At 36.7% G+C, this 144179-nt stretch overlaps 1 long non-coding RNA gene across 1 annotated transcript; it reads right to left on the reverse strand.

The window, feature by feature from the left end:
- Positions 1–28104: 28104 nt before the first annotated feature.
- Positions 28105–112212, reverse strand: LOC114231770 (uncharacterized). Its single transcript, XR_003617760.2, has 4 exons — positions 112010–112212; positions 47443–47485; positions 44957–45008; positions 28105–28224 (listed from the first exon to the last, which is right to left on the reverse strand). It is a non-coding gene; the product is annotated as an uncharacterized LOC114231770 (long non-coding RNA).
- Between the last annotated feature and the right edge of the window lie 31967 nt (positions 112213–144179).

Here is a 144179-nt window from a genome sequence, read left to right on the forward strand (position 1 = left end):
AGAGCTTCCAAAATGACCAGTGGGTGGGGCCACAGGGCCGGGAGCAATGAGGCAGCCAGGGCTGTGAGGGCCAAGCCCCTTGCATGAATTTTGTGCATCAGGCCTCTAGTTTAATTATAAACAATGATAATTGCTAAATAAAGAAAGTAGAAATTAAAATTTTATATATAAAGTTGTTTTGTTGTTCTGTGTTTTCTTGTGTGCTTAACATTTCATTTTGTTTATTGTTTCTTAGTGCCACTTTCTTTGTCATTGTTATGATGTGCTATATAATTTATCTTCCTGCATGATTTGACTGTAATCCTGTCATTATCAGGTAATACAATAAAAGGAATCTTTCAATGTTGCCAATAGAGGTATTCTTGAAATAAAAGAATGACATAAATCCTAATATATGCAAAGCAGTGCTGGTTGTCACTGTTTCACTCTGAACCCTAAAGAAATGAAGAATTTTAGCAATGCATAGAATAAAAAAAAAAAAAAAGAAAAAGAAAAATAAACACAAATGCGAAAGCTCAGTGACATAATTTTTAAGTGTTTTAAGAATGAGTTAGTATTCTGCCAGATGAAGTAAGGAATTTTATCAATAGTATCATAAGTTAATATTTGAATCAATATCAAATCTATGTTTTAATATATGATTAACTTCACTATTTTTTTATTAAAAAACTCCAGATTGTATGGTTTTTGTAAAAATATTTAATGAAACGTCTTCAACATTAAAAATTAGTATTTAATTATTGTCACAGATTTTAATATTTGGCCCATCATCACTTTAATACTTTTAAACCTACTACTTACTTTAATATTAGTTAATAATAAAAGAAAATTGGTTTATTAAAATATTTTTCTTTTGAAATCAATATAATAGTCTTCACAGGCTCATTGCCTTAGTAATTTTTATATAATATTTTCTCTAACTATGATTTTTATTATAGAAATAAAGCATATTTATAATACTGGAACTACTACAGATTTAATATAAAACTAAACTATTACAACTTTTATGTGCATTAGTCATAGGATAATTATTATTTTTTAAGAGCTGTACATCTTACAATAAGGCAAAAATAAGGTATTATTTTTATATAGAGGGATGCCTGGTGTGTTTATAGAAAAAAATCCCCCTTCTTTAATATATCTTTATTGATTTCAGAGAGGAAGGAGAGACAGAGAGGGAGATAGAAATATCAATGATGAGAATGAATCATTGATCAGCTGTCTCCTGCACTCCCCCAACTGGGGATCAAGTCAGCAACCTGGGCATGTGCCCTTGACCAGAATCAAACCTGGGACCCTTTAGTACTCAGGCCTACACTCTATCCACTGAGCCAAACCAGCTAGGGCTAGAAAAAAAATCCCTTAAAAAAAAATAAAGTTATGCATTTAGATATATAAATATATACACATTTAAAAATACATAATTTTAATCTACATAAATTCTTCCTCCAAATTTCTAAAGAGTATTTTTGGATCCATAAAATAATTATAAAATAATATTAAATATTTTTATTACATGATGTGATTGATCTGCCATACCCCTAGTGGCTTTTTACCTCCAAACTAATTGCCAAATAATCCTATCTAATAAAAGAGTAATATGCAAATTAACATCACTCCACTACACCCACAAGCCATGCCCACCATCCAATCAGGAGCAAGTATGCAAATTAACCCAACCAAAATGGCTGCAGCAACGGAGCAAGCAGGAGGCTTGGGTTTCACTGACAATGGAAGAAGCCAAGCTTTCCACACACCCTGGCCAGCCAAGTCCTCCACTCAAGGCTACAAAGTTTCAATTATAGAAGATAAATAAATCCCAACAAAAATGGCTGTGGCCACAAAGCAAGCAGGAGGCTTGACTCCGCTCAAGGCTACAAAGTTTCAATTATAGAAGATAAATAAATCCCAGATACCAGGGCCTCCTCTTGGGTCGCCAGGAGGCATGGCTGGCCTGCAAACTACCACAGGCCTCTCGCCCAGGCTACCCCATGCCCCAAAAGAACCCCCACCCTGATCCAGGACACTCTTCAGGGAAAACCAGCTGGCCCCAACCCATGCATCAGGCCTCTATCCTATCTAATAAAAGAGTAATATTCACACTGACCATCACTACAACATGTGGGCACAAGATGGCCACCACAAGATGGCGAGCAGGGGAGAGCAGTTGGGAGGGATCAGGCCAGCAGGAGAGGGCAGTTGTGGGTGATCAGGCCAGCAAGGGAGGGCAGTTGAGAGGGACCAGACCTGCAAGGGAGGGCAGTTGGGGGCAATCAGGCCAGCAGGGGAGGGCAGTTAGGGGTGACCAGGCTGGCAGAGGAGGGAAGTTAGGGGCAACCGGGCCTGCAGGGAAGGGCAGTTGGGCAGGACCCAGGCCTGCAGGGGAGAGCAGTTAGGGGTGACCAGGCCTGCAGGGAAGGGCAGTTAAGGGTGACCAGACTGGCAGGGGAGCAGTTATGTATCAATCAGGCTGGCAGGGGAGTGGTTAGGGAGTGATCAGGCTGGCAGGCAGAAGCAGTTAGGGGCAATAAGGAAGGCAGGCAGGCTAGCAGTTGGGAGCCAGCAGTCCTGAATTGTGAGAGGGATGTCCGACTGCCTGTTTAGGCCTGATCCTGGTAGGATCGGGCCTAAACAAGCAGTCAGACATCCCTTGAGGGGTCCCAGATTGGAGAGGGTGCAGGCTGGGCTGAGGGACACCCCCCCATGCACAAATTTCATGCACTGGGCCTCTAGTCCTATATAATAAAAGGCCAGTGACCATAACGGCATAACAACCAGAATGACCAATGACCAGTTGCTATGAGGTGCATAAAAATATGATTCCTACTTATTTACTTTTACTAATGTAAATGTTAGTGAAATTGTACCTTTAGATACAATTTTATTATAATATTATCCCCATAACACTTTGCCTTAATAATCCCAAGTATATGGGCATTTTAATAAGTTTTGTTAAAAGTCTCTATTAAATTGTTTAGTTCTGTTCAAATTAAGCCACTTGTTAATTCGGCTAGATTGTTTTTAAATGCATAATTTATTTGGTGATTATGTTAGCCTACTAAGGCTGTTATAACAAAGTATCATAGTCTGGAAGCTTAAACAATAGACATTTATCTCTCACAGAGCTGGGGCTAGGAACTCCAAGATCAAGATGCCAGAAGAGTTGGTTCCTGATGAGAGTCCCCCTCCTGGCTTGCCAATGGCCACCTTCTTATTGTGTCTTCACATGGAAGAGAGAGAGCTCTGTCCTTCCTCTTTTCATAAGAGCACACATCCCATTATAGTTTCCGCATCCTCATGATCTCATCCAAATCTAATTACCTTGCAAAGCCCCATTCAAATCATTCCCATAGGAATTAGGACTTCAATATATGAATTGTTGGATACACAAACATTCCATCCATAGCAGTAGGCATCTACTAAAACTTAGAATTTCTTTTTTATACAATGATAAATTCTTTCAGTTAGATAGAACTAATATGAAAATACCTATTAAAATTCTAGTGTTGTTTTCTTAAACACTCATAGCAAGGGGAGATTTTTCCATCCCAAGGTAGTCCTTTTGACGTTGTGAACAACACAACACACACACACACACACACACACACACACACACACACACACACGAAACACAAACAAACAAACAAAACCAGTGCATCAAAGCACTCAGTCTACCATATACTAACTTTAATCTCTATGAAGTTTAGTAAGTTCTGTGAGCTTCAGTTTCTGCATCCCTAAAATAAGTATTGGTCTTTTAAAAGAAATCCTCTTTTTCCTCCAACTGTTTACATAAACAAAAATAAATAAATGAAATACGTTAAGTCATTTTAGAAGCAAAATATCATAAAACTTAAGTTTCAGTTATTATTTGCTTGGAACTAATGGATGCGAAGATCAAGATTTCTCTGAGTGTGTGTATTTAACCATCTCTTTATTATTTATTTACATAATATACTTTATTATTTATTATTAAAAACAGTATTCACTGTGTATACCTATATTAAAGTTAAGTATTATTTTAATCTGCAATAAAATGTAATTTAAGCTCAATGTACATTTAAAAATATATATGTTATTGATTTCAGAGAGGAAGAAAGAGGGAGAAAGATAGAAACATCAATGATGAAAGATAATTATTGATTGGCTGCCTCCTGCACGCCTCCTACTGGGGATCAAGCCAGCAACCTGGGCAGGATCCCTTGACCAGAATTGAACCCTGGACCCTTCAGTCTGTGGGCTCTATCCACTGAACCAAACCAGCTAGGGCTCCATGTATATCTTTAAAGTTGTAGGTAAGAGTCTGTGTTTCTCTAAATCAAGGAGTTCTATCTAACACAAATTCTAAAAGAAAATCAGTTGTGAATTTTAAGGTTCTATAGAAGCTTGATACTACAGCTGTTTTTGAAAGTGACTCCCATATGTTTGTCTTTTTATAATCCACATGAGAAATGCTATTATATACAAGAAACATTTCCACTGAAAAGACCTAAAGAGAAGATGGCTGGGCCCTGTGGCATACACACTGCTCTGTAAATTTTACCACAGAAACTTCTGAATGTGATAGATTTTCTTTCAAAATACCACCCCTCAATATAAGTCTTTAAAAAAAAAAAAATTTCCATTTAGTCCTCTCAGGGAAAGCATCATAGTTCAAATCATTCCTCTATTTTAAGGATTGTTTTATCTAATAAGATGGATATATATGGAGCTTTGTTTTACTTCTTTTCAATCATTAAGCTGTTGGGGTTGGTGACAGGAAAGTGAGGCGGGGAACTGACAGGTAGCTTTGTGTCTAGAGCAATTTTTAGGAAGGAAGAAAGGTCACATCACATTTTTTTTTGCATTTGTGTCTAAAAAGGAATGCTGGCTGTCTTGGCATCTGCACCCCAGCATTCAATTGAAAATGAGGCAATTATTTTTTGCAAAAAAAAAAAAAAGTCTCAATAGAAGTATTCAGTTTTTCAATGCCAAAAGGAGATCTTGCACTGTACCCTCAAGGCTTTGACTTCAGCTGTGTCAGCTGAATGGATTCTGATTCTGAATATAAAAATCTTATTCGTAATGATTTTGACACATGCTGCTTGAAAGAAGTGAAGGAGCCTCCAAGTCTCATTCAGAACTGCAGCCTGGCAGCGATTTCATTTTTGTCTTCTAGGTTGTTTTTCTTTCACCCTTTTGCTGAACAGAAACTCAGAAAATGACTCTGAAAGGAACTGCACGGTGCAACAGATGTATTACACATAAATGCATGGAAACATACAGAGAGCTCTGGAGACTATAAGCTGGTGTTATCCACAAAATCTGTCAATTACAAAAAATTCAATGCACAAAAGAAAAATAAATATTACACTGATCTTGCCAATCGTTATATGAACAAAACAGCTTTACCTCTGAAGTAATGACTACAAAAATCTGATGCAGAGAGTAAATAAAATCCAAGAGTGGACTCTTTCTGTAGCTAGCAAAAGAATCAACAGAGAATTTTTATTTAACTTTACCTTTCCCACAGCCCTGTAGAGGCATCTGATTTCTTCTTTCTACTGAATTTATGAATTGTTTAAATAGCTCAGTGCAACAAGTACTGATAGTTTAAAATTTCCATGGCTGTTGGTACAGTTCATTTCCCATAGCTTCACTTCAATTTCCTACACTTCAATATCCTCTAATCTCCAAAATAGATATGTCGAATTATTCATATTTTACTGTGTGCTATAAAGTGAATGTGTGTGTTACCCTCCCCCTCCACCCCATTTACATGTTGAAAGCCTAAACCCAGCGTGATGGTACTTTAAGGTGGGGCCTTTGGAAGGTGATTAGGTCATTAGACCAGAGCCCCTTGAATGGAATTAGTGTTCTTATAAAAGAGACCTCAGAGATGGCCCTCGTCCATAACGCCAAGGGAGGTGAGGAGATAGTCATCAGTGAGGAAGTAGGTCCTCATGGGACACTGATCTTGGACTTCCCAGTCTTTAGAATGGGTGGGAAAACTTTTTTCTGCCAAGGGTCATTTGCATATTTATAACATCATTCGAGAGCCTTAAAAATTAGCCTGCTATATTTGGTCAGACATTTAATTAACTCACCCCTAATGCCTTGGCAGGGCCAGACCAAATGATTTTGTGGGTTTATATATCCTGGATCTTGAGCCTGGAAAAAAAAGCTTAATGTATCATAGTAATTAACCAGTAAGTTAAATAGATAAAACTAAAGTGTAATTGATATTTATCAGAATTAATGCTATATCTACGTAACAGAAACTTCAGTTATCTCTTTTTCTCTTAGCAGCTATATTATCTATCGTTTTCCATATTTCTCTTGACCAAGAGGGTGCCAGACCTTTTGTAGCCTGGATGTTTCAGCTGCATTGTGATGAAGGGTACAATATATATATATATATATATATATATATATATATAAAAGGCTAAGTGACCATCACATCCGAAACAATCAAACTGATGACCGAACAGGCTATGTGGGGTGACCAGGCCAGCAGGGGGGCTGTGAGGGACAATCAAATGACTGAGCAGCTGGCTGCGTGGGGTGACCAGGCCAGCAGGGGTTAGTGAGGGGCGACCAAATGACAGAGCAGCAGGCTGTGCGGGGCGACCAGGCCCACAGGGGGGGGCAGTTGGAGGTGACCAGACAGGCAGGGGGGACAGTGAGAGGCAACCAAGCCAGCAGGGGGGGCAATTAGGGGCAACCAGGCTGGCGGGGGGGGGCAGTTGGGGGTAAACAGACCAGCGGGGGGGGGGCCAGTTAGGGGCCACTAGGCCGGCAGGGGGGACAGTTGGGGGTGATCAGGCCAGCAGGGGGGAGGCAGTTAGGGGCGATCAGGCAGGCAGGCAGGTGAGCAGTTAGGAGCCAGTGGTCCCAGATTGTAAGAAGGATGTCTGACTGCCCAAGATCGGCCCTAAACCGGCAGTTGGACATCTCCCAAGGGGTCCCAGATTGGAGAAGGTGCAGGCTGGACTGAGGGGACCCCCCCACCCCATGCATGAATTTTGTGCACTGGGCCTCTAGTAGTAAATATAACTGGTTTGGGACAAGACATTTTCTTAAGTAAAATGTCCACTAGCCTCTGAGCTGCCAGAGCTCCTCCCATCATTCCATATATAAAAAGACCAGAGGTTTTCGCTGAGAGCATTTAATTTATTGAGGGAAATAAATATTAGAATAGAATCTATGTTTCTATTTTTATATCTGGAAGTTAAAAAACCCTTTACTAATATTTAGTATCCAGGTTGACCCTGTGGCTATCCCGTGGTCCTGGCCTCAGGTATCACATGTACGGTGGGCTGTGTGGAGTACCAAGAAGGGAAGGGGCAAGTCGTAGGGGAGGGAGTGCTTGGCAGCAGCCCCTCCCTGTTTCAGGCCCTTCACTTGTAATGTATTGAGGGCTAACTAACTATGCCAGGTTACATGGATTCGGAAAATATATTGTTAAGTTTTAACTGAACTTGTTTTCACAAGATAGGCAAAGGATAAGAAAGATTCCTTTAGCCCTGCCATCATAGCTCAGTGGTTGAGCATCACCCTATGAATCAGGAGGTCATGGTTTGATTCCCAGTCAGGGCACATGCCCAGGTTTGGAGGCTCGATCCCCAGTGTGAGGCACGCAGGAGGCAGCTGATCCATGATTGTCTTGCATCATTGATGTTTCTATCTCTCACTCCTTCTCCCTTCCTATCTGAAATCAATAAAAATATATTTAAGAAAAAAAGAAAAGAAAAGATTCCTTTAAAGAAACCACAGACTTAATACATGTCTGAAAACATGATCATAAGTGAATAACAGCAAAAAGATAATCTGACAGTAAGTACAACTCCAGAATAATATTTCTAAAATGCAAAATTTATGATGCACTTTAATCTGATGTTAGTCATAAAATTAGAAATTCCTATAGAAACTGGTTTAAATATGGATTACAACCTGTTGTTAGCAATGAACAATAAACTTTATATTGTGCCTTGAAACACCAGTAAGTGATATTTAAGTTTTTTATATCTATGTAATTTTTAAAAAATGATTAATTTTACTTAATCTTTCTAAAATTTTATTTTTGTGGTATAATTAAGCATGTAGGTTAAAATGAATAAGTAAATAAATCTATGCATAATTTGAATGTATGATAATTTTTTAAGTGAAGGAACCTACAGAATTAAAAAGAGCAGTGTCTTAGAAGTGGGTATATATGACTTTTCATAGATTACTACTATTTATTTAAGGCTTAGCTCAAATGTCAAAGCATATAACCTTGATCCCTTTATGGTAAGAAATATCCCAATGAACTAAATCTCTTGTATTACTGTTTTCCCTTCATGGGTATCAATGATTTTCTGAAATTATATAATTTATTTATTTGCAAGAATGTATGGTTCATGCTGGCTTTTTGTTGTTGTTAACCAATGATTTTTTCCCACTTCAGGAAAAATAAAGCTACCTTTTGAATATTAAAATGCAATATATTTTTAAAAGCCATGAGTTTTTGTGCTGTCTCTGCCAGTTTTATGAACTGAGGATATCCTAAGAAGTGTCTACACATTTCTGTGCTTTGGTTTACTCATCAGATTTAAAAAAAAAAAAAAAAGTTATCCCAGAATATGTCTAAGATAACCCTGGTTTAGAATTTAAAGTAATAAAATATGATTGCTATTTTCAATCATAGAGTTCCTTTATTCATTTCCTATGCACTACTTGCACAGATTCCAGAACCTTAGCAGGACAATTTCAAGAGAATAGATCACATTTCTTTATAATATAGAAATGTACATCCTTTACATCTGACATCTTCAACATACTTATTTTCATTTATCTCCCTTTAAACTGAGAACTTGTTAGGTCCTTCATATAAGAAAAGTGGTACTAAATTACAACTTTGTGAAACAAAATGTCAGATAAGCTGCTTGTTTGCATCACTGCAGAATAAATAATCATGTCTGGTTTTCAATCTTCATTGTTTTCTGAGAGATTGCTGTCATCCAAAATGATTGAACCAGTTTAACAACTCCCTGACTTTCCACAAATGCTGTTCAATCCAATAAGCAGGAATTGAGAAAGAAACCCTAATGATTTTATTAGGCTCAGCAAAGTCTATTTTGATATTTTAAATTAAACTTTATGCTGCAAACAGAAGGGTCAATTAAGATCTACCAATTTCAATAATATACTATAAAGGCTATAATGAGGTTACTGGTATCATACACATATTATTGCACATCAAAACGATAAAAAGCTCAAGTGACTTTACTGTTTGAATCTTATGACAACAGGCTTGAATGAAAATTAGGATATAAGGCATATGAATCAGTGTCACTAGAATATATTTTGAAAACTGCTTTGTATCGCTTCATCTCAGATAAAGTTTTACCTTTCCTTAAACCTTACTTTTAAAACAGCAATGATGAGCTGTTTGATTCACTACTTTTATTTATATTCACATAACATGTTTTAGAGGCACACATTTTATTTGGGCATATATTCCTATGTTTGCCTATTAATTGAAAGGATAAGGTTGAACTAATAATCATAGTTCTGCCTTTTGTTTTTAAAAACAAAGAATTGAGAAATTCCATCAGCTTCCCGAAGTGTGAGAAAATGTATCTTTTAAAAGGTACTGCCCCAAAATTTATATTGAATTTATAGAAATATAGATTTCATTTATAATTTTAAAAAATTTTAATTGAAATATGTATGAAAGGCTTCTTTCTAAAATAACTAGAGTGAAAGTTTACTTTTTAAAAATATATATATTTTATTGATTTTTTTACAGAGAGAAAGAGAGAGGGATAGAGAGTTAGAAATATCGATGAGAGAGAAACATCGATCAGCTGCCTCTTGCACACCCCCTACTGGGGATGTGCCCGCAACCAAGGTACATGCCCTTGACCAGAATCGAACCTGGGACCCTTGAGTCCGCAGGCCGACACTCTATCCACTGAGCCAAACTGGTTTCGGCGAAAGTTTACTTTTTATGTCCATAATGGAATAAACTTGGATTAGTAGAGCACTGATAATAACTATTGAGAAAATGATTTCCAAAGAATTAGAGGTCAAAATATCTAGGGTCTAATTTCAAATGGGTTCTAGATTATATAAATTTATGGCCTCATAGTCCTATACTCAAATCACATGGCTAAATATGTAGATTTATTATGCCATATTCTAGTATTATATTAATTGATACAAGTATAATTCTGTTAAATATTTTAAAATATATCATATTTTATTACTATATCAAAAGGTCATCACACTAACCAAATATAATTGACTATTTCCAAGTACAGACATATCACATCTAAAAAGAAAAGTGTTGGAATCCTATATAATAAAGAGGTAATATGCAAATTGACCATCACTCCAACACAAAAGATGGCCGACCCATGTGGTCAAAGAAGGACGCCCCCATGTGGACATAAGATGGCCACCAAAAGATGGCCAGTAGGGGAGAACAGTTATGGGCAATCAGGCCAGCAGGGGAGGGCATTTAGGGGCAACCAGGCCTTCAGGGGAGGGCAGTTATGGGTGACCAAGCTGGAAGAGGAGGGCAGGTGGGGGCAACCAGGCCTGCAGGGGAGGGCAGTTAGGGGTGACCAGGCCTGCAGAGGAGGGTAGTTGGGGGGGAGACCAGGCCTGCAGGGGAGGGCAGTTGGGGGGGACCAGGCCTGCAGGGAAGGAGAGGGGAGACCAGGCCAGCAGGGGAGGGCAGTTAGGGGTGACTATCCTGGCAGGGGAGGGCAGTTAGGGGCAATCGGTCTGGCAGGGGAGCAGCTAGGCAATGATCAGGCTAGCAGGGGAGTGGATAGGGGTGATCAGGCTGGCAGGCAGAAGCAGTTAGGGGCAATCAGGCAGGCAGGCAGGTGAGCGGTTGGGAGCCAGCAGTTCTGGATTGTGAGAATGATGTCTGACTGCCCCTTTAAGCCCAATCCCACCAGGATCAGGCCTAAATGGGCAGTTGGCCATCCCTCGAGGGGTCCCAGATTAGAGAGGGTGCAGGCTGGGCTGAGGGACACCTCCCCCCCCCCTGTGCACGAATTTCATGCACCGGGCTTCTAGTGTATTTATAACAATGCATTTCAATGTATCAACTAAAAATTTTGATACTTCAGTTTTGCATGCTGAAACATGTCTTATAAAATGAAATATATATATATACACACACACACACACACACACACACACACACACACACACACACACACTAGAGGCCCAGTGCACGAAATCCATGCATGGGAGTGGTGTGTCCCTCAGCCCAGTCTGCACCCTCTCCAATCTGGGACCCCTCGAGGGATGTTCGACTGCCCTCTCACAATCCAGGACTGCTGGCTCCCAGCTGCTCGCCTGCCTGCCTGATTGCCCCTAACCGTTTCTACCTGTCAGCCTGATCACCCCCTAACTACTCCCCTGCCAGCCTGATCGATGCCTAACTGCTCCCCTGCTGACCCAATTGCCCCTAACTGCCCTCCCCTGCTGGCCTTGTTGCCCCCAACTGCTGTCCCCTGCAGGCCTAGTGCCTCCCAACTGCCCTCCCCTGCAAGGCTGGTCACCCCTAACTTCCCTTCCCTGATGGCCATCTTGTTGCAGACATTTTGTGTCCACATGGGGGCAGCCATCTTTGACCACATGGGGGCAGACATATTGTGTGTTGGAGTGATGGTCAATTTACATATTGCCTCTTTATTATATAGGATATATATATATCCTATATAATAAAAAGCAATATGCAAATTGTGTCCCCTGGACCTGGAGTTCAACCGGGAGTTCAACCAGGGGACAGAGTTAGCCAGCCAATAACTCTTAGCCCCTCTCCCTGGCAAGCCCCACCTCTAATCACCACCCCACCATGATTAGGGATGGAGCTGGCCTGCCAACCCAGCCACCTGTGTCCCCTCCCCCAAGATGGCCAGGTCTGATCAGCCCCGAACAGGGCAGGCCAGCCAGATCCCACCCATGGATAAATATGTGCACCGGACCTCTAGCATATATATAATCAATTAACATGCACATACACAAGCTGTATACACTCAAAGTACAATTTGGTGATTATCTAGGGTCCACATGTTATAAGTATTATATAAAATTAAAAATAAATAAATAATAAATTTGAAAATTCATAAATAATTAGGGTAACTAAAGCCTTAATGTGGATTTTTTTTCTTCATATTTTTAAATTACTTTATTGGCATCAGTTCTTTTCATTAAAATGTGCAAATTTAAGTTTGTAATGTCTGAGTTTCATTTGGTCATGGTGCCTGTCCTAACAAGTGAAGTGGGTTACTGTATGTCTATCTTTTTAGAATCTGAGCCTCACAGAAGTTTGGTATAATGCATGAATTTTAGCTACTCTACACACATTGAATGCTTATTATTGAATAAAGTCATTGAAGGTGAAATATTCAAATTCTAAGACTATCATTGTATAACCAATTTTTACCTTTTTTATTGTTCTCAGTTTTAAAAAACAGATTATGGGGGTGGGGGTGATGTGGAGAGGATCAATGTGGGGAAATAGTGACATCCGTAATAGTTTCAACAATAAAGATTAATTTTTAAAAAGTAACAAAAATAAAATAGATTACATGTTCTATTTAGAAGGGTGACATAACCTGAATAAGTTCATGTCTAATTAGTGACCTTTCTTGTATGTAGTCATAATTACAAAGACTGAAATGCCTAGATTTCTCTGAGTGTATCATCAAGTTGATACACAATGAACAAGATTTGACCAATACACTTATGGGTTATAAGTATTCCAAAATATATCTTTGTCACTGACAGGACCCTAAGGAATTGTGAGTATTGTTTTCCTAGTTTTTATTCTAATATAGTGTTCATTTCAGAAATCTATCATTAGCTCATTTTAAAAGTATAGAAAATATTAATTTTTAGGCATATATTCCAGGAACTATGATTACAATGATTACATCATTTGATCATCAAAACATCATCTATTACTAAGCCCATTAATGAGTTATGGTTAATACTTAACCAACCAATATTTTGAGAGCTATTTTCTAACACAAGTCTTTTAAAATCTCTTTAATAGTTTTATATATTTACTAGAGGCCCAGTGCATGAATTTGTCATGGCCAGGGGGGAGGGGACACAAGAGGTTGGCCAGCTGTCCCTGCCCTCAATCGGGGGCGGGGGGGGCAATTGGGGGTGGGCCAGCAGGGAGGGGAGGGGCTGTAGGAGGTGGGCCAGCCTGGGGGGCCCACAGAGGTTGGCTGGACCCACCCCCGATTGGGGTTGGGGGGCAATTGGGGACAGGGCCGGATGAAGGGAGGGGCCGTGGGAGTTTGACTGACTGGCCCCAACCCCATCAGGCCAGTTGGCTGGCTGTAGTGCACATCATCTTGACCAGTCGTTCTGGTTGTTCCAGTCGCTTGGCATATAGATATATAGATAGATAGATAGATAGATAGATAGATAGATATATAGATTGGCTCTATGAAACATGAGTTCTCCTCTTCCTATGAGTTTTATTACGTTTGTTGCTTTTATAGGAAGTTGCAATATATATTTTATATTATAACTATAGTTACTCCAGATTTTAAAAATTTAGCTCTGTATTTATATTCATTGTATACTCACTATTGAACTTTTAACTATATTTCATTCTATTTGAAAGTTACAAGAATATGGATTAGAGACTCTGAGAAAAAGATGTTAGAGAGATTTATTGTGAGGAAAATGTATATTGAGAGATTTATTGGGAGGAAAATCAAGGAGGAGAAAACTGGAAAAGAAGGGGTGATAATGACTGAATTCTGTGAAAGGGGGAATAAGGAGGATTTTCAGACAATAGAGCAGTTTGAAGAAAGGGGAGTTCTAAAGCCTATGTCATCTTTTAGAGGAATTCCACAGTCTCACAGGAATGGACCTGCCTTCTATTCCTGCCACACCCAGTTATTTCTAGAAGCAACTGTGGTAAACAGCACTTCGGAGCTACTGTGGTGATGGATTCTGGGTGCAGCACCTGAGGCTCTCAATTATGGTCCCTCCAGTATAAGATCTGAGACATGCATTTCTATGATCACCACAACACACATTCCTTATCTATCCTGTGTAGAGGAGTGGCCCTAGAGTGGGCTTCTCTTCCTGAGAGGAACCTAAGAAAAGCAAAATTAGTGGCAAGAACTATAATCCCTACGTATGCAGTTGCTCTCTGGGCTACAATGGCAGTGGTCATCTCCCTCTTATTAAATTAATTGAACAAGGAGGCTATTAGAATGATGTGGTTTTAATGCCTTAGGGGCCTACATAAGTGCACTGACACCTAAGCCTGAAATGCCTTAAGTGTAAGAAATTGAAACCTAAGGACAGCCAATCACCAACAGCCAACTAGGCTTTCCCAAATGAAGCAACCACTTAAGCTATAGTCAATGTAATAATTTCTCTGATTTGCTTCTACCTCTTCTTTATAAAAACCTTTTTCTGGCTCCTTCCTTTTAGCAAGAAACAAAGACTTACATTTGATTTTTTTTTCAGTGATCCCCTCTTTGGGATGTGTCCACACCTTTTAAAAAAAAATCTCATTCTTTACCTTTTTTTTTAAATACCTCTTGGTAAACTTTTGGGTCTATCTATCTATCTATCTATCTATCATCTATTTATCAATATATATTATATATATGTTTATATCTTATATAATAAAAGCTTAATATGCTTAGTGTCTGGTTGTCCAGTGACTGGTCCACTGTTCAACCAATCAAAGCATAATATGTTAATGATATGCTAAGGCCACACAACCACTCTCTATGACATGCACTGATCACCAGGGGGCAGACATTCGACTGGTCGACCAGTCACTATGATGTGCACTGACCACCAGGGGGCAGATGCTCCGACCGTTAGGTTAACTTGTTGCTGGGGTCCAGCTGATTGGGACTATTGAGATAAACTGGACACACCCTGGAGCTCTCCCGCGGTCCATCCCCAGCCCCAATTGTGCACTGGTGGGGTCCCTCGGCCTGGCCTGCACCCTCTTGCAATCTGGGACACCTTGGGGGATGTCAGAGAGTTAGTTTTGGCCTGATCCTGCAGGCCACTCTCCTCGGGAGGGTGCCAGATGCAGGGCTCATGGCTGGTGAGCCCTGCTGTGGCAGTGTGAGCCTCTCCCAATTAGGACTGATTGGGCAAGAGCCCACAGAAGGCACGGGGGGCCGGGATGAGCTGGAGCAGCAGGTAGGATTTGCAGGTGGCATTGGACTGCGCCTTTCTGTCCGATCCCCACAGGCCACCCCAAGGGACCCCACCCATGCATGAATTCATGTACCGGGCCTCTAGTATATACATATATATATATATATATATATATAATTACACATCTGTATATAGTATATAAAGCCAGTGACTAGAATGCTGTAACAACCGGAATGATGGGTTGCTATGATGCCCACTGCGACCAGCTAACCAGCCTGATCAGGGGGTGGGGCCAGCCAGCCAACCTCCCACAGACCCTCCCCTGGCCACTGACCCCAGATCAGCCCCCCGACCCTACTCGGGGGTAGTGCCAGCTGGCCCACTGCCTGTGGCCCCTCCCGCAGCCGGCCTGGCCTTGATTGGGCCCTGATTGGGGCAATTCAGCTGGCCAACCTCCCACCATCTCCTCCTTCTGACAGGCCCGGCCCCTATTCACCCCGACTGGGGACCAGGCCGGCCGGACCCCACCCATGCACGAATTGGTGCACTGGGCCTCTAGTATAGTATATATAATTACATACATATATATTTATATGTATTTATCATAATCATTCTTCAATGCCATCATAATTTTACTGTCAAAATTATAAAACAAACTAGAGGCCTGGTACATGAATTCATGCATGGGTGGGGTCGCTCAGCCTGGTCAGCTATCGAGGCCTATCCAGGGAGCCAGCCAGCAGTGGGGAGGGACTGTGGGAGGTTGGCCAGCGGGGGGAGAGTCCGCAGGAGGTTGGCTGTGGGAGTGCACTGACCACCAGGGGGAAGCTCCTGCATTGAGCATCTGCCCCCTGGTGGTCAGTGTGTTTCATAGTGACTGGTCAACCAGTTGTTCTGGTCGTTCAGTCATTTGATCGTAATGGTGGCTTAGGCTTTTATATATATAGATTACATAACAAATAAAATGTCCTCCAGTATGCATATTGTTTTGAGCTGCAATGAAGGTTAAAGATGATTTAGAAACTCCTAGTGTAAAGCCTTTACTGTGGGACCACTGAACAACCTTTAGGGGCATGGGAGGCAGAGAATAATCTTGGTCTATTGGTTTGATTTAGAGAGCTCTGTAAATAGACAACTCCATTCACTTTCACCTTCACAATTTGACAACTGGAGACTGGTTTGCAAATATATAAATTTATGTATATATAATTTTTTTTCAGAGTTCTACTTAGTGATAGCAAAATGCCAAATCCTGGTAGATTTCCCCTTCTCTGGTGATTATCCTCAGGAATAACCTGTGCTTTTTCTTAGAAGTTCAGGTATTACATATAGTACATCTAAAAATGGGTGTCTTTTAATGAGGTTTGAATGGTTTCTGGTTTGTTTTCTGTAAGAGCTACACATGATTCCTATAATCTTTTATTGCCTTTTCCTCTTGCCACTGTTTTTCAAACACTATGGTTATGATTTGAAGGGTTTCTTTACTTTGAGGTGGGTTCTGCTGCTATTTTCTTTCCTTATTTTAATGATTTTCTTCATTTACTTAGGCTTGGGGTTAGATGAGTAAGTTATGTTATAGTTTAATGTTTCATTATAAACTAAAACTCATTATAGAGTCATAAATGTCATAAAATAAAAGGACTTTAATTTTATATTAAAGATTTCACTTGCTGTGTTAAGTAGTTTTCTTTAATTAGTTTCAGTTAACAAGGCAATTATTTCAGGGAAATCACTAGAATTGTAATACTTTTGATTTGGGAGGACTCGAATAACTAGATTATGGAAAAAATACCAGATTTATTTACTCATTTTATGATTTTTAAAACTAAAATGATTTGTAGAATTTTTTTTCTTAAATTTTACTATTAGGAATATGTGTAAAGAATAGGAATATAATGCCATCTACTTGTTACTTTGGAAAATGACCTGGTGAAAATTTTCCTTGAAAGTAATAATATATGAATATGTGATCAATTAGCATAGCTATTCTGTGATACAGTAGGATAATACATTAAGTAAAAAAATAGTAATTTATATTATTTAGTATTTCTCTCTCCCTGAAATTTTTATGAATCTAGTATTTCCAGGGCTGACAAATTTTTGGAAACTATAATGTATTTCTCATCATCTGAGAATGCAAATGCATTGCAGTTTGTGAAATTGTGTTTAATAACATTTAAAAGTTTTGCTTAAGAATAGTCTTAGACTTAAATCTTCAAATTCAGTACTATGAACAAATGTTTTTTGGTAAGATAATGGCTTTTTTTCTTTATTGAAAAAATATAACTCTTTAAAATAAAACATTACTGGACAACTTATAGTTAAAACTTATAGTTTAAGATAAATACAAGTGGATTTGACTTAACGTACACAATTTATTTTTATTCTGTCTTTCTGTCATAGAATTTGTAGCAAAAAAATGCCCTTTAAAATTAGAATTGTAATACTTTTGTAACACTATATATTGCCTGGCCAGAATGGTTCAGTGGTTTAATGTTGACAGCCAGGCTGGATCCCTAGTGTGGGGCATGCAGGAGGATTCTCTCTAATCATTGATGTTTCCATCTCTCTCTCTCTCTATCTCTGAATTCAATGAAAATACATTTTTTAAATCACTATATATTTTGTTATTTTCCTTATTCTTTTTAAGTAAACATGATTTTTTTCTAGCATGAGGAAAAACTGTTGAGGACTTTAATAATGTAATTTTTACTACCTGTTTTGCATTTTATAGTTTTAAAGATTAGCCTTATTTTCTTTGCTACACATTATCGTTGCTTCAAATGCAAACGTTGGCTTTTCTTTATATAATTTCTAAGGCTCTTATTTTCTATATACTCTGTAGCCTCTCAAAAAATGAACATAGAGAAAGGAAGGTAAATGGAGTACAAAGAAAATAAGAATGAGAAATAAAGAGTGTATGTCCTAAATTTTATGTGCAACATGTTCCCTAAAACCTAAAAATAGAACAGGATACAGCAGCATTTTAGATAGTCATATGACTAAAATTTGTTACTATGTAAAATAGGACTACCATTCGATTCTATAAACAGTTATTACTAAGTAGTATTTTACATATTTTCTTGTGTGCTCTCCCATTTAAGTCTCACAACCCACTTTTTAAGTAGGGAGTATTGTTCTCATGATACGTACTAAAAAACTAAGCCTCAGAGAGATTTAAGGCTCATTTAACCAGTAAGTTACTACTCTAAAATTCTAATTAGATAATTTTACATGTAGTGTTATGCAGCAGCAGAAAAAAGAAAAAAAAAAAAGGTCATTTAGATTCATACTTACCTAAAGAATCTAGAATCTAAAGAATCTGGAAGTCAAGAATAAATTATTAAAGATCTAATTATTTTATATCAAGGCTTAGGTCTAATGACATTATACAAAGACATATTGATCTAACAATTAAAGAATAAGAAAACAGCTCAAATTGTTGTTGAGACTGACTCACCTAACAATGAATATAAAGACAAATGGACATTGGTCACAGAGCCCATTGCGCATGCCTGTTGATTCAAGACTCCCCTGAAAAATCTAAAATGCAAAGATCTTCAACATGATCTTGGTATAATTTCTAGAATTTTCCAAGGATGAAATACTTATTTAATATCTGAAACAAAGAACACAAAACTAAATGTGTTTTTATTATAATTAGGGAGATCTTTGTGGTCAAACATAGTCTCTTGGAGGAGAGCAGCCTGCTGATTTTCTATTGAACTTTGAAAGCCTGCAATCCAAGGACTGGTGGAATTTTAAAGACAAGTGGGTTGACATAATTTATTTAGAGTGAGATGGCTGTTGAGTGGTTGACATTCACAAGAGAGTCCAATTTTAATTGCTTGACTTTTAGAAGCAAGGAGCCCTCATTGATTGGTAAGCATGCAAAAGCGTGTTTGCTGAGGTGAGGTATTGTTATTTATTGATTAACCTGCTTTAAAAATGTTTCCAGAGTCTATGTGTTATTGCAAATATAGAACTTTAATTTATTAATAGGGCATGTTCAAACTGATTATGGTGGCTACCATTACCATGGCTACATAATAATCCATGTTTTCCTAGTGATGTGGAAATATTCTTTATCACATATAAGTATTTACTGTTATTATTATTATTATTAATAATAATCTAGTTGCTCCATGAAATATGTTATACTCATATGTTTTGAAAAAATGAAATGTATATTTTTCTGGCAAGGATGCCAGCTGGTTTGACAAATTTCATTTAAATTAAGATTTGTATTTATCTACTAGAGTTGGCTTCTGAAAGGGACAGTTGATTCTTTAACTCATGTCATGAGTCCTTATAACATAGCTTTACTACTGTTAAGTATATTATATAAACCTAATTAAGTTAATAAAGTATTCTAAGGTGCTGCAGATATGAATTCACATTATGGCATGTATTGCAGGTGGGGTAAAGTCTTCCTGGATTAATATATTTGTTCAGGTTCCTATAGGAAATTTTAGGTTTTCCAAAATTTCCAAAAAAAAAATAAAGTATCTTTTGTGTAATACTCATTAATTTCAAAATATTAATAAAATGTGAAAAGCTTTTAAAATGTATGTACTTTGTGAATAAGGATGTTTCTCAATTTAAATTTAATGCCTCATAACAATGTAATCAATGTTATGAAGGTATGATTTATTTTAGTTTATATTGAAGAACTTTAAAAATAGATTTTTATGTAAGCCATTAATTTAACACTAATAATTCTTATTTTTGGCATTTAACTCTACTTGGAAGACTTCATCAGCCTAGTTAGAGTTACTCTTTATGGTAATAACCAGGTTAACAACATAGTGCAGCCTTTAAAAATGGAAATTTATCTTACCTGAGTAATCTAAGTTCAGGCTATTCACAATAGGAGAAGGATTTATAATTTTTGCTAAAAAAATATCCTCTTCATTTTACTTTGAGAGAATGAAAAAATTAATTGCAAAGGTCCTGGATCAAAAGGCAGGAGAGATCTGATGTTTGAGGACTTTATTTAATATATGGAACATGCTTATAGCAAAGCAGATTTCATAGGTGCTCAATTAGTGATGACTTCAGTCTTCAGAACAACACCCACATTCTTCAGACAGTTATCCTGTAATCTGACTCAAACCTATATTTCCTGTATCATCACTCACTCCCCTTTCTCTCTCATACTAAGATTAAAATAAACAAATAATTGTTTATTTGTAACTATTTCCCTCCATGAATTAGTCACACAGTCTTTCTTCAGTAAAACATTTATTTTCTATTGTACATGTCAAGGTTAAACCATAGTTTTATGGGGCTTTCTTTTTTCTCCAAGTCAAAATTATACCACTTATCTCCTCCTTTATCATATTGTAGTATTTATAGGTATCTCATATAATTTTGATAAACTTAATGATAATTAAATAGCATCATTTGCATAAGACTTATTTCTTTTATATATCTAAACTTCTTGATTATATATAAATAGTTACAATTATAAAATTAGAATATTAAAAGCAGAAGTATTTTCAAAAAATAATCAAATTTGGGGGAATTTAGTTTAGGACATATATTAATTATCCACTTCTATTCTCTATAAGAGTTCATCTTAATATAAGGAATAGCTTAGGAGAATCAATTGGGAGTAAGTGGTTATAAACATAATTACATGTAAGATTTGCTAATAGCAGAGGCAAATAATAAGTGATGCTGAAGAGGAAGTTATGAGGGTCTAATTATTAATCAGAAAGTTACTTTATTGAGAAAAGTCAAAAGATAGTCATTAATTTAAATTTTAGATAACAGATTTATTGATCAAGTACAGGGGCAAGTTTCTACAGCTGAGATAATGAAAAAAGTTTAATTTAATGATTTCTTATGAGAATATATCATTTTTGCTAAAGGTGCATTTTTATTTCTCAGATAAAAATTACCTTTAATCATTCTACACTGGGCTTGCAGAAGTTCTAAAAGATGATTAAATAATAATGATACAATACATCTCAAAGTATTGTAACACTGAAAAGAGTTGGAGTAAAGGCTGAAATTATATGCTGTGGCCTCCTTCAAGATTTTCTGGTGATTTTTTGTTTTGACCTTAAATTGTAATTTTTTGATAGTGTATCCTGTGCTAATAGAATATTATTGTAGCCATTATTAAAAACAAAAAGACAAATAGGATCTTCTTTCTGGAAAACGTAAAGCTTGGTAAAGTTGAATTCCTCTTATGCATGCTGTGTTTCAGAAATGTTTTATTATAAAGACAAACAAACACAATGTTAAAAACTTAAGTACATATGAAGAAGTACCTAAAACATCATAATTGAGCAAGATTCATGTTTCTGTGTTTAACTTTTATATCTCTAAAACAAGTTAAGAGTCCTTACCTTTCAGAATAAAGCACAGATCATAATATGATCCTACAAAAGAGAAAGAACCCAATAAATGTTAATTGTCCATCTCTTTTGCTCCTAACATAGTAATATGTTTTGGACTGCTGTCAGTTACAATCATCCATAATATCTATAAGGATTGAGGACCAGGTCTTGCTTGGGAGGAGACTGTGCTTTCTCAAAGATGTAGAGACCCAGCACCAGGAAGTCCAGAGCTCAGGAAGAAGAAATCATATTGCGAGGGCATATTGTTAGCTCAAAATGATTACCATATTTTCCGGCGTATAAGACGACTTTTTAACCCAGGAAAATCTTCTCAAATGTCGGGGGTCGTCTTATACACCGGGTGTCATCTTATAGGGCAGGTATATCCCAAACTCTCTATATATTTTTTTAAATATATTTTATTGATTTGTTTTACAGAGAGGAAAGGAGGATAGAGAGTTAGAAACATTGATGAGAGAGAAACATCAATCAGCTGCCTCCTGCACACCTCCTACTGGGGATGTGCCTGCAACCAAGGTACATGCCCTTGACTGGAATAGAACCTGGGACCTTTCAGTCTGCAGGCCGACGGTCTATCCACTGAGCCAAACCAGTTAGGGCCCAAACTCTATATTTTAACTGGAAAAGTTGGGCATCGTCTTATACGTCCAGTCATCTTATACGCCAGAAAATATAGTAACTAAACAGCTTTGGACATTCAATGATCAGGTGGAGTGTGTTGCCCTGAAGAGATGGCCAATCCCATGAACTGAGTAATGAGAATGAGTATGGTGGAAACATTGTTTGTTGATTACTGTGATATAAATAAACAAAGGAAGAATTTCTAGCCACAGACCAAGGTTTATAGCTACCCAATTCATTTAAATTTTCTATAACTAAATCTAAATTATCTCTTGAGTTTGATGAAGACACACAGTGGAACAAGTTTAGACAAATCTCCAAGAAAAGTATTTTATTCTGACCTATATATGCTGATTATTTCAGGATCTTGTCTTAGAAATGCTCAAAAAACCTTTTCTGTAATACTTTTTGTCTTAAAATTTCAAAGTTTGTTTGGAAACTGATCAGTTGTAGGTGAAAAAAGAAGAAACTTAAAATAAGGAACTCTTACCCTTTGCAACAACATGGATGGACCTGGAGATTATTATGAAAAGCAAAATAAGCTCTTAGAGAAAGACAAATACCACATGATCTCACTTATATGTGAAAATTATTGAGCAAAATAAATAAAATAACCAGAAACATGGAAACAGACTGATGGATGTCAGAAGGCAGGGAGTGGGAGGGACTTGATAAAAGAAGGTGAAAGAGTTAGCCAAAGAAGATATATGCATAGCCCATTGACACAGACCATAGTGTGCTGAAGGCCAGGGGAGGGGGTGGGGGTCGGGTGCTGGGTGGAGGTGGGCAAAGAGTGGAAATATGGGGGACATCTGTACTAGTGTCAACAATAAAAACTTTAAAAAAAGGAATCTCAAAAATGATGGAAATTTCCATCAAGAAAAATGTGCAAATATACCTACTTTCCCAAAGAGATCAGGTTGATGACATTCACAACTCCTGTAAGCCTTTCTATAACCCTCTGTTTAATAAATCTATCCTCCTAGAAGTTTGTTTCAAAATAATTTCAGAGGCCCAAAGGTCACAGCATTTGTGGCAGTCACAAAGCTTTTGTTTTGCATTTCTCTTATTTTTGTTTTTAGTCATGTATAAAGAAACAAATGTCCTTCAATTTATTCTTGAAACCCTGATGGTTAGCAAAATGTTTCAAATGATTGCAACTTCAAAAATACGACATTTTTTGCTGATTTACCTCTAAAACTTTGGCTGGAATCCAAAGCTAAAAGACCAAGGAGTCCATCCTGATGCAGATGGTTTTCTGATAGAGTCTCCAAAACTGCTTCTGCATGAGGCCAAGACAGCCAAATACTAAAGGCTGATACATGGGCACTTGCTGTAAATTTTTTTGTATTGGGGTCATAGTTCAACTCTTTTCTCCCAGTTTGGACCCCTATGTCTAAAATCTTAGATAACTGAAGATGTGGGCCATCCCATCACTTACTATCTCTCTAATTTTGTGTATAAGTAGAAAGCCGGCTTGAGAAGTAAACTGTTTAAAATTGCCCCACTAACGAAAAAGTCGCATCATGGACTCAGAAATATTGAGAAATGTTCCTTTCAGACTATTATTTTTTCTATCATCTGATTTTTTTCATTTTGATTAAACTTTTATTAAGAATGTCTAAATGTACTCTTAAAAATGTATTTAAAAGAAAAACCCTACTTGAAGATTAACTCTGACTAACATAAATAGAATTCTGAAGGTAAGTCTCTTCTGACAAATAAAATTCTAGAATAAGATTTAGATGGTACAGTAATGGTTTTGAATTTTTGAGAATTTCTTCAAAGAGAGGCTTTCTACAATATTCAGTGTTGGCACACCACCAAGAATAAAGATTTGTCTTTCCTATAGCTATTGTCTGGAAGGTAGAGAGGGCATAAGTAACATTTTAAGGATTCACTGAAGCACAACTTCAAAAAACATAACTAGGTGGGACCTGCTGGGAACAAGGACTCAGACAAATCAGCTTGGCAGGTGGCACTGAGGAGCAAATAGTTGTTACCTTCAGAAAGAATACAAGGGGAAGAGGTGGAGTCTCAAGCCACAACAAACTGTGGCAACAAACCAAGAAACACTCTTTATAAACAGATGAGAGTACAGAATTGTTGCTTCTACATTGAGAATTCTTATAATAATGTTTTTTTTTTCCAAGACACACTGACAATTACATATAAGTATCACATACATTTCACCATAATAGGAAAAGAATGGTGGGGGAGAGGGAAGGCATTCCCTCAGGAATTAGCCAAGAAAACATCACAGAGATAATTGAGAATTTTACTCCTTAGGAAAGTTTCTATTTTTAGTTCATTTAAAGAACATGTATGTAAAGAGGACATTTTTCCCAAAAAAGTCTGTTGTGGAGAGAGAAATTTGTTTCTGCAGAAGTCTGTTGTTAGGTAACTGGACTCTCACTTACCATTAAGATCTTGCAGAGCCCAACCTCTAGTCTCCATCAGCTCTTCATAACAGAGTATCATCTAACTGTGACCTGAGTGTGACAGAAGTAAATTAAAACATCTGACCAGTGTGTTACATATTCCCAAAGCATCGTCCTCCCTTCTCTTTAACTTCCTTTCCCATGCCCTCTGACTTTGTTCATGTTTGAGCTTTTTCTCAGATCCAAGGAATCATTAATGTCTTAAGTTCACCCAGGGGGAAAGGGGAAAACACACACACACACATATTTTCAATGACTCGTTCAACTTGTTTTCTCTTCCACTTCTCACATTATTCTTCATTTGCTAAAAAAAAAAAGTATTAAATAACTTCTATGTCACCTATTTCTATGTTTGATTATGTCTCTGGGCGAGACAAACTCTCCACTGTCCCTTAACAATTTACTACATTTTTTTCTCCACAATTTTGTGTGTGTCTTAATCTAATAGAAATCTACTTCATAGTTCCACTTATCATACTCTTCTTATGTTGCAAGAATCACCTCAAAGGCCTTCTCCAGGAGTGAAATGACCGTGATTCCCTAAACCATATATGATCTTCCCCTTAGTTACTTAAATAACAAGCCTCATATTGGTGGCAACCTGGTGGATCATCTATTCCATATCCCACTTGGTGGCATAAACATAAAATGGGCAAAAACACATTTCACTGACAACTCAACTGCTTTTTGGAATGAATCACGGAGTGTTATTATGATACCGTTGTAAGTTGTAATTACCTAGTTTTTAATAACAGGAAAGGAACAAAGGGAAGGCCAAATATTATAGGCATGTCATGTTTTTTTTTATGCAGCTTTGCCAGGAAGCTGCAGTTTTACACTTCCCACCCATCACTGGCGGAAGGCACTGAACAGGGTGGAGAATAGAGGAATGCCCAATGAAATCTTGGTGAAACAGGGAAGGCACTTGTCTGTTAGTCACACCTGGGAACAGGTCATTGGCCACTGAAATTAGGAAAGATTTGAGATACTTTAGTCCCTAAACCAGTGGTTCTCAACCTTTCTAATGCCACGACCCTTTAATACAGTTCCTCATGTTGTGGTGACACCCAACCATAAAATTATTTTATTTTTTTTTTTTTAATATATTTTTATTGACAGAGAGGAAGGAAGAGGGATAGATAGCTAGAAACATCGATGAGAGAGAAATATCAATCAGCTGCCTCCTGCACACCCCCTGCTGGGGATGTGCCCGCAACCAAGGTACATGTCCTTGACCGGAATTGAACCTGGGACCCTTCAGTCCGCAGGCCGACGCTCTATCCACTGAGCCAAACCGGTTTCGGCTATAAAATTATTTTCGTTGCTACTTCATAACTGTAATTTTGCTACTGTTATGAATCATAATGTAAACATCTGTGTTTTCCGATGGTCTGAGGCGACCCTGCTAGCAGTTCTCAACCTGTGGGTTGCGAACCACAGATTGAGAACCGCTGCTGTAGAGCCTAAGACCATCGGAAAACACAGATATTTCCATTACGATTCATTAACAGTAGCAAAATTACAGTTATGGAGCAGCAACGAAAATAATTTTATGGTTGGGGTTCACCACAACATGAGGAACTGTATTAAAGGGTCGTGGCATTAGAAAGGTCGAGAACCACTGTGGGCCTAAACAAAGAAGCTTGCTCTTTTGGTTTGAGCCCTCTTGGTTCCTCTTGGTTGACGTTTGGCCTTTGGGACTTTCATGGTCCTGCATTTGCCCACATGGCCCACTGCCATGTGGACCCCACACACATTGGACTAATAGACTGCAACTAGCCTACTGCTAAACTAGACCCAATTCCAACATGGAATGGAAACTCTGGACACTGGCTTTGCTGTTAGCTCTACTGAATCCCCAGCTGCACTTCTTCCAGAACTGGATTAAGTTAAATGGGACTTTAGAAACCCAAGAATGTAATTCCACACAAATAAAAATCACTTATCCTCCTGTGCGAGTCTCTGAAAATTATTTCTTCAAGATAGCATAAGGACCTAACCCCTAGCACTCAGTGAGGAAAGGGATATCCTACTTCCACCAGTAACAATTAGTAGTCATTTAACTTTTAGCAATCACGGAAGCCACGTAGCTTGCAATAGGAAACATTTCCAATTGTGGCCAGCTATGGTTGTTAAAAAGTGATTTATTAAAATGTTTTAAATATTCAAATAAAACTGTACCAAGTCTGTTAATATGAACAATTTCCAGTTAGTTACTAGTATATCTAGTCCTTCTCAATGCAAATTGCTTTATCCACAATGTCTATCTGGGGTGACCCCATAAGTCATCATCCAAAGTAGAATACTTTTGAGAATTATAAGGGACACTATTAATAATTATTCCATTAAATGTATTTAAAGCAGGACTGTCCCAGGCTAATGGATATCTCTATTGCTCTCAAAGAGATATACCTAGAACTCAACATGATATTCCATTGTGATCTGAATATTACAGAGTGTAATGTGAGCATCATCTTTATTGTAATATCACATAATAAATATCAACTTAGAATTTTGGCCATTATAGTATAACAGCCACTTCATTTATAATGATTCAGTGACTTTTCCATTAACTAAAATTGCTATATAATTTGTTATGCATTACTGCTTGCCTCATCTTCTGTTTGCAGGTTTGGTTTCTTAGATCCAAGTGACCTTCCAGGACATATTTTGCTAAAAGATTTAAACAGAAGAAGATCAAAGAAACTACCTTGAATCATGTCATTATAAAATTTATTTTCAGGGGCCAATAATTAAACCAAAAGTTTAATTATGTTAGCAGCTATACAAATCGTGCAGATTTACATCAACATGATTGAGATAACATCAGATTCTCATCATAGTTTTCATCTCTCTTTTGTCTTAGTCATTATGATTCAAGGCTCTGAAGTATAACTCTCTTAGCAACAATGTGAGCTAACACAAATGACTGGATTGCCAAATCAGACACAAATCAGAGGTCTTATTTAGTATTAAGCTTTTTAATAATTTCAAATGCATGCATAGCTGAGCAACATAGGAGGATGAGGGAGACCCTGAGACCATTAACCTGCAGCTTTCTAGGTTCTTTCTTGCCACATAAGGACAGATTCTGGTCAAAATTAACAAAAGAAATTATCTAAGAGAATGTATGCAAACATCACTTGCAAATAAAGGAGCTATGTGGTCACAAAACATATTTTTTATACTCCATTAGTTACAGGATATGTGATATTTCTTATGGAATCATGTCCCATAAATTGATGAATTCCTGATTTCTTCACCACAAGCAATTTTCAATAGATTAGGTTCCTTCTGCTAACGCATTCTGTATATAAAGATAACTACCATCAAAACATACCTTCTGTGTCTTTGCAGGAGATCTCTCATTAGCATGTTTGCAAAGATATTTTATTGGCTCATTTATCTGTCTTTGCCAAGGCATCTCCCAATAAAGGCAGGGGAATGGGTAACCAATTGGCTACTAAACCTTTTCTATTCCATAGAGGATGAGATCATACAAACATTATCTTTGTTTCAGTTTTTTTATTTGGTCATCTCCTCAAGAGCAGCTGTGAGCTTCTGGGTTGGATTTCTGTTGAGTACACAACAGTGCAGTTCAGCCAGAGAAGCCTTGGATGAGTGACTCCTTCATCTGCATTCAGAACCTGGGATATCAGTAAAAACAATCATTAGTTCTTTATGTTTCTTCATTAGGTAGACACACTGAAAATCAGTAAAACCAATTAGCACACTAAGTTGATTCATACTTTTAACTGTTTTTAATTGCCTCTAACTTCATCAATGGATGATAAATTCTTACATTGTTTTCTCAACAGAATTAAAATCTGAAGGGAAGTCATACCTTCTCCCCAAATGTGTATTTACCTTACCTTGCTATCTTGAATAAAACAATCAATTAATTAGTCATGTAATTCAGAAGTGTGATTTAATGGTTGAGCAGATCTGTGATTCAAATGACTGTAAACTCCAAAGCATTTTAAAAATATTGAAAAAATAACAAGTTAATTTTTTAAAAAAATTAATAGAAATTAGTTTTGTAGCTGGCTGGACTCATATATTTACAATGAATAAAATGGCAACCAAAGTTTATACTTTTATATTTGATATTTCTAGCCCTTTGAAGATGAGAACCTACAAACAGTCTACCAATCATATCATTCAGATTACTCTAAACAGTATTCTATTTTGTAATATAGTCTTTTGTGAAACCAAAGAATCTGGTCTTTAAGAATATTGTGGTTTTTTTCCCCCCCCATATTATCTTGTAACAAATTATCATGGAAGATTTTACTTTTTCATTGCAACCACTGATTAGAATGTAAAGACTAAACATTGATTGAAATATCGATATATAGTTTGGCCTCCATGCAGTTAGAATTACTATGAAAATCACTCCCATTTTAAGTATGTATTTTGGAATTCGAAGGACCATTTCTGTAATTATACAGAGATAATTAAAAAAGAAAGCTGAAAGCTCAAGCTTATTATGCCAATTATCTATCCTCTTTTCCTTCTTCTTCCTACTCTCCTTTAAGAAATTACAAATTCTTTATAACAATTCATACACATGGAATCCCCCCTGAGATTTTAACTACTGATACAGTGAAAGAAGCTTAGCTAACTTTGGGTAGACTCAAAGCTGTAATCCAAAGAAAGAAATACATCCCAGGATTTTTAAAATTCATAAGGGATATTCTCATTAGAACACGAGTAACATAATATGAAGTATTTAATAATTTAGACTACTTGTTTTCAAATAATTTATTTTATTTCATTTGCATGTAACACCTTCATATTAAAAACCTCTATAAGTAAATAGATGAAATTACATGAATCCACATGAATCAACGTAATGTTATGATGCTTATAAAATATGATATAATTATAACTTTTATCATGACACATTAGACAAAAAAAGATAAGATTGAGAATGTAATTTTTCAAAAGACTCTGAGCAACAACAAAACTGGACCATAAATCAATGCATAAAAAATTATATATTTGGGACAAGAACATATCAGGTTATTTACATCTTTTTCATATGGTTGAAATTATAAGTTTAATTTTCTAGATGAGAAAATGTCTTGCAAAAGAAAAGGAGTTTTATTAAGACACAACATAAAGTGACAGCTAATAGCCTGATTTAATAAAAATAAAGAAAGGAAAAGAAGAAAATACTTTCTCGCACAAAACTCAAAGTAACAAAAATAGCATGATTAAAAGAGGGGAAAATAAACACTGCATTCATTTATAACCTATAGTGCAATAATTGAATCAATAACACTGATTTATCAAGAAATGGCTCATGTATTTTCTGTATAATGTGTTCAAAAGGAGATATTTTGAATATATGTATTAAACCCTGATTGGTGACTTATAAACTTACTTGATAAAAATATTGCTTTACAATTAACATAGTCATTGAGTGCATGGGGAGAAAATGCACACACACAAACATATATAGATAATAATTTATTAACATATATGTCTGATATAAAGTATGGATCAAGTAATATTTTTTTAAATATGGACATCCAGTTTGTTCAGCACTAGTGATTCTAAGTAACTTTTTTCATTGAAATTCCTTTCCAACTTTGACAAAAATAAATTGGCCATATATGTGTGGATAAATTTCTGGACTCCTTTATTCTGTTTCATTTACATATATATCTTAGCCAATTATGTATGTAATTTAGTCAATACCACACTACATTAATATTAAGTGCTGAAATAAGGTAGTAAATTTCATAAACATTTTTTTTCACAAAGTAATTTTGGCCATACTCATGTTGTAATTATTCTCATGTAAATTTTAGATTCAGCATATCGATTTCTATAAAAATCCAGCTGGGTAGGATTTTGATTGAGATAATATTAAATTCATATATAAATTTGGAGAAAACTGAGTAAGAGATAAATACAATTTATTACTTACATTAAAGACAGCAGTCAGAGCAAAATTTCAAGTATGTTTCATGAGACCCAAAACCCCAAAAGATGGTTCCATGAAGGCACATGCAGTGTGCTGCATTATAGGAGAGAAACTCTGAAATTAGGAAACTCTCCTATCCTCCACTCTGGAGAGAGGGAAACCATTTTTTTTTTTTTTCCTGAAACTTAAGCATATTTAGTCCAAGGAACTGAAGCAGAAAGCTTTAAGTTTACAGCACTGAAATCTTGCCAGAGACAGAGATATTCTTAAGCATGACTATGGAATATCCTATATAATAAAATCTAATATGTTAAGTGTCCGGTTGTCTGTTTGTCCATTCAACCAATCAAAGTGTAATATGCTAATGATATGCTAAGGCTGCTCAACCACTAAATATGACATGCACTGACCACCAGGGGGCAGACGATCCGACTGGTAGGTTAGCTTGCTGCTGGGGTCTAGCCAATTGGGACTGAGTGAGATGGGCTGGACACGCCCTGGAGCCCTCCCTCAGTTTCTCCCTGGTTGGCCAACCTCCTGCATCTGTCCCCAACCCCGATCCTGCACCAGTGGGGTCCCTCAGCCTGGCCTGTTCCCTCTTACAATCCAGGACCCCTTAGGGAGTGTCAGAGAGCTGGTTTCAGTTCCTCAGCCTGGCCTGTTCTCTCTCACAATCCAGGACCCCTTAGGGGGTGAAAGGTTAGTTTGACCCAACTAGGTAGAGGAAACTGTGGCAATATTGAGTGTGAAAGTTTTTTAGGAACAATGTTCTAATAAATCATATTAGAAATAAGAAATTTATTTATTTGAAGTAATGTACATGCACATATCCACATTTGTGTATGCACATATATACTGTGTGCTATTGTTAAACATTGTACTGCAAATGTTATATTATCAATGAATAAATAAACAACTATAATAAAGATACAGCATTTTATCTATGAGTAGAAATGAAAGTTGGTGAAATGAAAGTTGGATAAAAATAATTCTACAATATTTATTGAAAGCCTTTGAATCTTTAAAATCATAGCCTATAAATTCCATTTCAGTAACCTGGATAGATAAAGTAAATTAAAATCATAAGTCAATGCATTGAAAGATGATCACTTTAGCATTATAATACTACTAAATGATATTCAATTTTCAATTTCAATCAGGACATAAACATTAAATTCCTATGAAATTCTAAATATAGATTAGTAATGTCACATTTTATAGAGAACATTTCCAGAAATTGGTTCCAGGTCTTTTGGACTCTTTATCCAAGTCACAAATTTATAAAGACATCAGAGTAGAGACAAGGAGAAGAGGATGCATGTAGACTTTTCTTCAAAGAGACTTGGAGGGCTCTAAGAAGGCCATGCCCCTATCTTCTCTTCCCCTCAGAGTCCCAAGGATGAAAAAGATGAACAAATTCTATCTCCTTCCTCAAGCATAGTAAGATTTTTCTTATGGGGTCTCTCAGAGAGATGGGAATGTCCCTGAATTGAAAGAATAGATAGGTGATTGCCTGCCTTTCCCCCAAATTTACATACATGGCAGAAGTGGTTGTGCCATGAGAGGATGGTACTTTCTTTTTTTTTTTTTTAAATATATATATTTATATTTATTTCAGAGAGGAAGGGAGAGAGAGAGATAGAAACATCAATGGTGAGAGAGGATCATTGATTGGCTGCCTTCTGCACGCCCCCTACGGGGATGGAGCTGGCAACCCAGACATGTGCCCTGACCCGGAATCGAACTGTGACCTCCTGGTTCATAGGTTAATGCTTAACCACTGAGCCATGCTAGCCGGGCAAAATGATGGTGCTTTCAAGGGTAATTGGGACAAGGGTTATTCATGAATTATCTCTGAACTGGAAGTGAGCTAAGGAACAAAGAAGGTGTCTTGAAGATGTTAAGCATACTGCCCAAGAAAGTGACTGCCAGAAGACAAGAAAATTCCTACAATCGAAGCTTAGATGAAGTAGAAAAAGACAGGAGCCAAGGCAGGATTCTGAAAAACTTCTTGAGCTGAAGCAAAAGTAAATTAGCCATTTATATGAATCATAACTAAAGGCTGACAGCTGGCAACTCATAAGCACTTCTAAAACTTCATGGTTTTTCACTCTCTTGAGACTCAGTAAGCCTGAAGCTACAAAATCAGACCAGAAGAGTTTCATTTCAGTACCTCTACCTACCAAACAACCCTCCACTTTCATCTGGCATACTTAAAGCTAGCCAGTAGGGACATAATTGGTAAAAAGAGGAGAAGACAATCAGCATGAGGGAAAGGCAGAATAAATTTTACATTTGAACATCAACTAACTTTGGACTTGACCCTTTTAATTATAAAACTGAGGCAGAGATTGTAACATTAAGAAATCAGAAGAGTGCTATTACCTGAGAGATCTAGATAAATCATAAGACCCTTCTTAAATTTCTAACAATAGACCTAGGAATATGTACTTTTACCAAAAAGTTAACATTTATCATTTAAAACATATACTCATATATGAATTATTTAAATGATCCTATACTATGACATTTATCACACTACTGTCACAATTATGACTCATCCTTTTAAATTTACACTTTAGTTTTACATGTGTGTGTGTGAATATGTGTGTGTGTAACATTTGTCTTGGAATTGGGAAACCATGACAGTAAGTCATGACTGTCATTTAGGCATAATTTTATTATTTCCAAAGTAGATTAAACTATATAACTTTTCTAACCAAAATGTTATATAATTTCTACTTATGAATAAACTTTTCAAATATAACAGCAATTTATTGTATTCCTTGTCTTATGACTTTAAACCAGATAATTTCTCTTTAATCCATTCAATGTTCTTAAAACTTTAAAGTCCCATTATTTCATCTCATGTCAAAAACTGGTTATTATTTTTATTCAATTCTTTAGAATTCTATCATCCCATAAGAAGAAAGAAGGTAGGGGGCTAAAATTAATGTGTATAAACTACTTGTCAGTTGTCATTTTAAAATATAAATGCACACTAAAGAGATAAAAATTTTAATAGAAAGCGTCACTTAAAGTGTATGTTATCAAAAAATTTTGAAGGAGCAAAGTACCCTGAAAGATTAGATTATTTCAACTCAGGCTAAGACCCATGGCAGATGAAAATGCTCCTTAATTCACTCCTTACAACTTTATCTAATAAATAGAAAAATAATTCAAGGGGATTATTTGTTTTCTGTGAATAATGCAAAATGACATTCAAGGCATGGGGAGGCAGAAATGAGAGAGTTTTGCATAATTTTTTCTATATATAATCTAATTAGAACTACAGTAATTACAACCCAATCCCAGAAATGATGTGCTCAAACCAATTTTTACAGGTAAGATTTAATATAGTGCCAAAAATAAAGTTATTTTACTTCTAGATCTATCTATCAAAATGTGTTGATATATTAATATAACAAAAACATTAAATTTTTTTAATCATTAGATTTCAATAGGAAAACTGGGCTAATAAAAATGTTTATGTTTAGACTTTTTCCTCTCATATTAAGGACATTTATCAAATGATGGGTGTGCATTTTTCCCCTGGAAAAAAATAACAGTTTTGTTTTACTATTTTAAATTAAAGGGCTTCTGTGACTGTGAAGTCACTGGGCTTGATGGGTCATAATGAAGTAGGTCAAAATGATTTCTGGCCCTAACCGGTTTGGCTCAGTGGATAGAGTGTCAGCCTGCGGACTGAAAGGTCCCAGGTTTGATTCTGGTCAAGGGCATGTACCTTGGTTGTGGGCACATCCCCAGTAGGGAGTGTGCAAGAGGCATCTGATCGATGTTTCTAACTCTCTATCCCTCTCCCTTCCTCTCTGTTAAAAAATCAATAAAATATATTTTAAAAATGATTTCTGTAGCCCTAGCTGGTTTGGTTCAGTGGATAGAGAGGTGGCCTGGAGACTGAAGGGTCTCAGGTTTGATTCAGGTAAAGGGCACAGGCTCGATCCCCAGTAGGGGGCAAGCAGGAAGCAACTGATCAATGATTCTCTCTCATCATTGATGTTTCTATCTCTCCCTCTCCATTCCTCTTTGAAATCAATAAAAAAAATACATATTTTAAAAAAATGATTTCTGTAACAATGGACTACTGACAATTTTTTAAAAAAAATTTAAACCCTTCACATATGCCATTTAAACATTTTGTGGCCTCCATTGTCTCCAGGGATACATTTCTTTCAACTGTTTCTTTGTCATTTTTAAAAAATATGTTTTTATTGATTTTTAAAGAGAGAGGAAGGGAGAGAGATAGATAGAACATCAATGAGAGAGAAACATCTTTGATCAGCTGCCTCCTGCATGTCCCTCCCCCCCACCCCACTCTAGAAATTGAGCCTACCACCCAGGCATGTTCCCTGACCCGGAATCGAACCATGACCTCTTGGTTCCTTGGTTGCCGCTCAACCATTGCGCAACACTAGCCACTGGCTGGGCTTTTTTGGTTCATTTTTAAACTGTCCATCTAGTGAATATTCATTTCACTTACTGTACTTTTCATCCTTATAACTTCCCATTATTTTTTTGTTTCCATTTTTCTTTTCCCTCATTGAGACCATACGTTTCTTTAATTATTTTCACATATTTATAATACGTGAATATAATTTTTAAATATTATTTTATAATTGCTGATTTGAAGTCTCAATTAAATTCACAATAGCAACATCTCAGAATCTGTTTCTAGAAACTGCTTCTTCCACCCAATATGGATCATATTTTCTTTGCTTCTTTGATAATGCTTGGCTAAAGGCTGGACATTGTTGACAATACTTTGTGCCAACTTTGAATTCTCTTGTATTTTTGTAAAAAAATGTTGGGAGTTTGTTCTAGTAGACAATTAACTTGCCTGCACTCCCAAATGAAAACACTATTTCACCTGTAACGTGATATCTATTCTCAGTTCTTTCAGAGTCTAGCTGCTGCTTGTTTTAGCCTGCCTCCCAAAGGTCTTCTCTCTGTCTACACAGATAATTTGGGCAAAGTTATATTCAAAATTTGGGCCTCGCCCATCTGTGATTGTCTTACTGCTGGGGTTTCTCATCTAAACTTGCAGCTTCTCTGCCATCTGTGTGCTCTGTCCTCTGAGAACTCAGGGCAATTATGCTTCAGCTTTCTGTTGCTGAAGCTGCTCGTAGGTTCACAAACAAAAGAGCAAACTTGTGAAGCTTATACGGCGCAGTGATTTCTCTTATGGGTACGATTGCTCTTGCTCTCTGGCTTCTGTCTGTCTTGTCTGTTTGTTTTTTGTGCGTAAGTATAATCCTGGGGTCTCTCTGGGGCATTTATGTGTTAGATATCAGTGAAGCATTTCAGAGGTGTATATACAAATTTTTAGTCTCCTCCTTTCAGTTGTTCTATTGTATTCTTGCATCTAGGGCTTTTTGTCTCAATTCCATGCTATTATTTTAAATTAAATTTATTGGGTTGACAACAGTTAATAAGATTATATAGGAGTCATGTGTACATTTTTGTGATACGTGATCTATATATTGTGTTGTGTTTCCATTGAACAATGTCAAACCATCTTCCTTCACCATATATTTGGTCCCATTTACCCAGCTATTCTTAACATTTCTGCACTCTCTTCTCTGCCACAGTGAGCATGTAAGGCTGTGGGTAATGCTGGTGTAACTGTGGTATTGGGATTTACAACTGGTGTGTCAGGCAAGACACTACCAGCTGTAAGTTCTGCCCTTCCTTTTCCAATTTTTCAGAGGTTAACTATCTCTAAGAGTCTATCTGCTCTTGTATCTTTCCAGTGAGTTAAAATAGTTCTACTTTCTTATATTTAGTCCAAAGTCATATTTTTATTTCCGATGGAGTGTTCTCATCCTATTTCTTCATATACCTTTTAAACAACTAGAATGGTTAAAGTTTAAGTGCCTGGATATACCATTATTTTCAAGGAGGAAGAACAATGGGAATTCTCATAAAATGGTAGTAGAAGTGTAAAGTGGTACAACCATTTTGAAAAACTGTTTGATTCTTTCTTATAAAGTTAAATTAATATCTACCTTAAAACCCAGAAATTCATTGACTAAATACTTGCTAAATAGAAATAAAAACATATCTTTATCCACACAAAAATAAACTTGTACATGAAGGTTTATTATGGCATCAAACTAGAAGAGTCAAAATATTTATTAGCATAATAATGTATAAGCAATTAACGCTATATCCATATATTAGAATACTACTAACAACAAAAAAATAAACTACTAATATAAACAACTACATTCATGGATTTCAAAGCACTATATTAAGAGAAAAAATACAGTCTAATGGTAACTGAGGTTCATTTGGGGGATAATAAATGACCTAAATTTGCACTATTTGAACAACCTTGTGAATAGGCTAAAAATATCTAATTGTTCATTTAAAGTGCATGATCTGCGCTAATTTTATCCCAATAAAGCGATCTATATAATAAAAATTCAGTGGTCATAACATAACCAGGAGGTGCATTGATGGGTCCCATGGCGCCAGCAGGACTTGATGCTGCGTCCTGCGGCATGCCGGGTCTGGGTCTTACATGATTTTGCTCGCTGGGCCCCTAGTCATAAATAATATGGCCCACATTATTCTATTAGTATGTTCTATCTATTGAGCATACTTATATTTATATGTAATATTCTATACCTTGGTTTTATCTTACTGTATTTTAAGATCTGAATATTTCACTGAACATAAAATACCCCTCAATTATAAAATCAGTCTTGTTGACTAATGTTCACTGGCTTCAGGTTGGATGAGTTGGCCATGTTGCACTTATTTATCTCATCCTCAAACACGTTTCCCTCAGTTAGTTCTCATAGTAAATTTGAGAGAGTTACCATACAAACTGCTATGTTCAGAACTAACATACAGTAAATATATGATAATTATCTATGCTCTTTTTATTGCTTTTTAAAATGTATTTTTAATGATTTCAGAGAGGAAGGGAGAGAGAGAGATGGAAACATTAATGATGAGAGAGAATCATCGATCGGCTGCCTCCTGCAAACCCTTCACTGGGGATCAAGCCTGCAATCTGGGCATGTGTCCTTGGCCGGAATCAAACCCTGGACCCTTCAGTGTGCAGGCTCTATCCACTGAACCAAACTGGCTAGGGCTTTATTGTTGATGTTAAAGCAAAGCATGTAGCCACTCCACAATCTAAGAATGGGGAAATAGAACCTATTTCTTGATGCCAATATATAAAGGCTCACCTCACATTGCAAGATTGTGGACACAGAGAGGAAAGAATCAGAGACTTTTTTGTTATAAATCCTTTGCACTTGTGTGGCTTATAAATATATAATCACTTGTAGAAATTACTTAATGATAATTCCTCTTGTCCCTCTTCCCAAAACCTTGGAAAGAATAGTTTCAAATTTCTGAAATTTGAAATATAAAATTGACATAGAGGAGATGAGCACATGCCCATTAACTGTCTCCTTAAGGAAATAAAATGACTTGTAGATGAGAAGAAAGCTTGATATGCACTAACTGTATAGTATACACATAATTAAATTTTAAAAAGTGTCTTCAATGTGAGGGGGAAAAAAAGGTGTAAATGAATGAGTCTGAATTAATAGTTCATTCTGCAAAGTGGTAACCCTGGCCCATTCATTTGAATTTGTCTATTGCTTCTAAGAGGCATATACATTAGCTTTTTAATGCCATAGTTTATACTTTTTGGCAAATGTTTGTCTTGCTCTGGCATTAGAACTCAGAAGTTACTGCCAGATGGCCAAGAAAACATGGTACAGCATTGCACACAGCATGGGTCCAGGTGATTTTCCAGCCAATCTCTGCTTTCCCAGTTGCTGCAGTGTTATTCTGTTCAGGTGTTCGAGTTTACTCTCTGGGAACTCATCGATTTCCCTAGCGGTTTTTAAACAACCATGGTGTAATAATGGCTGAAAATCAACAATTAACATGCTATTTCTCACCTCAGTACATTTTCACATGCTGTTTCCTTTGCTTGAGATACCTTACTTTCTCCTTTTATATCTGAGTAATTCTTATTTGTACTTTGAAAATTGGCTTAAGCATCATTCCCATTGGGAGAAAGTTCTAGAAAAAATATATTAACGTAATTCCAGTTACATCTGATACTCTCAATTCTGTATGCCCTTACCTCCCTAAGTTTACTTGAATTAGAGTGACTGTAATTGTTGGTTTAACTTATGTCTTCTGTACTATAATGTAAACTTCTTGAGGGAAAAAAAAGACAATTGTGACAACGACGGTTCCTGGAATATATTTATTTAACAGAAACATGGGTCCCTAAAGTGTGTCATTAATGACCACAGAATTATGACATCTTCTGGAGGGGCCAGAAAAGGAGCTTGGAAATCAGAGCAAACACTACTCCTCATTAAGCCTTGAGATCTCCATCAACAATATTAATCTCTAAATTATCTGCTACTGAAAAAGGCCTGATATTCAGTGGAGTTTGTTTAGAATAATGTTACTACTCTGTCATTTGTTAAGGTTATAAAATAAATAAGTAAATTTTGACTAAATAAAAACTGAAAGTTTTGACTCAGCTATGTGGGTAAAGACAATTCACCATTTAATATAAAATTTCCACTCAACTAAATGCACTATATCATGCCACTAACATGGATTTTCTAAATAAGCAGGTAGTGTGATAAAGTTATAAAGCACCCAAGAATATTTTAGACTTTGCTTTGAATGTTGTGGCACTTTATAGGCTCAATATTTAGGTTGAAACTGGTTTATTTTAGGTTACTTTTCCAGTTTACCCAAGCAGTCGTTTTATCTATACATATAAAGAGGTTATATGATAATTGTCCATTACAGTGTCCCAGTAACGACCAATTTGCATATTGACAGACTAGCAGGCTGTGTGCACAGCAGGGGGCGGGCGGCCAGAGCCAAGTTCCTGGGGATCTGAGGAGAATGCCTGACTGGAGCCCGGACTGCAAAGAAGGAAGAGGAAGTGGCCACGGGGAGCTCTTCCAATCCCCCTGCACAGACACCCTACCCCAGCCCCCGCACCCCCAGGGGGGACAGGGAGGCTGACCAGATGGGGAGAAGACCTAGCCTCGGGGGTAGCTGCAGTCCTCACCTCTGACTCCCGATCTCTTCCCCTGCCACAACTGCCACCCCCGCCAGGGGCACCCACAACAATAGCATGCAGGTGACCACCCGTCAGCGCCCCTGAGGCACCCAGGACCTGCGGCCCTCCGCTGCCGAGCCCCCTCCACTGGGGCTGGCCATGCCTCTCCTCCCTACAACTCCAGACCAGGGTAGAGGCAGGCCTGAGCGGCCCCCCCAGGGTCAGACCCTCCCCCCCCTCCACAACAGCAGCACTGTCTCCGCAGCAGAAGTGCACTGAACCTCACTGGGGGTGCGGCTAAACCTGCCCTCCTAGCCCGCCTGGCTCAGCTCTGGCCCGGTCCCCACCCCACTCCAGGAGATTGGAGCCCCACCTTAAGCAGATACAGCTGCGAAACAGCCCCATACAATTTTAAGAATGGCGCCAAGCGGGAAGGTTTGACAGTTACTCCCCCTTCGCCCTCACCACATCCCTAGTGCCCCCCTAATGCCCTGCCCCCCACCAGAGCCTCCAGGGATGACCACCACTACAGGGCTGCTGGCCAGAGCCCGCCCCTCCGAGGCCTGCAGAACCCTCTGCAAAGCTTCCATAGCTACAGTCCCAGGAAACAATCATGCCCTCCTCCCCCAATCAGCACCTGCTACCTTGGAAGGTACCTGTGAGCTTAAAAATAACAATCCCTTCCTGTTTAGACATCACTTACTTGATGAAACATTTCTAGGTTTATTAGCTCAGAACTCCTCATGACAACCCAGTGAGGTAGGTGGAGAAGAGATTACAATTCCCATGGTATATGCGCATGTATTCAGAAATGAAGCTCAGAGAGGAAAAGTGTCAAGCCCAGTGGTTCCCAAGGTGCAGCACACGCCCCACAGGGGGGACAATTTGATTTTAAGTGGGGGCAATTCAAGAATGAGTTAACAGTGAATTTTTTGCATTTCTTATGGTTCTAGGGGGCCTCATCTATAGCGTATCCTACATAATAAAAGGCTAATATGCAAATGACCGAATGATGGAATGACCAGTCACTATGATGCGCGCTGACCATCAGGAGGAAGACACTCAACACAGGAGCTGCCCCCTGGTGGTCAGTGTGCTCCCACAGGGGGAGCGATGCTCAGCCAGAAGCTGGGCTCACAGCTGGCAAGCACAGCGGCAGTGGTGGGAGCCTCTCCCACCTCCGTGGCAAGGCGAAGGATGACCGACTGACAGCTTAGGCCCACTAAGCCATCAGTCAGACATCCCTCCAGGGCTCCCGGACTGCCAGAGGGCTCAGGCCAGGCTGAGGGACACTCACTGCCAAGTGCACAAATTTCGTGCACCGGGACTCTCGTTTTTACATAAAATACTTTATATTAAAAACTATATGTGGTTATATACTTAGTTCTGTATACAATTATACAGTTTTCTTTTGTGTAAACAAATGTATATGTACGTTGTATTTGTGTGTAAGCAAATAAAGACAAAGGTGGTAAAAAAGTGTACATGATTACATTTTTAAATGTTCTAATGCATTTAGATTGGTATGGAAATATGAATTAACTTCGTAAAAAAAGTTAGCTATCTAAAGCCATGTTTGGTTTTAGATGATAGTGTTGAACTTTTAGCCTTTCTATTCTGTGCACACATAATTTCTGTTTATAAAAATGCCAATATACCTGTGGAAGATCTAATGCTAAATCTCTAAATGCTTTCTTCCTTAAAATGTATTATAGTTATTGTTAATATGAAAAATTAATATCCTTTATTCTCCCTGTTTCTCTCTAATGCTCTGTCTCTGTTTCTCTCAATTTCCAAAACAGAAGCTTATGTGAGTCACTGTTACTCCTGTCCAATGGGGGATCATGAATTAAAATAGAAGAAAGCATACCTGCCAAAGTGAAAATTTTATTTTAATAGCTTTCCTGAGGTATAGCTGACATTAAATAAAATCTATTCACTTAAAGTGTACAGTTAGATAAGTTTTGACATATATACCCATGAAACCGTAACAAATACTAAGGTAGTGAACTCTTTCAACACTTCTAAATATCTCATATCTCCTTGTGCCTAGTTGAATTTTCTATTTATATAAACGGAATTGTATAGCAGGCACTCTATATTCTGGGGATTATTTCACTCAGCATACTACTTTTGAGATCCAACTATATTGTGGTATGCATTCATAGATCATTACCTTTTTATTGCACTGAATGTTACAAGTTCTTCATTTATCTTTTGCTAGACTTTTGTATTTTTTTGAGTAGGTGCTGTTACAAATAATGTCGCTAATAACTTTTTTTGGCAAATAGATTTCTCTTTTACTGAGTAAATAACTAGGAAAGGAAACACCAGATCATGTGTTAATGTATATTCAACTATTTAAGGAACCATTATGTTAATTGCAGAAATATATGAGTGTTCCAGTTTCTCTACATCATCATAAACAGTAAACTTAGGTTTTTTATTTTTAATTTTTACTTTTTAATTTTTTTTTCAATTACAGTTTACATTTAATATTATATTAGTTTCAGGTGTACAGTGTAGTGGCTAGACATTTATATAACTTACAAAGTTATCACCCCATTAAGTCTAGTACCCATCTGATACCATACATAGTTATTAAAATATTATTGACTATATTACCTATTCTGTACTTTATATCCCCTGATTATTTTGTAACTGCCAATTTATATTTATTAATCTCCTCACCTTTCTTACTTAGCCCTCCCAGCCCCCTCTCATCTGGCAACCATCAGTTGTTCTCTGTGTCTATGAGTTTGTTTCTATTTTGTTTGTTTATTTTGCTTTTTAAATTTCACATATAGGTGAAATCATATGGTATTTCCCTTTCCCTGTTTGATTTATTTCACTTAGCATACTACCCTCTAGGTCAGTGGTTCTCAACTTTTCTAATGCTGTGACCCTTTAATACAGTTCCTCATGTTGTGGTGACCCCCAACCATAAAATTATTTTTGTTGCTACTTCATAACTGTAATTTTGCTACTGTTATGAATCATAATGTAAATATCTGTGTTTTCTGATGGTCTTAGGCGACCCTGCTAGCAGTTCTCAACCTGTGGGTCGTTGAGAACCGCTGCTGTAGAGACTAAGACCATTGGAAAACACAGATATTTACATTACGATTCATAACAGTAGCAAAATTACAGTTATGAAGTAGCAACGAAAATAATTTTATGGTTGGGGGTCACCACAACATGAGGAACTGTATTAAAGGGTCACGGCATTAGAAAGGTTGAGAACCACTGCTCTAGGTCCATTATATTATCACAAATGGTAAGATTTCATTCCTTTTTATGGCTGGGTAATATTCCATTGTGTATATGTTCCACGGCTTTTTTTAATCCATCCATCTATTAATGAACACTTATGTTTCTTTATATCTTGGCTACTGTAAATAATGCTTCAATAAAAGGTATATATACCTTTTGTAATTAGTGTTTTGGGCCTTTTTGTATAAATGTCCATAAGTGGGCTTGCTGGGTCATATGGCAGTTCTATTTTTAAATTTTTGATGAACCTCCATATTTCCATAGTGGCTGCACCAATTTGTTTATTTCAGTTCTTTAAAATGTATGTATTTTTTTCTGATTACAAATACGGTATTGTCCTTATATTTGTTCTTTTCTCCTCTGACTAATGAATTTACAATTTTGTCTTTACCCATGATTTTTAACAATTTAATTATCATGTGCCTTGGTATAGTTTTCAAATTTTTTCTTATGTTTGGGTTTGTTGAACATGTTGATTCTGTGGGTATATATTCTTCATCAGTTTGGAAATTTTGAAGTCATACTTTTTAATTTTTTTGTTACCCCTTCTCTCTCCTATACATGAGCAACTTAAATTACACATACATTCATCCACTTAAAGTTCTCTCCCAGACCAATGTTGCATTTTCATTTGTTTTATTTTTCTTTGTGTTTTTATTTTAGATATATTATGTGGCTATATCTTCAAATTCTCTATTCTTCTCATCTGCAATTACAAGCAGATTAGATAATCTGTCTCTAATCACATTCAGTGCATTGTTTTCATACCAGATAATATTTATTTTATCTTTACAGGTTTTATTTGAATCTTCCTTATGTCTGAGATATCACTATTTCAATTTTTGAACATATGAACTTCAAATAATTATTATTATTTTGATACAATTATGTCTGTTATTCCTAATATCTGTGTAGTTCTGAGTCAATTTTGATTGATTGTTTTTCTTTCCATAATAGTTCTTCTTTTTCTGCTTCTTTATATGCCAGGTAAATTTTTATTGAATCACAAGCATTGTGGTTTTAACTTCTTGAGCTTTGTGCTATGATGCAGTTAAGTTACCTAGAAACAGTTTTCATCCTTTTGGGTCTTACCTTAAGGTTTGTTGTATAGAAACCAGAGCAACCTTTAGGGATAATTATTTTCTACTAGAGGCCTGGTGCACGAAATCGTGCACCAGTGGGGCCTTGGCCTGGCCTGAGGGATCGGGCTGAAACCTACTCTCCAACATCCCCTGAGGGGTTCTAGATTGCAAGAGAGTGCAGGTCAAGACCAGGGACCCCACAGGTGCACAATCAGGGCCAGGGAGGGATGTGGGAGGTTGGCTAGAGGGACACGGGAGGTTAGCAGGAGGTTGGCCAGCCAGGAGGTTGACCATGGAGGGCTCCAGGGCATGTCTAGCCCTTCTCACTCAGTCCCGATTGGCTGGATCCCAGCAGCAAACTAACCTACCAGTCAGAGTGTCTGTCCCCTGGTGGTCAGTGCATGTCATAGCCACAGGTTGATCGGTTAGCTATCTGCCCCCTGGTGGTCAGTGCACATCATAATGAGGGATTGAGCGACCTTAGCATATCATTAGCATATTATGCTTTCATTGGTTGAATGGACAACTGGACACTTAGCATATTAGGCTTTTATTATATAGGATTATTTAATAAAAACTCTTCATACTCTATCCAATGCCCTGTGAATTATGAAGTTTCCAATCTGGTCAATAGCAACAATACAATTTCTAGTAAAATGTTGGACAATGTACCCCTAAATACTTTCAAATGATTCTTTTCCAACCCTGGGTAGTATTCTTGCACTTATCTCCCAACTACTACTCTTTTAAACACTTAAGAGGATACTCTGTAGACCTCTGGAGTTCTCTCTCTGCACAGTACTCTGTCCTTCAAATTCTAGCTATCCTGATCTCCCCAGACTCTCATACCCATTTCCTTAACTTTTTCCCTGTGCCAGAACCCACAACTACTCTACAGTTAGTAATCTGGGGAAACCATAGGTCTCATCACATTTGTTCCCTATCTGTCAGAGATTACTGTCCTTTTCTAAACAGATTTACAGTGTTTTGCAAACTATATAATTTACCTGTTTTTTGTTTAGCAGATAGTTGTTTCAGATAACAAGATAAATCCATTTTCTTCCAGGGAGGTAGGATATGGCGGATTGAAAAAAGAAGAATAATGTTTAGAAAAATTTAAATACAAAGATTGTTTTTCATCATTAAGAATCACCTTGAGGCTTATAAGCATGATTTGAAGTAAAAGTCCCTCATTGTGCTTGGATATTTTTCTCCAGCCAAATTAAATTGCACAAATACCCTTATAAAATAGGCAAGGAACATTCTATAAAGTTGTCATTTTGCTGAGAATAAGGAAAAGCAAGAAACATGTCCAATGGTCAAGGACATGTCAAAGGAATGATTATTATCTATAAAATTTAACATGGCTAATAAGAAAGGTTTAAAAATCAGATATTTGAGACATAGTAAAAATGTGATAGTATAAAATTATTAGATATATTGATGTGGCCAAAGCATCAATGTTGAGGCATTAAGGTGAGTGAATGGGAGAGATTGGAGGCATAGTGGGATGAAATTGGTGTTTAATGTAGAGTGGAGGACAAAATCAGTGAAGAATTAAGACAGAAATGTGTTTGGCAAGAATGACTGTGACCCAGAATGTAATACTGCAAAGGGGAATGTTCTAGGGGTTAGGAGATAACTACAACAATAAAGTTTGATGGCCTTCTGATATACAGAAATCAATACAGAAATTTCTAAAACTGGCAAGAGAAGCAAAAATGATATTTACCCACCTCTGTTTTTCATTCCCATACTTCCACCCCAGCATGGGAGAAAAACACTTTACCACTTTACAAGTGCATAGATATGTACAAGTGGGTGGGAGACCATTTATTTATTTATTTATTGATTTATTTATTTATTTATTTAATTGATTTCAGAGAGAAAGGGAGAGGAAGAGAGATAGAAACCTCAATGATGAGAGAGAATCATTGATCAGCTGTCCCCCGAGCCCTCTACTGGGGATCTAGCCTGCAACCCCAGCATGTGCCCTTAGCCAGAATTGAGCCCATGACCCTTCAGTCCTCAGGCTGATGCTCTATCCACTGAGTCAAACCAGCCAAGGCATGGAGAAGACCATTTTAGAACACTGCAGGGTAAGCAATGTCCTCAGGAGAGCCAGGCTTGCACTGGAGGAGGACAGTAAGTGCGTGTTTGAAGAATCGATTGAGAATCTAAGAGTTTTTACTGTTTATGAACAGTCAATCCCAGAAGGCACAACAAACAGGTTTCAGGAGTCAGGAAGGGCTGCCAGAAAGAGGCAGGATAGGAAATGTGCCGAATGTCTGTGAAAGACGGAGACACTCTATTGATCTGTGGCAAGCCCCAGCAGGAGAATGACAGTCACAGCAGAGGGTCTGTGGTTTTGGAGCAGGGCCATCCTCTCTTCAGCAAGTGAATCTACTCCTTTTAAGAAATAGCTCCTGACTTGCCGCTGGTGGAGGCTAAGTATGTGACCACAACACACCAAGGGGCTGTGTTTATTGAGAAACTTAATACAAAATGCATGTTAAAGGACTCACCTAAGCATAAATGTGGGAACATCTGAAAGAAGGTGGTCCTAACTCCACTAGTGAGCATCCCCTCAAAGCTCTTACTGAGAGGAGGCATTGAAATTAACATCGCCTGCTCTGTGGACATCAGTTAGCATTCCCCAGCCATCCTAAGGGGGACTGAATGGAGGTCATAGGGGCATATGAACACAGGTCCTGGAGGCTATGCAAGGTTTCTCCCTCAACAATGCTACTGACTTTCCCAAGTCTCTAAAATTCCATCAGCAATGATAAATCATGTGCCCTCAGTTTGGTTCTATACCCAGGACATCAAATTGATTGGAACATCATTTCCATTATGGAGGATGGAGTGCAATTTCCTTAACAAAATAGTTGTGAATGTAAGGTTTGTTTGTTTGTTCTCCTGCTTTCCATATTTTGTTTGTCCTACCATTTTTTTAAACATTTGATTGTTTTATGCATTGTCATGGTTTAGTTATTCGAATAGACCAGATTATTTTTCCATGATAAGTTAACCTCAAAATCTCTTTTTGGCTTATCACATTCAAGTTAATTTCTTGCTTATGACTTAGTTCAGTTCAGGTTGTTTGACACTCCTACTGGCTCTTATTGAAGCAATATCTCTGGGATCCATCATTCTTCAATCCTGCCTGGCTGGTGTTGCTCAGTGATTGAGCGTCTATTCTTGAACCAGGAGGTCACGATTCGATTACCGGTCAGGGCACATGCCCAGGTTGTCGGCTCAATCCACAGTTGAGGGGGTGAAGGAGGCAGCTGATCAATGATTCTTTCCCATCATTGATGTTTCTATCTCTCTCTCCTCTCCCTTCCTCTCTGAAATCAATAAAAATATTTTAAAGAAATTGTTAAATAAACTGAAAAACAGCAACTCTTTGAAATTCATCAGGGAATTGAAGTCACTGGGCAAATTGCTATGCAAGAAATTATAGAGGCAGATAAAGAGAATCACAGCTTACCAGAGCAGAATCCCAGGAGCAGGAACTTCTGTGGGAACCAGTACTGTGGGTAGCAAAACTGAAGCTGTAATTGTATTGCTGGAGGCTAATACAGACAGATTTGAGACTTAAAAATTCCAGGGCTACCCAGTCCTAGAAAGCACACCCCCCACACACACACATACACACATTTGTGAATTTTACCTATAGGAATTTTCATATTGAAGTTCAGAGAAAAAAAACGTTTTACACTACTGGCAGGAAGAGGTAGAAAGTAGTCATTTTTAAATATGCCGGAGGATTTATTTTTTTCTCCTCTTAACAAGACCTGCCTTCAAGTGAAATTGTTTTATAAAGCTTAACAATTTTTGAAGTTCATAATTCAGAAGCATAGGTTTACTAACATATAAAACCTGATCACAGGATAATAGAACTCTTTCCCTCCCCGACTTCCTCTCTCCACACACCTCACCAGCACATTCCTAAAGGCCTGTTTATAACAGTTATTTTATTTTTACCCAGCACGTCATGTGTAGCTCTCAAGAAAGAAACCACAAGGCACACCACAAGGAAAAAACAAACAAACACAAATTGAAGATGGCAGGGATTTTGGAATTATAAAAGCAGGAATTTAAAACAATGGGTAATATGCTACGGGTTTTAATAGATAAAGTAGATAAAATGCAAGAACAGGTGGGCAATGTAAAAAGAGAGATAGAAATCCTAAAGAAGGTGTAGGGGGGTGGAGAGAAAGAAAAACTACACATGAAAAAGTCTAACAGATGTATAAATGCCTTTGATAGGCTTGTGAGTAGCCATAATGTAAACTTTGTACTTGAGTGATTATTATGTGTCAACATAGGCCATTGGTTTCATCAAATGTACCATTCTTATAGCGGATATTGACCATGAGGGAGACTGTACATGTGTAGGGGCTAATATTATATGGGGAATCTCTGGCCCACCCCTCAATTGTGCTGTGGACCTAAAACTGCTTTAAAAAGTAAAGACTTAACAAAAACAAATTTAAAAAATACCAGAGGAAAAAAAGAAGAAAAGGATGGAGGAAGAGAGGAAGGGAAAGCAAGAAAGAATATTCTCTGGAGCTGGGGCAGGGGGGTGGGAAGAAAACCCTTGAAGGAGAAAATTCTAAACTCTAATAAGAAATATTAAAGAAAACCTAAATAATAACGATATGTGTGGTGTTTATAGAAAAAAATCTCTATATTATAAAGGTCCTAAGTGTCCCTACATTTATTTCTAGATTTAAAGTATTCACACTTAAATTCTAAATCCACATTTTGTGGAAATTTGTAGAGCTGATCCTAAGAAATATATGGGAATAAAAAATATAAAAGCTTCTTATACCGCTAAATAAGTTTTAAGAAATGTGAGATATGAATGAATGAATGAGACTAAATAGAGAATCCATATAAAGGATTGTTTGCTCCTGTTTTGGGGCTGGGTGACTCAAAGACTAGAATTGTCAATCTAAATGTCTACATTTGGCTCTCCAGGTCGCTTCCTCATGGCCTGACAATCTTAAGGTGGTAAGATTTTCACATGGCAGCCTGGATCTCAAGACTCCAACCCAAGTGCTTCAAAGTACAAGGTAGAAGCTGCATCTTTTTGATATTCCAGCCTCTGAGGACAAAAAGCATCATGTCTGCCAAATCTGTATTGGTCTAACAGCCACAAGTTCACCCTGATTCAAGGTGAGGAAATATTGAGCACATATTTTGTTGAAAGCCTGGCAAAGTCACACTATAGAAGATCATATGGGATGGGGGATGATGAGATCAACTTTCATAAGTATAATTTGCCAAAATGCAAATGCTAATAAAGTATACTACAGATATGTGCATAGTTAAAAATAAATGAATTAATAAGTAAACAAATCCCAGACAAATTAAATATGTAAAAAGAAAAACTATAAACCTTTTATAATATAATAAAGAAGAATTTCAAATTTTGAGAGAGAAAATTATTTTAAGAAAAAAAAAGGATCAGTAATCATGAATAAACATAGATTGACATATTTTACTCACCTAAAATTAAGGAAATCTATTCTTCAAAAGATAACATTAAAAGAGTGAAAAGGCATTTCAACAAACTGGAAAAATATATTTGAAATACATATACTAAAAAAGTATTAGTGTTTAGATATTTAAATAAGCCCTAAAAATAAATAAGTTAAATATAAACAACCAATACAAAGTGAACAAAACTCATTAGCAGGCATTTTGTTATAAAAAACAAAACAAAACAACAACAAAAAAACAACAAAAAGATACTTAGTCATTATTTACCCAGAAATGAAAGTCAAAACTTCAATGATACCACCTATTATATCACAACTCTAAGTTGGCAAGAACTAAAGTCCATTAGTCACAAACTTTGGCAGAGATGTGGAGTAATATATTTTCTCACACTCTGATGCTTGAAGGGTAAAATATTACAATCATTTTGGAAAATAGCTTGGCATTATATAATGCCTTTAATGTTACATATTCCTACAACTCAATTCTCTTTGTGTGTGTGTGTGTGTATGTGTGTATGTGTGTATAATTATAGTTGTTCTTGGACAAATGACCTATGAGTCATATGTAAAATTATTCAAAGTAGTTTTGCTAATAATAGCCAAGAACTGGAAAGAAATCAAATGTTCAACAATGGTACAATGGTAAAGTAAATTTTGGTATTTTCATATGTTATCAAAAGCAGAATACAGCTAAATTCTTTACCATAGATGAATGTCATAGACATAATATTGAGTGAAAAAACTGAAAAGGTCAACAACTATGAGATTGAATTTAGGTGACTCATCAATTTGGACATTAAACTTGCACAGGAGACAAACAAGGAAACTTATACATCAAAGACTCAAAGAATGTAGCATAGAGGTCAGAAAATGAAAACTAAGGAGTCAATCTATATAGTGGTATAGCAAAAATAAAGCAGGGATAAAATTAAAGACAGACTCTGGTTCATGCTGTATAAATAATCTAGAAATAGTGATGTTGATTCAGGAGAAACAACGAAAACCTACCTGGCCTCAGGGTAGAAGCAAATTTAAACTTTCAAATTAACTTGTCAAGAAATTCACATTACTCTGATTTGCTATTTGTTTTAGAAATATAAATGGTTTCTACTTTTATATTCTTAACATATACTTTTTCTTCTTTAAATTTCTTTTTTTTTTTTTTTTTAGGAAGACATAAACAGATGGAAGAACATACTGTGTTCATGGATTGGTAAAATCAGCATCATTAAAATGTCCATACTACCCAAAGCAATCTACAGATTCAATGCAATCCCCATTAAAATACCAATGGCATATTTCACAGACCTAGAACAAACTCTCCAAAAATTCATCTGGAATAAAAAAAGACCTCGAATAGCTTCAGCAATCCTGAGAAAGAAGAATAAAGTAGGTGGGATCTCAATACCAGATTTCAAGCTGTATTACAAAGCCACTGTTCTCAAAACTGCCTGGTACTGGCATAAGAACAGACATATAGACCAATGGAAGAGAACAGAGAACCCAGAAATAGACCCAAACCACTATGCTCAATTAATATTTGACAAAGGAGGCAAGAGCATACAATGGAGTCAAGACAGTCTCTTCAATAAATGGTGTTGGGAAAATTGAAGAGATACATGCAAAAAAATGAAACTAGACCATCAACTTATACCATACACAAAAATAAACTCAAAATGGATAAAGGACTTAAACATAAGATGGGAAACCATAAAAATATTAGAGGAATCCACAGGCAGCAAAATCTCAGACATATGTCGAAGCAGTATCTTCACTGATACAGCTCCTAGAGCAATGGAAACTAAAGAGAAAATAAATAAATGGGACTACATCAAAAATAAAAAGCTTCTAAACAGCAAAAGAAACCATCAACAAAACAACAAGAAAGTCCACTGCATGGGAGAACATATTTGCCAAAGTTATCTCTGATAAGGGTTTAATCTCCAAAATTTACAGGGAACTCATACAACTTAACAAAAGGAAGATAAACAACCCAGTCAAAAAATGAACAACGGACCTACATAAATACTTTTTGAAAGAGGACATAAGGAAGGCCAAGAGATATATGAAAACATGCTCAAAGTCACTAATTATCAAAGAGATTCAAATCAAAACGACAATGCGGTACCATCTCACACCTGTCAGAATGGCTGTCATCAACAAATCAACAAATGACAAGTGCTGGCAAAGTTGTGGAGAAAAAGGTACCCCCTAGCACTGCTGCTGGGAAGGCAGACTGGTGCAGCCACTGTGGAGAACAGTATGGAGTTTCCTCAAAAAACTAAAAATGGAACTCCCATTTGACCCAGTGATCCCACTTCTAGGAATATATCCCAAGTAGCTAGAAACACCAATCAGAAAGGATATATGAACCCCTATGTTCATAGCAGCACAATTCACCATAGCTAAGATTTGGAAACAGCCTAAGTGCCCATCAGCAGATGAGTGGATTAAAAAACTGTGGTACATCTACAAAATGGAATACTACGCTGCTGTAAAAAGGAAGGAACTCCTACCATTTGCAACAGCGTGGATGGTCCTGGAGAGCATTATGCTAAGCAAAATAAGTCAGTCAGAGAAAGATAAATATCACATTACCTCATTCATTTGTGGAATATAATGAACAACATAAACTGATGAACACAAACAGATACAGAGACAGAGAAGCATTGATCAGATGCTCAAAACTCAGAGGGAAGGGGAGGGGAGGGGAAGAGACCAACCAAAGGACTTGTATGCATGCATATAAGCACAACCAATGGACACAGACACCAGGGGGTGAGGGCATGAGTCAGGGGGTGGGGGGACAATGAGGGGATAAGGATACATATGTAATACCTTAATCAATAAAGAAAGAAAAAAAAAAAAGCCATAGTCATGAATGTGAAAGACTTCAAAATAAATAAATAAATAAATAAATTTCTATTCAATGTTGTTATATTGGAATTATTTTTTTCTGAAGAATGGGATAATGTGGTAAGGTTCTAGTTATTATGGCCAGATACTAATAAAATAGTGGTTGTAATCCCATAATAAGCAACATGAGATTCAATATAAACTGAAAACTATTATTATTTCTTTATAAAGAAGTTTTCCAAAATATACACAGTGCTTAATATTCAACCCAATTAAAAAGTGAGCCTAATATTTTTAAAATATATTTTATTGATTTCAGAGAGGAATGAAGAGGGAGAGAAAGATGGAAATATCAATGATGAGAGAGAGCCATTGATCAGCTGCCTCCTGCAAGCCCCACACTGGGGATCAAGATCACAACCCAGGCATGAGTCCTGATCAGGAAATAAACCTTGACTCTCAACCATTTAGCCATGCCAGCTGGGTAAACCTAATATTTTAATAGATTCCTCACCAAAAAATATACAGTTGGAAAATAAGGGGACATTTTATGAAAGCTGGCAGAAGTAACTTTTTAAAATTTTTCTTTCTTTTTCCCCCCTTTATTTTATTTTATTTTATTTATATTATTTTATTTTCCATCACCACATATGTTCATTGCAGCATTATTTACAATTACAACAGCCAAGATCTGGAAGTAGAACAAGAGTTCATCAGGTGAGTAGATAAAAGAGTTATGGTACATTTACACAATGAAATACTACTTGGCAATAAAAAGGAAGAAAATTTTACCCTTTGTGAAAGCATGGCTGGGCCTGGAGAACATTATTCTAAGTGAAAAAAGCCAGACCAAGACATGTACCATATAATTTCACTTATTGGTGGAATTTAATGAACAAAATGAACTCACAAGCAGCATACAGAGGTAATTTTATTTTTTCAATATATTTTTAGTAATTTTTAGAGAAAGAGGAAAAGAAAAGTAGAAATATGGATGAGAGAGAAACATCATTGATTGGTTGCCTCCTGCATGCTCCCTACTGGGGATGTAGCCTGCAACCAGGCATGTGCCTTGACTGGGAATAAAATCAGTGACCTCTCAGTGCATGGGTCCACGCTCAACTGTTGAGCCACACCAGCCAGGCCAGAGATGATTTTATTAAAAATTACTTCAGGAAATTTATGATATTAATATAATTACTGATGTGGAAGAGCTTTTAATTTTAAAAGAAAAGGATTAGTGGTACAGGGCAGGGAGTATTTTACTAATGAGTATATAAGTGAAACTTTAAACCTATCTTTAGCTGCAATTAAAACTAACTTAGGGGTTAATTTGACAAAGATATGAGTATGATTTAGTATTCAAAAGTTGTACAAAGCATGGGATAAATATATGCTTGTTTCTGTTAATTTAATTAAACCCACTTAATGAAAAGTATCAGGTATGCTACAAAGGGGTGTCTTACCTCTATTTGGAGATAATAGCAGGTTGTCTGAACTGGAAAATTATGTGAGTTAAGTGATAAGCACCTTTTCAATTATTCATTAATATCTTTCATTGAGCTGATAACTCATATAATATATTGTGATATTATAATAATCATTTGTTTCTAGGTTTAAATCAACTAAAAGTTATTTATTACAAATTCAGATTGAGGCTTGTTACATTAGTTTCATGTAAACACACTGAAGGTCATTTTCTAAGTACTAGATATGCTTTCTTCTGAATACTTTATAACTATGAAAAATTAAAATGGCAGGACTATCTCAATCAGTAAATATAAGGCTCTTTTTCATATGTTATTTTGTATCCAAAATTATGATTCTACACCAAATGCAATAGTCATCCACATTAAAATTTGGATTCATTTTTTATAAGACCACCCAATAAAGTAGGAGTGATTTATTATGCTTTAGTTTGAAGATTCACACCAAACATTTTATTATTTCTTTTCACATTTGATTTATTTCACTTTATTTTAAATTTTGTGAAATAAGTAAAAGATGAGTATAGTAAAAAAAAGAAAGTAAGCAGACAGCACAAAAGAATATATTATAAAAAAGATATTCTTCATCGCAGCTCTATTTCCCAGGCTCATGATCCCTAGTTACCAGTTTCTATTTTATTTGTTTGATTATTATTGTACATCGTGAAATTTTTTCCATATCTGTACTTGCAGATCTGTTTTCAAAGGATAAATAGTATTGCATTATATGGATGTACCATAAGTTATGTACCCATTTTCCTAGAAAAAAAATTTTTTATAAATTTAAAGTGGTATTGTATTTCAACATTTTCAGTGTAAATTCCAGGGAATACTCATAATCTTATTGAGAATATGGTCAGGTGCTTTTGTAAACACACTTTTCAAACTACTTTTATTTTTTGTCAACTAAATCATCTAATTCTTTAAAAACAAACAAACAAAATCCCACATCCACTTATTAGCTCACAGTTCTTTAGAAGTCTGGGCACAGCACAGCTGGGTTCTCTGTTCAGAGTATCACAAGGCTGAATTCAATGTGGCAGCTAAGCTGAGTTTTGTGGGAAATGTCCTTCCAAGCTTATTCTTATTGTGGGAATAATTTAGTTTCTTGAGGTTACAGAGCCACTGTAGAACTGTCTGCTTCCTGTCTGCCAGAGGCCACTCTTCATCTAATTCTTGTCTTGACAATTACACATTCTCCCTCAGGTACCTGAGTAGTTCAATTAAAATCACAGAGCATCCCGGTTGGTGTGCCTCAGTGGTTGAGTGTCAACCTATGAACCAGGAGGTCACGGTTAGGTTCTGGGTCAGGGCACACGCCCAGGTTGTGGACTTGATCCACAGTATTGGGCATGTGGGAGGCAGCCAATAGATGATTCTCTCTCATCATTGATGTTTCTCCTCTCTTTCCCTCTCCCTTCCTCATGGAAATAAATTAAAATATAGTAAGACAAAAAAAATCACAGAGCGGTAGCAGGATCCAAAGAGATTATCTCTAGTCTGGTGACTCCCCACAATGCATTTTGTGATATTTAGAGAAATCTGAATTAAGTAAAATAACACATATTCCAAAGCTTTGCTAGCTGATGTTTCTTCTCTAAAGCAAAAACAGAAATAGATTATGTGATTATATTTTTTCCTTCCTCTTAAGACTGTTATACAACCAGTACCATTCTAGGTGCACAGACAAGAGGCTAACATGATGCTTTGCATAAAGGTTTAATTCTTACCCAGAACTTAATAGAAAAATAGCACTATTTATAAGTGACTTGCATGCACATTATAAATATCGTAGGTGAGATAATAAATGTTGAGCTTTCTTTTTCTAGGGTTAGCTTCTAATATAATCAATTGTGATAAAAACGATATCAAAAAGGAACCTGAGAAGAAGAGAGAAAGCAAATCACACAAATTTCTATTCTCCCAATGCCACTGGATTGTATGTTTAATCTACGCTTTAATAATGAAAAACAATAAGATGCAGAGGAATGATTTTCTCCAAGGCCACACTTAGTGCCAAAACAAAGATTGAAATTCAGATCTGTCTCTGATATTCAGAAAGACCTTTCAGGTCTCCTATAAAGATCAAAGATAAGTCGCAGTGTGGCATAGCTAAACTAAGACTAGCAAAGATTTTCATAGCCAAGCTTCACATTTTCATTTTCTTCTATAAGCTTAAAAGTTTGAATTTTATTTTATCACAAAGGAATAATAAACTATGAAGTGCCTCTCTTTGTTAGAAAGCAACTATTGCCAAATTCAAGAGATCATAATGTGTTGTAATTAAACATAAAATAGCATAATTTTATAGAATTAGTCCAAAACTAACTACTTCTCTCTGATGGAAATCCTATTGCTTATCCACATTCATTAGTGTGTGCATTCTCTGGACTGCAGTGTTCTTATGTGTTACCTTTTCTCTTTCTGTTTGTTTTTTCTCTTTTTTTTTTTTTAAGTTTCTTGTTATTTTATTTAAAATCTATACTTTTAAATTCATTAACATGTTTCCCTTTACATTTATGAAGAGTCTGAAAAATTGTTCTCCCCATAATTCCAATTTGAGACTACAGATGAAAGCTAGGAATATAATGTGTGTCCATGTTCTCAATATCAGAATTTTTAATTTTCCCAATACGTTTGTGTCTTCTACTCTGCCTTATCTAGACCTTTGAAATTTTAGTTCCTATAAGACCCTTTCCTCAACTAGAGAGTTTGGGTCAAGTTAACACACAATTTATATTCCCTTTTCTCTATTGCAATTGTGAAAAGAATCAGGTCAACCTCACCAGCTGGACTTTGAGTGAACAAATCTGCTTTACCTCTTTATTATTAAACATTATAATATGTTTTGCATAGATACAATTTTTTGCATGGCATTTCAATTTTGCTTCATTAAAATATCTATATAAGAAATTGACACTTTAGAGATTTGCAATATATGCCTACATGGAATTATACAAAGGAATGTGCATTTATGAATTGTCTATAAATATTGAAAATAGGCATATTTTGTCCTTCACTACCCAAGGTAACTCAGGGTTTCAAGCTACTCAGTAAAAGTTTTAAAACTGAATACAAATAATTCTCTTTTAAAATTAAATCTCCAATGAAAGTGAGCAGATGGGTATTTGCATATAATTTTAATAAAAATGGATTGCAAATTCCTATGATAATATATTCATATAAAAATACAAAAGATAAGGAGAAAGGTGCACAATTTATCTAAACCAATTGTGTATATGCTATTTAAAAATTTACTATTAAGTGTTGAATGTTCCAATATCTTCTATCTGGCAGTAGTCTAATAATATTGTTTAAAAATCACCATGACAGCCCTAACTGGTTTGGCTCAGTGGATAGAGCGTCGGCCTGTAGACTGAAAAGTCCCAGGTTCGATTCTGGTCAAGGGCATGTACCTTGGTTGTGGGCACATCCCCAGTAGGAGGTGTGCAGGAGGCAACTGATTGATGTTTCTCTCTCATCGATGTTCCTAACTCTCTATCCTTATCCCTTCCTCTCTGTAAAAAATCAATAAAATACATTTTTTTTTTAAAAAATCACCATGACATTGAATAAGCTAATGTTACTATTGCAATTCACACTTTTTTTTTAAGTTAACGGAATAACATTTAAATTGGCAACAAGTTTATAGTCACTGTTTAAATTTGTAAACTGTCTAAATAGATAAATATATAGAAAACCCAGATAAATTTTGCTTATAATTTAAACTTTAAGTGATTAAGCAATTACAGGAAAACCAAAGACATTTGTAATTAAATTAGAAAGTCAGATTAAACACAAAATCTTTTAGCTATAAAGTATTAAAAATTACAAGTAAGCCAAACAAGAAAGCAAATAGTGAATCCCTTAACTCTCATTATTATTATTTTTTTAATCCTCACCCAAGGATATTTTTCCATGAACCTTTTTTTAGAGATAGTGGGAGATAGAAGGCCTGGCCTGGGAGGAGCCTGCAACCAAGGCATATGCCTTTGACCCGATCAAACCTGGGACCTTCCATTGGCAGATGCTCTATCCAATGAGAAGAACTGGTGAGGGCCCCCTTACCTCTCATTTAAAGAGAATCTCAAATTCTTAAAAATGACTGGTAAGAGGTTACTTGCTAGAAACTAAAAAATACAACCAAGAAACTGAGAAAGAAATTACCAGAATTCCTTGCTAATATTGACAAGAGAACCAAGAATACTTAAAGGGAAAAGAATAGTCTCTTCAATAAATGGTGATGGGAAAACTGGATAATCATATGCAGAAAAATTAAAACGGAACTCTATCTTACACCATGCACAAGCATGGTCAACGGAGGGAAAAAGTGGGACATCTGTAATACTTTGAACAATAAAGATAAATTAAGGGGAGAAAAAAAGAAAAAGAAAAAGAAATGTTAAGTGTGGAGCCTGCTGAGGAAGGTGTTAGCTAACATTTGAGTGGTAATCATATTGCCACATATAAGTTTGTCGAATCAATATAGTGTACACTTAAACATACACAGTGTTGCATGCTGATGATATCTCAATAAAGCTTGGTATGAAAAAAGAGAAGAAATATTAATATAAAGCAATTAAGCATCCAAAATTAAGAATATAGAAAGAAACAATACAATAAAACTTCAGTTCCCTTAATAAAGATAAAAACAAAAATCAATGCTAGGTTAACTTCATAGAAATAACTTCTAATTCTCCTTTCTCCCAAGAACAATTAAAATGCCATTAGAATTATCTATTTATTAAAGGCATTGCATTATCATTATCTGAGACTGCTTATTCAAGTCCTGAGTTTCTCAAGAGAGGAGTGTATTTTTTATAACTTTATCTATTCCTTCTATGGTAATGCTCTGCTTAGATTTCTACCAAGATAAGATCAGTTCCTGTCATGTCTATAGATCCTAGAAAAATCACACATGACATCCAGGTTCTCAAAATTATGTGCAAAGTACTCACAACTCTTTGAAATAACTCTGACAGTTAATTTCTCCATTATCATTTTGTTGTTTATCAGTTTATTCTATCTGCACTTTTTTTCTTTCTAATTTAGTAGGTTGATTTTTTTTTTTTTTTTTTTGCAGTTCTCATGAAGATCTGGTTCTTGTATTTAACAGACCTACACTTTTTTTTATTTCCAAATACATTGATTTAAACAAGTTATTAAATAACAACAAAAATAATAGTGGAAATTCACTGGTTACTTATGATCAGTTGAGTTGTCCTGTTACTCTGCTAGGTAGATATCTTTATTATTCTAGTTTCATGGTAGGTATATGTAAGCTTAGGAAATTTAAGGAAAAATATGCTATGCCACATGGTTAGAATATAACACAGGTAGGATTTGAACACCTTTAACTTCTAGAAGTTGATATTTTTCTTAGATTCAAAGCCCATCTAGTGTACTCCATTTTAATATCCAAGCTCTTCAAGACACTTTTTTCTGACTACTGAGAAATCACTCTACAGTGAACTAAATACAATCATTGAGACAGATGAAAAAAACCAGCAGGCAATTTGTTGTTTGATTTCAGATAGCTTCACTAATAGACCTGATTAGCTATGTACTAATTTATTCAATAATTCAGCCACATCTCTGCCAAAGACAACCAGCAAAAAAATGTAGAGTGGATTTATCATAGCCTTATTCTCTAAAAGATTATTCCGTTAATTTATTGTCTTAGAAATCCTTCATCCATACTTGCCTAGAAGAAAAGTTACTATCCTCATTACATAGATGTGAGCTTTGAAAATCTAAAGGCTATAACTTTCTTAAAACTGAACTTAAGACTGCCAACTCAGACCAGAGCTTATTCCACTTGTGTATTTCCCCAGGGCTGGTCAGAAAATGAAAAAGATAAAGGTTAGCAATATAGCAGCTGTCAATATTTTCTTACCTTTTCAACTTAAGCCTTTTATAGAAAGAGAGTAAAGAAACTTATATGAAAAGAAAAAGATTCCTTTGTTAAAAATGAGTAAATTTTTTTCTTAGACTTAAAACTTCTCCTTTATTATTTATTTATTTATTTATTTATTATTTATTTATTTATTTCATACAATATTAGCTTATAGCTATAAGTCAAAACTGCTTTTTGATAAAAAGTGTACTTGGTGAAGTGCCATCCCCAATTCTTTTTATCTTGATTTCATCCCTCCATACTTTGTGCCACAGAGCCACCCACCCTCTATACAGAACCATTCTCATTTGTTTCTGCTTTAAATTTGCTTCATTTTTCACAATGAGGTCCATATATTTTTGTTTCTCCTTTCTGCATACAAGGTGTGTACAATAAATAATCATTTGCACTTTGCTATTATCAGCTAGTATACTTTATCACCTCTACTTCAGTTGATGTCTTTCTCATTCTCATTGGAGTCTATTGGGTAGAATAATAAGCTATAGCTTATTCACCAATTCCCTTTTGTATGGACATATAGGTTGCTTCCAACTTTTACAATCTATATATATAAAAGCCAAGTGACCAGAACGACCAGAATGACTGAAACAACCAGTCGCTATGATGAGCACTGTGGTAGCCAACTGGCTCAATTGGGCCACAATCGGCTCCCCCAAACCTCCTGTGGCCCCTCCCCTCAGCCAGCCCAGCCCCCAATCAGACCCACCACCTTGATTGGGGGCAGGGCCAGCTGGCCAACTGCTCATGGCCCCTCCCCACAGAAGGCCCTACCCCCAATAGGCCCCCCAACCTTGATTGGGGATGGGGCCTGCCAGCCAACCTCCCAGCCCCCCACCAGCCCTGGCCCTGATTGGTCCCCCTCATGAGGGGCAGGGCTGGCTGGCCAACCTCTCGCGTCCCCTCCGCCCCCACCAGCTGGGCCCAATGGTCCCCATAGGGTCAGGCCGGCCAGACCCCACCTGTGCACGAATTTCTGCACCTGGCCTCTAGTTACAAATAATACATTTATCTATATGTTTTGTTGAGAAGGTTTACCCTCAGGATAAATTCCTAAAAGTGAGATTGTTAATTGTGAGTTTTGTTAAATATTTCAAATTTCCTTCCAAGTGAATTCTACCAGTGTGCATTTCCACCACTAGTACATAAGAGCATCTCTTTTCCTACAGATACACTAAAATAATGTATTCCTATATCCTTAATTACCAGGTATCTGACATTTTACTTATTTGATAGATGAGAAATGGCATCTCAGTAGTTTTAGAGTTTTGTGATTCCATCTCTTTGCTGAAATTCCCCTCTATTAATGCATGTGTACATGTTTTCCTTTAGAGACTTAAAACATAATAACCACTTATTGTACATTCACTGTCTGATAGTTTCATTATCTGCATGAACTGAGTCTGGTTGTGTTTATGTCTTTTTCTTTATTATGTGTGTGGTTTATTTTTGCTTCTTTTTTGGTTAAAAGCTAGGCATTTGGTAAGGGTTAAATTAATCTATTCAAGAGGTGAGTGGGTTCTGAGATTTTGTCTTCTATGGTTTTCTAGTGTACAACTGACTCCAAGTTCTCCTACCATTATTTTGGGCTTAACTAACAGTTAGGGTGCCAGATTTGGTGTTTTGTTTTTTTAATTTGTTAGTTTTTAATATTTTTGCTCTATAATCAAATTTAGAATTTTTGGATTTGTCAAAACCTTATAGAGAGCCTCTTTCCAAATGTTTGACCATCCCCAGTAGTATTTTGGTACTCTATTCTTTCTGATATGATGTGGGGAGAGTGGTGAGGTGGAGGCACATTTCTTTTGCTTTTGCTTAAGCCTTATAGATAGGTACTATATCTCTCAGTCTCAGGGCTGAGCACTTCATTGTGATCCTTCCTTCCCGAAGGAATCATAGGAAATTTCCAATGATCTGGGTTCTGAATATGTTCCTGTCCTTTCTTCATGGGTCAAAAGCTTTTGCTTGTTTTATAATTTTTGTTGTTGTTTGTTTTCTGTTTCCTTTACCTCGCTGCTTAAGAGAAATAATCAATCTTGATGCTTTATGACTTTCCCACATTAGCAGCTCCACACCCCCCTTTGGCCAGCATAGGGCGGAGGGGGGGGGAACCATTTCCACTCTCTTGCCTGTCCCATATATTTGTTGGTGGACATTTCATTTAAGGAAAGTGCAAGAGCTAAAAGTGACTGCAAACCACCCTGTGTCTGTGGTTCCCCAGGCTCTAGTCAACCCCAGAGTCTATACCCAGCCTATAGCAATTAATTGAAAATTTTAGCTGAGAACTTCTTACTCTTTTATGGTAGCTAAATCTTCATCCTGAGCTCTGACCCATATAAGTACTTTGTATCCCACTGTCCTTTGAGGTCCCTTTCTTTAGACTATAGGTCAGTTGGTTATCCTGCAATCTCAACTCTCACGTGGGTTTAAGGAAAGTTATGATTTAGTAGATTATAGACTTTTCCTACTGTTAGGTTTGGATTGATTCATCTTAAGGAGTTGGAAGTTCTGAGTGATGAAACTGAACATCTCTTTCTATGTGTAGGGGTGATATATGTATATATGCATACATATGTATATATGGTCCATTTTAGTATTGCACTTTAGTCCTTAATTTTCTTAATTTTACTTTAATAGGTGAATTAAATCTGTATATTGATATAACATGTGTTTGGTCTCAATTCTGTTAAATATTTTATAATTATTACATTTCTTATATAAAATATATTATTTGTTTTACTTTTTTACATTTTCTTTTTCGAGTTATGTTGTTTATAGTATCCCCCCCAGTGATTTTCTTTGGATTTTGAACTTTTAAAATGTAGTAAGCTGATTTTCTTATTTAAATTCTACTTTTCAGCTTATCTATCTTTAACTGAATCCTTTAACTTATAATTTATTTTTTCAAATTCACAGCAGCTATTGTTGGAATTTGAGAAAAAAATCAGAATACTCAGGAATTTCCAAATAATTAAGTATTCTTTATTTTATAGCATTTTATGTATATTTCTAATCTATAATAATAAAAGCATAATATGCTAATTAGACCAGACAGCCAAATGACCTGACTTTCTGACCATCATTCCAGACATCTTTCTGGACGACCTTCCTGAAGAAGCTGCGGTGATGGGGGCGAGGCAGAGACAGCCACCACGGTGGGCGGGGGCCAAGGCAGAGGCAGTTAGGGGCGATCAGGCAGGCAGGCAGAGGCTGTTAGGGGCAGTCAGGCAGGGAGGCAGAGGGAATAGGAGCGATCAAGCAGGCAGGTGAGTGGTTAGGGGCAATGAGGCAGGCAGGTAGAGTGGTTAGGGGCAATCAGGCAAGCAGGCAGGCAAGTGGTTAGGAACCAGCAGTCCCAGATTGTGAGAGGGGAGTCCAATTGCCGGTTTACAGGGATTGGGTGTAAACTGGCAATCAAATATCCCCTGAGGGATCCTGGATTGCGAGAGGGTGCAGGCTGGGCTGAGGGCTCCGCCCCCATGCATGAACTTCATGCACTGGGCCTCTAGTAATTAAATACTAAATTTAGTATCATTTGCACAGAACTAAATACTAACAAATTATCAGACAGTGACAAATCCCAGAAAATGTTATTGATCAGTACTAAAATAACATCACATTGGATATCCTAGCAAGATTAACAGGGCTCTACAGAATAACATTTCATAATTGCCTCAAGGATGATTTTGCACCCGAAGCTGTTATTATTAAAATAACATTAATAGGATTTGCATAAAACAAATCTTATTTGCACATTTATTAATATTCATCTCATTTGCAAGAATGCCTCACCATTAGCAGTAGATAGGGTCACTTAAAAAATTGCAAATATTACAACTTCTTGGTTGTAACTGATTACTATTATTAACATGTTTTTTTTATATGTAAAAAGTAAGTTTTTAATTTCCACCTTCTAAATTTATGTATTATTTCTGAATCACCATTAACTTAATTATGTAGTACATTTTGGACACATGTTTGGAGAAAAAAACAACAGCAGCTTAATGATAGAAATAAATGAAATGGTCATGACAAAACACATCCTATTTACAAGTGCTTTTCAAGACTTCCAATATTTAACATCTTCCACAGTTAAAGAGTTAAAATCAAGTAATGTAAAATCCTTTTTTGAACAGTGTTGCATATCTTATATAATAAAAACCTAATATGCAAATCAACCAAACAGTGGAATGGCTGGAGGAACAACCGGTCGCTATGATGCGCACTGACCACCAGGGGGCAAATGTTCAATGCAGGAGCTGCCCCCAGTCTGCAGGCCCCTACCAGCAATGGCGAGGGGTGGGGCCAGCAAGTGGGTGGCATCAGGCCAGCCAAGGTGGGTGCCAGCAGGGGGCCCCCGATTGCCCCGCTGGTCACCCCACAGAGGGAGATGACCAGCGGCAGTGGTGGGGTCAGGGCCGGCAAGTGGGCGGCACAAGGCCAGCAATGGGGGTGCGAGTGGGGGCCCCCCAGATCGCCCCTGCTGGTCATCCCACAGATGGAGGCAGTCACCCTGTAGATCAGCTCTGATAGCTGGCCAGGCCTAGGGACCCTACCTGTGCATGAATTTCATGCACCAGGCCTCTAGTATCCTATGTAATAAAGAGGTAATATGCAAATTAACCCTCACACCTTCAAGATGGCTGCCTACGACCAGTCTGGCAGGAGGGTTAGTGAGGGATGACCAAACGACTGAATATCAGGCTGCATGGGGTGACCAGGCTGGCGGGGGCGGGGGGGGAGTTAGGAGCAACCAGGACAGAAGAGGGGGGCAGTTGGGGGTGACCAGGCTGGCAGGGGGGGCAGTAAGAGGCAACCAGGCTGGTGGGGCAGGACAGTTAGGGGCAACCAGGCTGGCAGGGGGGTGCAATTGGGAGAAACCAGGCTGGTGGAGGTGGGGGGCAGTTGGGGGCAATTAGGCTGGCAAGGGGGGGGGGCAGTGAGAGGCAACTAGGCTGGCGGGGGGCAGTTGGGGGTGACCAGGCCACCAGGGGGGTCAGTTAGGGGCAACCAGGCAGGCAAGGCAGGTGAGAGATTAGGAGCTAGCAGTTCAGGATTGACAGAGGGATTTCTGATTTCCGGTTTAGGCCCGATCCTTGGGATTGGGACTACACCGGCATTTGGACATCCCCCAAGGGGTCCCAGATTGGAGAGGGTGCAGGCTGGGCTGAGGGGATCACTCGCCGTGCTCAAATTTTGTGCATCTGGCCTCTAGTTATTATATAACTATTTTGATGGAATTTTGTATCACAATTGATCCATAATGAGCCTCAGTCTACATCTTACACTTTATACAAAAGGTTAACTCAATATGGAATGTTTGAATGTAAAATGCAAACCTGTAAAACTGTTAGAAGTAAAAATAGGAAAAAAAAATTTGAGACCTAGGGTTTGGTAAAGAATTCTTAGACATAACACCAAGAGCAATATCCCTATTTAAAAAATTGATAAATTGGGCTTTATTAAAATAAAATAAAAATCTTTGCTCTGCTGTTAAGAAAATGGAAAGATGAGCTATAGACTAGAAGAAAATACTCACAAGCCATATTACTGACAAATTTATACCCAGAAAATATCACCAAGAATTTATATATGGCAAATATGCATAGAAAAAGATGCTCAACACTGCTAGCCAGAGAGAAACATTTAATAAGATCACAATTAGATATCACTCCACACCTATTAGAATGGGCTAAAATAAATATTTAATGACAGCACAAAATGCAGGCAGGAATACAGAGAAACTGGATTGCTTATACATTATTGGTGGGAATATAAAATAGAATAAAGATTCTGCCAAATAGTTTTATATTTTTTTATTTCTTTTAATTAAACCATCACCTGAGGATATGCTTTATTGATTTGAGAGAGAGAGAGAGAAAGAGAGAGAGAGAGAGAAAAAGAGAGACATTGATTGGTTTCCTCCTATATCAGGAATTGAAACCACAACCTAGGTATGTGCCCTGACCAGGAATCTAAACCACAACTTTTTTGGTATGTGTACTGGATTACACTACAACCAACTGAGCCACCAGGCTGGGCCACAGCTTCTTATAAAACTAAGTATGTACCATCATATAATCTATTCACCACACTCGTGGGCATTTGTACCACAGAAATTAAAATATGTATATTTTGGTTATTTGTTACTATGTTTATAGAATAATCTATCTTTTTCTATAAGGGAAAACATTTTTTTTTCAAACTAATATCTTTTGCAAAGCTTAGTAACCAGGTCATAGATATTTTTATTTGGTTGTTCACATCTTATTTGTGAATGTGTTCTGCTTTTCAAAAGGGTTGACTAAACCCAAGCCAAAGGAAGAAGTAACTAGTAGAAAAAGAGTTTGTAAAAAAGCATTGTATAAATATTGTATATATGGTAAAAGGGGAATATACTAACCTAAACAGTAATACACTTAGTTGTGGTGGAAAATTTACTGAACATATATGCAGATTAGAGAGGTTAAAATGTCTGTCTAAGGCAACTTTATGTATTGAATACTGACTAATTCATGACAAGAATTATAGGGATAAAAAATTAAGAAACAAAAAAATCAAATTATCTAGTCAGATATTAGTATGTCTACAAAACTCTGCTGGGCATCATAGGTAGCAGCTACAAGGAGAGACACAAGAGGCAGAAACCCTGTTGCTATCATTTAGGAGCTTTCTGGTTATTTGTGCAAACAGAAGTAGCACAACTACAACAACAAAAGAGGAAACAAGTTGATGGGGAATATAATTAAATATAATCTTTTTTAATTTAAATCCTTTATTGTTTAAAGTATTACATAAGTCTCCTTTTTCACCCATTAACCTCTCTCCAGCTGCCCCCACACCCCAGCACATGCCCTCACCTCCCCCACCCCCTATCTATGTCCATTGATTATGCTCATATGCATGCATATAAGTCCTTTGGTTGTTCTCTTACCCCCTCTCCCTCCACCATCCTTCATAGGTTGGATAGTCTGTTCCATGCTTCTATGACTCTGGTTTTATTTCGGTTCCTCAGTTTATGTTGTTCATTATACTCCACAAAGGAGTGAGGTCATGTGATATTTGTCTTTCTCTGACTGGCTTATTTCACTTAGCATAATGCTCTCCAGTTCCATTCATGCTGTTGCAAATAGTAAGAATTCCTTCTGTTTTACAGCAACATATTATTCCATTGTGTAGATATACCACAGTTTTTTAATCTACTCATCTGCTGATGGGCACTTAGGCTGTTTACAAATCTTAGCTATTGTAGATTGTGCTGCTATGAACATAGGGGTGCATATATCCTTTCTGAATGGTGTTTCTTGGGATATATTCCTAGAAGCGGGATTATTGGGTCAAATGGAAGTTCATTCTTAACTTTTTGAGGAAACTCCATACTGTTTTCCACAGTGACTGCACCAGTCTGCATTCTCACCTGCAGGGCAGGAGGGTTCCTTTTTCTCCACATCCTCTCCAGCACTTGTCCTTTGTTGATTTGTTGATGATAGCCATCCTGACAGGTGTGAGATGGTACCTCATTGTTGTTTTGATTTGCATCTCTTGGATGATTAGTGACTTTGAGCATGTTTTCATATATCTCTTGGCCTTCTGGATGTCCTCTTTCAAAAAGTGTCTATTTAGGTCCTTTGACCATTTTTTGATTGGGTTGTTTATCTTCCTTTTGTTAAGTTGTATGAGTTCCCTATATATTTTGGACATTAAACCCTTATCGGAGATAAAATTGTAAAATACATTCTCCCATGCAGTGGACTTTCTTGCTGTTTTGTTGATGGCTTCTTTTGCTGTGCAGAAGCTTTTTATTTTGATGTAGTACCATTTGTTTATTTTCTTCTTAGTTTCCATTGCCCTAGGAGCTGTAATGGTAAAGATATTGCTATGACAAATGTCTGCAATATCCATACTATCCAAAGCAATCTATAGATTCAATGCAATCCCCATTAAATTATCAACGGCATACTTCTCAGACCTAGAACAAACTCTCCAAAAATTCATCTGGAATAAAGAAAGACCCCAAATAGCTGTAACAATCTTGTAAAAGAAGAACAAAGTTGGAGGGATCACAATACCAGATATCAAGCTATACTACAAAGCCACTGTTCTCAAAACTGCCTGGTACTGGCACAAGAACAGATATGTAGACCAATGGAACAGAACAGAAAACCCAGAGATTGACCCAAACCATTATGTTCAATTAATATTTGACAAAGGAGGCAAGAGCATAGAATGGAATCAAGACAGTCTATTCAATAAATGGTGTTGGGAAAATTGGACAGATACATGCAAAAAAAATGAAACTAGACCACCAACTTACACCATACACAAAAATAAACTCAAAATGGATAATGGACTTAAACATAAGACAGGAAACCATAAAAAGCCTAGAAGAAACCATAGGCAGCAAAAGTAGGTAAATTTAATCTTTAAGCACCATTCTGTAAATTGCATTACTCACCCTGACTGCTTGTCAAGAATTGGTGTAATAATAGAATTATGAAGTGGGTTCACTCTTTGCAATATCACAAATCCATAGGGCTCATTACAGCGATAAAAGAATCCCTTGTACCTTGTGATGATGGTGCAGAAAGAGAGAGAAATCAGGAAAGAAGGATGTGATTGGAGAACATCACCATCATTCATGCTGGAAAAGGATTTCCCCTTAGGCAAGAAATATGCAGATTAAAACGTGATAAATACTTAGATATATTATTATTTCCATTGTACAATGTAAAGTTTAAATAACATGTGATCTCCAAAAGAATGAAATTAATTTCTACTGTAGAAAAGGCTTCACATCGAAATAACTGTTGAAGAATGACAAAAGAATAGATGAGAGAATATTTTTTCAAGATAGATGATAAATCACAAGAAAAGACATCTGGGTAGATCATGCCGTGGCCTGTTTGGAGACTAGTAAATGACCTAGTGCAGTGTGGGACACTGCCATGAGAAATGAGGCTGGAAACGTAGGTAGGGTAAGCTACAGAGTGGATATCCAGTGACAGAGGGCCATGTATAGTACAGATTTTGAAACAAGAATGATATGGTTATAACACTATTTTAGAAAAAAAATGGTGTTAGGATAAAAGATAGATTAGAAAGATACTGAAATCTAGGAGACAAGTTAAGAGGTGTGCCAGATTGTAGGAAGTTAAGAGCAATTAGGAGAGTAAGAGAAATATATGGGAACGATGTGGAACCTTATGTAACAATTTTATATATGGGATGGAGTGCAACAGAGAGGCCTAGACTAAATATCTGGCTACACCCTTTAGTGGTAACAGCTGTAGCTATAAGCCAGATGAACTCTGAAAGAATATGGTAATCATGTGGAAGGTATAAGCTCAGAGTGTTAAATAATGGGAGGAGAGACACAGGAAGGGGATGGGAAAAGATGTACTAGGAGGGAAGATGAGTAAGGGCATTTCTGAAAGCACATTTCTATGCAATCAAACAAAAATGAGTAAGTTCATTTCAAAACATAATAAGAAAAGTCAGCAAATACTGGTTAAGCTTCCTTGCTTTATTCGTCGTACTTTTTCACTGAGATCACCAGTGAATGCTTTATTTCTTCCCCCAAGGAGCCAATGCTTTCATTGTGAAAATTACATTAAAATTATAATAAGCAAAACTATGTTAAAATAGAAAAGTCAATAAAATTTCCATGAATCAAATAAGCTGTTTATACCTGGGCTGAGAGGTAGAAGTTAAACAATTTTAGAAAGGAGTTGATATTGAAACACATCTGCATGAAAAGTGTCAAGTTTTATTACACTTAGACTTTGAAATCATTAAACCATCATTTACATAAATTCTAAGTATACAGATTTCTAGAGCCCCACATAATGCAGTGACAATACAGACATTTGTATCTGAAAAATAATAGTTTGGCTTATATTCTATATTAATTGAAAATAATTAGAAGAAAGAAAATTATATACATTATAGAAGCAATTATATCTTGGGAATTTATAGGCCAAATTCTGCTTCAGCTTATTTATACACACTCATTAAAGCATTAGTGTATTAACTGTGGCATATAGATGAACTTGAATGAAAACTAATGAACCAAACAAGAACCACAGGCTCAAATGAGATAAAATATTCCTTGCTTCTGTCTTGCTGACAAGCAAAAGCAAATCGCTTAATGCCCTGGAAATCCCTCTCCATCCAAAAATCAATTTGCCATAGCTTCTGAAAGCACATTTCTATGCAATCAAACTAAAATGATTAAGTTCATTTCAAAAAATAATTTCTTGACTCTCATATGCAGCGTAATATTCAACTTCAAATGCATGGAAAATAAGTATCTGAGATACCTGAATTCTAAAAGCCACTTTTATGAATTCCATTGAGCAAAGAAAATCATTTTTCTTCTCATTAAAACTTCTCATTCTAATTTTAATTTCTTTGACCTGTCACAAAAAATATATGTGTCTGAAAAGTAGCCTTAAACAAAATGTGCAGTTGTGCTATATCCAGTTCTCAGGTAGCAGGCTTTGATCTTCCTTTGGTTATCAGAAATGCCTAAAAATGATGTCAGATCATCTAGCAAGTTTTAGTAAATATAAAGTGATGTGGAATAAGGAAAGAATGAACTAACTCACTTCCAAGCCTTGATTTATTTCTCCCCAGGTAGGTTTACAGTTGTGAGGACTTAAAACATAGAATTTATTCCTGTATTGTGATTTACTAATTCTTTTATTATTTTCCATAGGAACAACTGTAAACCTACCTTTGCCCCACCCTGTATACATTCTTTAATAGGAAAGGTGGGGGCGTGGATAGTTTCAGCTGTGACATACGGTGTCTGTTCAAACCCATGATTTTGCTGTGTTCTATACGTGTTCCTGAAGTAGTAACATGAGAGAACAACAAAGGGAGGCCTAAGGAAGCAATGCCTCCAGTCCCCTCACCTTTACCTTCAGCCATGCCAGCCTTAGAGTAGAGTTTAAGAGGTTCACAATCATAAGTACTGTCAACATGAGAAACATTCAAACCTGTGAAGAATTTTTGTGAGTTTATTTGAGCCAAGCTGTTGACAAATGCTGAGAAGCAGAATGTCAGTTTTGCACCTTGTTTTATACATCACAATCAAAAGAGGAGAAGTAACTGGGTTACATGAACACCATTGGTGATAGGGAGGTGGTAGAAAGCAGAGGGGCAACCACTGGAATTGGATAAAAAGTGAAATGATAGACATATACTTCTTTTTCTTAGGTGGATGCAGGATAGTTAACAGTCAACAATTAACTCAACATCAATGAGGGGATTTGTGGTTTCCTCAGAGCAGGGTCTGTGCTTTGAGAGGTCCAGAAAAAGGAAAATTACTTTGATATTCCAACAAAATGTTATCGTAGATGCAAAAAGACAATAGACAGGCTCAGTTAAGGTAAAGATGGTTAAGGTAAAGGTTGACCTTTGTCAGGGAAGATACCGGCCTAGGGCATGACTACCCACCATAAAGTGCTTTTAGTTAAAAAACTTTAATTTCAGACCATGCTTTGTGGTTACTTTAAGTCTGTGAATTTACAAGGTCACCATGCAGGCCTTCCCTGAGCTAGTCAGGGTAGCATGTGCCCCCTTTTGTGTCCACAGGACTTATATTTGGGAACATATCCAGAATATGAAGACCTACCCCTTCCTCCTAAGCCTCAAAAAAAAATGTTATAGCATTTTTGAATGCCTGTAACATTTGGAATCTGATATTTAGCCCACTATGACCCAAAACACTTGTTCACATATTTACCACTATTCTGGCCCCAGAAAACATTTCTCCACATCTGGTTGTCTCTGTTCTCAAAAAAGCCAGTGCCTGCACCCAGATGCTGTGGGAGTCTGTGGTTTCTGAATCTGCTGCTGTCAAAGACTGGCTCAGATCATCTGAACTCAGTGGTGGGCTTGAGCAGTTCAGTAATGAAAAGGCAAGGTAACTTCACAAATCCTTTCTCTCAAGGTGAATACAGTAGAGTCCTGCAAAAAAATTGTATCATTTTCCAGTGACTTTATGTCATTTTTTTTCCTTTTCTGTATAATTTAATTTGTGGCTTAGCTTTAATAATTTACAAAAATTAGTCACATATTTTTATTTGATTATTATAAAGGCATTTTTGTCCAGATGGAAGTGCAGAGGTTTTATTGAAGAATTTATGTCCTCAATTTGTAATTTGCAATAGGCATAGGGTGTGGGACTCTATTGTCACAGTGATGGATGCTTTTTTAAAAAAATTCTTTATTGTTTAAAGTATTACATATAGTATTACATATGTCTCTTTTTCCCCATTGATCTCTCCCCAGCCACTCCCCCCCCGCCCCCCGCCAGCACATGACCTCACCCCCCTAGTGTCTGTGTCCATTGGTTATGCTTATATGCATTCATACAAGTCTTTGGTTGATCTCTTATCCCCAGTTTCCACCCTCCCCTGCCTTCCCTCTGAAGTTTGACGGCCTATTCAATGCTTCTCTATCTCTGGATCTATTTTTGTTCATCAGTGTATGTTGTTCATTATATTCTACAAATGAGTGAGATCATGTGATATTTATCTTTCTCCAACTGGCTTATTTCGCTTAGCATAATGCTCTCCATGTCCATCCATGCTGTTGCGAATGGTAAGAGTTCTTTTTTACAGCAGTGTAGTATTCCACTGTGTAGAAGTACCATCTTTTTTTAATCCACTCATCTGCTGATGGGCTGTTTCCAAACCTTAGCTATTGTAAATTGTGCTGCTATGAACATAGGGGTGCATATTCCCTTTCTGAATGGTGTTTCTGATTTCTTGGGATATATTCCTCTATCACTTCCCTATGCACATCCCTCCAGCATCTTTTATTACTTTCAGAATTAGCTGTGTGATTCTCATAGGAAGTCCAGGTGACCCCTGTTAGTTGGTTCTTCATCCATAACAACTATCTGTTCCCTTCCAGTCTTTGCTCTGGAGAGAGCAGCGACCACCTCCATCTCTTTAACTTTTTTATATATTTTCAAATTCTTTTTCTTTCTTTATTGATTAAGGTATTACATATGTGTTCTTATCCCCCCATTTCCCCCACACACACTCATGCCCTCACCTCCCTGGTGTCTGTGTCCATTGGTTATGCTTATATGCATGCATACAAGTCTTTGGTTGATCTCTTATCCCCAGTTTCCACCCTCCCCTGCCTTCCCTCTGAAGTTTGACGGCCTATTCAATGCTTCTCTATCTCTGGATCTATTTTTGTTCATCAGTGTATGTTGTTCATTATATTCTACAAATGAGTGAGATCATGTGATATTTATCTTTCTCCAACTGGCTTATTTCGCTTAGCATAATGCTCTCCATGTCCATCCATGCTGTTGCGAATGGTAAGAGTTCTTTTTTACAGCAGTGTAGTATTCCACTGTGTAGAAGTACCATCTTTTTTTAATCCACTCATCTGCTGATGGGCTGTTTCCAAACCTTAGCTATTGTAAATTGTGCTGCTATGAACATAGGGGTGCATATTCCCTTTCTGATTGGTGTTTCTGATTTCTTGGGATATATTCCTCGATCACTTCCCTATGCACATCCCTCCAGCATCTTTTATTACTTTCAGAATTAGCTGTGTGATTCCCTAGGAAGTCCAGGTGGCCCCTGTTAGTTGTTTCTTCATCCATAACAACTATCTGTTCCCTTCCAGTCTTTGCTCTGGAGAGAGCAGCGACCACCTCCATCTCTTTAATTTTTTTATATATTTTCAAATTATTTTTCTTTCTTTATTGATTAAGGTATTACATATGTGTTCTTATCCCCCCATTGCCCCCACACACACTCATGCCCTCACCCCCCTGGTGTCTGTGTCCATTGGTTAGGCTTATATGCATGCATACAAGTCCTTTGGTTGATCAATCCCCCTTGCCGCCACCCTCCCCTACCTTCCCTCTGTGGTTTGACTGTCTGCTTTTTATAGTTCCAGATCCAGTGTCATTTCTCCACTTTGTCTTACGCAATTAGTCAGCCATGTAGGATACAACTGGTCATTCATTCTTCCTTTCTTCAAACACTGTTCTTAGTGGACATCAGGGCTGCCTTCTCTCAATGTTCTAACTCTCTGATCTCAGTCTCCTCAGATTCTCATGAGCTCAGTCTCCTTTGGTTGTCAAGTCTCAGTCCCTAAGCCACTGCATTAGGATTTTTTCCAACATGAGAAAGAAGTTTCACAAAAGCTGTGAGGAAAATTAAACGTTGAGTTGTCTTAGAAACAAGAAACACCAAAGAAAAAAACTTTAAAAATATAATAACATTTTATAATAAAGTACTTTTAACTGAAAGTACAAATGGACTTAGCCTTTTGAAAAGTGTTTTGTTAGTAATGTTCATAGTAAACATTATTTTATAAAATTTGAATGTGATATAAGTAAAAACATTTTCAAAATTAGTTCAAAATAGTGCAGAGATATTTTGTTGTCAAATACAGAGTGAAAGCTTATTTGGAGAAAATAGACTTCCAATAATTGAGAATCATTTACAGTAGAAAAGTCATTTACATTGAAATTAAGGGACAAGGATAAGATGCAAGGAAATCAAGTTGTTATATTTTATTATGCCTTTGTTTTTATCTTTATTGATATTAAATATCACTTGAAGTAAACTAGAAATGATTCTGACAGATCTTGCATTTGTTGTCTTTGTTGACTTCTGAATTTTCCTGATACATGCTTCTTAGAATATGAAGTGAAACACTATTCATTTGAACACTCTGCATTTCTTTGTTGACACAATAATATTTTATGAAACAGAACTATTATCTTCTGCTGCCCTTTCCCTGACACTCAAGTATATCTTAATTTGTTTTCAGTTTTGAAATGAAAATAATGCAAATAAAGAGATGTTGAAATACAGGGTTGAATATGGTGCATTCCTGCTTTCAATCCCTCCTTTACCAGCCCAGGCTGGAGATTTGTCAGTTCCCTGAACTCTGAAAGCATCGGTAGTCTCTTTGTGTTATTCGCTTGGTAACATTTTATTTGCCTTATGATGTTCTAATAATAAAATTATATTAGTTGACACAACTGTTTCACATTAACTCACCTGGGTCTTCACAATAGCCCAAAGCATTTAGAGAAGGTAGGTATTGTAATCCACCTAGTGAGGATAAGAAACCAGAAGTTCACATACTTGCTCAAGGCCAATTGGCTATTTAAATGAATGAGGTAGGCCTAAAATCCAGAATTATTTTCTGTTGTTTTACAAAACATTGTAATCTTATTTAATTCTGAAATTCATGTTGAACTTTGGAGTCCCCAATTGAAATCTTTAAGCCCTACCACCTTTTAACTTTTTAACTACTTATTAAATTTTCTCTTTTGGATTAATTAACATAAAAGAACTTAAGTTAGACTTTAGAACAACCTTTTCTATTTTATAGATGCAGAAACTGGTGCTTAGAGAAATTACACAACTAGCCCCAAGGTTATAGTGCCAAGGTTACAAAGTCACAACTAAAATATTTCATGTTGTTTTCCAATACTCTATATTGCCTTTGGTTAGGGAATGAATACTTTACAGAATATGCACATATAGTAAATATCCTATAAGCTGTGAGTAAATTTTACTTTAGTGTGAAAATGCTTTTTACTTTATGTAACTTATAAGTACATAGACTATATAAATCTATAGATATATAAGTGGAAAGAAAAACCCTTGCTATTTCACAAAGATTTCATTTCTGTAAAAATAAATAAATAAATAGTAACACTTAAAACATGAATCAATTGTAAGAGAGAAAGAACACCCAAGAAAAGAGCATGTGGCACACATAAAGAGAAGTTTAATGAAATCGATTAAGTTGAATTGAACTGAATTGCTGAATTTAAAGTGCATGTTACCAAAGTGTAAAATGCTGAAACAGTAAGACTTTTTCAGTCACAAAATGAAGAGGTAAATTTCATTCATGTTAGATGTCAAAATATAGAAAAGAAAATAATAACGGGTCAATTGATAAAAATTCATTTTGACAGAAAATTGAGAGCAGCTATTAAGGTGCTAGTCTCAGTAGATATTTATGTAAGCCTTACTATACATACTGATAAATTAAGCCTGGATAATTTTACAAATATTTGTGGAGTGTCTACTATATGCTGAGTATTTTATTTGCTATTTTCACACAGCTCTGCAAGATAGATATTAACGATATCTCTGATTATTGTTAATATTCTGGGCTGTTCACTAAATTCTAATTCACTAAATGAGAGACAATTAAAATTTCAGTTATTGTTTCACTAGCCATATTTCAAGTATACCACAACCACATATGGCTAGTGGCTGCCATTTGGACAGCACAGATATAGCTCATTCCATTTATTACAGTTGTTTTTACTGTATAGCACTGATCTAGTTCTCATAGTTTAAAACTAGGACCCAAGAATGCACATTTCTGCTAATTTACTGGTCTGCATACTGACATGAAATGACCCTAATTAAACATTTCTTTAGCGAAGTGTTTCTTCAGAACCTTCTGGTGGCAGAGCTATGAGCATTCACATTTTTGACAAATATAATCCTATAATAGGTATGAATGCCTCAGGCTATCATAGCAGGAAACCCCAGTAATTGATATATAATCTAATAACTCCCCTTGCTCTAATGGCATAATCATTAAGCAACTAGCTTTCCAACAGAGAGAGATTTTTGCTCAGTCATCAGGATCATTCTGGTCTGCATAACAGTTACATAAAGTGTAATATTATAATATAGGTTATTAAAAAATTCTTGCAAGGCTGAGAAGTCTGGTACACACAGACATAAAACAACTGCACATAGAAAACCTATGGCATCTGCTAATTCTAATACACACATTCTGAAAGCCAGCTCCATGCCTGCTTTCTTTCTGCTCACTGTAACATGAAGCCTGTAGATGGATGGCTTCATGTACCTATAATTACTCTCAGATTTATTATTCAAACAAAAGGGTAGAGATGAATAGTCTTTACACAATAATGTTTTTAAGAATTTACACAATTATTAAAAAAAACACACAACTAATTACCTAGACTTTTTTCTAAAAATAATAGATAACCACAAATTTAAATACACGAGGAATGCCGCTCACTTGAAAAAAAAAAAAAAAAAGATAAACTAAAAGAAAGCATGACAGCAGAGATACTGAAAATAAAATAAAATATAACTTTAAAAATCTTTAATGTGCCGAAACCGGTTTGGCTCAGTGGATAGAGCATCGACCTGCGGACTGAAGGGTCCCAGGTTCGATTACGGTCAGGGGCATGTACTTGGTTGCGGGCACATCCCCAGTATGTGCAGGAGGCAGCTGATTGATGTTTCTCTCTCATCGATGTTTCTAACTCTCTGTCCCTCTCCCTTCCTCTCTGTAAAAAATCAATAAAATATATTTTTAAAATAAATAAATAAATAAATAAAAATCTTTAATGTAATCAGATATAATCCAGAAAATATATCTACAAAACAAGGAAAGAAGTTAAAAAAAAATGGAACAGAACAAATGAAGAGTTTTAAAAGGTTAGATATTTTTGTATATTTATTGCATTTTATATGTGTATTGTATCTCTTTTATAAATAACAACAATAAAAAATTTATAAAATAAAGCAGAAATTATTCAGAACATAGTGCAATAATATGGAAATTATAGAATAAAATACAAGAAATAGAGAATACTTGATGTTTCATTATGTCACCAGTAAGATGCTCAGAGATTAGCAGAAAAATATGGGATAAAATAAATTTCTGTCAAGGTAAGAAATGTTTAAAACTATAAAGAATGCTTATAAGGATTTATTTGAGCCAATACTGATGACAATTGCAGGATCTCAAATGCTTAAGAGAATGATAGTTGTACAGTTTCTTATAGCATTTGAAAGTAAGGAGGAAACAAGGAAAATTACCTGGAAGTGAAAGGAAGCAAGATGGGGATTGAATTACAGGATAATTAACAAGATAATGTGCTTCTTGAGGGTGTTTATAATTATTTCAAAGGAGTGTTAACCCAGATGCACAAAAACATTGGACAGGGCTTGCTTAAGGCAAAGATAAACCTTTTACTAAAAAAGTGATATGCCTGGGTGTGACTGTCTACCTGACTTTCCCAGTTAGAAATGTATGATCAAACACCCTGTGAGGTTACTTACCCTAGAACCCCTTTTATGTACACACTAGAGGCCCGATGCATGAAATTCATGCAAAAGTTGTCCTTCTTTCCCCAGTTGCCGGCACTGGCTTCCCTCTTGCACCTGGGACCCTGGCTTCCCTCATAGCCCTGGCTTCATCTGTCCAGAAAGACTTCAGGTCTAATTAGCATATTACATTTTTATTATTATAGACTAGAGGCCCGGTACATGAATTCATGCACAGATGGGGTCCTTCAGCCTGGCCGGCGATCAAAGCATATAGGGAGGATGGCCAGCTGGGGTGAGGGACCCTGGAAAGTTGGCCCACCGGCCCCTCAATCAGGGCCTCTGCATCGGGGAGCTGGCCAGCAGGGGGGGAGGGATTGCGGGAGTTTAGCCAGCCGGTCGGGAGGGCCGGCTGGCCAGGGGGAGGGACTGCGAGAGGTTGGCTGGCCATGGGAGGTTGGCTGTGGGAGTGCACTGACCACCAGGGGGAAGCTCCTGCATTGAGCGTCTGTCCCCTGGTGGTCAGTGCGCTTCATAGTGACTGGTCGACCAGTAGGTCCGTTAGTTCACGTTGTTAAGTCGTAATGGTCACTTAGGCTTTTATATATATGTAGATTACTAAAGGAACACTTAACAAATTTCCAGATGTTAGCATGGAGAGAGGTGTTCAGTTTGAAAGATCCTTCCAAGTGATGATAATAGTGGGGAAAATATCATAATTAGTCATGTTCCTTTGAAATTTCACAATTTTAAGGATAATAAAATGGATTTTATCAAAAGAAACAAAATAAAACAAACAAATCTAACCCAAACACCATTAAAAAAAAATCAATCAGTAAGCTGAAGATGGTGAAGTATTTTAAATGCACAGATATTGCCAAAAAATTTACACATAGAAAATTTTAAAAATCTAAATATTCATAATAAAATAATCCAATAAATGGGCAAATTACTTGAAAAAATAATAAGTTCTCAAGAGAAAAATACATAGTTGAAAAATGAGGACAGAAAATGGTGGAACTCTTTTGAAATTCTACCTTATTAACATACAATGCCCACCCTTCAGTCCCCCTTCCACTTCCCTCTTATCTTTATTTTCACAGAGGGTGGAGTATCTGGTTAACATAATACTCTGACAACTTTCCTGGTGAGATTCACTTCAGTTCACTTCAGATTGTGTTGGTACTTCTGGTGTGTGTATAGGGGTGGTTGGCGGGGGGCCAGGTAAGTTGTATGTTTGTTTTGTCTCTTCTACATATCACCCTTAATCATCTGTGATCTTGAACCTATCTTTATATCCTATCCTTTGTATCATTATTTATATCAGTGGTTCCCAAGCACACCCCACAGGGGGGAAATTTGATATTTAAAGGGAGCAATTCGAGAAGGAGTTATTAACAGTGAATTTTTTGCATTTCTTATGGTTCTAGGGGCCTCATATACAGTGTATAAATATATATTGTGACATATTTATGCATTTCAGTTCTCTATCATATGTTTTGAAACTTTATTTGCTATTTTTTCATATCACTTCATATTATCATTATTATTTTTAACAATTTCTTAATGATTTCTTCCTCAGTACTTCAACTATCCTTTTGTTCTTTTATTTTTCTCTTTCATGGATGTCATGTTCTTTGGAAGCTTGTTTAGACCAAGTTAATGGCCTTTTAGGCTTCCTCCACGTGAATAGTTCACTTTTTGAATAATAAGATTTACTGTATATGTCAATGGGCAGGGGGGTTGGCATCAGGATTTTAGAGATGCTTAGGTGGCGCATGGACCAAAGAAAGGTTAGGAACCACTGATCTATATAAATACAAACCCAATACAAATCAAACAAATGGTAGAGTTAAACTAAAACGTTTTTGCACAGCAAAAGAAACCATCAACAAGATGAAAAGACAACCTAATGAATGGGAGGACATATTCACCAATGATACATCTGATAAGGGGTTAATATCTAAAATTTATAAAGAACTTGTAAAACTCACCACCAAAAAACAAAAATCCAATTTAAAAATGGGCAAAAGACCTGAGACATATCTAAAGAGGACATACAGATGGCCAAAAGAAGTTCAATATCACTAATCATCACAGAAATGCAAACTAAAACACGATGAGATATTGCCTGATATCTTTCAAAATGTCTATCATCAATAAATCACAAACAACAAATGCTGGAGAGGATGCAGAGAAAACGGAATCCTCATGCACTGTTAGTGGGAATGCAGATTGCCGCAACCACTACAGAAAACAATATGGAGTTACTTTGAAATGTTCATAAGGGAACAATCACCCAGGAGTTTCACTTCTGAAAATATATATTAAGAAACCCAAAATACTGATTCAAAAGAATATATGCACCACTACATTCGTTGCAATGTTATTTACAATAGCCAAGATTTGGAAGCAGCCCACGTGTCCAGATAAGTGGATAAAACAGCTATGATATATTTACACAATGGAATACTACTCAGTCTTAAAAAATAAGGAAATCTTACCTTTGGGACAGCATGGATGGACATGCAGGGTATTATGCTAATTGAAATAAGCCAGTCCAAGAGACAAGTACCATGTGATTTCACTTATATGTGAAATCTAATGAACAAAATAAACTAGCAAAGAAAATAGAAACAGACTCATGGTTACAGAGAATGGACTGATAGCTGTCAGAAAGGAGGAGGTTGGGGGGCTAAGTGAAAAAGGTGAAAGGCTTAAGCAAAGGAAAAAATCCTCATGACAGACAATAGTATGGTGATTACCAAAGGGAAAGGAGGTTGGTGGGAAGTACAATAGGATAAAGGGGGATAAATGGTGGTGGAAGGAGACTTGATTTAGGGTGGTGAACACACAATAGAATATACTCATGATGTATTATAGAACTGTGCACCTGGAAATTATGTAATTTTATTAACCAACTAGAAGCTCAGTGCATGATTGAAATCGTGCAGGGAGGCGCCCCGCCTCCTGCCATGCAAGGACCTGCCATGCAAGGGACCCGCTCCTGACTCACAGCGTCCCCCCAGCCCCCCTGCCTGTGTCTGCTCCAGGGCTGCCCAAGCTGCCACACCAGCTCAGGCAGGCCGCCCTGTCTCTGTCTCCGTCTCTGCTCCAGGCCTCACCTGCATGCACAACCTCCTCCTGTCCGATTGTGACCCGTTATGGTGTCCAGGCCTAATTTTCATATTACCTCTTTGTATATATAGATGTCACCACAATGACTTCAATAAAAATAAAAATAATAAAATAACAGAACTCCCATGGTGAGTGAGGAAATTAAACAATATAAAGACAAAAAACACACACACTCTTAACAGATATATGAAGGGATAATGAGGAAATACTGTGTGCTGACAATTTCTGCCCAGTCATGTGAATTAAATAAGAACATTTATTTTTTCCAAATGATGTGATTCACATCAGCAAAGTTTACTTGCTCCAGGAGCAATCATTGAACCAGAAGAGGGTTACATTCATTCATATAGGTTACCCAAGAGAATAATAGCTGGGGAGAGATAGTAATAGGAATTTTGGGTATTTTGCAAGGGAGTGAATTTTAATGTAGACAATTAATATCAGAAAACATTAAGACTAAAAGTAAATAAGTCAAAAATGCAAGTCAAGAAGCTAGGAACATATAAAATATAGAAAAGGAGAAAAAAGTAAATAAAGATAAAGTTAATAATTCAATTATGAACCAACTATAATAGATCACATAAATTTAGAGCAATATTATTTTGAAAATGTAAATGAAATTTGGCATACATCTAAAAATCTTGACCAATAGATAAAAAGAAAAAACACACAAAACAACACTAGATATAAAAAAAATCTACAAAGAAATGAGAAGACATTAAATTGTTACAAGATCATTTCATATACAACTTTATTACACTAAATTGTAAAATTTTATCACAAGAAAAAATTTGGCTCAAGAACTAACTACTTGAGGAGGCCAAAAAACATAAAAGAAATTGAAGAGTCACTTTATTACTTACTTAACCATTATGTAATAACATTACCGCAAATTCTATTAAAAATTTTAATAATGTCAATATTATTTAAATGTCTCTATTATATTAAAACTAGAGGTCTGGTTCATGAAAATTCATGCACTGGAGTGGGGGATCCATCAGCACAGCCTGCCTCCTCTCATAGTCCAGGAGCCCTCAGGGACTGGAGGCAACCCAGCGATCAGGGGAAGGTGACACCCCATCACACCTCTGCCACTACCACTGCCAACAGTGTAAGCCTTGGCCAGCCCTGGTTACCTGAGCCTCAGGTGGCCCTGGGCAGCTAGGAAGCCGCCATCCAAGGCTTGCCTGTGCCTTGGGCCAGCCCTGGGCCGCTGGGAGACTGAGGGGACTGGGGGAGGCAGGGCTGAGGGGACTTGGTGCCACCATCTTGTGGCTGTGGGCACTGCCATCTTTGAGAGCTTGGCAGTCATTTAGCATATTCCCTCCTTATTGGCTGTGGGCGCCGCCATCTTTGAGGGCGTGGCAGTTAATTAGCATATTCCCTCCTTATTGGCTGTGGGTGCCACCATCTTTGCGACAGTGTGAGGGTCAATTAGCATATTCCCTATTTATTAGATAGAACTAGAGACCTGGTGCACGGATTCATGCACATTGAAAGGAAATTAAATAGAAGATGACCAATGAGGCAGGAATGGATGAGATGGGCCAGACCTGGAGCCAACCTCTTGCTGTTCCTCCTTGGCAGGCCACACCTGGGGTGGCACTGGGCCTCGAATGGCATCTACAGAGTGAGCAGGGTCTCTCCGGCAGGTGAGGTCTCTTGGCCTGGCCTGTGGGATGGGACTGAAACCAGTAGTGTGACATCCCCCGAGGGGTCCCGGAGTGCGAGGGGTCACTCTGCAAAGTTGATGTCGCTCATCATCTCCTGTGTTGAGTGTCTTCCCCCCAGTGGTCACTGTGTATCATAGCTATCAGCAGGTCGGCCAGTCGCTTAGGCTTTTATATTTAGAGATTGGAATACTTGCAAATTTTTATTATTTTCTAAATCGTCACCCAAGGATATATATATATTTAATATTTTTTATTGATTTCAGAGAGAAAGGGAGAGGGAGAGAGAGATAGAAACATCAATGATGAGAGAGAATCATCCATTGGCTGCCTCCTGCACACTATACACTGTGGATCTAGCCCACAACCTTGGCATGTGCCCTGACCAGGAATTGAAACTGTGACCTTCTGGATGCTCAACAATGGAGCCATGCCAGCTGGGCATTTATTGATATTGTTTAGAGTGAGGTTTTGGGGAGAGAGAGAAACATTGATGTGAGGAAGAAACATTATCAATTGCCTCCCATATGCACCCTGACCCAGGATTGAAGTGACAACTTAGGTAAATGCCCTTACCTGGAATGGAACCCACAACCTTTCAGTGTATGGGCCAATGCTCCAACCAACTGAGCCACACTGGCCAGGGCACTTCCAAATTATTTTATGAAGCTAGCATAATCTCATTATCATTATTATGCAGAAAGTAAGCCCAAATAAAAACATTATCGATGGTTAAATGTAATTTATGAATGTGCATGCAAAGACTCTAAACATTGCACAAACAGCAATATATCAAAGCATTAATACATTTTGAGTAAATAGAGTTTAACCCAGCAATGCAAAATTGAGTCAATATTTGAATATATAATAATGCTATGATGTATTATCTTAAAAGTCTAAAAGATAAAAAAGAAAATTATCAGCCTCATAGATTATGCAAAATGTACAGTGCAATCACCACGAATTCCCAATTTAATAAAAGAAGTTTTAGCAATCTAAGAATAGAATGGCACTTTCCTAATTTGATCAAAACCATCTATCAAAAACTAACATTATACATCATCCTTAACAGGGGACTCTCGACAGTTCTATTAAAGAATCCTAATTACTGGCATCACTAGTGGTTTATTAAAGAACATTCTTTTCAATATGCAGCACTAAAGACTCATGCTTTGAATTAGATATTAGCAGTTTCTTTCCATTCACAATTAAATCATTTTTGCCACTGATGACTAAGTGTATGATATTACACTAAACTTTACACATATCTGTGCAATCTACATAGATAAATAATAAGAGCAGAGGAAAAGGTCTTGATTTGATAATCAGAGTAAAAGCATTTCTACAATCCCTATCTCAACTGTGAATACTTTTTGTCCTCTGAGACTTGTCATACATTATGGTGAATATGGATTCCATACAAATAAACTCCTTCTAATGCTTGCTATCATGCCTCAGCAATGAACTTCCTTACCAGTCTCTGAACACACCAGGCTTGTTATATATAGTTTAAGAACTGAATCACATAACTAAATCATTATAATGCATTTTCTTATATGTGGAATTATTTTACATTTTCATTTTCCACCTCAAACTAGAATCATTCATTCATAAGCATTTATAAAACTTCTGTTGTAGGTCAGGCTTTGGCCTGGTGGTTATTGATACAAAGATTGCCAAGCCTCAAAAGAGTACATTTTAATGGTTGAAGAATTCCAGTAAATAGATAAAATGTAATAGAGTGAAAAATGATATGTAAGGTATGAATATAATGCTGTGGAAGTATATTGGAAATTTAAAATACATCCTTTCTGTGTTTTACAAAACTTGGCACAGTAGTGAGCATAGTTATTTTAGCTCTGCAGTTACCACCTACTTTTGTACACCTACTTCACATCAGACATTTAATCTTCTACTGGATATTTAATAAATTCCTTGAGATTAACCTGGAAATGTCAGAAAGCCTGATCTTTACCCACAGTTTTCCCTATCTCATTAAATGCCACCAGACCTGAGGAATCTTCATTGATTCCATTTGTTCAGCAGAAACAATCATGTTAGTATTATTTCTTATTGATTCTACCTCTAAAGTATATATTTAAATATCTTTTCATCCTCTCTACCTGCCACTTAATTCAAGACACCGTCAGATACAGCCTTAACCTTCCGATAGCCAGCAATCCTATCTCCCTGTTTCATCTTTTAATCCCCAGCCATCACACAACCATACACTCAAAGCAGCCAAAGCTCTGTTCAAAACTCCCCTGCTTAAGTATCCAATGACTACCCATCACACTTAGATAATTCTAGAGTTTTACCTTGACTTACAATGAAATTGTCTGACTAAACCTGCATCTCTGTGGGTATCATGTTTTGCAGTGCCTTCTTTCAATTTCTCTTGTTTACTTCCAGTGCCTGGGGCTCGAAGAAGCCACCCATGTAGAGCACTTCAAGATGAGATAGTCCCACATGGAGTCTGGTGGCTAAGAATTGTCTATCAACGTGTTCTAAATCACTCCTTTTGTTCAGGACTAGTTGTGGTGTGTTGTCATTTGGGCAGGTCACAAAGCACAAGCAGTGAAATTGGCCTGCCCTGCCCCAATTACTTTCCTTTGGGTCACTTTTTAAACATGCATTTGGTTGATCACATACTTAGAGGATATCCAGTAATCATGACTATTGGGTTGTTGTAGGACAGTGGTTCTCAACCTTTCTAATGCCGCGACCCTTTAATACAATTCCTCAAGTTGTGGTGACCCCCAACCATAAAATTATTTTCGTTGCTACTTCATAACTGTAATTTTGCTACTGTTAATGAATCGTAATGTAAATATCTGTGTTTTCCAATGGTCTTAGGCGACCTGTCATGACCCACAGGTTGAGAACTGCTGTTGTAGAGCCTAAGACCATCGGAAAACACAGGTATTTACATTACGATTCATTATCAGTAGCAAAATTACAGTTATGAAGTAGCAACAAAAATAATTTTATGGTTGGGAGTCACCACAACATGAGGAACTGTGGGATGGGGCCAAAACCGGCAGTGTATTAAAGGGTCGCGGCATTAGAAAGGTTGAGAACCACTGTGTAGGGCCTCATGAACTGGCTCAAGTTTCAGAAGAGTGGTCAGATAAGTAGACCACTCCCACCAAGTAGCTCGATATTACTTTCACAGGACTGCATCAGAATGGCCAACAGAATGGTTCAGACAATCTGATTTGAGGTATCTCTCACTCACATCATTAAGGTCTGAGCTACCAATGATTCAACACCATCTCTTGCTCTTGAGCTGTTTGCCTGGACTCATGCATTAACACCTGCCTATCTATGTAGAGACAATGGTACAACTTCCAATCTATAACACCCAAAGATGGTTAGGGTGGTAGCAAGCATCTTTAATCCTGTGTCCTTGCAGTTGTGCTCAGAGCAGTCACTCCACTACTTCTGTTGCCTCCACATGATGTGTTAAACCATCCTTCTGGAGTGGCCATGACTACTTCCTCTGAGGATGTTTAAGACAGTTACTCTGAAAACCCACAGGTCCTCTGATTGATATCCCCTCTGTCTCCAATAGACTAGTGCCATCAGCTTTCCTGAGTTTGTGTAAAGCCATGCTGGAAAACAGACAGACATTCTGTGCCCAATTAGACCTACTATTCACATCCTGTCTTGTAACACATCTCATTATCTTCTCACTGAGATTACTGTGTGGAACTGAGGGTGTGGTGAGTTCTGAAAGAGAATACATTCTAGGAATGCAGTGTGTAGGTCGAAAGAGTTCAAAAGAAGATGGGTTAATGCTATAAAGTCCCGTATGGTACATTTAAAATAAAATCTATTATTGTCCACATGTTCATGCATACACTGGGTAAGTTTACAAGTGTTATCATCACTAAGTATAGCTATCTGTCAGGAGAGTAATTGGAGGCTAGTAGTCACTTTAAATAAATGGTATTAGGAAACTTCAGAGGCAAGGAATTCCGCTATATTGTTTCTATACAAACAGGGTCCAAAGAGCCATGGCATTATGAAAATAACAGCATTGTTAACCTGTTTCTTGTAGTGGAAAATATTAAGTTAGTTAGAAATGACATATTTGATGATACATGAACAAAGAAACAGTTTATGGATCTGAAGAGGAAGAGATTGTGTCTGATTGAATGATAAACAGGTATGCAAGTAATTCTCTACACTTTATTCTATTTTTATTAAAAATATTACTTTATCCCCACATGTGACCATAAATTTTAAACAACTTTTTAAAATCACATTGTTCATATAGATGGGAAAAATTTATTTACCTGAGATCTCACACACCCTGAGAAAGCCTAGTACTAATACTTCTAATGTTTTCTTAGTTATTTAGATTCACAGCTAGCATTCTTCCATTGAGAACACATAAACCAATAGCATTCTTTGTCAATTTGAAGAAAATTATAGACAATCTTATGAGTCCAAGGTTAAGTTAAATGCTATACTTAAGGGAATCTGACTCAATACTATTATATCTGATTGACTACATCCCAAATAACTGCATGCTGTGTGAATAAAAAAGTTCTTTTCATTATTTTTCATAGTAGTACGAAGCCATCTAAATGTCTAAATAGCCAAGTGAAAAAAGTCATTTTACAACAAATTTTGGATAATTATTTGCCAGGTAATTATTAAGTCAGGCTAGCAACATAAAATGTTTATGGTATAACTTTTAAAGATAATTTTACTCTAAATATCTCAAACATATTTTTAATATATATCTTATTGATTTTTTACAGAGAAGAAGGGAGAGGGATAGAGAGCTAGAAACATCGATGAGAGAGAATCATCGACCAGCTGCCTCCTGCACACCCCCTACCAGGGATGTGCCCACAGCCAATGTACATGCCCTTGACCGGAATCGAACCTGGGACCTTTCAGTCCGCAGACCGACGCTCTATCCATTGAGCCAAACCGGTTTCGGCTCAAACATATTAAAGAGTGTATAAAATTTTAATTTATTACTAAAATTGTCATAGAATTGAGTGTTTATTACTCAATTTATATGGAGGGACACTACAAATACATTATTAGCTATCAGGTATCAGAAATTATGGCACATGCACAAATTCTTCCAAGAGGTCTATGAATGTTTTATCTTTGTTTTGATTTCTGAAGTATTAATTTATTAAGTGTACTTCAGTGGTGTAATGGATGCAATCTGCAATGTTAATTATAGAGAGAAGTCTTCAAAGCAATTACTCTGTAATTTTCACCCTAGTGAAATAAAAATAAGCATATTTTTTCTTAAGTTAATGTTGAATTCCAAGCATCTATAGAGTTAACTTATTAATACTTGTACTTTAATGTTTAACTTTTTGGAAAATAAGTTAAAGTATAAACTGTTATTGCTCAAAGGAGTAATGAAACTATTTTTTAAATTAACCTCCTGCATAAGTTATATTTAAAAGATGCTTTCAGCATGGGCAGCATGGCTCAGTAGTTGAGCATCAACCTATGAACCAGGAGGTCACAGTTCGATTCCCTGGTCAGGGCACATGCCTGGGTTGCGGACTCCATCCCCAGTGTGGCGCATGCAGGAGGAAGCCAATCAATGATTCTCTTTCATCATTGATGTTTGTATATCTCTCTCCTTTTTCCTTCTTCTCTGAAATCAATAAAAATATATTTAAGAAATAAAATAAAATATGCTTTCACTGACCTTTATGACTTTTTCCAAATTAAATTATAAATTTTAGGCACATGGCCTTTGCAGTCAGACTTCCCGTTTTCACAGAAAACTTTATAAACAGTACTTATGAATTTATAATTTCTGAGTTTGCCCAAATGGTACATATTAAATTTTTATGTAATTTTATTTTCAAGTATTTCTAATTATTTGAGGGCAATGAAAAATATGCCTTTAGACAGCAACAATAAACTGCTCCTTATTTTGAAAATCCATTGAGAACTGTGTTTTGGAGTGAGCAGAAGAAGGAAAACTGAAAGAAGAAAAGAGCACCAATTAAGAGACAAATCTGTAACATAGCTTTGTTTTTGATGATTGCTAAAGAGACCATGAACATGAGATCACACTAGTTCTCTCTGCAGAGGAATATCAATGGATCAGAAATGGCAAGTGTGACTTGGTAGTAAAATAAGGAGATTTCCCAGGTAATGACTTCTAGACGTTTTATTATTTTGTGTTTATTACGAAGTAAAAATACTCTTTCTGTAATTTTTGTTAGAATAATTGTTTAACATTTTAATCATCCAACCAGATTTTGTGTGTGTTTTTTTTCTTCTCCCAATTTCCTCCAATCCTGTGGAATAAAATCCCAAGCAATTTCATTGTTTACCCAGAGAATGACTAATATTTTTAGACTTTATCGTCTATTCTCTGTCTTGGACTCAATTATAGCTATTCAGTTCAAGGAAGATTATAATCAAAATGATTCCTACATTGTTTCAGAATTGATTGTATAGCTGCAGATGTAGCCTTGGTCACAGCAGGGTCTAAATTAAACCAAGCTATTCAGAAGTTCAAGCAAAAAATACAGGTGTATTTGGATCTTAGGTGAGTGACATTTCCACTACCAGTAAAGCTAATAAAACTGTCAAGAAAGAGTACTAGTGGCCCCAAAACACTGTAATCCCAGGAAAAGACCATATTATTAGGCCAATGCTAGAGGATGCATTTTCCCCACTGTTATTGGATATCAGTGGCTTGGACAATCACGGCGACAGGCAGTTTTCTACTATACCGTGTCCACCAGCCTCTCATTAACCCCACCCCTGCACAAACATTACATCTGACTCGCTCTCAGCACCTATTATCTACATCCATTTAGATATTTACTAGCTATTTGGGATAAACTACTGGCCCAGAAATAGGGATGAAAGGAGATGGTATTTCATACTGGCACTGTAATGTCCAAAATCAAGCTTATGTAAGTTGCAGTAGAGCCAGAAAGAATGCTAGAGTGCATACTCCTATAATAATTTTTATATACTGCATCAGTTCAGAGATTAAAAAGAAACAGGTTAAGGTAGACACTACCTAAAGATCCTCTTAACGATGAAAAGTGTATGAGGATCTGTGCACCTGGATCTGCCATACAGAATAACTATGGAAAAAAAAAAAAAAAAAAAAGATGTGCCAAAACCTTAGTTAAAAGATAGTGGGATGAAGGCAATCCCTTATCATGCAAAACTATGTCTCATATACCTTCAAGTTGACTGTAAAACAGGTCCTCGAAAAAATGTTTAGTTCAAAGTCATTTCATTATAACATTGATGAGAGAGAAAAATAATTTCCTGCCAGTGCCATTGTGTAAAGTTTGTATGTTCTCCCCATGTCTGCGTGGGTTTTTTCTGGGTCCTTTGGTTTCCGCCTGTATCCCAAAGATGTACATACTATTACATATTAGTATGAGGTGAACTGGTGTGTCTAAATTGTCTGAGTCTCGGTGAGTGTGGGTATGTGAGTGGGTCCTGCAATGGAAGGGTGTCCTTTTCAGGGGTGGGTCCTGTCTTGCAACCTGAGCTGCCAAATAGGCTTCAGCCACCTTTGACCTCTTGGGCAATCATGATCTTACTGGTTTTTATCAATCTTTCTTAAATGAATGTGTAACTCAATTTCATTTAAATATTTAACATGAGAAGTGTTTTGGTGATGTTTTATTTGTGACCAGAAATATGTTGTAGGAACGTAAATCTTGTTTATAACAATTAGCCTATAATAAAATTTTTGTTAAGTAAGGGCTGTTTTGTTTAAAGTCACAGTTTCCAAGAAGCTGTCAATGATATTCAGTGAAGCCTTATTGTAATGATAAACCTTTTCCCTGCCTTTTAGGTCAAATCTTTGAGACAGAACCAAAGTACTAGTAAGTTTGGAGGGAGATTCTTCCCTATTCAGACCTCTAGATAAGAACACAGTCCAGCTGACATCTTGATTGCCACCTTATCAGACTCTGAGCCAAGGACCCACCTAAGCCATGCCCTGAATCCTGATCAAAGAACTGTGAGATAATATATGTGTGTTTTAATCTGTTATGCAGCAATTAGTAACCAATTCAAGGGACATCTATAGAAAATACTACAGAATTTTAAAAACATAATTAGATCAAAATTATTTATTATTATTTAGAATAAGAAAAAAATCACAATAAATTACTAATTAAAATGCTGGCAAGTACCATGAACATCTCATTATCTAGAGAGATGACATAAATATTTTTATGAATTAATTACTGAAACAGCTATTAAAACTCTTCTCTCTACATTTTTGGCCATCCTCTCCTTGGTAACTTCTTCATGTGATGACGGTTTGATAATATTAATTTTCCAAACTTTTATATATCTATAAAAAGATACCTCAAACTTTTACTATGATTGATCAAATATTTTATATGAAAACTTCATGTCAGCTTAATAACATTGTATTGATTAGGAATTTATTTGCAGATATATTTAATTTAGTTAATTAAAACAGAAACAGATTTAGTTCAAAGTAGTAGTTGACTAACAATGCTTCTGAATACACAGTGAGTCATGTAATCAATCAGAAGAGATGCAGCCAGGAGAAATGTCCAATCATCTCCTATGGCTGTTCAAGCAGAAATCCCTCTTAACACCCCCACAGCTACCGATATCATAACCTCTGCCAAGCTGCTGCAGAGAAAATCGAGTGACTACATGACTATCCTTGCCAGAAGAACCATTCAGCCTTACTCATATCATCTTTGTTAATTCTAAGAAGGTGTAATGGCTTAAAGTTTTCTATATAACCAGTTGCAAAGGGTCCTGGGAAATGTGGTTTTGAGCTTCATCCTGAGAAAAGAAGACGGACAATAAGGAAAGATACCAAAGTAGGCAGGTTATATTCAAAAGAGTTTGTGTGAACAAACATCTCTCATTTTATAAGATATTCCTGACCTACAAAATTAGGAAAAATCAAACTATATTATTTACTTGAAGACATGAAAGTATGGAGAATTCAAAAATATTTTTGAAAGAAAAATTTGTATTTGTAATTTTCAATAATGGTAGCATAAACTGAAAGTAAATTAAGAGCAAAATATATTTGCAATAAATAAAATATTCTAAGAGTTTTTGTTTTAAATTATATATCTTAATAACAAATAAAAAACTACTTTACACTAACAAAAGAAGCAAAAATAATAGATATCTATATATATAGAAAAGACTAAGCGACGGTTATGCCTGAATGACCAGAACGACTGAAAGGACCAGTCGACCAGTTGCTATGACACACACTGACCACCAGGGGGCAGATGCCCAATGCAAGAGCTGTCCCCTGGTGGTCTGTGCACTCCCACAGCCAACCTCCCTCGGCCCCTCCCTACCTCCACCACCAGCCAACCTCCTGCAGCCCCTTCTCCCAGCCAGCCAAACTCCCATGGTCCCTCCCCTTGGCTGGCTGGCCCCCCAATAGGTTTCAATCGCTGGCCAGGCCGAGGGACCTCACCTGTGCACGAATCCATGCACCGGAACTCTAGTATTAATTATATTTAAATAGGTATAGATACTCAAGTGCAAAAATATTTTAAAATAAAGACCACATAAAAGCAAAATAAAAATTAATCAAAACCATGCTTGTTCTCTCTAGTAACAGAATAAATGCAAATTAAAGAAAAAAGCAAGAAATTCTTTTATTTTTAATCTTAAAAACTATACTTTCTATTAAATTCAGCAATATTATATTATACCTAGTTTGATCATTTATTTCATGATAATAATAAAAAATTACTGTATGACAGTGAGAAAAATTTATTGGACTTAGAAACAAAGTATTTGGGTTAAAATAGCCTCTCTATCAATTTCTTACTTTTAATTTTTGTGACACTCAGTTACATGTCTAAGGAAATGTGGATAATAAAATCTTCCTCATAAGTTTATCAGACTATTATGAAGTTTAATTGAAATATATACTAGGTGCTTAATTAATTTTATTCCTTTATACTTTGCAACACATAGGCATTACTTTATCATCACCTTCATTTCTATGTCCATCCTCTTACAAAATTCCATTGACTCAAAATTCATTCATTCTTTCTGTTTCTTATTCCATCATCCCAGCTTGGACTCTCTTCACCTCAGTTGTTTTATCTTCTTTCCCAGAGGCTCTTTTTCCTCTAATATAGTTGCATTCCATCTCAGATCAATTTCATAAAACACAGTCATGACAACAAATTGTATTGCTTAGAGTGTGAAGCTCAAAAACCTTGGCCAGGCATGTCAAGTCCTCCACTACAATCCTGATTGAGTAAATTACCTTCTCTCCCAATAAAGTTTAAGATAAAACTCCCTTCCATTCCAATTAAGCTAGACCTTTCAATACCTTTCAAGTACATCATGCTCATACCTATTCTTTGTTTTGCCCTCTTAGAGTAAATTAGTTCCTGCACTTACAGGCATTCAAACAATGTTCTTTACACTGGAAATAGCAGCCAATAAATAGTTTCTCAAATTTGGTTTATTGGAGTACTAGGTACTTGTGAGATTACAATATTAATGTTGGGAAGAAGAGAATGGTTTTATTAATTTAAATTTGATTATGTCCATATCAAAAAGCTTTAAGACATGAAATTATAACTTGAAATAATATGTTACTAAACATTAAATTGGAATATATTCAGAGGTCAAGGCACAGCTGACAACTCAGTTATGAAGCAGAGTTGATATCTTTATTTGTGTTTCATTGATTATTAACTTTATATGAATAAATTTATTATCCCAAAATTAGATAGGGTTGAATTAATCTACAAGATCAAATAGTCACCTGTATACCTCCATCATCTATTTAACTCTTTTTAATCTTTTAAAGAATTGGATGTGTTTGATTAAAGTTTTAGGAAGTTAAAGTTCCACTGACATAAGTCTCTGACTTTGCCAGTTCACTATTAATGTCCTTAATGTTGACTCTGAGAGTAGCAAGACTTGGAAAAGCAGGAGTAGCACCTTAGCAACTGCCAGCAGATGAAATGATGGAAATGGGGATATTTAGCCAAGTGTGAAGAATGGCAAATTGTGACCAAGCAGAAAGAAAACAATGATTTACATCATTGACATATGAGCCCTGGTTTGCTAGTAAGCAAAGGCACAATCTTTCAGGCATGGGTAATAATGTCGCTTGAATCAAAACAAATTATAAGCATTGATTTTAAAATTGATTATCTTCAATAAGCTGCTTTCCAGAAAATCAAAGAATAGGTCTGTATGTCATTAGCTATAATGACAAAGCCAAACACAAAAAGAGAAAATATACTTTATACTTTTTGTAATCTTTGAGGAGCTGTCATATTATTTCTTTCTGTTTCTTTGCCTCTTTTCCTTTTATACTCTTCTTTGGGCTGACAATAGCTAGGGTAAAATATCTATGGTAAAAATAAACAAGAAATAAAATATCATTATGCATTAGACCATAATAAGAACAGGGGAAAAGAACTTATTCTAAAAGTATGCAGTCTTGGGAAAATACATACTAGTAGTTTCACTGACATTCTTATTTGTCCTACACTGGTGTTAGCTTCCTGAGGCTGAGGTGAAAAATACCACAATCTGGGTTGCTCATAAAAAAAGAAATTTATTCTCTCACTTTTCTGGAGGCTGCAGTCCAAAATCATGTTGTCTTCAGGGCCATGCTCCTTCAGTGACTCTGAGTAGGATCCTTCCTTTTTTCTTAATAGGCACTCTTGGTGGCCATTGATCCTTGCACTCCATGGAATGCAACTGTATCCGTCTACTCTCTGACTCTGTCATCATATGGCATTCTCCCTATATATCTCTGTTCTTTCCTTATAAGAACACCCATTATGCTCTGGCCTGTGTGGCTCAGTTGGTTGGACATTGTCACATGCACCAACAGGTTATGTCAGGAATCATCAACATGATTCCTAGTCAGGGCACATGCCCAGATGGCCAGCTCAATCCCTGGGAGGGGGTGTGCAAGAGGCAGCTGATTGATGTTTATCTGTCCCCCTCTCCCATTCTCTCTTTCTAAAAAATCAATTAAAAATCTTAAAACAAAGAACATCATTTATATTAGACTAGTTTTATCCTAATGACCTCATGATAATCAATAATTTGATTACATCTGCAAAAACCCTATTTCCATATAAGGTCACATTCTTAGCTACTGGGGGTTTGGACTTCAACATGTCTTTTGGGGATACACAATCTAACCCTTATATAACTTATATAACAAAAGGTATTATCTAATATGTGCATCCCTGAAAAATAAAAACAGATATGTATATTGATAATTTAATGTCCCTTACTCATTGTTTAATTTCTTTTCAGTTAATTCTGGATGGCAGAATGGATCATCTATATAATATATATTATTGGTGATCAGTGGGAAAGTGAACATAGCAAGAGTCAGAAGATCCATGTTATAGTCTCAGATTCATCACATAAATACATTAATGGAATAATGTGAGGATATGGATTATAAAAAAGAAGATAATGCACTGTATGTACTACAGTTAAAATATATGATTCCTTTTTGGAAAGTAACATTCCCCTAAAGGATAATAGGAAGATAGATAGCAAGGGTTACTTGTTTGTTTAATACATCAGCAAAGGAAAGTGAGTTAATGAGAAACAAAAGAAATAAACATACTTTAAGAAGATAATGATTCTCCTAAGGACCAGAGCTCATTGTGTAGGAAATGACAGGAAGGGTGAATTTACAAGTCAGACATTAGGAAAAGGGATAAGGAGGGTATCAGATGCTCAGACAAGATTTTGACCAACAAAGTAATGAAGTATATGGATAAAATTTATAATTATAAGTCAGATATAAAAGTCTGAGAAACATTGTAGCTGAGATTGGCACTATAATTAAGATGATGGTATTATTTTAGATTTGAGGCCCGATGCATGAAATTCATGCACGGGTAGGATCCCTAGGCCTGGCTGGCGATCAGGGCTTATTGGGGCCTTCTGGCTGCCGGCCGGGGGCTTCCTGCATTCTGCACCGCCCCCTGGTGGTCATTGCACATCGTAGCAAGAGATCAAACTACCGGTCTCTTGGTCGAACTCCTGAGGGGACACTTTGCATATTAGCCTTTTATATATATAGATAAGAATAGCTTTTAATATGATACAGGCAAAATATAATCCAGGCTACTATGGCCAACATCTAAACCACTGACAATACTAAATGCAGGAGATGATTTGGAATCACATAAATTCTTTTTTGTTTCTGATGTGTATGTATGTACAGCCACTTTGGGAGACTCGTAGCTTTTTCTGAAGTTTACCATATGCTTGCAGAAGCTTATCATTTAATATAGTAATCATGTCTCTAAGTATGTATCAGAATAAGGTGAAACTTAAGTCCACACTAACATATGAATGTTTATAGAAGTTTTATTTATAATCACCAAAGTTCAGAAGTATTATTCCACAATAAAAGGAAATGAGTTATCAAACCCTAGCACCACCACCCCCCAAAAGAACAACCAAAAAACAAACAAACAAAACAAAAAAACAGAGGAAGCTTAAATTTACATTGGTGAGTGAAAGAAGCCAGTCTGAAAAGGCTACAGATTGTACAATTCAAATTTTGTGATATCATGGAAAACACAAAACTATGGAAAATGTAAAGAGACCAGCAGTTTCCAAGGGTTCAGGGGAATTTTAGGGGTTGACATTAATAGGTGAAGTAGATAGTATTTTTAGGGCAATGAAACTATTCTGTGTGTTAGTGTAATTAAAAATACTGGATATTATGCATTTGTTAAGCCCATAGAACTATACAGTGAATTCTAATGGAAACTTATGGACTAATAAGTTAATAAGAATGTGTCAATATTGGTTCCTGAATCATAACAAATGCACTGCACTAATTCAAGGTGTTAATAATAGGGAAACTGTGATTAGAAAGAAGGAATAATATATAGGAACTCTGTATACTTTCTGTACATCTCTTCTGTAAACCTAAAACTACTCTAAAATATTACTTTATTAAAAAAACATGTAACATGGAAACCCACCCATACTCCCACAGGAGATTATAAGAAAATAGTGAACTCATCAAGAGTCATTTTAACACATTACTTATCTCACAAGAGTATGTGTGGATCTAGAAGGGAATGTGAAATGTTATATGTCTATCCTTAGGAAAGAAAATGTCTTCTGACAGCCTTGTTATGATTTACAAATGAAAATCTGTTATTTGATAACATGGAACTATTAGCATGCAATATTTTCTCTGGAGAAACAGATGTCAACAATATCAACATATATTAACAGCCTTACATCAACCCAAGCTTAGTGGGGGGAAAGAAAGTGAATTATAGGCAAGGCATTTTATTTTAATGGAACTTGGGTCATAATTCCATAGCATGGTGACTTCTCTCATTCTATATGCCAGAGACATTCTGGCTAAAGTAATCCCAGAAGAGGGCTGAGTTGAAAGGTAGTAAAAAGAAGCACTCTGACTGTATATAAATAAGTTTTATTTTTAAAAATATAGTGTCAATAACACCTACCAAGAAACATCTAGCAACATTTCCTGAACACGGTCAATGGGGACTATTGAGCACACATTCTCAATTCTACTTGGTCCTCACAGGGGACCTTAAGTAGAGTAATGGTGATAGTAATCTGTCAGCACTGGCTGTGATCTTGTCAGGTTGCAAAAGTAATGTGGTGGACTTTACCATAAAAGTTTAATTTCCACTCTCATTACTCTGAAATTCTAGTATAATTATCCTATCTATATATATAAAAGCCAAGTGACTGGACCGAGGGAACAACCAGAATGATCGAAACTACTTGAAACAACTGGTCATTATAATGCACACTGTGGCAGCCAACCAGCCTGATTGGGGCTCTGATCGGCCCCCCAACCTCCCACAGCCCCTCCCCTGATCGGCGCCACCCCTGAATGACCCCTCCACCCTAATCAGGGGCGGGCCAGATGGCCAACTGCCCATGGCCCTTCCCCCTGGCCAGCCCCACTCCCGATCGGCCCCCATCAAGGTGGGCAGGCTGGATCCCACCTGTGCACAAATTCATGCACCAGGCCTGTAGTTAGGTTATAAGATTTTCCTTTAACAAGCCCTGCACCTGAACCTAACATCTGAATTCTTATTTTTCTTGCCATTATTGTTATAACCACAATGCACACTACCTCTATTAAGCCACCCATGGTCTCAGCTTTGGATGACTACTGCAGTCGCTCTCATGAGTGATTGGATTCAGTTGTAAAATACATCATACAGCCAAGTTTATGGGTGCCATGTCATGTAATTCTTCAAGCTGCACTCAACTCTCAGAAACACGACACTCAGTTCTTTAACCATGCTAAAAATATATTTTCCAAACCTTCACTGCACTAAGCCCAACTGAAGAAGGTGTGGAATCACCACCTCTTACAAATTATGCCTGAAAAAGACTACTTCTCTCTGTGTTGTTATGCACATATCACATGCATTTGTGAATAAGACAAACAGATTCAGTCAAGACAGTGCTTTAGTCTATCTCCTCAGCCTTTTGCAAAAGACAATAGGAATCCAGGCACTTGTGCATCCTATGACTTCAAGAGTGTTTTTGACAAACATGTCTTTGACCACTTGAAATCACCATGATCCATCCTCAGGGGTACCATGAACCCACTCTCTGCCCTCTGCTTTCCCATGGGTTCTGTCCTATCTTTTAGCAAGTGTTATTTCTTCTGTTGTTATAGTAGTATTTTTGTGTGAATGAAAAACAAAATTTTCTAATTATAGACTACTTGGAAATATACTACAGTATAGATAATATCAAGTCATAAAATTTCAGCAACCTAAGAGATACATAGTATTAATATTATTGAGCATGTTTTTGCTAATTTTTGTATTTATGTTATTTTCTTGTTATTTTAAAAATTTATAAGAATTTTTCAATGTCACTCTTTTTTTCCAAAAGCATAAGTTTGAATCCTTATAATTCCTTTCCTTTTTTTTTAATTTTATTTTATTGCTTAAAGTATTACAAAGAGTAGTACATATGTCTCCTTTTTTTGCCCCATTGACATTCCCCCAGTCTCTCCTACCCCCCAGTATCTTATGTCCATTGGTTATGCTTATATGCATGCATACAAGTCCTTCGGTTGATCTCTTACCTCCCCCTTAACCCTCCCCAACCTTCCCACTGTAGTTTGACAGTCTTTTTGATGATGCTCTGCCTCTGTATCTATTTTTGTTCATCAGTTTATAATGATATTTATTATCCATAAATGAGTGAGATCATGTGGTATTTTTCTTTCATTGACTGGCTTATTTCACTTAGCATAATGCTCTCCAGTTCCATCCATGCTATTGCAAATGGTAAGAATTCCTTCTTTTTTACAGCAGCATAGTATTCCATTGTGTAGATGTACCACAGTTTTCTAATCCATTCATCTGCTTATGGGCATTTAGGCTATTTCCAAATCTTAGCTATGGTAAATTGTGCTTCTATAAACATAGGGGTGCATATATCTTTTCTGATTGGTGTTTCTGGTTTCTTGGAATATAGTCCTAGAAGTGGAATTACCGGGTCAAATGGGAGTTCCATTAACTTTTTGAGGAAACTCCATACTGTTTTCCACAGTGGCTGCACCAGTCTGCATTCCCACCAGCAGTGCAGGAGGGTTCCTTTTTCTCTGCATCCTCTCCAGCACTTGTTCTTGTTGATTTGTTGATGATAGCCATCCTGACAGGTGTGAGATGGTACCTCATTGTTGTTTTCATTTGAATCTCTAAGATGATTAGTGACTTTGAGCATGTTTTCATATATCTCTTGGCCTTCTGTATGTCCTCTTTCAAAAAGTACCTATTGAGGTCCTTTGCCCATTTTTTGATTGGGTTGTTTATCTTCCTTTTGTTTAGTTGTATGAGTTCCTTGTAAATTTTGGAGATTAAACCCTTATGGGAGATAACATTGGCAAATATGTTCTCCCATGCAGTGGGCTTTCTTGTTGTTTTGTTGATGGTTTATTTTCCTGTGCAGAAGCTTTTTATTTTGATGTAGTCCCATTTGTTTATTTTCTTTTTAGTTTCCATTGCCCTAGGAGCTGTATCGGTAAAGATATTGCTATGACAAATGTCTGCTATTTTGCTGCCTATGGCTTATTCTAAGATTTTTATGGTTTCCCATCTACCATTTAAGTCCTTTATCCATTTTGAGTTTATTTTTTTTGTATAGTGTAAGTTGGTGGTCTAGTTTCATTTTTTTGCAAGTATCTGTCCAGTTTTTCCAACACCATTTATTGAAGAAACTCTCTTGACACCATTGTATGCTCTTGCCTCCTTTGTCAAATATTAATTGAGTATACTGGCTTGTGTCGATTTCTGGGTTCTCTGTTGTGTTCCACTGGTCTATATGTCTGTTCTTATACCAGTAGCAGGCAGTTTTAAGAACAGTGGCTTTGTAGTATAGCTTGATATCTGGTATTGTGATCCCTCCTACATTGTTCTTCTTTCTGAAGATTGCTGCAGCTATTCAGGGCCTTTTTTTTTAAATTAGAGATGAATTTTTGGAGAATTTGTTCTAGGTCTTTGAAGTATGCGGTTGGTATTTTAATGGGGATTGCATTGAATTAATTGATTGCTTTGGGTAATATGGACATTTTAATGATGCTGATTCTACCAATCCATGAACATGGTATATTCTTCCATTTGTTCATGTCTTCCTCTATCTCATTTTTCAATGTCCTGTAGTTTTCCAAGTACAGATCTTATACGTCCTTAGTTAAGTTTATTCCTAGGTATCTTAATTTTTTTTGGTGCAATTGTATGTCAATTGTAAACGGGATTGTTTGTTGTTGTTTTTTCACTCTTCTTTCTGTGAATTCATTATTAGTGTATAAAAAGGCCATAGATTTCTGTGTGTTAATTTTGTATCCTGCTACTTTGCCAAATTCAGTTATTACATCCAGTAGTTTTTTGATGGAGTCTTTAGGGTCTTCTATGTTAATTTTTTTTCTTTAATTATATGACCATTATGTAATTTACTGAAGTTATTCCTATTATTGCATAGTGTTCCCTCAGATTTTTCTCAGTATCATTTGCTTAGAATTAGGATGTTCCAAATTCAGTGTCATCTTGTTAAGATAGCTTATGTGATTATATTCAATTCCAACTCAGAATATTCTGAGTATGTTTTTGTTTCTGTCTTTGAGCCATTTTTCAAATATAGTATAGCTGATATATTTTTATTCTTAGAAAATCATGTAGAATGATCCAGGAATCTTACTTAGTCTTTGTAGATGACACAAGTTTAACATCCTTAATTGTATTCCCAGTGATTTAAAAAACAACAATAATAACAAGCAAATAAATCCATGAGTTTTTCAGAGCTGCTGTTCTATAAGCATTTTATTTATTTTAATTAAAGGTACTGGAGTGACATTGGTTAATAAAATCATATAGGTTTTAAGTATTCAATTTTATGATATATCATCTGTATATTTTATTGTGTGCCCACCACCCAAAGGCATTTAAAATAAATCAGGTAGTGAAACAGGAATTTTAGGGGAACATAGGCAGGTTTAGGGAATTTTTAGAATTGGGGTCCATAGAAAAACACAGGGCTACAGACTTGGAGAAGGTAAATTTCCATAACACAATGAAGCCAGGTGCAGTTACATTTCCATAAGACAAGGGAGCAGCAACAGTGGCATTTCCATAAGACAAGGGAGCAGCAACAGGTGTATTTCCATAGACAAGGGAACTGGAAGTAGCCAAAAAAGGTCTATATTTACAAAATAAAGAAGAAGGAAGAAAGCCCAGAAGAAATGGAAGGACTATGATGGAGGAGGGCCTCAGGAAACACTGTAGTAACCAATTTGAAAAGGAATATTGACCAATAAGAGGGGATGTCAGGACACAGGAACTGCAACCTTTATAAACCATGGAAACAGGAAGTTGGTGGGACCCTTTCCCCCTCCCCTCTGGGAGTCCATTCTGTGGGACTCTTTCCCTCTCCCCACGTGGGAGTCTGTACTTGTTCTTCAATAAATCTCCACCTTTGCTATACTACCTTCTGTCCATGGATTCATTCTTTGACTCCAGCTGACAAAGAAGCCAGGTTCCAGTCCAAAAATTCTGTTTCAGTAGCATTCCTACAGTGAAAACCCTGGCTTTCCTTTTACCATGAGAACATATATACATACACATCTCTGTCTTTACCTCTATCACTATCTCATCTTTTCTATTTTTAATGAAAAAAATATACTCTTCATTTAAAATTTTGGAAGATAATGGAAGTCATAAAATGCACTTAAATTTAAAAAATCAGTTATTTTGTACTAAAACTTTCAGCAATAGTTTTGAAAATGTCTATCATTCTTGTCATTAGAAAAAGCTCCCTTCTCTGTCATGTGTCAGTTATCTAGTATCTAGGAAACTATTCTGGCTCATCTGTCATGTTAATCTTGTTATAATGACTTGTCTCTACATATGAGGGCAATGACAACATTTCAAAACAAATGAATATGTATTTTTTATTTTATGACTCTAAATATTGATATATGACTTAGTAATTATCCCCTCTGGGCACAAAGTAAGTTTTTAAGCCTTGCAAGCCTTATAGAGTCCTTAGGATTAAGTAATTAAGCATCTCATAGAAATTCTTAGAGAGTTTAAGTAGTACATGCATTCATAAATCCATTGATTGGATTTATAAAAGTTACAGTAGTAAGATGAATACAGGATTGAGATTTGTTATGCTATAAGTTTGTTCTTGCTTCAAAATTGAGTAAATAGGTTAGAGAAAAGCAAGTTTAGTATAACGTTTTGATTACCTTGTTGTCTAATAAAAATAATCTAGTTGATACACCTGTATTTTACTAATAATCATATAAAATTGTGGGGCATTATAGTTATCATCAACTTTTTGGATTTTTGACTCCTAAGGTGTTTTTTTTTCTTCTTTTTTTTTTTCAGGTTGGTCTAGCTAAACAGTCATATCAGCATTGTAACATGCAAACAGAATGTCTACCAACCTGCCATCATATCTATTTGATTGCTTTCATATATAAAAACATAAATTCATGTGTTCAACTAGTGTCTACTACTCTATTTTATTTGAGATATAAAAAGAAATATTCTGGACATATTTTTTTTTTTTTTCATATGTACTGAAATGTCCAACAAAGTTAATTGTGAGCCATATTATATCTGCTGTGACTCTCAGAAAACTCAATAACTATGAAAGACAATTTGGTCATATTTTCTGAATTATGGTAGAATGAATATAATAGTGATTAATAGTCTTGTATCATAATAAGGCAAGAGTAAAAAAAGGTTATTTGAATATTGCCTGGAAGCTTAATGAGGAACATTTTAAGGAAATTAACCAAGGCAGTATTTTCATTTCTTTTTTTTTTTTGGGGGGGGGGGTGTTGAGGTGGGGGGGAGGGGGGGTTGGAGGATGATCAGCACAACCAGAAGTGTAAACCAAACTCAGCTCTAATCAGGTAATTGTATTGAGATCCTTTCTAACCACCTCACACTCAGTCTTCACCTTCTCTCCACTCCCACCCCCATACACCTGTGTAAATTATACACAAAAGTTATATGAAAAACAATCAACATTTTATTTTCACCTCTTTAAGTATTTGAAACTAAAGAGCAACCTTTTATTTGAAGGCAAGTCACTGTTGAAAATGATATATATGCCTTAAAGTTTTAATCCTCTCACTTAAAAAAAATTTTTTTCAGCCTCTCAAATTAGTGCCAGTAAAGAAGCCACCAATTGACAGTTTCTGAGAACAAATTCCTTTATAGAGGTTTTATCATTGACAGTTTATTTGCCACCCATGTGACCCTTTAACAATTTCCTAACACTGAGATCTTCAATGAGAAAATATAATCTAGAGTGAAAATAATGATAAAATGCTGAGAGGTGACATTGGGGACATTTTGAAATGATTCAATATCTCTTGTGAAATTATTTTTCTTGACAAGGCTTCACTTCCTAAGGAAATATGGAGTTTTCATGATGAGTCCAAAATTCACAGAATTTATAAGAATTTTTCAGTGTCACTCTCTCTCCCTTCCACTCTTTCTGAAAATTAATGGGAAAATGTCCTTGGGTAAAGATTAACAAAAAATAAACAAATAAGAGAGTGATGAATAGAAAATATATGACTGGCTGAAGCTGTTATCCTTGATGCCTTTGTAGCTCTACTGAAGCCCCAGCTGCACATCTTCCAGGATAAAAGGCTAATCTGCAAATGGCAGAATGACTGGTTGCTATGATGCACACTGACCACCAGGGGGCAGACGCTCAAAGCAGGAGCTGCCCCCTGGTGGTCAGTGTACTCCCATAGGGGAGCGTCACTCATCCAGAAGCCGGGCTCATGGCTGGCGAGCACAGCGGCGGTGGTGGGAGCCTCTCCCACCTCCGCAGCAGTGCTAAAGATGTCCGACTGATGGCTTAGGGCCACTCCAGAGCAAGCCTAAGCCATCAGTAAGACATCCCCTGAGGGCTCCCGGACTGCACCCTATCACAGTCCGGGCTGAGGGACTACCCCCCAGGGCATGAATTTCATGCACCGGGCCTCTAGTATATATATTATAATAATAATACTCGCATCTTTAGCAATTCTTCTATCGATGGACACCTAGGTTGCTTCCATATCTTGGCTATTGCAACTAATGCTACGATGAACATAGGGGTACATATACCTTTTCAAATTATTGTTTTGGGGGTTTTTTGGGTAAATACCCAGAAGTGGAATTGTTGGGTTATATGATAGATTTATTTTTAGTTTTTTGAGGAATCTCCATACTGTTTTCTATAGTGGCTGCACTGACTTGCAATCCGCTAACAGTGCATAAAGTGTCCCCTTTTATCCACATCCTAGATAACACATGTTACTAGTTGACTTTTTGATAATAGCCATTCTGACTGGTGTGAGGTAGTATCTTATTGTGGTTTTAATCTGTAGTTCCCTGATGATTAGTGATGATGAACATCTTTTCATATATGTCTGTTGGCCATCTGTATGTCTTCTTTGGAGAAATGTTTCTTCAAGTCCTTTGTCCATTATTTGATGAGTATTTATATTTTTACCAAGCTGTGAGTGCCTTGTATATATTGGATATCAACCACTTATTGGATATATCTTCATTTAATACGTTCTCCTATTCAGTAGGCTGCCTTTTTGTTTTATTGATGGCTTTCTCTTATATCACATACAAAAATAAACTTATAATGGATTAAAGACTTAAATGTAAGGCCTGAAACAATAAAACTCCTAGAAAAAAAACATAGATGGTAAACTATTTGACATCAGTCTGAGTAATATCTTTTTGGCTATGTCCCCTCAAGCAAGGGAAACAAAAGCAAATGTAAACAAATGGGATTTTATCAAACTAAAAGCTTCTGAACAGCAGAGTACCAATCATTTTCAAACCTCAGCATGTTCTTTCATTTTTAATGCCTTTTCCCATGCTTTTTACAAAGCCCAAATCTTTCCCACAATCCTCCCCTATTTTATAAATCTTTCTGGAAAAGAACTAGAATATTTCTAGATCTTGCTGAAGTATACTTCTGTTCTGACACAGCCATTCACCACTGTCAACATGGACTGAACATTCTCTGTTCCTTCCTCTAAGGTTCAGAAGGACTTCAAATTGTTTTACTTACCCTTTTCACCAAGCTTCTAACATAAGAACAAACTCTGGAGACCAAATGATGTGTTTTTTTTTTTTTCTTTATTGATTAAGGTATTACATATGTGTCCTTATCCCCCCATTACCCCCCTAGTACCCCCCCACTCATGCCCTCACCCCCTTGTTGTGTGTCCATTGGTTAGGCTTATATGCATGCAGACAAGTCCTTTGGTTGATCTCTTCCCCTTACCCCCACCCTCCCCTACCTTCCCTCTGAGGTTTGACAGTCTGATTGATGCTTCTCTGTCTCTGGATCTGTTTTTGGTCATCAGTTTATGTTGTTCATTATAAGCCAGTCAGAGAAAGATAAATAACACATGATCTCACTCATTTATGGAATATAATGACCAAATGCTGGAATGATTTTTCCAAGGAAGAATATACAAACTCCATGTCTTATCACTGAATCAAAGAAGTAAAGAATATCCAGATTGAAAAATACACTAGAGGTAATTTAACACAACCACCAACTGTGCTAGGTTATTTTTTCTACCACATCCCCATCCAGTCATTTCTCAGCTCCTGTACTAACACCTCTAGTTAGTAGCTAGTTAATCTAGTTAATTTGATGAGACAGACAAGGGCATTTATTAATGTAAAGTACTGGATATTTTCTGCATATTATTTTTAAATATATTTTATTGATTTTTTTACAGAGAGGAAGGGAGAGGGATAGAGAGTTAGAAACATTGATGAGAGAGAAACATTGATCAGCTGCCTCCTGCACACTCCCTACTGGGTTTATGCCCGCAACCAAGGTACATGCCCTTGACCGGAATCAAACCTGGGACCCTTGAGTCCCCAGGCTGACACTCTATCCACTGAGCCAAACCAGCCAGGGCTGCATATTATTTTTAAAAGCTCCTTGTCTTCATTAGGGAAAGAAGTACATGCTATATAAATAGTTAAGGCTTACCAGACTTCCCATGTTGCCAAAGAGATTTAATCACAGCAGCAGCTCCCATAGAGAAAAATCACTCTATTCCATCTTCTTTATTAGGGAATATTCTTATTAACTATTATTATCACATGAGTTTTATCCTCTACTGCTGAAAAAAGCCTATGGCAGTTATTATCAATACCCACACAGAGCTTCTCCAAATGAATAGCTGATGGATGTAATTGCCTGATAAACTCCCAAAGGCTGTGATCAGTTGTGAACTGTGTAGTATATCTGTTTATTAATAATAAATAAAATAATAATAGAAAAATTGGCAGTAGCTCCCATGAATTAATCTCACAATACTTTACATGAGCAAAGCCATAGAAGACATTCATGTTAGTAGTTAAAATTCAAATAAGTTCCAAGTCAAAATAAAAATTTTGTTTTAAAATTTCACTGATTGAGTAATAGAGAAAATGTTAGAATGGAAAGAATATGGGATAAGGAATCAGAATAAAGTTTGAATTCTATTTTTCACACTTAGTACATACACAAATAAGAAAATTATATATTTCCTGATCTTATCATTTCACTGATAAAAAGGAAATACCAATGTTTATATGACTGTTTCCAAATTTTGTGGGTTTCAAATGAGATCACTGATTTGTCAGTCAGTGATGAATTTCTTTATGGGATCTTTCATGACAGTATATCCCCTCCGCCCCACAAAAAAAAAATGTCATACATTTCCCTCCTAAGGAAATACCTGTGTAAAAATTACAGTGAAGAGATATTATACTCATTGTATAGATTCAGGTGCAATCATACTTTTCTATTACCTGTAAAAAAAATGTAGATGTCTTCCAGGTTTGTTTGTTTTTCCAGCAACTTATGAGAGCTGATGTTTGTGGGAATTCTGTGAACTAGGTGGCATCATATTGATGGTGTAAATGGGCCATGGTGGTTATCGTTGCACAGAAAGTGCCTAATGCTACCAACAAGGCCTATTTCTTTCCTTGAAGCTGGTTGTTAGACACTTACCAGTCTATCGCCTATTGGACAGATGCTGACTGGAAGGTTCAAGGTGGCTTCACTCAGGGTTGGGCACTTGGTGCTGGCTACCGTTCAAAGTACTTTGGCTTTGGTCCACGTGATCTCTCATGCCCAGAGGCTAACCTGACTTTCGCATGTGGCAGTTTCAGCACAACTCAGACGATGTCTTAAAAAGTTACATAACGTCACTAGCGTCACATTCCATTGATTACTTATGTACCTCTCTAATGCTCAGTTCCCCTTTCCTATAAAATTAATGTAGCCTGCTAATAGCTTTTACAATCAGAATTAAGTAATGTAATCCATGGGAAACACTGGTGACAGTAACTGGCATGTTAAAAATGCTCACTAAATGTCAGTTACTATTATTACTGTATGTTTTATGTCCTTAAAAGTCTCTCTTATCAGTCATCTCCTTATCCTCCTTGCCACTTCCCTGGTGAGTGAGGCCCTTAGTTATCTGCCAGATTCCCACATTTAGACTATAAAGCACAAAGGGCTTAACATCAGTATTTTCCTTTTATATTTTTATCATGAATATTTAGGGCTGAGTCTAGATGGAATAGGATCACCATCCAATAAATGTTTAATTCATTTTTTAAATAGAATTAACCTGCTAAGTATTAAATTTTGAACTGAAGTAAATACAGCCATGCACTGTTTAATGACTTTTCTGTCAATGATGAGCCACAGATATGACCATGTTCCAATCAGATTACAATGGGGCTGAAAAATTCCTGGCACCCAGTAACTTTGTATCCATCCTAACATTATAGCCCAATGCATTGCACATGTGTTTTTGGCCACACTGGTGTAAACAAAGCTGCTGAGCTGCCAGTAGTTTAAAAGTATAGCACATACAATTATGTAGAATAATTAATACTTGATGATAATGGTAAAAATGACTAAGTTCCTCGTTTATGTATTTACTATAGTATACTTTTTATTGTCATTTTAGAGTGTACTCTTTCTATTTATAAAATGAAATTTGCTGCCTGGCCCGGGAGTGGCTCGGTGGTTGAGCATTGACCTATGAACCAGGAGGTCACGGTTCAATTCCAGGTCAGGGCACATGCAAGCTCCATCCCCAGTAGGAGGCGTGCAGGAGGCAGCCAATCAGTGATTCTCTTTCATCATTGATGCTTCTCTCTCTTCTCTCTCCCTCTCACTTCCTCTCTGAAATCAATAAAAATACATTTTTTAAAGTGCACTGTAAAACAGTATGCTCTATGTCAGCCGCACCCTCATAAATCTCATGTTTACCTCTTCTTTTTACTTCATCATTTCTCTTATGCTTAACTTAACTTTTTGTCATTTTGTTCATCATGGCCCCTAAGTGCACAAAATCTACTGCTAATTTTTGTCAGTAAGAGGCGACATCTAGTGTTAGACCCGGAACCAAAATTAAAAGTGATTAAGAACTATGGAGGTGGAAAATTTGTGGTGATTATTACTCACAAGTCAGGCTCCTTTGATGACATAGACCCCCAACTCTGAAAAGTTTTCATTAATAGAAAGGAATGTACATAGTGCATTATCTACTTCCAAGTCTTCTTCCATCAGCCTTTATCCCCTCTCTACACCCTTCTACCTGCCCCCACTTCCCTTCCCTTTGGTAATTACCACACTGATATTTGTGTCTATGAAGTTTTCCTTTGTTTTCATAATACCTTCACCTATTTCACCCAAACACACAACCTTCTACCCATGACAGCTGTCAGTCATTCTCTGTGTCTATTAATCTGTTTCTATTTTTTTTATTTGTTTATTTTGTTCATTGGGTTTCCCATATAAGTGAAATAACAAGGTATTTGTCTTTCTCTGACTGGCTTATTTCACTCAGCATAATACTCTCCAGGTCCGTCCATGCTGTCACAAAAGGTAAGATTTTCTTCTTTTTTATAGCCACATAGTATTTCATTGTGTAAATGTACTACAGTTCTACTTAAGTTTTCCCTATTACTGTTGTTATTATATTTTCTGATACTTTGTCTTTAGAAATATATTTGTCCTAAAAAAAAAAAACACACTATAAATATTACAGATTCAAGTAAATGTGTGCTTTCATGCCATGCTTTGGGAAAAGTTAGTGTAATGCAGTTGTTGTAAAGATTTTCTTTACAGAAATATAAAAAACTATCTAAAATTTAGCATAGTTAATATTAATGATATTTTCATTTTTAATACAAAATAGATACCTGTATCTATAATGTAGTTTTCATCTTTACTATTACCTAGAAAATATTAACATATATGTTTTGGCCTTAAGTAAACATGAAGGTAAGACAGATGAAAAATCATCTTATCTCCTAATCCTTTATATTTTATAATACATCATCTATATATGGTATGTTCACCACCCAGTCTAAGAACTATTTTGTAGTGTAGTTCTTACATAAGTACAAATTATTACTTTTATTTACTACTGCTATGTCAGCTATTTACAACTCACCTTTTCCTCTTTAATTATTTTAATATATTTGTGTTTTTTCTTTGTTTTCTTTTATTTTTCAAATCTGTCAACCCCCACATTAACTTAGCATTCAATAGGACAGTTCCTCTTATTTATTGCTATTAAAACATTAAACATTGTTTTATCACCTATATTGTATCAAAACAATTTCTAGCAATCACCCCAATCTCCTCTTTTATTTTGGACTGTCTTCTAGCCTGATACCTTTTTATCTCCTTCCCCTGCCCTTTCATCTAATCTTAAATCTATTATTTTGCCTTTCTGTTGGAACCATATTTCCTTCACTTTTATAGGCACTATTTGAAATTTACTTATTTTTATATTGACTTTTAAAGATTTTCTTTGACATTTACTTTTGTATTCTATAGTACATATTATTTAGACATGTGGTATTTCTCACAATCTTGCATGTATATTTTTCTTTCCCCATGCCACAAATAACTTTTTGGTACTTTTGTTCTTTCTTTCTTTCTTTCTTTCTTTCTTTCTTTCTTTCTTTCTTTCTTTCTTCCTTTCTTTTGCTTCTATATTTTGCCCTTTATCTTTAAGAGCAAGAGTCCTCTTTGGATCTGATATTTCACTCATAAATAAGAGATCTGCTTCATTTTGCTTCGTTTTTAGAATGCCCTCGTTTTTAACAGGAATGGTTTCACAAACTGTCTTTAGAACCAGCTATAGAACACACTAACAATCTGAGCTGGTGATTCATTTATTGGCTCATGCTCTCAGGCTTCTGTAATATCCCCTACATTGCAAGGAGCTGGAAGCTTGAAAACTTCATTTCCATTAATCCTTTTGCCACTTTGATTTTTCAGGCTTTGCCAAAGGGAAACAATAATGAGGGATTGGAAGAGGGGGGTTAAGGAAGAAGCCCTTTTTTCCTCAGCAAATGATGCCTCTGGACAGGGCAGCAGGAGAATGAAATATCTCTGGTGGTTTTATTTTTTCCTGACTGGACACTGATGGTACTCTCTAGCATCATCAGACTAGCCATCCACCTCACAGTCCATGTAGTCATCATTGCCACCATAATAATCAAGCAAAACAGCCATTTTTCACTCAAACACTTGCTTTAATTTCATCCATTTTATGTAGTTTTGATTTTATTTTTATCTTTTGACATCAAAAGCAATAGCCCATTATTCACTGGCAGTGATTCACGACTTTCAGATGAAAATTACATTAACACACCCAGATTCCAGTACCACATGTGTAAAAGCCTAGCTGGGAAATAGAAAACACTCTAGTGATATCAAGCAGACAGGAATAGGAAGCAAGGAACTGAGAGCATTGGAAAGACCACAGAACGAAGAGGCAGGAAATCCTGCAGAGAGAAAGGGAAGATGAAGAAGGGGGATAAGCAGCAGTATGAGGGTGTTACAGTTGCATCTAGGTGCCTGTAAGTTCCCATGTGCCCGAGCTGCCTGAGGGTGCTGCTGCCTCCCTCATCTACAACCGATGCTGCTTCCGGTGACTCAGGTGCCCTCTCTCCCACTGATCCTGTTGACACTACCACTGCCACTGCGGATGCCACTGTTACAGTCACCATGTAGGCAACAGGAGAAGCAAAGAAAATGGCTTTCCCTCCCTCTCCCCCCCCCACTCTTGCCAGTATTCCCATTATGAGAGCTGTTTCCTGGGACACTGACCTGAAAGCCTGTCCCTGGGAATTTACAGAAATATTTGCAGGCTTTCGGTCCTCTAGCAATGCAGAGGAAAGCACTGAATACCAGAATAGGAGCTGGGAGACAAAAAATCAATTAATTAATAAATCACTGGCATAGAAGAGCTTGTATCATCTAGCACCATGGACAATCCAGATAAAAGAAATGCATGTTTGCATAGATTATGCTATTTGGGACAAATTAATATCTAAGACCCAGAGTAGAAAGAGACCTGATTCTTAAGAAAATTTTATTTAGCTAAGTAGTCATTGAAACAATAATGGCACTGTATGTTTACCTACTTCAGAAGTCATCATTGAATATCTCATGATTTATATCTCTATCATGAAAATGTATACAGATATTGCTTTGTAGGTAGTTTTAATTATTTGGACATGGAGTGATTAAATTCTTAATGCAGAATAAATTTCACTTCGTGTCTAGTAATTGCATTACTAAATTAAACTAAAAAACAAATGCTGTAATATATAAAAGTAAACTAGAGCTAGTATAGATCTGTACCATCACAGAATCACACACATTTAAAATTATACTTTCTTAGCCTCTGGCAGGACTATTTTCAACTATGTTAGTAGAACAGATCAACTGGAAGGGATCACAGCAGAGCGACAAGAGGCCTGGTTGAGACTTACATGCTCACTTTAGGTTCACTTCACTGCCATCTATTAGATCTGTGATGCTCAGCATTCATTATCCTTAAGGACTCTTCCAAGGATCCTTCAACAGCGTGTTGAGGGAGGACCTTTCTGGACATTAATCATGTATTGATGTTTCTTTCATCTGGGAACATATGAACTTGGTTAATCTCATTAGCAAAAGTAAAATGGCAGGGCTATTCCATTCCCACAAGATGATTTACTATCAAGAAATAAACAAATACAAAATATGTTTTGGTCTCTATATCTTGTACTATGTCATAAGAGCTCCTTTTGTCCATTGTTCTGTCATATGCATATAAGAGAAAAAAGTTCTTCTTTTCAGTGTCCCAGATGGATAAGGAAAAGTTATTATTTCTTCACTGACAATTGTTTTGGGTACAAAACAAGGAAAGCAGCTCAACTTAAGAGCAAGAAACTTTGACAAGCTTTTGTCCATAGATCTGGATCAGGGGAGAATCTTTTCTGCCACTTTTAAGACAGAGGAGTCTCAGGATTTGCTGAGACATTTGAAAAAGTTCAAAGATAGAACCTTCAACAACAAAGAACTGGAAATCCAGTGTACATTCTACTTTTTGAGAACTATTGTGTTCAGAACATTTCTAACATAGCTATTGTCCAGCATTAATTGATCCCATCCAGTCTCCGTTGATTTCTTTTCTCTTCTTGTTAGTATAACTGGCAATTGGAGCAGGCCAATCACCTTCCTCATTTTACAGGGACACCTCAGATTCTGGAATGTTTTCCAGTAAGAACTTTATGTGTATGTTGAGAGGAAAAGCAAACTAGAGGGGAAATGTATGAATGTAAATGAATTATATTTGTTAATATGAATAACATATTCACATGTGCTGCTTTTCCCAGATTCCTAAAATTTCTACACTGTAGCTTAACTCTACTGTTGTAAGCTTTATTAGGATTTCTTAATTTTGACAGGCATTACTTTTTTTTTCTTTCCACTCAAGGTTTGAATGACAAGAATACTGTCATGTTTTCTATATTTGCCATGAGATAGAATAAAATACCTATTGCTCTCTATAAATATGAGAATGTTTCTACTAAGTTGTTTAAAATACTTATATTCATCCTCAATGGCTACTTTTGGATGATATATATGAGTCCACGAGGCAATTCCATAACATAGATGCAAAACTGCATTATAAAAAGTCAAATATTTAACTTCATAAAGCAAATATCCTTTCACACTTTTTATCATTGGGGGGAATATTAAGTTACTGGGGGAATAAAGAGTAATATTTCCCTTTTACACTTTTCTTAAAATGAATGAAGAATAATGGTACACATCCTATATAATAAAAGTCTAATATGCAAATCAACCAAATGGCAGAATGACTAGTTGCTATGACACACACTGACCACCAGGGGGCAGATGCTCAATGCAGGAGCTGCCCCTTGGTGGTTAGTGTGCTCCCACAGGGGATGTGCCACTCAGCCAGAAGCTGGGCTCACAGGCTGGTGAGCGCAGCGGTGGTGGGGAGTGGGCCTAAGCTGGTAGTCGGACATCCCCTGAAGGCTCCTGGACTGTGAGAGGGCACAGGCTTGGCTGAGGGACCCCCCTGAGTACACGAATTTTGTGCACTGGGCCTCTAGTATGAAATAATGGTCATGAGTAAAATAAAAGACAAAAGAAAAAAAGTAAGAGACAATTTCCTTAGTGTTCTGCAATAATCCTAAAGATCCTAGTGTTGATTTTGACAAATCAGAGTGGACAAACTGAGAATAGACCTAAATTAGATACTTGAAAATTCACCAAATCTTCCTTTAATATAGACAAACTTGAGCCAAGATCAAGCTAAGGTCAAAAGCTATAAAGATATACACTGGTAGAGATATTTTTATGCTTCATAGCCTTTCTTTATAATTGCACCCTTACTGGTTTTCAAAAGGAAGTAATCTGACCATTTTGTATTCATAAGAGCAACCTCCCAAGCAGAGGTTCTCATAAATCAGCTACACAACACTGAGGAAGGAGTTGACCTTCTGTGGACTGCAGCTTCCATGTCTATGAAATAAAAAGAAGATTGGGCTAGAGAATATGGAAACTCTTTTATAACGTTACTAGAGGCCTGGTGCACGAAATGTGTGCACTCGTGGGAGGGGGGCATTCCCGTAGCCTGGCCTGAGCCCTCTCACAGTCTGGAAGCCCTCAGGGGATGTCTGACTGACGGCTTGGGCATCCTTAGTGCTGCCATGGAGGCAGGAGAGGTTCCCGTCACTGCTGTTGTACTCACCAGCTGTGAGCCTGGCTTCTGGCTGAGCAGCACTTCCCCTGTGGGAGCGCACTAGCCACCAGGGGGAAGCTTCTGCTTTGAGCATCTGCCTCCTGCTGGTCAGTGGGCATCATATTGACCAGTTGTTCTACCATTCAGTCGATTTGCATGTTAGCCTTTAATTACGTAGGATGACTCAAAACCATATTTGTGTGTTGTGGTATAAGGTGAATAGCATGAATGAGCAGGTGTTGTGATATCAACATCTAGGTTAAAATTCTGATTCTTCCTCTTACCAGCTATGTAAATATGGGCAACTTATTTAACCTCTGTTCACTACACTAAAGTTTCCTCTTTTGTAAGTAAAAATAATACCACCTTCATAACAAGTTATTGGGAGTGATAGAGATGATGTAGAGGGAGTATGTACCCAGAATAGGGAGTTGTGACCACAATGATGATGATGATGATGATAATGATAATGATAATGATAATGATGATTACGATAGTGGTGGTGATTTCCTAGGAAAGAAAGAGAATAGAAAACAAAGATATAAAAGAAGTTGGAAATTTTTTATTTGTATTATTATACTGAACTGCAAAACTATTTATCTCTTCATAATACCTATTTGGATTTTTGTTGTTGTTGTTGCTGATTTTGTTGCTATCAATCCTATTATTTAAAGTGGTGAACTGAAGCAATTTGATAATGTTCTAGTTTCCTATTAAAAACAAATTAAAAAATAAAGTGTATGGTCCAGCCAATATTGCTCAGTAGTTGACATTGACCTATGAACCAGAAAGTCATGGTTCAATTCCAGGTCAGGACACATGCCAGGTAGGGGGCTTGCAGGAGGCAGCTGATCAATGATTCTCTCTCATCACTGATGTTTCTATCTCTCTCTCTCCCTTCCTCTCTGAAATAAATAAAATATATATTTTTAAAAAGTGTTATGGAACAAAAATCTCACCAGCCTTTAAGGCTACCAATATAACAGAATGCCTGGGCCTAGACTTGGGTTTTGTGTAAAGTTGTGACAAGTCATCTATTTCTCATATTGTGCTTCATTCTCCGAAGGATTGTATCAGGTACATAAAAATTAGAAGAAATCTTGAAATCCTGATTTCAAATATGATTAATAAAAGCCTTCATCATAGTATAAATTTTAATTCATATGATTTATCCCATTATTTTGAACTAGTATGTGTTTTTAGAGGTTTAAAATAAACAGAACAGCCATCATTATATTAACTATGACATAAAATAGCTGGCTTTAGAGATATGGGTATATTTTCTGAGGTAAGCATACAGGTAATTAGTTCTAACTCAGAGCAATGTTTTCATAAATAGGAAAAATATTAGCAAATTCATTAATTAGTCATGCTTACACTTCTGTCATTTGGAATAATGTGTTAGTTTGAACTAAGGTCTCCTATTTATTAGAGTCATTAATGACTGTCAATAAGAGATGGTACTCTAGCATTTCACCAATATTTGAGAAATGCACAGGTATTTCATTTCTTAGAAGGGAACTTGTCTCATTGTTTATTTTTATAGAACTAAAACCAAACATAACATGAAACTCCCTTCACTTGTTTTAGCCAGTCTCCTTTTTTCTTACTCATTATACTGTGGCCCCTCTGACTTTTAAAAAAATACTTACAACACTTATTTCACTGTATTACAACACTTGCTTACATTTCTGCCTTCCTCAGTGATTATCATAGCATCATTATTTATTGTTGAATAAATTTGAAAACTCACTCATACACAAATATTTTAATAAAATTATTAAATTATTTTTGCAAGTTAAAATATTTTGTCTGCTTAGTATGTATATGTAATCATCATTTTACATTTAACCATATAGTACATATGTTATCTTACATTATATATCCAAATAGGTATAAGCACAAGGGCTATGATTTAAAAATGAGAATATTTACAACAGCTAGTAAAAATCTGAAAAACATTATAGTTTTATTTTAAGACTGCAAAAATAAAATATGTATATATGCTCATGATAAGTTATGTTTTATATATATACTAGTGACCCAGTGAATGGATTCATGCACATTGAAAGGAAATTAATTAGAAGGTGGCCAGTAGGGCGGGACTGGGTAAGAGGGGCCAGACACGCCCTGGAGCCAACCTCCATCGATCCCTCCCAGGCCGGCTGCACCTGGGGCTGCACTGCAGCACAAAGGGCATCTGCGGAGTGAGCGGGGTCCCTCTGGCAGGTGGGATCCCTTGGCCTAGCCTGTGGGGATTGGGCCAAAACCAGCTCTCTGACATCCCCTGAGGGGTCCCTGGTTGTGAGAGGTGAGAACCCAAGAATCTCCAGTGCCAAGTAACTGCAGCTGGACAGCTCCTGCTTTGAGCGTCTGCTCTCTGGTGGTCAGTGCACATCATAGCTACTGGTTGGAACATCTACCCCCTGGTGGTCATTGCGTGTCATATGTAGATATTATGTCTTATGACATGATTATAAGATTTTTACTCCCAAAATATTATTTTAAAAGATCTACTACGAAACATCATCAACAAAATTAAAATCACAAAAAATAGTCACTGAAATATTTTTGTTTCAATCGTTTGTCAACTATTGTTTGAAGCATTATTTTATCCCCCAATTTAATAAGGAGATATACTCTCCTAGCTGGTTTTGCTCAGTGGATAGAGCGTCAGCCTACAGACTAAAGGGTCCTAGGTTCAATTCCAGTCAAGGGCACATGCCCAAGTTGCAGGCTCAGTCCGTAGTAAGCGGTATGCAGAAGGCAGCCGACCAATGATTCTCTGTCATCATTGATGTTTCTATCTCTCTCTCCCTCTCCCTTCCTCTCTGAAATCAATAAAAATATATTTTAAAAAAGAAAGTATCCTAAGAATATTTCTAAATTTTCATAATTAACTAGGGCCGCATTTCCCAAAGAGTGTTCCAGAAAATATCAGTCTCTACTATTTTTTTTCAACAAAATGAGTTAATGATATAATGAGGAAGATGAAGCTTTCAAGATATTCAACATCATATATCAACACCTTGCAAATTAAAACAACTATGAGATACCACTACATACTTATTAGAATGAAAAACATTAAAAAATCCCGACAATTCCAGTTGCTGGCAAAAACACAGATCAATAGGGATTCTCATTAATATTGATGGGAATGTAATAGGACTCAACCACTTTAGACCATTTGGAAATTTCATATAAAAGTAAATATAATCTTACCATGTAACCCAGCAATCACTCTACTAGGAATTTACCCAACTGAATTGGAAATGTATGACTGCTTTAAACAGCTACACATTAATGTTTATAATGGTGTTTTCATAATCACTAAAAACAGGAAGCAAATAAGATATTCTTTAAGCAAATAGATAAACTGTGGGACATATATACCATGAAATATTATTAGGCAATGAAAAACAAATGAGCTCTTACATTATGAATGGATATGAATAGGCTTAAATGCATGTTGCTATGTGAAAGGAGCCAATCTTAAAAACCTGCGTACTATACAATTCTAATTATATGACTTCAGAAAGGTGCAAAGCTAGACAGTAGCCATATCAGTGATTGCCAGGGGCTCAGGAGAGAAAAGGGATAAATGATTAAATAAGTGAAACAAAGGGGATTATTTAAGGCAATGAAAGGATACTGTAATAATGAACACAAGATATTAAATGTTTGTCAAAATCCACAGAACTTTACAGAGCACAAAGACTATATCTAAGGCATGCATGTTTTTAAAAAGTGATTTAGAAGGTTGCAGATCCCAGAATTGAATGTAAAATATGACAAAATAATCTGAAAGTTTTACAAATATTTAAAACTATCTCACTCAAGGGGGTGGGAGGTGCTGACCTAACTAACTTTAATAATGAGTGGAGTCTGCAAGACTAAAGAAAGAAGGAACTATATAAAGGCAATGTATTTGAGATAATAATCCACAGAAGTATGGGTTAACAATTCTGATACTGCTCTGCATGTATACTGGAATTCAATAATTAAGTAAATAGATGGTGGACTGGGAGCCGAAACAGATTTGGATATATGAAATATTAGTTTATGTACGCTTCCTTCCTACAACCAAACATAATAAATATCTTATTTTGTTTGGAAACTATCTGAGTCGGGAATACCTCATTAATTATCAATGTGTAAGTCTCGGTAGTACTCAGGAATGCTTAATAAACTTCAGCTGGTTGGTGATAATGAGGGCAAAAATAAAAATCACATTGCAAAGCAAGGAAGATTGTTTTACTCTCTATGCCCAAAGAACTATTATAAAATTGGGAGTCAGGCATGATGAGTCAAACTAAGCAATACACTGAGGGCTAGAGGGGAGTGAATTAAGTTCCATTTACAGGATGATGGTTTTCGGTGATCTCTGAGGAAGAAAGCAGCATGCACAATTTAAAATAACGGTCTGTGACATAACTCAGAACCCAGATGACACGGCTTGGGTTTCCTATAAGAGACCACAGACAAGGGCATGTCCTTTCTGTAGCCACTGAGGGGAGGAAAGATGTACAGCAGTAATCTGGGGAAGAATGGAAGCAATGGGGTATAAGGATCCAATGTGGAGTGACAGTAAGTAGAGTGCATATGGTGGCATGACCAGTGGCTGACTTGATCTGTGGTCTATGGAAAAGCAGCAGTAGGCTGAGAAACAGACTGAGATGAGCATTGAGAAGTGGATCACTGTAGAACATGGTGCTACTAGAAGCTGAAAAGGAGCAGTAAATGGGGACCAAGAAAACAGTCGTGTGAGCAGTGTCCTAAGGAGGAACATCAAATCGAATGGAGACACCTTACTTTGAGTACCTGGAAATATCCTAAATGAGGAAAGTCATGAGAATGTTTCACAAGGGTGGTGTGTGTGTGTTTAGGAGGAGATTGGATATTAAGCTAGTGAAATCCAGATCTAGATGTTTATGAACCATTTATATCATCAGGATTTGTGAGGTCTGGGGACATCTGTTTTACAATGAAAAATTAATTTCTAATTAAAAATTAAATTATTCTCTAAATTAAAAGTTGTCAGATGGCTAAGCATTTGGAGTTTTCCTAACATTTGTATAGACTGTTCTGTCCCTTCCTTTTATGTCAGCATGTCTATGTCTAGCGTATTACCTTATGTTCCAAATTTTTAGTAAGCTTATTTATTAGTAATTCTTCTACACCTAATTCTTAATTTTCAAACACCACTGGAGTTTCTAAGTATATTTCCAAACATTCTACAGAGTAAAATACACCAGCCCTTAATGCTTTGCAAATGCTTCTGACATAGTAAAAATGTCCCAGAGGATTAAGGCCCTAAAAGTCAGGAGGATCATACCATCACTATAGGATGACTGTAAGCCATTAATGATTATATTTTGCCCTAGGTATTTATGTGGACATATGTTTAACCCAAATGATTAAATTTCCCCAAAATTCAAATTTAATCATGACATGAGTACTAGACTGAAGGGCAAGAGATGAATCAAGTCCCATGTTATACACAGAAGAACTTGAGATGGGAAGCATAGAGTTCCAAAAATATTTGAAGATAATATTTTAACATACATAACAAATTAGTAAATAGTTATCACCTCTATCTTGATGACCATTTTTCTTGCAATCAGACTTTGAAAAAATAAGTGTTCTGAAAAAGCATGTTTTTATGTATTAGCAGTATGAATTTGCAAAGTGATAACTTCCAGGGATTGACTTAATAAGTACTATGAAAAAAAGCATCGTCCTCTCAAATATCTCACCAACAGCTCACTGACACTTGACATTTACTCAGTGGAAAAATGCTTTTTTATTGTACGGTTTGCAAGATAAATTCATGTGCAAAACCCCTGGGTATAGATCAACTACATATTAATATCCAATGAAATTTATATTATGTGTAAATGTTTGATAACAGTACTTTCCTGGGATTAAGTCAGTCTAGAAGATGAAACACGTTTTTAATTCCAAGAAAATAAGTTTAAAGAATCAAGAACTCTTTTTATAGGCTCCACTGACTGCTAAGGACCAAGGAGCACTAGACAAACCACTGTACTCACACATAGTAACATTCTCATAAATTGGTTTCTGGTTGTTCCTCCTACTTTTCTATTATCAAGAGCTCTAGCGAAGATCTTAATCCAGAACACTTGATTTAGTAGCTATTCAATTACATGAGATAAGACTTGACTGGATAAACTGCATATATAACTTATGATATACATCACACATCTTACCTCGATTGCCACTATAGTAGCTTTAATTCTCTATTTTAGATAGTATGAGCAAAATTATAGTGCAAGGCATAAAAATATTAAAAAGTAGCTTTGTAGCACTGAAAATAACAATGTATAATGAAGAAAAATAATGTCTATTGAGACACTTTGTATTTCTGACTCAATTTAATCTTTATCACAAATGGTTTGATATATTGATTTGATAGAAATGAGGAAATTGAGGCCCAGATAAGTTTTTCTTTCATAGCAAATGTAGGCTTCTGGCTACCAGAGCTAAAGTGTGATTTTATGTATCTGTAATAATGATGCCTATATACATCATTTTATATATAATATGCAATATATAATAAACATGCATGTAGTCATTTCATGTGTGTGTGTGTATATATATACATATATATATACATATATATGTGTGTGTGTGTGTGTGTATATATATATATATATATATATATATATATATATATATAAATATCCTATCTAATAAAGAGGTAATATGAAAATTGACCATCACTCCAACACACAAGATGGCCACCCCCATGTGGTCAAAGATGGCCGCCCCCATGTGGACACAAGATGGCCACCCCCATGTGGACACAAGATGGCCACCACAAGATGGCCAGCAGGGGAGGGCAGTTAAGGGTGACCAGGCCTGCAGGGGAGGGCAGTTGAGGGGGCCAGGCCTGCAGGGCAGGGCATTTGGGGGGGACCAGACCTGCAGGGGAGGCAGTTGGGGGGGACCAGGCCTGCAGGGGGGGGCAATTGGGGGGACCAGGCCTGCAGGGGAGGGCAGTTAGGTGTGACCAGGCTGGCAGGGGAGGGCAGTTAGGGGCTATCGGGCCAGCAGGAGAGCAGTTAGGCATCGATCAGGCTGGCAGGGGTTATGTTTAGGGGCAATCAGGCAGGCAGGCAGGTGAGCGGTTGGGAGCCATCAGTCCTGGATTGTGAGAGGGATGCAGGCTGGGCTGAGGGACACCCCTCCCCTTCATGAATTTCATGCACTGGGCCTCTAGTATACATATATAATGTAAACATCAGATATATGGATTATAGGTTTAAACATAGATATATACATATACCCAGACACATACATTAGGTAAGGTCCATTACCCAGGTATATTTTCTAGTGACATCAATTTTATAATATAGTAAAATTTAAAATTATATTGAATAGCCCTAAAATAATTTATAATGTGTAAAAATATTCTTTTATTTGATCTAGAGTATTTGTGTCATCTATTATGTGTATCAGCTTTAAATTAGCTAATTAAATCATATTATTAACTACTTATCAGTACAAAAATAATAAAGGCAATTTCTTTTCTATTGTGTGGTCATTCTAGTGGAAATTTGTTTACATGTTTGTAATATTTGTCTCGGCAATGTTATCTCCTTGTGAATTATGAGTCTGTTTTAAATGAGAACAAAATTTTAATTATAGAAACTCTTAAATGGAATATAAAGGCTATCCGTATAATTTTATTTTAATGAGCTCAATTTAAAGAAACGCAGCTATCATCTCAATGCTGGTTAAGATTTTGATCATTGTGTTTCCCAATACAAAAGCATTCAAATACAGAATGCCTGCTTGTTTCCCTGTGGAAATAACAAAATTGCTGGAGCAATGGTAAGAAGATCAATCTAAACAACTCTTATGGAGAATGATCAATCTTCAGTCTCACTTGGCCAACCCCTCAACTTTAGCCTTGTACATGGTCACAAAATCAGGCATTTACACAGTTTCAGTGAAAGACTAAACCTCTCTCCCCACCCCAGTGTAAAGTCCTGTCCCGGGTGGAACAGTACCTAAAATTATCCCATTAGAAGTGTAATCCTGCCTACCAGTGTGGCTCAGTGGTTGAGCATTGACCCATAAACCTGGATTCCAGTCAGAGTACATACCCAGGTTATAGGCTTGATCCCCAGTAAAGGTTGTGCAGGAGGCAGCTGATCAATGATTCTCTCTTCATTAATGTTTCTCTCTCTCTCTCTCTCCATCCCTCTCTCTGAAATCAATAAAAACATATTTTAAAAAAGAAGTGTATTCCTTTAAATAAAAAAAAATCATCTCTTTTACAAATAACAGATGCTCCTGAAATGTGTACTATATTGTCATCAGTATTTTGACATAAATTAACATATTACTCTGTTATTTTAGACAAGTGACTTGAATCAATATAAAACTTGCCTAGAGCCCAGACAGGGAAATGGAAAGTAAAGAGAAGATATACATTAGATAATATTATTTCCGTTATATGTTACAAAATTCAAAATAGTAGTTTCTGCAAAAAAGTGAAATGAATTATGCAAGCAATGTGGTGTCTCACAGACCCCCAGCACAACAGTCTACCTAAGCCTTGGGAAGCACTCGAACAAGGGATTGAATGGCACTATTTTGCCAACTTCCATGTCTGCTATTCTCTAGTCATTTGCCTTATTACTGTCTCTCTCTGAAGACCTGTCACATGGTTCACATGGCAGAAAAGTTGGCAGCAGAGAGAACCTAGTTTTACACTTACAAACAGCTTATATAGCTTTGGTCTCTAGAGAAACCATACTATTCTGCCCCGACTTAGGACCCAACTCCTTAGGGGCGAATTATGGTCTCCTCCTGAATGTGGAGTGTCACTTTGATCAGCTAGTTGCACAGAGTTTAAGTGCAGAAGTCATGTATTCTCCCAGTAGTGAAGATTATAGAATCCCAGAAAATTAAAGCTATAACATTTATATAAAATCCTCTCATCCAACCTCAACACTAAAAAGAAAAGGAAAAAAAAAAACAACAACACACCTATCAACCCATGATAGAATATGGTGAAATCTTAAAGCATATGACTAAGTGATAAAAGCCAACCTGAAAGGGCTAAAAATTATATAATTCTAACTATAGAGCTCACAGACTGGTAAGCTGTTATATACTCACTAGAGGCCCGGTGCATATATAGCAGAGACAAAACTATGGAAACAGTAAAAAGGTCAGAGGTTTAGATGAGAAAAATGAAGAGGTGGAGCACAGAGCATTTTTAAGGACGGTGGAAATTCTATATATCACCACAATGATGAATACATGTCATTATACATTTTTCCAAAACTGTTGAATGTCCAAGAGTGAACTGTAATGTAACTGATAGACTATAAGTAATTATGATGTGCCAATATAGGTAGTGGGGGAATGTTGATAATAGGAGGAAATATGCATGTGTGGTTGCAGGCAGGAAATGGGAATTCTGTACCTCCCACTATTTTTCTGTAAACCTAAAACTGCTCCAAAAAATAAAATATTGAAATATGATAAATAAGTAACTTTTTAAAAGAGAAAAATATATTTGTATTCCTACCAAGAATAATCAGACTGTATTTGTTTATATATTTTACAGCACTGGATACAATCACTATTTCTGCTTTCTTTCTTTTTTTGTCCAGCACACATGGCATTTAATTTGTTTGAACACATATTTATTCAACTATAAGTTAGATTAAAATAATCCCTTATTACTGAGTTTGGGATTCCTAAGACCAACCTAAGGTTCAATGACTCATTAGAGCTCACAGACTGGTAAGCTGTTATATACTCACTAGAGGCCCGGTGCATGAAAATTCGTGCACTCAAGGGGTCCCTCAGCCCAGCCTGCACCCTCTCGCAGTCCGGGACCCCTCAGGGGATGTCCCCAGGGAGCGGGCCTAAGCCTTCAGTCAGACATCCTTAGTGCTGCCGCGGAGGTGGGAGAGGCTTCCGCCACCGCTGCTGCACTGGCCAGCCATGAACTGGCTTCTGGCTGAGCGGTGCTCCCCCTGTGGAAGCACAATGACCACCAGGGGGCAGCTCCTGTGTTGAGCATCTGCCCCCTGGTGGTCAGTGCACATCATAGCCACTGGTCATTCCCAGCCATTAGGGCCAATTTGCATATTACCCTTTTATTATATAGAATGATTATGTTTTATCACAGAAAAAACATATAGATTAAAATCAGCACATATAAAAAGGCAAGAGTCCAGGAGCTCAAGGTCCCAGCTGGCCTCTCCTAGTGAAGTTGTATGGTCAGCTTAATTCTCTAACGATATCTACAGAGTATTACCAGCCAGGGAAGCTCATCTGGGTCTTGAACTCCAGCATTTTCATTGTGTGTATGTGTGTGGGTGTGTGGGGGGGAGGGGCGCGTTGGCCATGTAGCATGGAGCACTCACCTTTCTGACTTTAATTACTCTGTCTCCAGCACCTCTAGAGGCCAAATGGATAGACCTTTGGCCCAAGGCTCACTTCATAAGTTACATTGTTAGCATAAACTCTCTGAAGTGGCCCAGCAAACCCAGAATTACCAATACACTCTTATCAAGTGAGGTATTCCAAAGGTTTAGAGATTAAATCCTAGAACATCACCAAGGCTTGCCTTTTCTTTGGAATGTACAAAGTTTGAATATCCCAGATTTACTGAATCAACTTTTTATTGCACAAGCCAGCCCTTTGGGCTTTGGCCTGCACAGATGGTGAACTTTTATGTAGTTCAATCTTAATATTGAAACACTTATCTAGAATTCACTGAGATCCTTCATAATTGAGTATTTGTGCCCAAATTATCAGCATTAATCATCAAATTAGCACTAAACACAGACAAATACACAAAAGAGTTGTGACTTCAACTAATAAAGGTTATAGTTGAGAGAGAATTGAATCAAACATTTTAGTCATATACCTATGCTATTCTGCCTGCCTACAAGCTGCCTATGTTAATGAGCTTTGGATATTTTTATCCTTAAAAGTGGGCCTTCAGTTGAAATGGATCCATAGCTTTGATCTCTCAGAACAGAAATGTGCCAGATGCACAGCCAGCGCAGCTGTGGGCACTGGCAGCCATGCAATGGGAAACTTGTGAAAAGTCAAGTCCAATACCAGTCTTGCTTTGTCCAGCATGCACCTTGGTTACCCTAAGCCCTGAGGAAATACCGGTGTCCAAACCCATTCAGTTTACTGTGTCGCCAGAGCATCAGTTGAGTAACACTCTCCATAGGGGCTCCCAGGCTGGGCATATCCAGATGTTCTCTGTGCAAGGGCACCACACCAAAGGGAAAAGAGGAGATTGAATAGTAGCCTCTACCTCCCTTGCTATGCCTTGTATTCTGGCATATAAAGCACTGTTTGGAAGAGGGCCCTTTTTCTAATCCTCACACAGGCATTAGATGGCCTCATGGGCTAATGATGGCCCTTAGTGGAGAAGGTCACTCTCTTAGTCTCTTTGAGATGGCTGACTGAGAAGAAGATACTCTCCTTTTCTTCAGAGCATCCTTGTTGAAGAGGAAAGAACTTAAAGCCAAACTCTGTTTGGACATTAAAAGTAAACTTACATTAAATTTGTCCTAAAAGCAACAATAGAATTCTAAGATTTCCCTCCCAATAAAATTTTCCATTCTGTGCAACAAAACTCCTGAGTTTCTACTAATATTCTCATGCCCATAGGTACATTAATCTGATAAAGAGTGAAAAAGCTGTCAGAATTCTGATGAAACATCACACTTAATGCCAAATTAACAAAACTCTTCATATTTCCTTAAAAACAATTTGCTTGTGCGGCAAAATATTTGGAATCTATTCCAATGTCCATGAATTTCTCAGTAGAGCCCTGTCAATGTAGATTGAAGTAGTAATAATGTCCTAATGTAGCGACATATTTATTTGTATGTTCCTATACTGCCATTGGAGCATAATTTCCACAATATGACATAACTTCATCACTAGGTTTGTATCTGTCCATGCACAGTAAGTTTATTTTTTCTTATTAACAGACTAGTTCCACTAGGACCATGTTTTGTATTTCATTTCGTTTTCTTCCAGAAAAATCCAACTGTTTAAAAACCCTATGCTGCCAGGAATATTTTCAAAGTCCAATTATTGTATAGCTATTTTAATTTTGATAGTTTTGTGACATATGTTTTATAAAAGATAATAGAAAGCATTTCCTGCATTGTTACGTTTTAAATAATTGCAACTGCATCACAGATTTTAACTTTAAAATGTAATTTTCCTGTGTTCTCATTGAATAACAATCAAGAAATATAATTCTATAACTCTCTTACATACTTCTAGTAAGTTATAACCTAATTAAAAATATGTCAAGTGATTTACAAGTTAGAGATATGCCAAATAGAATACTCAGGGTAAATATGCAGAAAGAAAATAATGCTAATAATATGCTAAGGACAGTGCCTAGTGCTTTCCATTTCTTTTCTCCTTCAATTATCACAACTATATTGTACATTGAGCATTAGTCTCCCCATTTTATGAAATAAAAACTAGGGCTTAAGGAAAGTACGTGATGCACTCAGAATTATGCAGCCAGATCATTCTATAAACAAGGCTCACATCTGGGTCCCTTTAATTGTGAACCCTGCTCCTCGAAGTACTTCATCATGCTGCCCAGAAACCATCTAAAAGGGTGTTTTGAACCTGTTTACACATAGCATAGCATTTGCATTTTCTTTTAGTATTATTTGAAATGTTAAAATACATCTATTTTATGTTGAGTAATATAAAGTGAAAATTATTAGCATGTCTCAAATCAGACTCCGTGGGCCTTCCCCAACAGAATGATCTGAGTGTGGTAAAGTGCAGGTACTGGGTTCTACTAAAGTGGTACTAACTGTATTGCTCTATTTCTCTTTTTAAATTGAATTTATTGGGGTGACATTGGTTAATAAAATTATACATGTTTCAGGTGTACAATTATATAATACGACATTGGTATGCTATATCGTGTGTTCACCACCCCAAGGTAAGTCTCCTTCCATCTATACTTATCCCCCCTTTATCCTCTTCTACTCCCACACCCACCTTTCCCTCTGGTAATAACCGTACTGTTATCTGTGTCTATGAGGATTTTCTTGGTGGGTGGGAGAGAGGAGGAGTGCACTTCTAGAAAGGTTTCTTCAGGTGACTCTTGTGAGTGCCAAATTTTGAGGCACAGTTTGTAAATGATAGCCTAACAGGGAACCTCAAAGAAATGCCATTATCATCTGTCTTTTACACAAAAATCAGCAAGCTCTTATTCTATAAGAACACTCCTGGATGCGTCAGGCTCTATATCTCTGTTGATATATTCCAATCCCCTATCATCAGAATTTATCAGGTTATCAACTTTTAGCTTTGACTTTGTGGTGGTTTGTCTATCTGTTTCTTGCAGATATGAAAGCAATGTCTATTGCCCTTTTGTTGTTGTTGTTGTTACTCTATATTCTTCCTCCCCACTTCCTCTTTTCCTTCCCTCTCTTTTCTCATTTATATATTGGTGAATGAGTAATTCAGCTGAAATTCTTCCTCCAGCACATTTATGCTGACCTTTAAAAATATTCACTGAAAAATTTATTCTCTGAAATTTTTTCTTTCCCTATCTTCCTCAAAAATGAGTGCCAGTCACAAATGATTGTTTTTCTCACTTAGCCACTGGATTAATGTAAAATGGATTTTATATCAGGAAGCCATAAGAATCATCATTATTATTATGATTATCGACCTTACTTAAAAATAACTAAGTAAACACTAATAAGTCATACTATCACTAACGTAATAATAGTTAATTATTATTGCCATTAGCATTGGTACTAATAATGAAATGTCACAGGGTAAAGGAAGAGAGACAATACTTTTAACCACATATTTTAAAGACACACACACAACTCACACATTTAATGTCTACAGAATCCAGATCAGATTTCTGTTGCATTCCTAAGTATGCAAAAATAAATAAATAAATAAATAAATAAATAAATAAATAAATAAATCTACTAAATACCCAACCTCAGCACTTTCCTTCCATATGAACAATCATATGCCCCACCTGCTATTTTAATACCTGGAGAAAGCACAATCTAATCAGGCTCAGGCAGCTTTGGCCCAGTTATCCAAGCTGAGGGCATAACATTAAATCATAATTCAGTGAAGGCATATCTGTGGGGGGCAGAGATAACACAGTCCATTTACTTTGCTTTGTGATGATCCAACTTGATATGATGATAGAATTTGTATCCAGGAAAATGAAAACACAGTGTGCGTTTCCTCCTACTCTCTCCAATATCAGCCCCTTTAAGTAATCCATTGATAAATGGTAGGTCACCTCAAACTCTGATTTAATTTTTCAAGTCTTTATGGTGAAGTTTTGACATCCTTTGAAACATGCATTAGCAAACAATAGTGTAGGTTCTAGCTACATGAAGATAACTCAGTAAGCATTCTGTTTGAGAGCAAGCGTGCTCAGATAATGGCATTGTAAGGTTAATGGCATTGGTGAGGTTAATGACAATTTAATCATAGAATCACAAACTCGCAAGTCCAAAAGGAAAATGTGTTAGGAAATATTTATGGCTCTTTATACGTGATTTCTTTCCTTGATACATTCCCATACATTAACCCTGCCCTGAGACCAAGCGTACCCTCAGCATTCAACAAAATACTCCTATTTGTCACTTTGGACTTTTGATTTTGTAACTATATGTCACTGATGTGTGGAAACCCTACTTTTGGGAGAGATCCTGCCTGCTCCCAGGAAGGAACCCCTGAATACCAAGAGATTTCAGAACAAGAACTCAATACACTGGAGTTCAAAGGAGTGCAAAGCCTTTATTGTGGTTTCTTAGACAACAGACTCCACACCAGCTATAGCTGGGATTCAGGAACATAATTTTTCAGTTCTGTTCCTCCTCCTTGGAATCTTCCTCCCCTTACCATGGCTACATACTGTTTGCATGTGACAGTTGCCCTTTTTTCTCAAACCTGGCATTGGGATGTATCTGATTATCTCAGCTGTGATCTGACAACATTTATAGTTCCTGTTCTCTAGTATATTGTTTTCCTTCTTATTTTCAGTATCACTTGTTCTGTCCCTTCAACTGAAGTCTTTCTTCTCTTAAAGATATCTCATACTTTTTTATGAACATAGCTGATAGCTTTTATGAAGCCTAAAGCTTGTGCCAGGCAACAAATACATTGTAGACTAGGTGGAGTAAATGAAGAGTACTTCAAAATATAAAGGCTTGTGATTCCTGTAGATCACTGTAAAATCACACACAAAACACACACACACACACACACACACACACACACACACACACCAAATTAGAGATCTTCATTTTGGATAATGAAGATCAGAGATAATTGTAATAATGGAGTTTAAAGAAAACTGACTGACTGAACAACTATGAACATCTTTTCATAATTTAAATAATAGTAAGTGAGATCTTGGTAAAGGAAGACAAAGAAAATATCTAGGTCATGGAAGCCAGTCATTTGTCAGTTATTTGCTTGTTGAAAACCCCAGCATGCCCATGGAGGCCATTTTAATTTTAAGCAAAGTGAAAGGCAGTAATAAATTCAACTAGGCACTAATATATTAAGAAAATTTTTCACAAATCAAAGAAAGGCTTCATCAGCCTTCAGTACTTCACTTCTAGTATTTGCGTGATTAATGAATACTAACTTTGTTTTTGTAAGTGCCACAATGGGACTCAACTTTTCATTTGAAAGGTGGAATAACTCCATAGGAACAGTATCCTCTGTCCTACAATTTGTCTTGAAATCCTACCTAATAATAGACAAATATGCAAATTGACCGCACCTTCGCAACAGCCAAGCCACGCCCACCAGCCAAGCCACGCCCACCAACCAATCAGAACGAGTATGCAAATTACCCCAACAAATATGGCGGCTAATTTGCATATCAAGACAGTGTAGAAAGAAGCCAAGAGCTGCAGAAGGGAGCAAAGCTGCGGAGAAGCAAGCAAGGGGGGGCGGGGAGGAGAAGGGAGGAGAGGAGGCGGGGCCAGGGGAGAAGGGAGAAAAGCAGGAGGGCTGGCGGAGAAGGCGGGCCGGGGGACAAGGGAGGAGCGGAGGCGGGGCCGGGGGAGAAGGGAAAAGCAGGAAACCCTATTGCAGGATTTTTCCTGCAACGGGAATGCTAGTAAGCTAAATACCAACTCAACTCATGGTATAAAACCAAATTCACAGAGTTGGTTGATCTTGGTTTCTAAAGAGCTAAGATCAAAATTTTCTCCTATCACTGGTAAACCATGTGCTCCCAAGACCCCTTAAAATCAGCCATCTTGGTTCTAGCTCTCTGTTTGTGAGAAAGGACTGGTGGTGATTTGTCTAACTTTCTGCAAGGCATAATATCTGCACATAATTAGGGACTCAGTAAATGGCTTTTGAAACTGAGTGTATAATCAGTTGAGTAATCTATACAAATCCTTGGCTTGATTTTACGTGGAATATTATAAATCTGATTTAATTTAAAAAAATAATCAAGTCCTATTGTTCTTCATTCTGAGATCTGAGAACCATTGCTGATGATATTTAAGAAGAAATTAAATTATGGCTCATGCTACAGTTCTGGTGTGGTGGTTTTAAATTTATAGAGTTTATGCAAATTAAACAATAATGTCTTTGTTTCTTTATATAATTGCAATGGATTACATAGATTTGAATATAAAGATATTATCTCAGTTGTGGCTATTGTCAAAAGTTTAATTATTATTATTATTTGCTTCCATAAATTAGTTAAATCCCAAGTATGGTGCTCCAGAGTGCAGATGCTGGAAACAGATGGCTCTGTCCAAACCCTAGCCCTGCTGCATATTTGCTGTGGGACACTGTGTCATTTATTAACATCACTATTTCTCTATTTCTTTTTTCTAACATGGATAATTATAGTACATTTCTCAAAAGATTGATGGGACGATTCAACTTTACGAATATTTATAAAGTGCTCAAAATCATTCCTGGAAAATTGCCACAGTAATATTAGTTATGTAAATTTAATATGATTATAACATTTTGCAGCCAATGCTTATTTCAGCTAATCATTTAAAAAAAAAAAATATGTCTCTCACCCTCTACTTTCCAGCATCTCTGATCTTCAATGTGAGATAATTTTCCTTAAGATTTTTACATCTTTAAAAAGGATACATGGGGGGTAAACTCTCTGGTTTTTGTTTGCTAAAAATGTCATTTTACATTCCTACCTTATATATAATACTTCTGCATACAGAAGTATAGTTTATATTCTCTGAAAAATTTAATGATATTATTCTAAGGACCGAGAGCTTCAATTTTTTACTATGAAGAAGTTTGTTGTCAATCTAGCTCTTCTTTAGAGATCTCTATCTCACACAAACACACACATATACATTCTCTTTTTCTTTCTTGAGTTCTTTATCTTTGTGTATTTTTAAAAAGTAATATTTGAGGTTGTAGTACCACATATATAGATGTGGATTGTTTATTTACTCTGCTTGGAATCCATTGAATTTCAAAGGTCTAGGGACTGATGACTTTCTCCAGTTCTGAGAAACTGATGGCCAGAATGTATTCTACTCTTGAATCCTTCCAAGTATTTTTATTTTCTCCTTCTAGAAAATGCAGTAAATTCTCACCTATCTTTCTTTTAATATTTTTCATTTTTTCTAGTTCTGTGCTGTATTCAGGATAATTTGAATTATTCTTTAATAATGTTCTTAAGTACCTTGAATGTTCTTTATGTATCTAAATATATAGAGATATTCCATATAGTTGTTTTTCTGTTCCAGTAGTACATAAGCTGCTCCTTAATTCTTCAATTTTATTTTAAAATTTTAATTATTGTGTTTTTATTCCTAGGATTGCTATTCAATTATTTATTACAAGAGGCCCAGTGCACAAAATTCATGCACAGAGGGGTGTGTCCCTCAGCCCAGCCAGCACCCTCTCCAAACCAGGACCTCTTGATCCTACAGGGATCGCGCCTAAACAGGCAGTCGGACATCCCTCTCACAATCCAGGACTGCTGGCTCCCAACTGCTCACCTGCCTGCCTTCCTAATTGTCCCTAACTGCTTCTGCCTGCCAGCCTGATCACCCCTAACCACTCCCTTGCCAGCCTGATTATGCCTAACTGCTCCCCTGCCAGCTCGATTGCCCCTAACTGCCCTCCCCTGCAGGCCTGGTCGCCTCCAACTGCCCTCCCCTTGCTGGCCATCTTGTGGCAACCATCTTGTGTCCACATGGGGGCAGCCATCTTTGACCACATGGGGGCAGCCATCTCGTGTGTTGGAGTGATGGTCAATTTGCATATTACCCTTTCATTAGATAGGTTAAGTATCTTATCATCACATATAGTCTTTTGGTTGTTAATTACATTTCAAACTTCCTTTTTTATTTATTTAAACTGAATGTCTATGTTATATCCTTAAACAATCTTATATTTTGTGCCTGATAATACCAAAATTTGCATCCATTTTCTATTGTTTCTTCTGGCTTTCATTTTTTCATTCTGATTTTAAACTATTGTTCTCTAGATCTTTAGCTGTGAAAATTATAGAACACCTACATTGAAGATTAATTCTTCCAGAAAAGATGTTTGCAGATTACCTAGGGTACTTTCAACTCTCTTTATTTGCTTCCAAATTGAATTAAAAAAATCAACTTCAAATAAATTCTTGTGTAGGATTTTTTAAATCTCATAGGTAGTTGAATTCAGAAAAAAAATCCCTATGTGGGCCAGGTTGTATTTAAATTATCATGGGTGCCTTACATCAAATATGTAAATGATGAGGGTCACAGCTTTATGATTGGACCTTATACTATAATTCCTCTTGGATGGGTTCTAGGCTTTATCACCTTTTGTTTATGCAACGATAAATGTGAATCTCAAGAAGAGAAGTGGATCTGTAAGTACAGAAATACAAAGTTGATCTCAGCAAAGAAATGATAGGCAGGTTTTGGACCTCATTTTCATCTCACTTAGCTACTTTTCCATTCAATGGGTCTTGGTAGATTTCTACTACCATCTTAGCTCAGCAATACATTTTAATGTTTTTACTCAATATTTATTTCTTTTCATTAACAGGATTGTTCAGAATATCTTAGCAATATTGAAAAATATGTTGGCTAATAATTCTTTATAAAAAACATGTGACTTAAAAAATTTCTTTACCTCCAGGATTTCTGGCTGAAAACTGTTTCTGTCATGTTTATAATGTAATCCTGAGGGATGAGGAGAGATAAACCAAATAATTTATACACTTATATGCATAGCCCATGGACACAGACAATAGAGTGGTGAAAACCTGAAGAGGTTAGAAGGAGCTGGGGAGTAAAGGGAAGGGGGAGGATGGGCAACATCTGTAATACTGTCAATAATAAAATAATATATTTTTAAAAAGTAATCCTAAAACTTAAAGTGTTGTTTAATTCTGGAGTAGCTAGGATGGCCAAGGAGGTTTCTGAAGAATTAAGGAAGGGCAAAATTATTGAGCTCTTTATTTTAGTAGATGTGTGTGTGAGATATTCTCCAACCTCTTTCTATTCATATTTCTACCTTCTAATTCCCATGAAATAAAAATCATAAAATTAAATCATAAAATTAAAATGCAATAAAAAGAATTCAGTGAGGTACAAGTTACCACCATGGACTAAGATAAAAAGGCTAGAGGGTGTTAAGAAATATGCAAATAAACAAAAATGATATATAGTACTGTTTGGGAAGGGAGTTGGTAGTGCTTTCATAAAAAAATCAAAGCTAAGAAAGCTTCCCAGGCTGCCTCAGGCAGCCATAAACTCTAACTTATGTGTAAAAAAAAAAAAGTCTTGTTGCATAAGAAAACCTGCTTCTGTCCACATTGGTTCGATCTGATTTGGGGCATGATTAAAAAATAGATCAGAGCCTGGCTGGCTTGGCTCAGTGGTTGATCATCAACCTATGAACCAGGATGTCATGGTTCAATTCTTGGTCAGGGCTCAATCCTCAGTGTGGAGTGTGCAGGAGGCACCTGATCAATGATTCTTTCTCATCATTGCTGTTTCTATCTCTCTCTCCCTTTCCCTTCCTCCCTAAAATCAATAAAAATATATTTTTTAAAGAACGGTTTAGATGAGGCCTTATTCATAGCCCAGAACTCATTCTTTTTTTTTTCATTTTATTTTATCTAATGAGAGAATAGTCTTGGGCTGTTGTAATTATTTTCAATTTATTTGATAACGTAGATTGGGGGTTGGGAAAAAGAGGTAGTTAGACTGAGCCTATATGAGATCTACTCACATTAAGTTCAACAGTATAAAAAGACACCCTGAGTGAAATCATACTGAAAGAAACAAATGAACAAACAAGAAAAATAAATAAAAACCCATAGACACAGATAATAGTATGGCAGTCACTAGAGGAAAGAGGATAGAAGGAAGTAAAGGGTAAAGGGACTTAAATATATGGTGATGGATGATAATTTGACTTTGGATGGTGGGCACACAACACAATATACAGATGATGTATCATAGAATTGTACACTTGAAATTTATATAATCTTATTAACCAATGTCACCCTCATATATTTAATTAAAAAAAAACATTTAGTAATTGTGATTAACAAAGTATTTAATATTTTTAATGACATCCTGAAAAAAAAGACTGACATTTTATCTTCTTCCCCAATTTGATGCCTACAATTCATCACAAACATTCAAATCTATCTCATTCAAGTAATCTTTATTTGGTCCATTATTAATTTAGATTCCTTAGAGAAAAAGAAAGTGTTGCTTTTTTAATTATGCCTTCTCTGACAGTTGCTACATGGCTATGTCTTATCCTTAGTCTAATGATACTGAAAAAAAATGTAAATGTCTTATTTATTCAGTTTTGCCTGGTATAATGCATCCAATAGACATCCAATACAGTTTTTAATAATAACATAAATGTGAATCAAATCCACATATCATTTTCTTTATCTCAAAGCCCAAAGATCTATTAGAAAACATTGAAAAAGACATAAATGTAAATAATTAAGATTTGAAGTGTGTTACACAAAATTCATTGTATTTTTCAACCAGTATTTTTAAATACTGACATTCTAATTAGAATGAAAAATGTTAAACTTTAAAGCTTAGAAAATTTTAATTAATCTATTTTAAAAGAGATAGTAATAATCACTTACACAATTATTTTCTTTTAACAGAGTTTTTCCAACAGGAAATTAAAATGATTTAATGAACCAATTTAAATTATACTTAATATAAGTAGTCTAATGTGTGTCAAAAAACAATACTATTGTTATTCATATTGATAAAATTAATAATCAGAATATTCCTAACATTTGTTATATTATGTGTGGAAAATGATAAGTAATCCTGGACCGAAGGGTGTGGGAGATGGTGGTGGTGGAAAGGCTGGAGAGATTGGCTGTTAATGAAGGGAATTAATACAAGCAGTAAGTGAGCGCTAAGGTGTTTCAACAGCTTTTGTTCAGGGAGGGCCTATTAAGTGTTAGAAATTTCACTAGGATAAATGTGCAAAATACATAGGCCTAAGAGTTAAGAATAGGAATGATGTAGTTAAGAGATTTATCTGAGAATCATTTGAAAAATGCTTTAAAAGAAATTGTAGGATTGAGAGTACAAAATTGACATCAGATAAAAGTAATCGCACTATTATAATCTTTTCATGTAAAAGATAAATTAAGTCAATAGCAGATAGCAGATAGATAAGGGCTTTAGATTTCAGAAGCATTCAAAAGTAGAGGTACAGCACTTGTTGACTGATCAAAGATGGGTACAGAACACTGATTCCTTGAAGTTCATAACAAGAGATTATCACACAAGGACATATGTTCTTCAAACTACTAAAAAGGTGGTGACATAAGTGTTTACAAAATAATTAAACCAAAATATGGAGTGTTTGAGTACAAGTTCATTGTCTGACGAATCAAAGAATGAAGTCTCAAACAAAAACAATTAGTGGAACCAAAGTTTATTCAGAGAAGCCAGTCATGGAAAAGGAGTAGCTGGCGTTCTAGGAGCAGGCCAGTGTGCAGAGCTTCCTTTCCATTTACGGTCAGGAGAAGTTCAGCATCCAAGCTAATTAAAGTCTATTAGTCCTCGTGTGGAGGCCCACGTGGCCATAAGCCACATGGGTGCCGAGGAGTGCATCTCTTGCCATCAACCTAGCACATGAGTGAGAGAGGAATCAAATCGCTAGCTTTTTTGTATATATGCTTGTTAGTTCCCGATTGGCCCTTTGAAAAAGTTTTGCCTTAGCAACATTCTAGGGATTGGTTTTTATGCCTTACTATCTTGTGATTGGTTATCTGGAAACCGTTTTTCTTAGCAATCGTCATCCATTTTAAAGTTCTTGCCTCTCCTGTGCCCGTCCTTGCCTACCAAGTTGGGGTGCCTTATTAACTCCGCCTAGTTGGATTCCTGGATTCTAATATCTCTGCTCCCATGGTTTCACCCCTATCTACCTAGCTTCTCTCTGTCTTCTCAATAAGAGGGGTAGGTTTTTAAGGAGTTAATATCGATTTGCAGTTTTCTATCTCTACTTTTTGTTAATATAATCTTATTTCTCAAATAAAAACTAATGAATAAAATGAATGATACTGCATTTATTAGTTTACATTTCTAACATGTATTCTTATTTGCTTAAGATAAAATCAATTAACATTTAATTTTTTATTAAAAGAAATTGACAAATTGGGGATCATGCATATGTCTTTCTATACAACAGTAATTATGTTATCAAACTTATGTCTAAATTTTGTTTGGTTTTATAGTAATAAAAAAAATAGTTCATCCAGATAGTTTTATGTGGTAAAAGTATTTTTTAAATCTCTCCTTGCTTAAGTTCAACTAAGCAGTGATGATAGGATAATCTTCTAAATTCTAAAGAAAACCAAAGTTACCTATGAGGATAATTTAATGTTGTTGTTTTTTTTTAAATATATTTTATTGATTTTTTTACATAGAGGAAGGGAGAGAGATAGAGAGTCAGAAACATCGATGTGCGAGAAACATCTATCAGCTGCCTCCTGCACAGATGTGCCCGCATTCAAGGTACATGCCCTTGACCGGAATCGAACCTGGGACCTTTCAGTCCGCAGGCCGACACTTTATCCACTGAGCCAAACCAGTTTCAGCAATTTAATGTTTTTGATGTTTATATTTTAACATAATTTCAGGACCGATGCATGAAATTCGTGCGCTGGGGATAGAGGCGAGCTCTCAGCCCAGCCTGCACCCTCTCACAGTCCGGGACCCCTCACTCCTTATCACCCGCCTTCTGACTGCTTCTTACTGCTCAGCTCGCTGCTCCTTAGTACTGCCCTGGAGGTGGGAGAGGCTCCTGCCACCGCAGCTGTGCTTGCCAGCCATAAGCCCAGCTTCTGGCTGAGTGGCGCTTCCCCAATGGGAGCGCACTGACCACCAGAAGGCAGCTCCTGCATTGAGCATCTGCCCCCTAGTGGTCAGTGTGCATCATAGTGACCGGTCCTTCTGGTCGTTCCAATGTAATGGTCGCTTAGTCTTTTATTATCCTATATAATAAAAGGCTAATATGCAAATCAACCAAACAGTGGGACGACTGGTCGCCATGATGTGCACTGACCACCAGGAGGCAGACACAAAGCAGGAGCTGCCTCCTGGTGGTCAGTACTCTCCCACAGGGGAGCACTGCTTAGCCAGAAGCTGGGCTGACAGCTGGTGAGCGCAACAGTGGTGGCGGGAGCCTCTCCTGCCTCCGCAGCAGCACTAAGGATGTCTGACAGCCGTCAGTCAGACATCCCCCGAGGGCTCCCGGACTACAAGAGGGTGCAGGCTGGGCTTAGGGACGCCCCCACCCCCCCAGTGCATGAATCTCATGCACCAGGCCTCTAGTATAGATATATTACTCATATTATTGTTTTAAAAAGAGTTAAATACATCTCCAATAAATCTGATCAAATAGAAGTGGAGCTCCTAAAGAAGCTGTGCACAAATCAATGGTTCTGAGGAACAGGACTTAAAATGTAAAAATTAAGGTGTTCATTCCCTACAACTCTCTATACAAGTCATAATTATTTGATCAATAAGCCCCTCGCAATGGTTCGGCAATGATCAAAACCATAGCACATAAAGCAAAGGAGAATCATGTTGGTGGTCCTTACATTTGGTGCAAAGTGTCTCAGCTGTAGTTTTTATTATAATGGGGAGTTTTTAAGAAGCAAGTAGATAATGTTATTTATTTTTTAAATGTGGGTACTATTTTTTAAGAGTACAAGGAGATAGTGGAATATTTAATTAATTAAAATGTCATTTTTGAAATTCCAGCTAATGGTAATAGCAAAGTACTCAGTATTCTACTGTACTGTCATAAATAGTTTTAATAATAGGAAAATATACCTTTTATACTAGAGAATTACCAAAAGCTGGCAGAAACTAAAGGGATTTAACCCTTGAAAGGTGGAAATCATACTGTATTTATCCATATGTATACTTTTTCCTCTGGGGAATATATACCCCAGTATGTATATTTATAGATGTATACCCAGTACATCCCAGCTGGTTGTGAAAGGCAGAACTGAAGCTGGCAGCCAAAACCTCACTTGATTAGGAAGTCAGACCCTTGAGTTGAGGCTGTCATAGAATTAAGAAATTGGAAAGGGAGCCCTGTAAGCAGGGAACCATAGAGGGGACAGGCGATAAAGATCAAAGACTAATAAAAAGAATAGAACCTGGGCCATACTGATACATACTTATCTTTTAACTAGAGGCCCAGTGCATGAAATTCTTGCATGGGTAAGGTCCCTAGGGCTGGCCTGCTATCAGGGCCATCTTCCCTGGCTGCCTGCAGCCGGCCCCGCCCCCCGCCACCACCCACCCCCGTTTCCTCCTTCACCATCGGGAGATCTGAGCCTTCAGGCTGAGAGGAGGTCGGCTGTTCCTGCCCAGTCACCGGCCCCAACCCCAACCAGGGGTCGCCCTCTGTGTGTGGGATGACCAGTGGGGTGGGGGCCTTGGCCTGGTGCCACCCACATCCCCTGCCACCCACACCTAGTTTTCCATTCGCCACTGGGTGATGGGAGCCTGCCAGTCGGGGAAAGGGACCGAGAGGTGGTCACTGTGCCTCATAGTGACTGGTTGAGCGGTCATTCTGGTCATTCCACCACTAGGGTCAATTTGCATAGTACCCTTTAATTACATAGGATGGTTAAAATATTGTCATTTATAATGCTATTGTGATAGGCAAAATTCTGAGATGGCTCCCCAAATCCCTTTCTGATGTATATGCTAGATTTTGGCCCCCTGATCAGGTTATGGTACATGCATAGCATAATTTAATCACATGAGCTCTTTTAATCTGCATCTAGAGGTCAGCCATGAATTTGGAGCCTCACAATATATAAGGGATCCAGTGCAAGAAAATTTCTGTGTTTCTGGATTTGAAAAGGAGCCACATGGCAAGAAATGCAGGCGTCCTCTAGGAACTGAAAGTAACTTTGGCTGACAGCCATAAGAAACTGAATGATCACAACCACGTGAGCTTGGCAACAGACCTTACTGATGAGAACAGCTACTGATGAGAATGCATCTGGCTGACACCTCGATTTTAGCTTTGTGAGGACATGAGCTGAGAACCAGCTTACCATGCCAAGATTTCTGACCTTTAGAACTCTGAGATAATAAATGCATTGGTTTCAGCTATTATGGGTGTTGTAGTTTGTTGCATAGCAATGGGTAACTAATAAACCCATATTCAATAAAATTTTTGAGATAGAATTGTCAAACTTGAAGTTCTGTAATGAATCCACTTGATCATTATTGATGGGCCATCATTCCACTAACTCAAACTAAGGTAACCACTTGTTTACTCAATTGGAGCCATTGACAAATTGTGTAGAGAAAAAAAAAACAACTAGGCTTTTGAGAATCAATTCTATGAATTAAATATTATCTGATCATTAAAAGAAATGAATAATTTTTTAAAAATAGCATAAAGTGTAGGTTTTTCTGCTAAAAAGTGTGTATCTATATTTTTGAGATACCCTGTATAAAGCAACCTAACAGAGCATGAATTTGAATATTTGAAGGAAAGAGAAAATTATTAATAATGAGATTTTGAATGTAATTTATGTTAGATATATAAGTTTAGATGTGTAGATGTCTTCATGTGAGCTCAATCAAAATTATTTATGTTTAATAATATTTGTAATTTAATATAGTTTGAACTTTATTGGTATTAAATTAGCAGAAATAATAGAGAAAGGAGGAAAAACATACTTCGGTATGGGGATGTATAAAAGGTTACATGTCCTAGAACACCCTGCCATTAAAATACACAGATATATTAAATTTAAAAAATCCTGAGCTAAGCAGAACTGAACTCAGAAAAAAAGGGAAGAAATATACTAAGACCAATTCGTAAGAGAAAACTGTCAGCCAGTCATAAAATGACTTCAATAATGCAAGTGCCATCAGAAAAAAATGCAGGCATCTTTCATCTAAAAGCAAGAATTTTATTTTATTTATTTTTTCTTATTTTTTTTTTCCATCACCATTTATGCCCCCTATACCCTCTTCCACCTACACAACCTCCTCCCCTGACAATCACCACATTGTTGTCCATGTCCATGAGTTCTTTCTCTATTTTCTTATTTTTTGCTCAATTCCTCCACACACCCACCCCCAAGACCCCACCCCACCAGAGTTGTCCATCTGCTCTGTATCTAGAGTCTGTCTCCATTTTGTTTGTTAGTTCAGTTCATTAAATTCCACCTATGAGTGAAATCATATGGCACTTAGAATTGTAACTGGAAAACCTGACATGAGAAAAAGCCTTGGTCCTGCACAGCCTAGGGAGATAGATTTGAGATTCTGCAAAGAATGATAAGTTATAACTAGTTAAAACAATGCCAGATGGCATCTACAATGTATACAGAAAGAAAATTGTTGTTTGTGACCTGGGACGTAAGTTTGTGTAAAAGATTCCTGTTAGCATCTGTAAAGCAAAGGACTGGCCTTACATGAATTTGGAGTTTGAATTTATATTACTATACTATACTGAAGCCTAGATAAAGCAAAATCAAATCCTCACTGTAGGGATAGACCATCAAACACAGCTTCTTAGAATTCTCAAATATAGAGCCCAGAGGCGCACTGTCCACAGTTAGAAAACATAAAAGGAAGCAAATCATGAAAATAAAGGTGGATCTCACACAACAAATAAGAATTTCAAATATTGCAAATACCAAATAACAAAAGAAATAAATTATCAGAATGTGTAATGTCTTTCTTAGATACAAACCTTAGAAAAACCTTGCCATGATGTTCACTACAATAAATATGGAGGAATGTTCAGAGCTGCATTTTTTCATATTAGCCCAAACATGAAAACAACAAGCAATAATAATAGAATAGATAATTAAATGGTAGCCAGAGCTAAATTGATATCTAATTTTACCCTTACCAGTCATATGATTTTGAGAAAATAACCTAAGTCCTGTACCCTAAATTTTCTCATCTATCTCATGGAGCTAACATGTTTTGATAATCTTTTATTTTGGAAATAATCACCAATAAAGGAATTTATTTTGGGGGATAAGGAATGTCAAAGAGAGGAGCTCTTTAGATTGGGTAATCAGGAAGACTTCCTATAGGCGATGGTAACTGAGCAGAGAAAGGTATGATAACTCAATCTTGTCAAGACTTGGGGAGAGAGATTTCTGGGAAGAGACAGCAAGTATAAAATCCTTAAAGTTGAAGGGACTCAGAGTAGTGTGGCAGCAGTCTACTAAGAAAGAAAGTGGTCAAAAATGAGATTAGTGGGTTAGGCACAGTCCAAGCATGAAAGGCCTAATAGCTGTGATAGTAGCTTTGGTTTAAAATTGAACTCAATGGGAAGCTATTTGAAGGTTTTAACAGGAGTGATGAGATTAAGAAGAAATTATTCAGTGACTCAATAAATTGCTTAACTCAAATTTTGGCATAGAATAAGTATTGAGTAATCACAACTCTTATTATTGTTACTTATATTTAACTGCTTGTGAACTAGAAGTTGATATATCAATGATCAATTTATGTTTTAATTGTCTTACCTTTACTTGTTGTATCCTTTCTCACAGTTGTTTCACGAATTCTGCCAGTTCGCTCTACACTATTACAAATGTATTATGTCTCAAGGCTGAAAGCAAAGTTGATCTGAAAGTTGTCAGGGGACAATAGGGGGAATTTGGGGCATCAGAAACTAGGGCATTAGCTAGTCTCCAGAGGATCTCAGGAAAGAAGAGGTTACCATATTGCTCAAGCAGAGAAATTAGTGATTCCAGGAATGAATTGCTCCATTACCTTAAAGACAACATCCATTAAAGCTACTGTGCCCATTAAACTCAGATTAATGGCATGAGGCTAGCAGAAAGGAGGGGAGACAAGAAGAGAACGAGGCCTATTGATTTTTTTGCAAGATTGTAAATTGAATAACATACTGGAGATGAATGGTTCTAAATCGCCCATGCTTACTTAGGCAGCATCTTTTCACATTCAATAAAATATGGCTTTGCTTACCTTCACCAAGCAAAAATAAATGTCAAGTGCTAGGCATTTTTAATAGGTTCCTTCATCTAGTAGAATTTGTTTTGTATAGGGGCAAGACTGAATAACTATGGTAGAGGCCAATTTCTAAAGCTTCCTTCTTGATAGTTTATAAAAAGAAGCTTTGTTCCAAGAAAAATAAGTATTTTTGTTTGTTTGATTGTTTTGATTATCAATAATCCTCTTTGTCTTTTTCTCCCTTGAAATTGTGTTCTATTTAAAGGTGGTTATTTGAGACTTCACTACAATATAGAAACTCTTTAAAGTGCTTTTCTTGAAACCTGCTATTGCCATCATATTAAGAACATGCTTTAAAATCAATGTAACATAAAACATACCATTTGCATTTCTACTTTGACAAATGAATTACTAGTTATGATACTGAAATTATCACCATCATTATGCATATGTAGTGAGTACATGTTGGACACAATGCTAGCAATAAGCCCATTGTCCCAAATGTAAGATTAAATGTTGTCTTAAGTTTGCATTTGGAATCCTAGCACAAATCTCCACTTTGCTGTGATTTTCATACTGAGCTCTAGGGGTTCCATGAACACCCCCAGGTAGGGCCAATTAGAATAAGGAAAAGTGGTGGTTTTAGAAGAAAAATTTTATTCTATTGCCTATGCCTATGCTTAAGATAGTAGAGGTTACCCTTAATTTGTCTGAAATATTGGGAGTCAGGTAAGATTCTTTATGAATAAATGATTCAAAAATATAAAAAAAGGATAGAATTCAAATATTATTATCTACTATTTTGCAGAAGTTAATTAGGATGATTAATAAGAAATGATCATTGAAGTTCCTTATGTGATAATACCATCATTGCCCTCAAAATTGACCTCATTAATCTTAGCTTTGGCTGGAGCTAGGGCAGAATTTAACTACCTATGACTTTTAGACCCTTTCTTCTTCCCTGGGTACACACCTCACACACACAAACACACACTTTTAGACCCTTTCTTCTTCCCTGGGTACACACCTCACACACACAAACACACAATTTTATTTAAGAGATCCATAAAATTGCCGAAACCGGTTTGGCTCAGTGGATAGAGCGTCGGCCTGCGGACTCAAGGGTCCCGGGTTCGATTCTGGTCAAGGCATGTACCTTGGTTGCGGGCACATCCCCAGTAGGGGGTGTGCAAGAGGCAACTGATCGATGTTTCTCTCTCATCGATGTTTCTGGCTCTCTATCCCTCTCTCTTCCTCTCTGTAAAAAATCAATAAAATATATTAAAAAAACAAAAAGAGATCCATAAAATATAATAAAGTGGCTGTGTGGTCTCAGTTCCCCTGCCAGGAACTGAACCTTCATGAACACGGAGT

This window comes from Eptesicus fuscus, chromosome 3 (assembly GCF_027574615.1).
Source record: "Eptesicus fuscus isolate TK198812 chromosome 3, DD_ASM_mEF_20220401, whole genome shotgun sequence".
Lineage (NCBI taxonomy): Eukaryota > Metazoa > Chordata > Mammalia > Chiroptera > Vespertilionidae > Eptesicus > Eptesicus fuscus.